General features: G+C 41.2%; 2 long non-coding RNA genes and 1 pseudogene across 3 annotated transcripts; 1 reads left to right on the forward strand and 2 right to left on the reverse strand.

Moving 5' to 3' along the window:
- Positions 1-18,380: 18,380 nt before the first annotated feature.
- Positions 18,381-23,221, reverse strand: LOC115489933. Its single transcript, XR_003955231.1, has 3 exons — positions 22,408-23,221; positions 22,160-22,308; positions 18,381-18,420 (listed from the first exon to the last, which is right to left on the reverse strand). It is a non-coding gene; the product is annotated as an uncharacterized LOC115489933 (long non-coding RNA).
- On the forward strand, positions 33,310-33,830 carry Gm12604 (predicted gene 12604; annotated as a pseudogene).
- On the reverse strand, positions 50,336-121,044 carry Gm34180. 2 transcript variants are annotated; one of them, XR_390696.3, is made up of 5 exons: positions 120,690-121,044; positions 119,373-119,560; positions 118,293-118,369; positions 51,756-51,849; positions 50,336-50,962 (listed from the first exon to the last, which is right to left on the reverse strand). It is a non-coding gene; the product is annotated as a predicted gene, 34180 (long non-coding RNA). The 2 variants fall into 2 exon arrangements; XR_003955230.1 differs by having other exon boundaries at positions 50,336-51,849.
- Positions 121,045-129,722: the final 8,678 nt, after the last annotated feature.

The following is a 129,722-nucleotide window of genomic DNA, read 5'->3' on the forward strand; positions in this document are numbered from 1 at the left end:
AGTATTTGGGGGAGTTCTGGAGGTTTGTAACAACCGAAAGGAAGGTCTTTGCTTCAGCTGATGATAACATAAAACAAGGATATTCCTTATCAGAGAAAAAGGATGGACTGGAAGGACAGGGAATCCCCACAGCAGTCATTGTTCTCTGGAGGAAGTGGATGGAGATGCTGCAGAGCTCAGGCTTGGGGAAGAATGAACCAATCACAATCAGCTTTGATTTCACAGCAACAGAGAGAGATGACTGCCTCACAGATGTCTCACATTTTCCTTCAAACCGCTCATTTCTCAATGATGGCTGCCATTCTTTTAGGAGAGCAATGGTGCTTCATGCAAGAGCCCAAACGCATTCTGTCTCTGAATTTTTTAGTTTTATATAAAGTTCCCAAAATATTATCACTGAGAGGATTCTCAAAGCATATCCACTCAGCGTGAAATCGAACAGTTACACCCAGAATGAGCTGATTCCCTGTCTATAAAATCCTACCATCCTTTCTTTTTAAATTAATTGGTTATTTTATTTATTTACATTTCAAATGTTGTTCCCCTTCCTGGTCTCCTTTCCGCAAACCCTCCACCCCATTCCCCTCTTCTTTGCCTCTAAGAGGGTGCTTCCCCACCCACACACCCACTCTTGCCTCACCCTTCTAGCATCCCCCTATGCTGGGGCAACAAGCTTCCACAGGACCAAGAACCTCCCTTCCCATTGATGTCTGACAAGTCCACCCTCTGCTACATATGCAGCTGGAGCCATGGGTGGGTCCCTCCATGTATACCCTTTGGTTTGTGGTTTAGTCCCTGGGAGCTCTAGGGGGTCTGGTGGCTGATATTGTTGTTCTTCCTATGGAGTTGCAAACCCCTTCAGCCTTCCCCTAATTCATCCATTGGGGTCCCCTGGATTCAGTCCAGTGGTTGGCTGTGAGTATCTGCATCTGTTTAAGTAAGATGCTGATAGAACCTCGCAGAGGACAGACATATGAGGCTCCTATCTGAGACTTTTTGGCATCACAAATAGTGTCTGGGTTTGGTGTCTGCAGACGGGATGGATCACAAGGTGAGGCGGTCTCTGGATGGCCTTTGCTTTAGTCTCTGCTCCATTTTTTTAGATAGGAACAATTCTGGATTAAAATTTTTGAGGTGAGTGGGTGGCCCTATCCCTCAACTGGGGGCCATGTCTATCTACTGGAGGTGGTCTCTACAGGTTTTCTCTCTCCACTGTTGGGTATTTCAGTTAACATCATCCCCATTGGGTCCTCAGAACCTCTTGCTTCCCTGGCATCTGAAACTTTCCAGTGGTTCGCCCCATTCCCTGCCCTCATGGCTACATAGTTCTATTCATTCTCCTGACCCTCTGGACTTCTCTCCTGTCTCTTCCTATACCTAATCCTGCCCCACCTTTTTCTCCCTCCCCCTCCTCTCTCCTGCCCAGGTCCCACCTTCCCTCTACCTCTTGTGATTATTTTGTTCCCCCTTCTAAGTAGTTATGAAGCATCCACACCTTGGTCTTCCTTCTTCTTAAGCTTCATATGGTTCCTATGTTGTATTGCGGTTATTCTGCACTTTGGGGCTAATATCCACTTATCAGTGAGTACATACCATGTGTATCCTTTTGAGTATGGGTTACCTTACTCAGGATGATATTTTCTAGTTCTATCCATTTGCCTGCAAAATTCATTAAGTTGTTGTTTTTAATAGCTGAGAAGTACTCCATTGTGTAAATGTACCACATTTTCTGTATCCATTCCTCTATTGAAGGACAGCTGGGTTTTTCTAGCATCTGGCTATTATATATAAGGCTGCTATGAACATAGTGGAGCATGTGCCCTTGTTTTGTGTTGGAGCATCTTTTGGATATATGCCCAGTATTGGTATAGATGGATCTTCAGGAGGAACTATTTCCAATTTTCTGAGGAACCTTCTGATCGATTTCCAGAGTGGTTGTACAAGCTTGCAATCCCACCAGCAATGGAGGAGTGTTCCTCTTTCTCCACATCCTCTCCAGCATCTGCTGTCACCTGAGTTTTCGATTTAGCCATTCTCACTGGTGTGAGGTGGAATCTTAGGTTCTTTTTGATTTGCATTTTCTTGATGACTAAGGATGTTGAATTTTACCATTCTTTTATTTTCTTTTTTTTTTTAAGAATTTTCTTCATTTACATTTCCAATGCTATCCCAAAAGTTCCCCATACCCTCCCCGCCCCCCACTCCCCTACCCACCATTCTTAAAGGTAAGATAAAATCACTCCCTTCTTAGAACTTCCTTACACTATCCCAGGTTAAAGGAATGTACTAAACTTCTTCTTACTCCAGTAACACACATTTTATAATCTTAGTTAGGGGAAGGGAGGCTGCAGTGTGTGATACATGTAGATTCTTTTAATTTTTATTGTTTTTAAAATATGAATTGATATTAAATTAAATATTGATATTAAAAGAAACTAGTTGTGAGTTTTGTTTTTTTTGTTTTGTTTTGTTTTGTTTTGTTTTGTCTTTTAACATAGCCTAGTGATGGAATTAAGTAGAGGAACCGAATTCCATACCTGTCTTTGCCAGTCAGAGGTCTGGCCTTGAGCACAAATATTGTCAAACAACCAACACAGCAAACCTATTCTTCTCCATAAACTAGCAATGAAATGATAGCTATAAAGTATAAGACACAAGGCTAGGACTATAATAATATTAGCCAGCAATAACATAAATACTCAATGAATAAATGTCCCAAGTGGGCATGATGTTTTTCTTAGGCATTACACACCAAAACACTCATTTAATCAACAAACATTTGTTGAGCTCAAAAAAAAAAAATTCTGAGCAATGAAAATGTAACAATATAAGTAGCAGAGGATTATGGTCTCAAGGAGCTATGATAATAGTGGAACATCAACACCCTAGTAGGACTACTGCCTTAGTCAGTGTTCATGTGAAGAGACACCGTGAGCAAGGTAATGCTTATAAAAAAGAAAACAGTTTACTTGGGGGCTTGCTTACAGTTTCAGAAGTTTAGTCTATTACCTCAGCATAGCAGAAACCATGGTGGCCTGCAGGTGCACATGGTGCTGTAGAGGTAACTGAGAGTTCTACATCCAGATCTGCAGGCAGCAGAAAGAGATAGAGAACCACTGGGTCTGGCTTAGGCTTCTGGAACCTCAAAACCTACTCCCAGGGACATACCTCCTCCAACAAGGCCACACCTACTCCAATAAGGCCAGACTTCCTAATCCCTTCAAACAGTGCTACTCCCTGGTGACCAAGCATTCATCACTATGAGCTGGGGGAGGGGGCGAAGGGGGCATTCTTATTCAAACCACCACTTTCCACTCCTTGCAGTCTTGTAGCCATACCACAATGCAGAAATTCATTCAGTCCAACTTCAAAAGTCCTCATAGTCTATAACAGTCTCAGTACTGTTTAAAAGTCCAAAGTCTTTCCTGAGACTCATAGTAATCTCTTAACTGTAACATCCTGTAAAATCAAAATAATAAAAAAAGAGATTAATACTTCCAACATACACAGGATATATGTGTGTGTTTATGTGTATCTATATAATCATTCCAAAAGGAAGAATAGTCAAGAAATACTTGGCCAAAGCAAAAACAAAACCAGCAGGGCAACCTCCAAATTCTGCACTACCATGTCTTATGTAAAAGCTCTCTCTCTTCAGATCTCCATCTCCTTTCAGCTTTGTTGACTGCAATACACTTTTCTCTCTTGGATTGGTTCTACACTCTGTTAGCAGCTCTCTTTGGCAGGTATCCCATGACTCTAGCATCTCCCCAACATCTTAGGGGCTCCAGTGAAATCCAGGCTTAACTTTCACAGCTTCACACAGTGTCCTCTCTAGGCCTCCATGCAGGGATACACCCCTGACACTTACCTGGCCTCAGCAGCTTTCCTTAGCCATGAAAGGAGACTCCACAACTGATTTCTCATATCTCTGCCAGAACCACTAAGCTGAAGCTGCCCGGTTCTTTTGCTTGCTGGAGCTAAAACATGGCCCCTTCATTCAAATATATTTTTCACCAGCTTTCTGTTTATGAGGTTCCCTTCATCATATAAGCTTGGCTGTCCTGAAACATACCCTCTTTAGGTCACAATGGCCTTGAACTCAGTGATCTGCCAGTATCTCTGCCTCCTGAGGGTTAGGATTAAAGGTGTGCTCCACAACACCTGGTCCTAAATTTTTCCTTAATTCCTTTTCACAAGTTGGAAGCTTCTGGGTTGGGTTACTCCTTGAGGTCACCACTCCACTCCATTTAGGATCAGGCTTTTCTTTAAACATTTTATCTCCTTGAGCACCAACTCTTTTTTTTTTTTAACTTTCTTTTTTTTTTTTATTTTTCATAACACGTCCTGATGTGCCTTTTCTTTTCAAACTGTACATTTTTTATTTTTCCTTGCTTAGTTTGCTCCTTTTCATCATGGATCCATATAATAATGGGTCACTAATAACCAAGCAACATAACCAAAATTAGGCTGTCTTGAAATTTCCTCTACCAATACTGTTAATCCAAAACTCTTCAATTTAGTCTCAGGCAAAGTTTTTTGGACAAGGGCATAAAACGTCCACATTCTTCACCAAAATATCACTAAAACAATCTCTAAGCCACTTATATTATTCTTTCCTTGAGCTGGGATAATCTACACTGTTCTCAGCACTGCTGGTATGTTCTCAGCACCAATACCCATATGGCCCATTAAGCCCTGCTTAAAGCATTCAAAGTCCTTCCTAATCCAAAGTCCTAAAATCTACATTCTGCCAAATGGAAGCACGGTCAGGCCTGTCACATCAATACCCTATCCCCTGGTAATAACTTGTCTTAGGGTTTCTAGTGATGTAATGAAACAGCATGACCAAAATGCAAGTTGAGAAGGAAGGGGTTTATTTGGCTTATACTTCCACATCACTGTTTATCACTAAAAGAAGTCAGGACAGGAACTCAAATAAGATAGAAACCTGGAGGCAGGAGTTGATGCAGAAGCCATAAAGGGGTGCTGCTTACTGGCTTGCTCTTTATGGCTTGTTCAGCCTGCTTCCTTATAGAACCCAGGACTACAAGCCCAGGGATGACACCACACACAATGATCTGGATCCTTCTACATCAATCATTAATTAATAAAATGCCTTACAGACCTGCATATAACTTTATATAATGAAGGTAATTTCTTAATTGATGTTCCCTCCTATCAGATGACTTTAGCTTATATCAAATTAACACAAAACTATCCAGCACAATTAACAATCTTTCCCACACTTTCCAAGTATTTTGTATACAATTCTGTTAAGATCTTTGTTACATTCTGACATACAGACAGCAGAAAGGGACTCTGTGCTTAGCATGGACTTTTGAAACTTCAAAGTTCACCCCCAGTGACAAAGACTCACCTCCTAATCTTTTTAATCCTTTCAAGTAGTGCTACTCTCTGCTGACTAAACATCCAAATATATGAACCTATTGGAACCATTATTATTCAGCCAATACACTGGTCCTGAAAGAGATGTCCAATTCCCAGTATTACCAGTTGATGAGACTCAGCCCATGAAGCATCCACCTAGTATTTACCATTGGAACTTGTGTCTTCAAATGTTAATATTCATGTAATTAGGGATTTGCCTAGTACTATTGTGCTAGCACTATAATGCTATTGTTACTATAAAATAAAAACGTCACTATCAGTTCCACAGAAGACTTGATTCCTAAAGTAGAGTAGTTATAACTGACTGGACTCTTGGGCTATATTACACTGATGTGGTAAAAGCCAATTAATCACAACTATAACTTAGAATTTTCAGAGGTCCTGTTTCCCAATATCTCAAACTATACTTGTAGAATATAGCAAGATCTGCCATGTAAATGAGCCTTGAAACAAATAAATATGTCTATAGCCAATTGAATTCAACATAGATGCTAAGCCTACTCAACGGAGAATTAACTCTTCAGTAAATGGGACTTGAAAAATTAAGGCATCTACCCATTAAGAAATTGAGAGGGATCCATGGCTATAGGTACATATGTAGCAGAGGATGGCCTTGCCTGACATCAATGGGAGGGGAGGCCCCTGGACCTGTAGGAGAATGCTGGAACTGTGGGGCGGGAGAGGGTAGGTGGGTGGGGGATCATACTTACAGAGGCAAAGGGGAGGGGAAAAGGGCCAATGTGGGATGTGGGGTTTGTGGAGGAGTAACTGAGAAGGGGGATGTCATTTGAGATGTAAAGGAATGGAATGATTAATAAAAAAAAATAAAAATAAAAAAAATAAGAATGCAAGTTTTACTTTTACCTAACACATGGGGATCTGATGCCCACTTTGGAGCTCCCTGCACTACAGGCACGCATGCGGTGTGTAGACACATATGCAGGCAAAACACCAAAACATATAAAATTAAATAAATATTTTTAAATCAAAATTTGAAGCTAGGTCTTGTGGCACATGCCTGTAATCCAATTAGCTGTAAAATTAAAGCTGGCATTGCTAGAGTATGAGGCCAACGAGATAATAAGACCCTGAGATACACACACAGAGACACACAAATACACATATACACAGACACACACACACACAGACACAGACACACACACGTACACCAAATCATATAGTCTTCAATATGCAACACAGCTTAGAAAAAAACCACAATTTTCCTTTTTCTAAGTGAAAATCTGCAAATCCAACAATGTGAATTACAACAAAGCTAGCCTGAAGGTTCACTCAATCATCCATTTGTCTTAATGTATCAAATGCTTAAGATAACAAGTAGGGTTACAAAATTATCTTAATTTCTTCCTCAAAACATAAGAATTTAATTATGTTTCCTTTACTTCCTTATTTCTCTGTATATAGTTGAATGCATTGCCAAAGTTACATCACTCCCCTACACCATAAAAGTCAACTTGACTATGAGTCAGGTGGATTTGTCACCCACACAAATGGATCAAATGGTAGAATACCATCTCAACCCACAAACCCCAACTCAAGAGACTGCAGTTCACAAGTGGGTCAGAGGGCATAGTTAAAAAGAAACACTTGTGAAGAGTATCTGAATGTACACTTTCGTCTGACTTACTGTAATGATTTCTTATTTGAATATCTCCTGTTTTGAAGGGAAACTGTCCAGACAAGCTGTAGGTGTCTGGGGTGAAGAGAATAGAGGTCAGTAAATGGAATCACAAGACCATGGAGGTAAAACTACAGTGGTCCCCAGAAAACCTGAAAGCTCTGAAGCCAGTCAGAATAGCCACCAGGGCGGTGAGCTTCTAACACAAAAGCTGCCAGGCCTTTTGAAACCTCAGAAGGACTCTGCTCCAAGCTGAGGAGGAAACCTTGAGGCGAATGAGTGAATTATAAACACTATAATCATCTTCAAAGCATATCCAGTGACACTCAGGATTGTACAAGTGGCCTTAGCAAAACTTTTCTAGAATTATTATTTGAACACACACACATGCGTATGCACACACACACACACACACACACACACACACACACACACACACAGAGAGAGAGAGAGAGAGAGAGAGAGAGAGAGAGAGAGAGAGAGAGAGCAAAAGAAATCTTCTACTGAGGGTGAGGTAGTGAAGACCAGAGTAATAAAGACCAGAGACCCACAGTCCAGAGTTCCTGCAGCACATTCTTACAGAAGAGAGCGCCAGGGATTTCAAAATGAGACTCCAAGAGAGTCCTCAGGTTAAAGAGGCCAGTAGAGTTTTACATAAAGTTTTGAGAACAGAGATTTAGAGATTAATGGAGACGAGAATAGCTTAGTAGAGTTTAAAAGCCAGAGGAGACTTATCAAAAGTGTGACCAGACTCCTTTCCAGGTCCTTTGAATTTTTCCAGTAAAGCCCAGAACTACACATTAATTTTGCTTGCTGGGCTCTGAGTCTTGACTACTCAAGCCTGTGAAGGCTGGGGTTATTCAGATGTCAGGTTTTCCAAAGTGATTCACCAAGTTCTTATCTGTAGAAAGAAGGAGCTTTTCTGTTGCTTACACAAGTGCAGACATTAACTGCTTCTCCAACAGTCTGTCTGCTCTCCAAGAAATCATCATCTCCTTATAGTCCGGGATGAGAAACCATCTGCCTTTTGTAAGTTTGCAAGCATCATACAATGTGGGTTTCAAAGGAAAGCTAAAACGCCAGCGACTGTATCCATTTATCTGATAATCCATTCATCAGACATCTGTTCGGAAGCCCCCATATGCCTAGCCCTGGAGGCCAAGGTCAGGAAGATAAAACTCAGATGCTTTCGCGAAACACAGCCAAATAGGAAAGACTACCTACACACTATTCATCTTTGGGGAAATTAATTTAGCAAGGACTATTAATTATGAACTCTAATAAATTTGTTCTAAGAAATGTGACCCAATGAAATACTTAACTTAAAATCTGAATTTTTAATTACTCAGCCAAATGTCAGTTTCAATGTTGTTTCTGCCACTTGATAAACTATCACTTTGCTTGTCTTGGACCCCATTATCTGCAACACAAAGATAGTAATTCTAGCATGAGAATGAAGTCATTTATGTGCTAACTGAAATAACAGAGGGGACTTGTCACTGAGTCTGGTACATGGAAGAAGCTTAATAAACAATGATGTATCCTCTTAAGTGAGAGCCACAGAGGGGCTGCCATTGCCCCAAACATGTAAGTACATGAGTAAGGCTGAAAACTGTGCGCTCTGACTGAGTGGTTTGATTAAGGGGTTATGAGCATCAGATGGCTTTTGTATTCTTTAAACTTTTTAACTTACTAAAATGTTTCTCTGTGGATAAAGCACCGTGCTGCAAATTCTAAAATATATTTGTATTTTCATATGCCCTGGGAATGAGTTTGTTTTCTTTTTCCAGGAGCAAGGCATATATTGAAATATCATAAGGGAAGATCACTGCTTCTTTTTTTCTTTTCTTTTCTGTTTGTCCATTAATAAATGAGATGGGTATTTAGTAACACCATTTCGTACTCTGCTATGAACTGAACATTTATTTATCAAGGCTCTCCTGTGAGCCAGACACTGGGCTAAGGGTATACAGAGAGCAGTGGTATACGTGATCCTTGTATCTAAGAAGTCAGGTTTTGTGGGGTTTTTTTTATAGACAGATTAATTGATATTACAAAACAACTAAATCCAGAGTGTTATGTTTCATGTTGCTCTGAAATCCTAAAACAGAGGCATCTAAGGTAGGCCAGTTAGGAAAAGTCTCTGGAGACTGCAGTGATCAAATAATGGTGGTATCCAGGAAGAGGAGGGGTAGACTGACACAAAGTAGGTGAATCCTGTCAAGCAGCATGGAAAGGTCTGTGTGGTGGAGTATAAGGCTTCAGGGTCCCCTTTCCTGGAGGTGAGGGATGCTCTGTTTCTCAAATGAGAAAATTCTTCCTCAGGCTCACATATCTGAACACGTGTCCCTAGTTACAGGGTGGTACAGCCTTGCTGGAGAAAGTACTCCCCTAGGGACGGGCTCTACAGTTGCAGCCCACTTCCAGTTCACTTTCCCTGCTTCCTGTTTGCGGTTGAAGACCACAGGCTCAGTTTCCGGACGCCCACCTCTTGCCACGCCTCCCTCACCATTACGGACTCTTCTTCTAGAACCATAAGTCAGAATAAACTCCTCCTTTTATTTATAAGTGGTCATGGAATTCCACCCTCTGGAACCGACCTCTAGATTCAGCAAGACCACTCTTCTTATTTATCTGTTTTTGTTTGCTCCACAGCATCCTGCGCTTCCTTATTAAAGATCATACTGATTAGGGAAGGGCTCGTATTAATGACACCACTTGACATCATCTGCCCTCCAGCTCCCTTACCATACTTCCTGCACCCCACCCTTTGTATCCCTCCTCAGTAAAGGAAGCACTTTAATCGCAAAACCTTAGTGCTCCAGGCTCCACAGTTCTCTTCACCTGCCTCCTCTCCTTTCCATCTGCTGCTCATCCCTACATGCAGCTGGCTCCTCAGTTTGAATGCATGGAAAAGCCCAGAGCAAAGGAAGAGAAAATGGATTCAATCTCTAGAAAGGGGACTGGTGAGTAGAACATGGCGAAGTGGCAGTTCCCACAGTCCAGGACAGAAAAAAACGGAACTCCAATGACAGAACAGAACATCCCTCACCTCCAGGAAAGGAGACCCTGAAGCCTTATACTCCTCTCCTCCGGAAGAGTCAATGCTTGATCTTTGCCCTTCTGGCACCAGTTACAGTATTGCGTCCCGCTCGACCGGCAAGAAAGACGCAACAAACCAGAATCTTCCGCGGCAAGAGCTTTATTGCTTGCTTCTCAGGAAGATTCCGAACCGGGAAAATGGCGCTGCTTTTATAACCCGCAGCGTGACGTTTCAGCACCTGATATGGCGTGACAGCTCCTGATTCGTTGCTTGCCCATCACCCCACTATTACACCCCGAGAATGGGAGTGACTAGGAGTGAATTCACTCTCGCACCTGCGTACAAGGCTTGTTTACTAGTTAGGCACAGCGGAGGCCCGCACCATCTTATAATGGCGATTGCTCGAGGCACACACGGCTCTCCTCAGAGATTACTGGCGGCACACACGCGATTGCTCGCAGCACGTACCGGCTCTCCACATTACAGAGCTACCCTGGAACCACACCCCTCTTTGGCCCAAGCTGCTCTGTGATGGGACTGATGTATCAGAGGGTGTCTTTGAAGCCATGTGTACTTGGAGAAACCAGACACCTAAGGCTGTGGATGGTTGGAAAGAGGTCTCACCATGGGACTGCTCTCTAGAACACATTTTTTTATTTTAATTTAATCTTTTTTCTTTTTTTTTTTCAATTTTTATTAGATACTTTCTTCATTTATATTTCAAATGCTATCCCGAAAGTCCCCTATACCCTCCCCCCAGCCCTGCTCCCCAACCCACCCACTCCCAATTCTTGGCCCTGGCATTCCCCTGTACTGGGGCATATAAAGTTAGCAAAAACAAGGGGCCTCTCTTCCCAATGATGGCCGACTAGGCCATCTTCTGATACATGCTAGAGACATGAGCTCTCCGGGTTAGTTCATATTGTTGTTCAACCTAGAGGGTTGCAGACCCCTTCAGCTCCTTGGGTACTTTCTCTAGCTCCTCCATTGGGGGCCCTGTGTTCCATCCAATAGATGACTGTGAGCATCCACTTCTGTATTTGCCAGGCACTGGCACAAGAGACAGCTATATCAGGGTCCTTTCAGCAAAATCTTGCTGGTATGTGCAATAGGGTCTGAGTTTGGTGGCTGATTATGGGATGGATTTCCAGTGGGGTAGTCTCTGGATGGTCCATCCTTTCGTCTTAGCTCAAAACTTTGTCTCTGTAACTCCTTCCATGGATATTTTGTCCTTATTTTAAGGAAGAATGAAGTATCCACACCTTGGTCTTCCTTCTTCTTGATTTTCTTGTGTTATGCAAATTGTATCTTGGGTATTCTAAGTTTCTGGGCTAATATCCACTTATCAGTGAGTGCATATCAAATGACTTCTTTTGTGATTGGGTTACCTCACTCAGGATGATATCCTCCAGATATATCCATTTGTCCAAGAATTAAATAAATTCATTGCTTATATCAGCTGAGTAGTACTCCATTGTGTAAATGTACCACATTTTCTGTATCCATTTTTCTCTTGAAGGACATCTGGGTTCTTTCCAGCTTCTGGCTATTATAAATAAGGTTGCTATGAACATAGTGGAGCATATGTTCTTATTACCAGTTGGAACTTCTTCTGGGTATATGCCCAGGAGAGGTATTGCTGGATCTTGCAGTAGTACTATATCTAATTTTCTGAGGAACCGCCAGACTGACTTACAGAGTGATTGTACAAGCTTGCAATCCCATCAGCAATGGAGGAGTGTTCCTCTTTCTCCACATCCTCACCAGCATCTTCTGTCACCTGAATTCTTGATCATAGTCATTCTGACCTGTGTGAGGTAGAATCTCGTGGCTGTTTTGATTTGCATTTCCCTGATGATTAAGGATGTTGAACATTTTTTCAAGTGCTTCTCAGCCCTTCAGTATTCCTCAGTTGAGAATTATTTGTTTAGCTCTGTACCCCATTTTTAATGGGATTATTTGAATTTCTGGAGTCCAGCTTTTTGAGCTCTTTGTATATATTGGATATTAGTCCCCTATCAGATTTAGGATTGGTAAAAATCCTTTCCCAATCTTTTGGTGACCTTTCTGTCTTAATGACAGTATCTTTTGCCTTATAGAAGCTTTTCAATTATATGAGGTCCCATTTGTCGATTCTTGATCTTACAGCACAAGCCATTGATGTTCTGTTCAGGAATTTTTCCCCTGTGCCCATATCTTCGAGGCTTTCCCCCACTTTCTCCTCTATAAATTTCAGTGTCTCTGGTTTTATGTGGAGGTCTTTGATCCACTTAGACTTGAGCTTTGTACAATGAGATAAGAATGGATCAATTCACATTCTTCTACATGATAACTGCCAGTTGTGCCAGCACCATTTGTTGAAAATGCTGTCTTTTTTCCACTGGATGGTTTTAGCCACCTTTTCAAAGATCAAGTGACCATAGGTGTGTGGGTTCATTTCTTGGTCTTCAATTCTATTCCATTGATCTACCTGTCTGTCGCTGTACCAGTACCATACAGTTTTTATCACAATTGGTCTGTAGTACAGCTTTAGGTCAGGCATGGTGATTCCACCAGACATTCTTTTATTGTTGAGCATAGTTTTTGCTATCCTAGGTTTTTTGTTATTCCAGATGAATTTGCAAATTGCCCTTTCTAACTCAGTGAAGAATTGAGTTGGAATTTTGATGGGGATAGCACTGAAATCGTAGATTGCTTTTGGCAGGATAGCCATTTTTACTATATTAATCCTGCCAATCCATGAGCATTTGAGATCTTTCCATCTTCTGAGATCTTCTTCAATTTCTTTCTTCAGAGACTTGAAGTTCTTGTCATACATATCTTTCACTTCCTTAGTTAGAGTCACGCCAAGGTATTTTATATTATTTGTGACTATTGTGAAGGGTGTTGTTTCCCTAATTTCTTTCTCATCCTGTTCATCCTTTGTGTAGAGAAAGGCGACTGATTTGTTGGAGTTAATTTTATATCCAGCTACTTCACTGAAGCTGTTTATCAGGTTTAGGAGTTCTCTGGTGGAATTTTGAGGGTCACTTATATTTACTATCAGATCATCTGCAAATAGTAATATTTTGATTTCTTCCTTTCTAATTTGTATCCCCTTGATCTCCTTTTGTTGTTGAATTGCTCTGGCTAGGACTTCAAGTACTATATTGAATAGGTAGGGAGACATTGGGCAGCCTTGTCTAGTCCCTGATTTTAGTGGGATTACTTTGAGTTTCTCTCCATTTAGTTTGATGTTGGCTACTGGTTTGGTGTATATTGCTTTTATTATGTTTAGGTATGGGCCTTGAATTCCTGATTTTTTCATGACTTTTATAATGAAGGGGTGTTGGATTTTGTCAAATGCTTTCTCAGAATCTAATGAGATGATCATGTGATTTTTGTCTTTGAGTTTGTTTATATAGTGGATTACGTTGATAGGTTTCCATATATTAAACCATCCCTGCATCCCTGGGATGAAGCCTACTTGGTTATGAAGGATGATTGTTTTGATGTGTTCTTGAATTGGGATTGTAAGGATTTTATTGAGTATTTTTGCATTTATATTCATAAGGGAAATTGGTCTGAAGTTCTCTTTTTTTGTTGGATCTTTGTGTGGCTTAGGTATCAGAGTAATTATGGCTACATAGAATGAATTGGGTAGAGTACCTTCTGATTCTATTTTGTGGAATAGTTTGAAGAGAGTTGGAATTAGGTCTTCTTTGAAGGTCTAATAGAACTCTGCACTAAATCCATCTGGTCCTCTGCTTTTTTTGGTTGGAAGAATATTAATGGCTGCTTCTATTTCTTTAGGGGAAATGGGACTTTTAAGACCATTAATCTGATACTGATTTAACTTTGGTACCTGGTATCTGTCTAGGAAGTTGTCCATTTCATACAGGTTTTCTAGTTTTGTTGAGTATAGCCTTTTGTAGTAGGATCTGATGATGTTTTAGATTTCCTCACGTTCTGTTGTCATGTCTCCTTCTTCGTTTCTGATTTTTTTAATTAGGATACTGTCCCTGTGCCCTGTAGTTAGTCTGGCTAAGGGTTTATCTATCTTGTTGATTTTCTCAAAGAATCAGCTCCTGGTTTGGTTGATTCTCTGAATAGATTTTTTTGTTTGTTTGTTTGTTTGTTTCCACTTGGTTGATTTTAGCCCTAAGTTTAATTATTTCCTGCCTTCTACTCACCTTGGGTGAATTTGCTTCCTTTCGTTCTAGAGCTTCTAGATGTCCTGTCAGGCTGCTAGTGTATGCTCTCTCTAGTTTCTTTTTGGAGGCACTCAGGACTATGAATTTTCCTTTTAGGGCTGCTTTTATTGTGTCCCATAAGTTTGGATATGTTGTGGCTTCATTATCATTAAACTCTAAAAAGTCTTCAATTTCTTTCTTTATTTCTTCCTTAACCAAGGTACCACTGAGTAGAGTGTTATTCAGTTTCCACGTGAATGCTGGCTTTCTATTATTTATGCTGTTATTGAAGATCAGCCATAGTCTGTGGTTATTAGATAGGATGCATGGGAAATTTTCAATATTTTTGTAACTGTTGAGGCCTGTTTTGTGGCTGATTATGGGGTCAATTTTGGAGGAGGTACCATGAGGTGCTGAGAAGAAGGTATATCCTTTTGTTTTAGGATAAAGTGTTCTGTAGATATGTTAAATCCATTTGTTTCATAACTTCTGTTACTGTCCATGTGTCTCTGTTTAGTTTTTGTTTCCAGGATCTGTCCATTGGTGAGAGTGGGGTGTTGAAGTCTCCCACTATTATTGTGTGAGGTGCAATGTGTGCTTTGAGCTTTACTAAAGTTTCTTTAATGAATGTGGCTGCCCTTGCATTTGGAGCATAGATATTTAGACTTGATAGTTCGTCTTGGTAGATTTTATTTTTGATGAGTATGAAGTACCCATCCTTGTGTTTTTTGATAACTTTGGGTTGGAAGTCAATTTTATTCGATATTAGAATGGCTACTCTAGCTTGTTTCTTAAGACCATTTGCTTGGAAAACTGTTTTCCAGCCTTTTACTCTGAAGTAGAGTCTATCTTTGTACCTGAGGTGAATTTCCTGCAAGCAGCACAATGTTGGGTCCTGTTTGTGTAGCCAGTCTATTAGTCTATGTTTTTTTATTGGGGAATTGACTCCATTGATGTTAAGAGAAATTAAAGAAAAGTAATTGTTGCTTCCTGTTATTTTTGTTGTTAAAGTTGGGATTCTGTTCCTGTGTCTATCTTCTTTTAGGTTGTGGAAGGATTACTTTCTTGCATTTTCTAGGGTGTAGTTTCCATCTTTGTGTTGGTGTTTTCCCTTTATTATCCTTTCAAGGGCTGGATTCATGGGAAGATATTGTGGATATTTTGTTTTGTCATGTAATACTTTGGTTTCTCCATCTATGGTAATTGAGAGTTTGGCTGGGTATAGTAGTATGAGCTGGCATTTGTGTTCTCTTTGGGTCTGTATGACATCTGACCAGGATCTTCTGGCTTTCATAGTCTCTGGTAAGAAGTCTGGTGTAATTCTGATAGGTATGCCTTTATATGTTACTTATCCTTTTTCCCTTACTGCTTTTAATATTCTGTCTTTATTTAGTGCATTTGTTGTTCTGATTATTATGTGTTGGGAGGAATTTCTTTTTTGGTTCAGTCTATTTGGAGTTCTGTAGACTTCTTGTATGTTCATGGGCATGTCATTCTTTAGGTTTGGGAAGTTTTCTTCTATAATATTGTTGAATATATTTTCTGGCCCTTTAAGTTGAAAATCTTCATTCTCATCTACTCCTATTATCTGTAGGTTTGGTCTTCTCACTGTGTCCTAGATTTCCTGGATGTTTTGAGTTAGGATCTCTTTGCATTTTGCATTTTCTTTGATTGTTGTGTCCATGTTCCGTATAGAATCTTCTGCACCTGAGATTCTCTCTTTCATCTCTTGTATTCTGTTGCTGATGCTCGCATCTATGGTTCCTGATTTCTTTCCTAGGGTTTCTATCTCCAGAGTTGTCTCCCTTTGGATTTTTTTTTAATTGTTTCTACTTCCCTTTTTAGATCTTGGATGGTTTTGTTCAATTTCATCACCTATTTGTTTGGTTGTGTTTACCTAAGGGATTTTTGTTTCCTCTTTAAGGACTTTTACCTGTTTAGCAGTGTTTTCCTGTAATTCTTTAAGGACTCCTGCCTGTTTAGCAGTGTTCTCCTGTATTTCTTTAAGTGAGTTATTAATGCCCTTCTTAAAATCTTCTACCACCATCATGGGATATGATTTTAATTCTGAGACCTGCTTTTTTGCGTGTGTTGGGGTATCCAGGACTCTCTGTGGTGGTCATACTGGGTTCTGATGATGCCCACTGTTCTTGGTTTCTGTTAATAAGATTCTTACACTTGCCTTTTGCCATCTGGTAATATCTGGTGTTAATGTTCAAGCTGTCTCTGGCTGGAGCTTGATCCTCCTGTGATTTTGTTAGCCTCTGTCAGCACTCTTGGGATTCCAACTCTCACCTGAGTCCAGGTGGTCAGAGCACTCTCTGCAGGCAAACTCTCCTCTTGCAGGGAAGGTGCACAGAAGTCTGGAGCTCTGATCCACCTCCTGAGTCCTGGGGTCAGAGCCCTTCCTGTAGGCCTACTCTCCTCTGGAAAGGAAGGTGCCCAGGGGTCTGGGTCTCAGCTCTGCCTCCTGGCTAAGGATGAAAGCCCCATGGGACCCTGTCCAAGAAGCTCTGTTGCTTCTGTCATCCACGTGCTCTCCAGTGATCACGAGGTCGTGGGTGTGCTAGGGTTCCTGTGGTGTGGAGAGTCCTCTGGGGCCCTCAATGCCCTTGGCCAGGTTCACAAGGAAGATGGCAGGGCTTGTCCCAACCGGAATGGATCCCAGCCTCTGGTCGGGCAGGGTTCCTTTGTCCCTGTTCCTGCTGGCACAAGACCTTTCTTGATTCTTTGGAGCTGATGTTGCATTCCACTCACCCATGATCCCGAGGTTATCCAGAGGTCCCGTGGCATTGAGAGTACTCTAGGGCCCTTGGCAGCCTCTGGCAGGTTCAGGAAGAAGATGGCAGGGTTGGCCCTGACCAGAATGGATCTCCTAAATTGTTTCTTCTTACACTCCAGATTTTATCCCCTCCTGGTCCACCCCTGACTGTATCACATCCCATACCCCCTCTCCCCCCAACCCCAATCCCCCCCCAGCCCCACTTTGTCTCCACAAGAATGTCCCTACCCCTGCCCCTCCTCCCCCCCTCCCCCAGACCTCTCCACTCCCTGGGAACTTCAGTCTCTTGAGGGTTAGGTGCATCTTCTCTGACTAAACCCAGACCTGGCAGTCCTCTGCTGTATATGTGTTGGGGGCTTCATATCAGTTGGTGTATGCTGCCTGGTTGGTGGTCCATTGTCTGAGAGATCCCAGGAACCAGGTTAGTTGAGACTGCTGGCCTTCCTATGTTGCCCTCCTCTGTAGCTTCTTTCAGCTTTTCCCTAATTCAACTACAGGGGTCAGCAGCTTCTGTCCATTGGTTGGGCGTAAGTATCTGCATCTGACTCTTTCAACTGCTTGTTGGGTCTTTCAGAGGGTAGTCATGATAGGCCCCTTTTTGTGAGCACCCCATAGCCTCAGTAATAATGTCAGACCCTGGGGCCTCCCCTTGAGCTGGATCCCACTTTGGGCCTGTCACTGGCTCAGGCTCTTCTCCATTTTTGTCCCTGCAATTCTTTCAGAAAGAAACAATTATGGGTCAGAGTTTTTGATTGAGGAATGGCAACCCCATCCATTACTTGATGCCCTGTCTTCCTGCTGGAGGTGGGCTCTATAAGTTCCCTTTTCCTACTGCAAGGCATTTCAACAAAGGTTCCTCCCTTTGATTCCTGAGTCTCTCACCTCCCAGGTCTCTGGTATATTCTAGAGGGTCCCCCTACCTTCTACCCCCTGAGGTTGCCTGTTTCCATTCTTTCTCCTGGCCCTCAGGGCTTCAGTCATTTTCCCTTACCCAATACCAGATCAGGTTCCCCTCTCCCTTCCATGCCCCCTTTCCAACCAGGTCCCTCTCTCCCTCCCCCATCCTGTGATTGCTTTCTTCTCCCTCCCAAGTGGGATTGAGGCATCCTCACTTGGGCCCTTTGGCTTGTTAACCTTTTTAAGTTTAGGACTCTATCCTAGGTATTCTGTACCTTTTTATGGCTAATATACACTTATTAGTGAGTGCATACCATGCATGTCCTTTTGGGTCTGAGTTACCTCACTCAGGATGATATTTTCTAGTTCCATCCACTTGCCTGCAAAACTCAGGATGTCCTTGTTCTTAATAGCTGAGTAGTACTCCATTGTGTAAATGAACCACATTTTCTGTATCCATTCTTCTGTTGTGGGACATCTGGATATCAAAAATAAGGCCGCTATGAACATAGTGGAACACATGCCCCTGTGGTATTCCCAAGAGTGGTATAGCTGGGTCGTCAGGTAGATATATGTCCAATTTTCTGAGGAAGCTTCAGATTGATTTCCAGAGTGGTTGTAACAGTTTGCAATCCCACCAGCAATGAAGGAGTGTTCCTTTTTCCACACCCTCACCAACATGTGCTGTCACATGAGGTTTTGATCTTAGCCATTCTGATAGGTATATGGAATCTTAGGGTCTTTTTGATTTGCATTTCCCTGATCACTAAGGACTTTGAACATTTCTTTAGATGAGTCTCAGCCATTGGAGATTTCTCTGTTGTGAAATCTGTTTAGTTCTACACCCCATTTTTTTAAAAATTGGGTTGTTAGGTGTTTTAGTGGTTAGCTTCTTAAGTTCTTTATATATATTGGACATTAGCCCTCTATCAGATGTGGGATTAGTGAAGTTTTTTTTCTAGTCTGTAGGTAGAATACTTTTCTTTTTTTCTTTCTTTCTTCTTTTTTCTTTTCTTTTCTTTCTTCCTTTGTTTTTAACTTGAGGAGTTAGTTTATTTTCTATTTGAAAAAATTTCAGTTGAAAGATAACTGGGGCCAGTGTTAAAGAAAGAGAGGTAGAGTAAGATCCCATAGTACCCTACAAACAAGACCAAGCAGTTAGACTGACTAAATGCTCAGTAGTGCACAACCATCAAATATTTCACATAAAAGTAGATGTTAGAGTTGTAGAACACGTTTCTTAATTCTCCAGATTTTTCTCCCAAGAAAAGAAAAAAAATTAGGCCTGAAATTACCACAAAATAGTCACCATTTTGCTGTCTAGTCCTTGCCTCTCTCCAAAGAAACTAGAATTATGGCTGTGATTCAGAAATTCAAGGAATTGGGGCACTGCCAATGGCATATTTCCTTGGCTATCTTACTGAGGCAAAAAGACAGATCTCCTTGGGATTTATGGCACTGACGCCTTAACTCTAGCTCCAGCTACAGTGCTTTTCCTGCCCATTGCACATCTTCACCTTCCAACAAACTTCTTTACTGCTTTTTGAGTAGGCAAGGGATATGGACAAATTGGGTATGAGTGGAAAGAGGTGTGCTTATGTAACTAGGAGGGGTGGATGCCCTGGTTTGAATGGAGAAATGCCCTGCTTAGGCTCACTATCCAAACACTTTACCTCTAGTTGATAGTGCTATTTGGGAAGGATGCTGAACCTTTAGGAGTACAGATTTGCCAGGGGAAGTATTTCACTGGGGGTGGACTTTGGGGGTTTATAGCTCACTCTCTCCTTGTGTACTGATAAAATGTGGCAAACTAGCTTCCAGCTCCTGCCCACAAGCTACCTCTTCCCTGTCACATCAGACTATCCTTCTGGAACTGTGACACAGAGCCAACTTTCTCTTCCTGCGTTGCTTAGGGTATTTTATCACAGAAACGACAAAAAAAGGTAACTGCTATAAGAGATGTCACTCTGACTAACAAATGTGAGCGTAAATAGATGGAGTTACCTACCACACTGGATATAGGCCTGATGCTAGAGTATAGTGCAGACAATGAGGATGTCAAAAGTACACTTGAATATCCCTCCCACAGGCCACCCACAAAGAATAACATAAATGTTTTGTGTTAATGACCCCATTCAGCACTGTGTGCCTATAAATGAGTAATGCACCAAGTGATGAAATCTATAGTAAAAAGTTTACCCGCAAAGTAAAATGCAGGCATTGTCATGATGGTGGTTTTCAAACATTAAGTATACGGTGTTTCTGCATCATAAACTTCTGTTGGATGTGTAATACAATCAAGGAGTCTAGGGCTTTTATTGACTTAAGACATAGATCTGGCAGAGGAGGCATAAGGATTGGAATTAGAAGACCTGGGTTCAGATCCTGCCACTTGACAAAGAAGGCTTAAACATTTATAAATGTCAAGTGATATCTAATACTTAATAGTATTTGTCAAGAATTCCAAAAATCATCTTGAAATACTTGGTATTTGATGTGTTTTAGTAGAGGTAGGAGTAGGAGTCCCATGTCACTTGGATGTCATTCAGTCAATGGTTACATCCTTCAATCCTGTATTTATATTTATCAACTATCAATATAGGATCTCTGAATTCAAGGCCAGCCAGGGCTACACAGAGAAATCCTGTCCCCAAAAACAACAACAACAGCAACAACAACAACAACAACAAAACCAAAAAACCAAACCAAACCAAAACAAAACAAAACAAAACAGAACAAAACAAACCAACCCAGAAAACCAAGAGCTTTTCATTTTCCTTGGATACCTCCACTTATTAGTCATTGTTCAATAAAATATTTCTAGAGTTGCCTATATTTAAACAGTAACCAGATTTTGAAAACAATACATCCTGAATGACAGGCAGCTCAGAGAATCATAATGTACACACTCATCTGACAACAGGTTATTTTTCAGAAAACGTTGTGTCTCATTCAGTGAAAGAAAGTGGCCCCCATAGCTCATATATTTGCATGTTTGGTTCCTAGTTGGTGGGCTGTTTAGGAAGGATTAGAGGTGTGACCTTGTTGGAGAAGCGATGCCACTGGAAGTAGGCTTTTAGGATCTAAAAGGCTATGCCCAGTCTCGGTGCCTTTCTCTCTTGTGTTTGTGGATAAAGTTTAAGCTCTCATCTACTGCTCCAGCACTATGCCTGCCTGCTGCCACAATCATCATGGACTAACCCTCTGAAACTGTAAGTGTGCTCCTAATTAAATGCTCTTTTTATAAGTTGCCTCAGGCATGGTGTCTCTTCATAGCAATAGAACAGTGACTAAGATATGCAAAATTGACACTAACCTAACTCAAAACTAGGGGACAAGTAAAGAGGCAAGAGTTTGGCCCATCTCTCAGGATTTATACTAAAATGAAACAATTAGGAGGAAGACAGAGGATCAAAGAACAGGGTATTACCCCGGGCTGTACATCCATGAAGCTGCAGGAGGCTTGTGTGTCATCATTTTGGGGGCCTACTCATCTTGGAAGCTTCCAGGATGCAGGAAACTCAGGCAACATTACTTTTTTCACTCTACCTTCCATATGTGTTATGAGAAGCCATCTTTTTATATAAATAGCAAAACTTGATTCTCCAAAGATAGTTGGTAAACTCAGCCCCATTTGGGACTTCTAAAATATCCTGGAACTGTTTTCCAAGCAACAGGCTCAGGAAAACTGTCAAATGTGCTCTGTCATTAGACTCCTTTTCAAATATGAGTAACTTAATCCATATGGTGCTCATTCATAAAAATCCCCACACCACAGCTTCAGGTTTAACGGCTTACCTGTCATCCTAGGAGGCCCCAGTCTTACTTAATACTTCCCTAGGAATTTTCGTAAATCAAATTTTGAAACAGGCAGCTGACTTTTCCTTGTGAACTCTGAGTCCTGAAATGTTAGGTTGAGTTTGAAATAGATTCCAAAATATTTTACTCTTGTTTTATTTGTGGACTCTTTGATGTGGGGCTCTGTGTTTGTGGTCATTCGTGGTCTATAAGGAGCTGAAGGTCATTTGTAGGGGAAGACAGTCTCCCGGAGAACACAAACAAGAGAAGATGCATCCCAGGGCATGAGAACTTAGGGGCCAGCCATCCTGGTCTATGATGGGGGCCCTTTGCCCCATGGGAGAATCCTTAAGACACTGGGGTTCACCCACAAATTTCTTCCTCTGAATCCCCTTTGTTCTACTATTCTAAACACTTACCTCACCTCTTGAAGCCAGCAGGTGACATGTCTAGGTCCACATGAAGAGCCTGAATGGCTGAGGCTCAAGTTCCCACTCAGAGGTTTCAGTTCAGGTGGTAGAAGACCTTTTCCACGGTGCCTTTCTTTTTCTCCTTCTTTCTGTTTTTACTTTAAGACCATAAAAAAAAATTTAATTTAAACAAATCTGCCTTAAGAACAGCAGGAAAATCTGTCCTCACCCCATGGTGGTTCCTGTCTCATACTCACTCTCTGCTCTCTCTGGTCTGAAACCAATTGTGTGAAGGATTTTTCTTCTAGATTTTTAATTGCTATGAAAGCTGAGAACTCAGAGGCTGTGAAGACATCTTTGTTGACCATGTCTCCTTTGAAAGTACAGTTAGTCTTTTAACAGACTTGGGAAGTGGATGGGGAAGCGCTCTAGAACTCAAATGGAAGTAACCTGAGACAATGCCCAATAAGATAGTAAACGCTGGGCCTCGGCAAGCAGGTAGGATGCACTACAGTCTCTGTGTTACCTCTGTGACCAGAGTCCACCCCTGTGACAATACCCTCCTTAAAAAGAGCATTGTAGCAGTGAATGAAACAAAGTTACTGCAGGGGTTGATATACTGGATAGCAGCAGAAAATGTCTCTTTACCACAACCTCTCCCTTCTGCCCAGCATCCTCCTGGACTATCAGAAGTTCCTCAGATAACACATAAACACTTGCTGTAAGAGACTCGTGTGTTTCTCTACCCGCTGTTTATTGCACAAATATCTGTGGAGTCCACTGTGTGCCAGGTACTGGACTAAAGACAGAATTATTATTTCCTTCTCCTAAGACTGCCTTTTATCAGTTAGCAACAAAGGAAACAGCAGTGCAGGAAGCCAAAAGCCTCTGGCCCCGTGCAACTCCTGTCTGAAGCAGTGTGCTGAGGTTGGAGCCAAATTTGCCCCAAACGGTTCTCGCACACCAGAGAACCGTTAAATTAAAAGGCAGTGGTGCTTCTGGGAGAAGCAGACTGGAGGCTTGGCTCTTGGCATGAATAGCTTCTCTTGGCAGACCCAGCTCCTGACCCATCTAAGAAGCCCATTCAGCACAGAAAGCCCCGTAATGCTGCGCAAAACCACGTGGTGCCTTCTTCGCAGGCGCCCTGGGACTGACTCGCGTTGCTCATTAGTGGTAAATGGTAGCTGCATGTGGAAATCCCAGCACATTGCAGAGAGAATGCAGCCCTAAGGAACCGTAAATCACCTGCATTGATTCGGAACTGACTGAGATGCGGCTAGAGAGTTGTTTGTTCAGAATTTAATTTGATTCACCAGCCATTGAGCAGGCCTTTATTCGGTGTTAAACTGCTACATTTCTAGCTACGGAAGCTGACTCAGGTGTTCCCGGACACTTTCGTCTTTTTTTTTTTTTTTTCTAGAATTATAGGCAAAGAGAGTGAATGCTTTTCACTCAACCTCTGCTTCTTGCGATGAAGGCATTCAAACAAAGAATGGGATGTACTGACCCAGTAATGTGGTCGAGGGTGGCGCCAGCTATAATTGACAAAGCCACAGCTGGGTGGCTGGGTGAGGGTTAGATTTATCTTCTACTGGTGACCTTTCTATTCCCTTACAAATACCAAGGCACAATGACAAATGTAGACCGGAGTGTTAACAGTTATCAAGTACAGTTCCTTCCAATGGGCATACAGTAACAACAACAACAACAACAACAACAACCATAATCTATCAATTTATCAGGCACCAGAAAATCTGATTTCAGAATGTCTGGCCCTCCTAACCTGCCCACATCTCCTTTCGGGTTAACTACTCTCTTCCCAGTGTCTGCCTGAGATGTTCCACCTCTCTACACTCAGCCTTGCCCTCAAACATTTCCCAGGTCCCTTGGAGATCATTCTTGCCTAGTTTCTCCACCTGCTGCCTCTACAGTCCAAGGCAAACTTCTGGTTGCTTTTTGGCCTCTTGGCCCAGCTTGAACTCTGAGGTCAGCCGCGTTCAAGCAGCTCATTAACTGTCTATGCTCATTCATTCCATCTCCAAGTTCATTTCTGAGACACGCTGGGTTTTGGGTAGCTCAGTGATGGAGCAGCTATATGTACAAGGCTGGGTACCACCCCCACTACCTCAAACAAACAAAACTCCTGATCTCTTCTGAGTCTGTTCTTCAGGGCTTGAAGAAAAGCCCTTAAATATTGACTTAAATATCACCAATTATAAGCATACCCATCCAGCCATTACCAGGCTCTTTCCAAAGCCATGTTCTTTTTTTTTTTAAAGTACTTTAGTTTTTTTAACATGACACCAACACATGAATCATGATTGAGAGTTAATCAGCAATACATATAATATGTGAAGAAAATGTATAATTTTAGAGACTTGACAATAAAATATGGTCTTTGACTTTTATGATGTTAAAAATGGCTTCTTTTGTGGCATTAGTACTAAATCAGACTGAGCATAAAGGTTTTAGTGGTAATGTGATGAAGAAGGAAGGTTAAAATCTTAGTATGTGAATTTTGCTATCATTTTATATTGATTAATAAAATGATTAATAATCTGATGTCTAATTTTTGTATATTGTAATATTTAAAATTGCTATCACTTGTACACTCTTCATGATTTAACCAGTAGGAAAACTAAAATACCTTTTTTGTAATTTTAATTAACTTTGCAATGTTTTTTTTTCCATTTTTTATTAGGTATTTAGCTCATTTACATTTCCAATGCTATACCAAAAGTCCCCCATACCCACCCACCCCCACTCCCCTACCCACCCACTCCCCCTTTTTGGCCCTGGCGTTCCCCTGTACTGGGGCATATAAAGTTTGCGTGTCCAATGGGCCTCTCTTTCCAGTGATGGCTGACTAGGCCATCTTTTGATACATATGCAGCTAGAGTCAAGAGCTCCAGGGTACTGGTTAGTTCATAATGTTGTTCCACCTATAGGGTTGCAGATCCCTTTAGCTCCTTGGCTACTTTCTCTAGCTCCTCCATGGGGAGCCCTGTGATCCATCCATTAGCTGACTGTGAGCATCCACTTCTGTGTTTGCTAGGCCCCGGCATAGTCTCACAAGAGACAGCTACATCTGGGTCCTTTCGATAAAATCTTGCTAGTGTATGCAATGGTGTCAGCGTTTGGATGCTGATTATGGGGTGGATCCCTGGATATCAAAGCCATGTTCTTAATGTCATTTCTGGGTTCTCAGTCTGAACTGACTTATTTCACACACACACACACACACACACACACACACACACACACATATATATATATATATACATATATATATATATATATATATATATATTTCACATACACACACATATATATATTCTATAGCTATTTCCTCTTTTTCATGGACCAAATGGTTTTATTTACCTGCAAGATTATGATTCTCTTAAAGCAATAATTCTGATGATCTCAAGCTATCTCCATTGCTTGTTTTGCCGTCTTATATGTGATTTTATTGACTTAATTTGGACTGAGCAATCAAATTTTCATTTAGTAATTCTGCTAAGTTGTAACCTTTATACATTAGGCACTCATAAACCAATAATTGTATACATTATATTTATAAGAGGTTATTCAAAAATGCTCCCTGATATTATGGCTAAATTACACAACTTGAATCGATGATGAAGAGGTTAAACTTGAGGAATACTCTGACAAGAAAAGAAATTGTAGTTTGGTAGCAAAGTTGAGGTGAGGTCAAAGAGACTGGAGAAGGAAAATCAAAGATATGAGAATTCACACGCCTTTAGGATGCAGTCAGTTTGGGAGAGAGTCAATAACAAGCTAGGAAATATGGGTGGATTGAAAGAAGAGAAGAAGAGAATTTCCAGGGTTGTACCAGGAACTTCAATTTTCATCAGATGACATGAATCCAAGGCAGTTGCATAGGCCATGTATAGCAGTGGTAACTTTGTGGATCTAGGTAGAGGGAAAGAACCTGAAGTGACAAGCAAGTTTCCCTTGTTCTCTGTGGCCCTATAGAGGGGATCTATACATTCCCTCATGTTTCAAGAGGTGGCTAAGCAGAGAGTCGGAGATGTAGCCCAGCACAAAGGGTAAAGCAAGCTAAAGAGAAGCCTCTGTGTTAAGATCCAGAGATTGGATGAACTAACCCTTCTCACTCATTTGATGACAATATGATCTTGTTGTTCAAAAAGCTTAAGTGTGGTTAGCATCATACCCCATCACCCCTCCATAGCCACAGAGGGCAAGGTGACTCAGTGATAGGTTTTAATTCATTATAGAAAACAAGTTCTTTTTCTATGTAGACGTTATGCACAAATTGAAAAAAAAGGTCTGTGAGGTATTTTTATATAGGCAAACACATATGCAGTCATACCCAGACACAAAGTATACAAACAGTCATAGAGAGAGATCAATTTTTTTCATCCCAACTTGGAAGCATGAACCTGACAAGACAATGTCGACTGAAGGAACATCCAGACAAGACCCACTGCTGGCTTGAGGAGGGTGCCTGGGGCCTCTTTGTTAGTTCACAGGAGAACCAATGGCACCCCTCTGACCATTGTTGGTCCCTGTCAAAAGCCTCTCCCATTTACCAAAAATGCCCAAGTTCAAGAAGTGTGTACAGGAGATTATAATAATGAAGTTATTTAGGGAGATGTTACACAGGGTAAGATGTATCCTGGCAGTCTATAACTGTTGTCCAGGTACCCATTCTTCTTCATTGTTACCTTTCCTCTCAAAATGTCCTATAGTTATCTATTATTGTGCTTATAATACAAAAGTTTCTCATTACTTTACAATATGTCTTTAGTATTACCTTACCCATGGAGGCCTTGACACCTTAAAATTGAAAATGCCCAACCTTTCCTTCCACCCTGAGCTGTTTCTTCGGGTTGCCTTCTCTTTGCCACCCCTCACATAATTCCCTAAAGACTGTTTACACACCAACTCCCCTGTCTACTTCCTGGCTTTGCAGGTAGAAGCAAGAGCAAAGCAAGACAAACACCATGCTACAGGGTAGCTGTGTGAACTTGGGCAAGTCACCATGTCTACACATCAAAAGTCGTGATTTCAATGGCACAACACTGCTATTAGAATTGAAAACGGGTGTGCACATGATCATCCTGGCTTGGCACACACTGCAGGCAGTGATATAAAGCCAGAGTCCCATGCCCATCTTTACTGTCTTCTCCATGCCTTCCCTGGCTACCTTCTGCCTATGTCCTGTCTCTTTTCTGTCATTGCTAAAGACCTGACTCCATAACTTTCTTCCTTCTCTTGGGGAGCATTTATATTCCTCCTCCTCATTTCCCCCTGGGTTATTTCCCGCCCTGATCTCTCCTATGTTCAGTACACCTTCTTGAGATATAACCATCTTAGCTTGCTGTATGCCTCAGCCTCAGCTTGCTGTAACCTGGCTAACATCCCCACCATCTTCCAATGGGAAGCTTTTCTCCACATAACCTTTTTTTCCCCCTTTCACCAAGGAGCACCTAAAACATTGTGCCCTGTGCTCTCACCCCAACTAGACACCTAAGCCTTGACATTTATCTTGGTGGATCTAAAGAAATCTTTTGACAATCTCACCCAACTAGCCATGAGCTCTAATAACTACAGAGAATGGACTTCATGTTATAGATATATCTTATGCCACGTCAAAGGCAGCAGCCAATAATGAATAAGGGTATCTTTAGTTGCCTTCTGATTCTGTGTGTCTCCATGAGCTCAGAACAGTGGTGGGCAACTCACACTGTAAGGACAGTGCCCACATGAGTATAGCTCTCTGAGGGACAGGATACAGCTCCAGGCTTAGGTGTGTCAACCTAGCAATGTGACAGAACAGGTCCTTTGGAGTGGACATGGAAATGTGGTTCCCATGGAGGCTGAGCTTGGTGAACTGAGAACAGTGACTTATGGCAGTCAGAACAGCTGTTAATAGGGAGTCTCTGTCTTAGTTAAGGTATTACTGTTGTAAACAGACACCATGACCAAAGCAACTCTTATAAGGACAATATTTAATTGGGGCTGGCTTCCAGGTTCAGAGGGTCAGTCCATTATCACCAAAGCAGGAACATGACAGCATCAAGGCAGGCATGGTACAGGAGGAGCTGAGAGTTCTACACCTTCATCTGAAGGCTGCTAGCAGAATATTCCCTTCCAGGCAGCTAGGCTGAGGGTCTTATAGCCCACACACATAGTGACACACCTACTCTAACAAGGCCATGCCTACTCCAACAGGGACACATCTTCTAATAGTGCCACTCCCAAGGCTGAGCACATACAAACCACCACAATCTGCAGGGCAACACCCCTCCAAGTCCATAGTCACAAGTGTGGAGCAACTCTCTTCAGCAGAACTCAGAGATGCCTAGAGTATATAATGTTAACTGTGAAAGCACTTAGGTTCAAGCTGATAGATGCCCAGACACTGGGACAAGTATGTGAAGTCAGATCCGGAGAGCTATCAATGAGTTATTAAGAGGGACACCAAGGGTGTTTAGGCATCTGAGCATCTGGTTTAAGTGACCTTAGAGGAATTGGCTACCATCCATACAAAGATGCTAGAAGCAGTTCCATTTCCAGGACTGAAAAATGATTGTGACCCTGAGTTCCTCATAGTGCTGTGGAGAAATACTTTCAGACAACAAGATTGGACAAGAAGGTATTTGTAAATATTTCTCATCTAACTCTAGTAAGGAGGGAATATTTGTAGGATGGATGGACTCTAGGAGCAGATCACCTCCAGCTTCTGGCTATCCAGGAATGCCAGTAACTCCAGGACCTCACTAATCCTGGAGATGGACAGAGCACCAATATGATGTTCCTGCAGCATGACTGGAACCTCTTTTCTTTGCTGGACTCACTGGAGAAAGCAGATTTAGAATTCATCTAGTGTGCTGTGTTGAAGACAAATGTTCACCAAAGCCTTGCAAGGCTGTCTTACCCTTATCCCTGGATGGGTCTCCACTGTTTGATTCTTACTCATGGCCTGTGGTAAGCCAATAAATTCTGGAAGTTCTGGCACACATTCCGCAAGTCAAGCACTTGAAATTTCTACCTCTTGGGTTCATCTCTCATCTCCACCCTGGGTCTGAAGCTTCCATTAAAGCTGACTTTCTGAATCACCTGTCTGAGCCAGAAGCCGTGATGCCCCATGCAACCGTGTGCTTGCATGTAGGCATATGCTCACACAGAAGCTTCACAACCCCACCAAGTTCAGGTCTATTGCTTACAAAACTCTTGTTTTATTCACACACACCTAAAGGGCAATGTTTATTAACAGTGCAATAAGTGAAAAGAGACATGTCAATATCGGTGATAAAGAAGGAAGGAACCCAAGAAAAAACAACCAGCCAGTGGGCCTGGCTATGAACCTTTTGCCAAACTCATTCTGAGTGACATGGACTTTAGCTACTACCTGCCATACTCAAATCTGAGGCCCCACGGAACAAAAAGACCAAAGGGAAGGAAGACTGAACAAAGAAATAATCACTAATATGCTCAAATTGCCTCACTGCTACAAAAACATGCCCCTAGCGTGGAAGACAAGGCTCCTTTTTGTTTTTCTTGCCTTGACTTGGTATTGATCATCAGAATCTGGAGAGTTAACTATTCCAACCAGCTTTTCTTCCATAGGAACTAGGATAATAACCTAGAAGCATTCGTTATAGCTGCAGACAGTGCATTTTACTATTCCACCATGTACAATCCTCATACATCAACAGCTACCTACATGAAGATTTACTACTGAATGCCATTCAAATGCATTAGTTTGTGAATTAGTAAGTGAACAAGAAATGGTTTAAATCCCTCTATCATTAGAGCTCAAATAAAGTGAAATGATCTCAAAGTCGGCATTCTGAGAAGCAGGAATATATCAACATGGCTTGTGAGTGGCTTAGTGCACTGTCCATCAAAATGTCAGTATTTCTACATACAACTGTATGGATTAACATATGACTATGTATACATTATCGTTACATCTAGCGTTCACTCAGCACCTGTGCATTCCTGACCCGTCTAGAAAATCAAAGTGTATCTGGTCAGGCTACATTGGCAGTGAGTTCTCCCGATGAAAGTGCCATCTGCAGACTCTCCATGACACATGTAACGTCCCTTCTTTGCTATATAAGAAAGGAAAACAGAGCAACGGAATAAAGTAGCACTTCACTAGATGTTAAAGCAATATGGCAAATTTATTTTTAAAAACTGAAGCCCTTGATTCTTGCTGCTTTTCACAAAGGGTTCTCGGAATTTCTATGAAAACACAGTTCTCCAAGGCCTTTGCTGCGAAGTTGCTGGCAGATAGAAACTTTTTAGATAACCCGTGTCAAAGCTTCTGCCAGAAATGTAAACTGTACAATAATTCTTTTATGTCTTTAGACACCTTCAACAGAAACCTTAAACATCCAAGTGTCAAAATAAGACAGATAACCCAATAAATTTGCTAGTGTAGGGACAGAGAAAACAAACCCAACCTTCTGTTACACGGATGTCTGTTAACTCGCTCTGACCACTAGCATGAAACCTTAGTCTGCCACACAGCTTTCCTGCCTGGCTGTTTATTTAGACTCCTGTAAAACCTCCTGGCACCCATTTTTAATTTTCAGCTTGGTTCTTGTCAGCTTTCTGAAAAGCACAGCAAGGCACACTTTTTAACAAAACACACACAAATCAGGGAAGGACGAGATGGATGGTGGAAGGGTCTCCCAGCAAACTATGCATGGGCCACATTCCTCATCCCATTTGTTTGTAACAGAGTACAAGGGTTGCCAATGGGGTCACTCCATCTTTCATGCTTGAGCTTAATATACGGCTGTCCTCATAGGCAAGGCTCTGCCTCACTCAATGTTATTGTCTACAACCGCTCATAAAACTCTGTGTAAATACTCTTTGGAAATTCTGAGAGGGAAAAAAGGGTGGGGAAAGGGGAGGAAAGAAAGAATCTTTAGTGGTAGCTCATTTTATTCTGTTAGCTTCCTGTTCTTGATTCAGTGATTTAAAAAGGCCTCAAGCAATCAATCTTGTTCCTCCAAAGATGAAGAATGGTAGACTCAAGTTCAAGGTTAATTACCAGATAGTATTACTTTGCTTATACCAGCCCTTATAATTTATCAGGTGAATTATTTGTTCATTATTACATGCAAACTGCTGAGGCTGGACCAGTACCTATAGTGAACGTATTCTGTGACTCAGTAGCTGGAATTTGTGGTCTTCTGTGAAGTAACTGGAAAGTTCTGAGTCAAGAGGCCATTGGGAGATAGAGGGTGGGTGTTTCCAATTCAAGAGTTCACAGGCATCTTGAAAATATGGCAGGGGAGAGCAGGAGGTGCTAAGCATGATTGAAGTGGGTTTGCTACTTTGCAGAGAAAGCTTCCTCATTAGAGCAACATGACCCTTCCCTACTCTCATTCCCATGCAGTCAGGAGCATTGTCTATTTCCTCAGAGCCCATTAGATAATTATGCTTTCATATTCAGCAATTCCTACAGTCAATGTTAACTTATGTTGAGATACAATGACTTTCTTAAGATGGTATGATTTCTGGAGGCTTCTGGGTAAGTGAAGAAAGAAAAGATTTGTAAATAATCATAAGAAGAAGAAGTTGTTTCCATGATTCCACTGTGTATGTGTATGGTGTGAGAGTGTATGTGCATGTGTGTTTGTGTGTGTGTATACGAAGGAAGAAATGAAAAACCCATGTGGGCTAGTGAGAAGGCTCAATGGATAAAAGCACTTGCCTGACAACTAGAGTTTAATTCTTGGTTCTCATATGATAGATGGGGAGAATTAGTCTCCAAAAGTTGTCTTCTGACTTCCACAGATTTAAAAAATATAAATAAATAAGTAAATAAATAAATAACCAAGTAAAAATCTGTATGATGAGAACTTCCAGTCTCTGAAGAAAGAAATTGAAGAAAATTTCAGAAGATGGGAAGATCTCCCATGCTCATGGATTGGCAGGATTAATATAGTAAAAATGGTCATCTTGCCAAAAGCAATCTACAGATTCAATGCAGTCCCCATCAAAATTCCAACTCAATTCTTCATAAAGTTAGAAAGAACAATTTGCAAATTCAGTGGGAATAACTAAAAACCCAGGCTAGTGAGAACTATTCTCAACAATAAAAGAACTTCTGGGGGAATCAGCATCCCTGACCTCAAGCTGTACTACAAAGCAATCGTGGTAAAAACGGCATGGTACTGGTACAGTGACAGACAGGTAGATCAATGGAATAGAATCGAAGACCCAGAAATGAATCCACATACCGATGGTCACTTGATCTTTGACAAGGGAGCTAAAACCATCCAGTGGTAAAAGACAGCATTTTTCAACAAATGGTGCTAGCTCAACTGGCAGTTATCATGCAGAAGAATGTGAATTGATTCATTCTCATATCCTTGTACAAAGCTCAAGTCCAAGTGGATCAAGGACCTCCACATAAAACCAGATACACTGAAACTAATAGAGGTGAAAGTTGGGAAGAGCCTTGAACACATGGGCACAGGGGAAATTTTCCTGAAAAGAACACCAATGGCTTATGCTCTAAGATCAAGAATCGACAAATGGGGCCTCATAAAATTACAAAGCTTTTGTAAGGCAAAGGGCACTGCCAATAGGACAAAACAGCAACCAACAGATTGGGAAAGGATCTTTACCAACCCTACATCAAATAGAGAGCTAATATCTAATATATACAAGGAACTCAAGAAGTTAGACTCCAGAGAACCAAATAACCCTATTAAAAATGGGGAACAGAGCTAAACAGAGAATTCTCAACTGAGGAATATTGAATGGCTGAGAAACACCTAGAGAAATGTTTAAAGAGAAGCAGCGCTGTGCTGTGCTGTGCTGTGAACCTCGGGGCAGCATTGTCTGGGTGGCCAGGCACCTGGAAGGGAGAAGGCAAGAGGCAGATGCTGCTGCTGAACACACAGGCTCAGCAAGCTAAGCTGAAGAAGTCAAAGTCCCTCTGTGACCCCTATTTGATGTCTTCCTGGAAAGACGATAGACTGCTTCAACTAGGGAAACTTTGAAGGCTGAGTACAGTCTTATGACTAAATATTGGTTTAAGGCAGAAGCATGAGAAAGCCATATACTGTTTGAAAGCTTTTAATCCCACTTCCAAGGCTCATGCCCTCCTCAAAAGGATGCTCTCTTTCTTACTGCTGTTATGTGAATCTCCATAATGAATGGATCCAGTGCGGCAAATACATCACCCAGTGTGAAATGCAAAGAAGACCAAGGGTTAAATAGACATGAGGAGAAGGAAAACCCATTTGCAGAATACATGTAGATAGAAAATGAAGGGCAGGTGAGATGGCTCAGTGGGTAAGAGCACCCGACTGCTCTTCCAAAGGTCCGGAGTTCAAATCCCAGCAACCACATGGTGGCTCACAACCATCTGTAACAAGATCTGACGCCCTCTTCTGGAGTGTCTGAAGACAGCTACAGTGTACTTACATATAATAAATAAATAAATCTTTAAAAAAAAAAAAGAAAATGAAGAAGATTTCAACAGACAGGTGGAAGAAGAGCGGCAGGAGCAAGACTTCTTGAACCGCTGCTTCCAGGAGATGCTGGATGAAGAGGACCAGGGCTGGTTCATTCCATCACGAGACCTACCTCAGGCTGTGGGACACTTACAGCTGCAGTTAAATGGACTATCAGTTGGTGACAGTCAAGAATCTGAAGACATGCCGAACGGTGGTGGCACACGCCTTTAATCCCAGCACTTGGGAGGCAGAGGCAAGCGGATTTCTGAGTTCGAGGCCAACCTGGTCTACAAAGTGAGTTCCAGGACAGCCAGGGCTACACAGAGAAAACCTGTCTCGAAAAACAAAACAAAACAAAAAAAAAACAAAACAAACAAACAAAGAATCTGAAGACATTTTGAGCAAATTAACCTGAATCCAGATGCCAAGGAGTTTATGCCAGGAGTGAAGTACTGAGCTATTGGAAGCTTCCAGAAGGACTTGTCTTGTGCCCGTACCTGGGTCCAGCAATGAACAAAAAGGCAGAGCTAAAGAGGGGTAGCAGAGTGTGCGGCCAGTGCGGGTTTGATTGGGAAGGTAGTTTAACTGGATATTGTGACTCTGTGTAACTAACATTCAAGATCTACTCTCTAAGCCCGAGCATGGCTCTTCTGTTGTGCTGACTTGCTCAGAGCAGTTTCCAATTTGTTTTATTTTCAATGAGCTCTTTGGAGTTAAAGAACTGAAGTTGTTTTTCCTTGTAAGCAACTGTTGTCTGCAGTTTAGAAAAATAAGCTGACCAAGGAAAACAGTATTTAAGAAATAATTTTCCCTGTTGTGTACCTACCAGCAGCAGGGTTCCTGGAGAACTTAAGGAGTTTGCAGCTGGGTGGTACAAAGGAAAAGCATGAGATACAAACCAGATATAACACTCAGATCCCATCCCTTGACATTTCCATGATGAACTGGGATACCAGTGGCCCATAAAGCTCTTGTCTCCTGTCCTGAACTCAACTCAAGAGAACACAGATTTGAAAGTTCTTGGATGAATGTAACTTTGGATGGATGTGAGTTGTATATCAGAAAAGCAGGGTTTGATGATGATTGCCATTTAGTGACTGCTGTCCTGTCATCAGTATGTAGCTATTGTCGCTCATCAGGGTTGCTTTGCCTTCATGATCATCATGGGGGCTGCTTCTGGCTTCTTTCCCCCTCAGCTCTAAAAGACACTATTAGTCAAAAGTGTGAGATGGACCTTTAGTTGTGTTAGTTAAATTTTGAATCTTTTTGGACAGTTTTGTTTTCCTAAGTCCCTTCAATATCTGATTCTTATGATGTCTTAATTTCCTCAAATTTTCTTTTTTTTTTTCTTCAAGGAAATACATGTTTCCAGACACTAGCGAGCTGCTTAGTTCAGTTTGGGTGTCTCTCATGCCTTACAGAGTGATTCCTAGAAATTAAGCTGCAGAGGGGCCCTGCCCAAGAGCTCAACAATCAGGCTTTCTGTGTACAGGAAGCTGTGACTCAGTGTCAGTTCCCACAGACCAGCTTTGTTAGTTTCTTCATGGTCCTGTCTAGGTGCACTCTTAGTTCTACCTGTAACTCCTTAGGGTTTTTGCAGCTCTGTGGAACTGAACCGCACCAGGAGCTGCTGCTCTGAATAGAGGTGAAAGGAGTAGTGTCTGAGGTTAAAAGAACAAGTGTCCCATCCTGATCATATTCCAAGGACAAGGGACTTGGGAGGACTGATAGTGCTGTGGCTTCTGTGTGGCTATCACTGTGCTGTATGACCGGTCTGGAAAGATCATGCCGCTTGCAGCAGTCCATCAAATCAGTATGTAGTTTGGGCAGAGACTAGGAGAGGACTGAGGTCTGGAAAGTTGAAAGTTTCCCCTTTTCATATGAACTGGTTTGCTGAGTTTCCATTTTGTCTTGGTGCCCTGGATAGAACCCAGAGTCTCATTTGTGCCAGGTTAGTCCTACCCTTGAGCTGTTCTCAACCCTCCCTTGATTTGAACACAGCCCCAGCAGTTAAACACAGGCATCCCTCTTTTTCCTGTTTGTGTCTCATAGGATGGCATCGTGTGGAAGTGGCCTCCCACTCAGGTCACATCATAGAAAATAGCTCAGGGAACGTGTACAGCCAGACACACACACATCAATTCCCAAAGCCCCTCCATCAAGAAAGAATGAAACTAGGAACCCCTTCTGGGAGGCCTTTATTCCTGCTTATGCCTCTAGCTTGGCTTGTCACCTCTAATAAGGAGAGGGCGGGTATGGGTAGGACATTAAAAAAGACTCTTTCTCTTGTAGTCCCCATGAGGTCAAAATGTATCAGGATTGATAGAAGATCCTTCAGAATCTCTGTCTGCATAGTGTGCCTTCCTCTGAGCACCTCTGGGAAGCTTATGCAAGCCTGAGGAGGCTTTGTTCCATCCTTCAGTTTTGCTCTTTGGAAGCCAAGCTGCTAGGAATGCTCCAAGAGGCCTGCCTCCCTCCCTCCCGCTGTGCTGGCACCTTTGGATGTCATTCTCTAGCCTGGTTCCAGGGGTGTATGCTGTGTTGGGTATACCTAGAATCTAAGGGCTGGTGTGTTGAGTCCACCTCAGAGGCAGGGTGCTGACTGTAGGCTTGGGATGCAGCCAGTGAACTGGTCCTTAGTAATGTATGGAAAGACTTATTCCTGTGACCCTACTCTTCTACCATCCAGTGTTGTGAGGAAGCACGATTATACCTTAGACTACAGACTCAGCCCCAATTAGTTGAGTTTTGAGTTTTTATTTCCTTGGAATTCTCAAACTCCAATTGCTGTGTAAATTTTTATATAGCAATAGAAAGCATTCTAAATAGTTTTAAAGAAATGTTCAACATTCTTAGTCATCAGGGAAATGCACATCAAAACAATCCTGAGATTCTACCTCACACCAGTCAGAATGGCTAAGATCAAAAACTTAGGTGACAGCAGATTCTGGCAAGGATGTGGAGAAAGAAAAAGACTTCTCCACTATTGGTGGGATTACAAGCTGGTACAACCACTCTGGAAATCAGTCTGGCAGTTCCTCACAAAATAGGACATAGTACTACCTGAGGACCCAGCTATACCACTCCTGGGCATATACCCAAATGATGCTCCAACATATAACAAGGACACATGCTCCACTGTGTTCATATCAGTCTTATTTTTAATAACCAGAAGCTGGAAAGAAATCAGATGTCCTTCAACAGAGGAATGGATACAGAAAATGTGGTACATTTACATAATGGAGTACTACTCAGCTATTAAAAACAATGTCTTCATGAAATTCTTACGAAAATGGATGGAACTAGAAAATATCATCCTACCAGGTGGTGGTGGCACACACCTGTAATCCCAGCACTTAGGAGGCAGAGGCAGAGGCAGAGGCAGGCAGATTTCTGAGTTCAAGGCCAACCTGGTCTACAGAGTGAGTTCCAGGACAGCCAGGGCTATACAGAGAAACCCTGTCTTAAAGAAAAAAAAGAAAGAAAGAAAATATCATCCTGAGTGAGGTAACCCAGTCACAAAAGAACACACATGGTATGCTCTCACTGATAAGTAGATATTAGCCCTGAAGCTTGGGATACCTAAGATTCAATTCACAGACCATATGAAGCTCAAGAAGAAGGAAGACCAAAGTGTGGATGTTTCAGTCCTTCTTAGAAGGGGAAACAAAATACTCATGGGAGGAAATATGGAGAAAAACTGTGGAGCACAGAACGAAGGAAAAACCATCTAGAGACTGCCCCAACTGGGGATCCATCTCATAGACAGACACCAAACCCAGACACTGTTGAAGAAATGCTCGTTGACAGGAACCTGATATAGCTGTCTCATGAGCGGCTCTGCCAGAGCCTGACTTATACAGAGGCAGATGCTCCCAGCCAACCATTGGACTGAGGACAGGGTCCCCAATGGAGGAGTTAGAAAAAAGACTGAAGGAGCTGAAGGGGTTTGCAACCCCATAGGAAGAACAACAATATCAACAACCAGATCCCCCAGAGTTCCCAGGGACTAAGCCACCAACCAAAGAGTACACATAGAGGGACCAATGTCTCCAGCCATATGTAGCAGCGGTTGGCTTTGTTGGGCATCAATGGGAGGAGAAGCTTTGTTGAGCATCAATGGGAGGAGAAGCTCTTGGTCTTGTGAAGGCTCAATGCCCCAGTGTAGGGGAATGCCAGGGTGGGGAGGGGGGAGTAGGTGGGTGAGTTGGGGAGCACCCACACAGGAGGAGGGAGGATGGGATAAGTAAACCAGAGGGGAAACGGGGAAAGGGGATAACATTTGAAATGTAAATAAATAAAATATACAATTAAAATAATAAATAAATAAATACATTCAGCCTTTTCCCTGGCATTAACCACTGTTCACATTTCAAATTATTATTCTTCTTGATAATTTTTGTATTTATATCTGAGCATACATATATAAATATATGAATGAGTCAATTTATGTTATATGTATAACTTAATATATGCATTTTTAATAAAGAAAGGATCTTGGTATATTTGTTGTACAGCTTGTTTTTCTCTTTTATATGTCTTGTCAAGTCAATATATATCTTAGCATAGTATGCTGCTAAATATATATAACACTTTTTATTTAGCTAATTGCCCAACTGATCAACATATTATATAAACAACATTGCAATTAGCATCACTTCATGTCTTTTTTATTTATTGCTGTTATTATATTGTAGAAAGATTTGTAGAAATTATTTCTACTTTTATAGATATAGTGATGTTGAAAGTTAGGGCTTGCCTGGAGATATTAATTCATGGGAATAAAGAAACTGGGGTTGAAGGAAAATGGACCATTATGATGGTAGCAGAAATAACCTGGAAGACAAATATTGAGAGAACCCTTCTAGAAAGGGCTGAGAGAAGTCCCTGAGATTTTACCCTGGAGTATGTATCTGACAGTCTCTGGTAAGGCACCTCTCCTCCAGCTGCTAAATCTAATGTCAACAGATTTGTATAAGTTATTCACTTACTACGCTCACTAGATTGTGTTGTGAACGAAATTTAGTTTCCTTAATATCTAAATTGAGGGAAAGAAAATTGAATAAAAGGAAAAAGACAGATAGTAAACCAAACGACTCGGGGTTGCTCAAGCCCTTCTTGGGATGCTCATTTTCCCAGTATCCTGATAAAAGTCCGACCTTGTAGCTCCAGAATTACCACTTTGTAGGGGTTGGGGAAAGACACCCTGTCCTGATAGGATCAGCACCTGGCTCCCTCTGCAGACCTTAAGTTCCTACAATACAAGAGTCACCCTTGGTTTTGAGTTTACCACGCCTATGACTAGAGGACAATCCAGATTGGGTGCTTTTTTGTCAAGACGACTTCTCAATGTCCTTCCCATCTTTCTCTTCTGTTTCACTCCCACTGTGACTCCTGGTCTCACCCACATCTGCAGCATTGATACTTTGTGTGGTTGACTTTGTCTTCGGTCTCATTCTTCTCAAAATTACCCTTACCATAGGAAGGACCTCTTTCTACTGATCTATTGTCTGAATAAATTTAAAGTATATTTGAAAGGCAGAAGGCATGGATGTTTCACCAGGGAGCAGAGGCTTCTGCAGTGAGACAAGGGTTGAAGATCTCGGAGGCTTAGGCAGAGATGGGGGACAGTTGTGACTCATCTGCCAGGAGGCCAATCAGTCCCTTACCCAAACCTATCCTTAGCTCTTGTTCTGAGTCATGGGGTGTCCACCAAAACAGAAACTTAAAGAAAGCATCTCTGTAAATGATCATTGTATGGACTCATATCACCAAATATCTCAAGAGTTTGGAGAAGTGGGTATGTTTTATAAAGATTAAACTAGCACTATCTCTCCACCTTTCAAGAGGCCAATATGAAGAGCTATGAAACTCAGAAATTTAATCTGTGTTCATTGAGCAGACATATTATTGTTTCTTGGGGGCTGAACAGAAAAAGCAGTAGTCATTGAATGGGTAGAGTGTGCTTTGTAAAACAGACCAATGGCCAATCCCTTTCTGAACTTGCTTTGCAAACATTACCTCCAAACAACTACTTACTATGTTATTTTAGAAAAATCTTCAGTCAGATTTTCCATGTTAACACTTACAACAAATTAATTTTTTCTTTGGCTTTGGAAAAAAGTATAGAAATGAACAACTTTGGTTATTAATTGTTATTCTAGCATACGGGTAATTTGAGTCCTGGATATCCATCCCTGAAAGGTTCTTACTTGGCTTTCTTATAATACATGGAACACATAATTAATATTTGCCAAGTCCCAGGGAGTCTTGTCTATCTGAAGCTTTTCTGGATTGTTCTTTACACTGATGCTGAAGAATAAAGGACCCACATCATGAAACCACCCAAGTAAAGCACGTAGACTTATACTTGGATATCTTTCCTGTCAATCATTCCTCCCCGGAGGACATTTATAAAAAGATGCAGAGCCATTTTTCCATTGAGTCTAATGGAGAAGTCTCTACAATTGCTCTCTCCCAAAAGTTGAAACCCTAATCTGCTAGATACACCAAAAAGATAAAAATTCCATAAAGGACTGAAAATGCAGTATTAATGCAGAGTATTGTGTTATATAACAATGTTTTGAGACAATGTAGTTTCTTAGATCCTGATATCAAAAAATTTCTTACATATACTTTAAGAGAAATAAATTTGAACCAAAGGAAGAGAAAGGAACTATTTCCAGTTTGGCCAATGCTCAAAATAGATAGATATGCACTTGTTACCAAACAGAATCTAACTTATAAAAGTCATCCTGCAACCTGTGTTGTATCTTCAGAAGAGATGTTTATCAAAGAAAAGAAGACTACAATGAGAATTTCTCTAAAAAAAAAAGAAAAGTTCACCCACAAATTCTCAAGGATGTGACATAGTTGGGCCCTAGCCTGGCAGTATTAGGGATATGATATCACAAAGGAACACACTTAGTCAACGTGACTCCTGTGTTGATCCATGAGCTGTAGGTGTAGGGTGTATGATACAGATGAAGCAAATGGGACTGGTCATCCCATGATCTGTTGTTCTCTGCGTTTGGACCAGGTTTGGGTTCTTGTAATAGTATCTGTCTCCTGCAAAAATAAGATTCTTTGATAAGGTGTGAAACCTACCTTTGATAAGGTGTGGGTATAGGGATAAATATTTAGAATATAGTTGTTAACTGTACTGGTTTAGGAAAATGGCAGTAATCTGTTTTCATCTAGATTATATGGCTTCACCATATAATCCAGGGGCAAGTAGTTAGCTGGATTTATGGAACAGTTTCAGCAAAGTGACAGGATACAAGGTCAACTAACATTAACTGTTCTATACACTGACACTGAGAAAGAACTCATGGGACCCTCACATTTACAACAGCTTCAAAGGGTAAAATATTTAAGAATAACCCTAACTAAGAGAATAAAGGACTCTGCAATAAAAACTTTTAATTGCTGAAGGAAGACATTGAGAAAGATGGTAGGAAATGGAAAGATCTCCCATGCTTGCAGAGTCTCAGAATTGGTTTTGCAGAAATTGCCATTCAATCAAAAGCTGTATACAGATTCAATGTAATCTCAATAAAAACTCCACAACATTCTTCATAGGAATAGAAAAATAAAACCCTAAATTCGTATGGAACCACAGAAGACTCCAAATAGCCAAAGTAATCTTAGGCAAAAAGAACAGTCCTGGAGGGATTACCATTTCAGATCTCAAGATACGTTATAGAGCTATAATAATAAAAACAGCCTGGCACTGACAGAGAAACAGACATGTGACCAATGGAACAAAATAGAAACCCACTGGGGGATTTGAATTCTGTAGACAAGTGTTTATTTTATCATAAGGATTTTATTATTAATGAATAAAATGCTCAAATATTCAAAAATATTTTGTTAAAATAAAACTAACCAGGGCTGGAGATGACTCAGCAGTTAAGAACACTAACTGTTCTTCTAGAGGACCCAGATTCAAATCCCAGCACCCACATAGAAGCTCACAACTGCCTATAACTCCAAGATCTGACTGACACACTCACACATACATGCAGGCAAAACACCAATGCACATAAAAATTAATAAATTAAAAAATAAACACCTGGAACTGTCTCAGGAAAAGAAAAGAGCTAGGGTGTCTGTTTTCCAATGGGGGAAAACCCACTCTTGGAAATTACCTAAAGGCTTCCGGTGCCTCTGACTGTGACACAAGGTCAGGAAAGACCATTCTCCAATCAGAGCTAGATGTGACTTAGGACTGATTAGAAGAGAATGCTTTTCACAGGAAGCTGTATGAGAGAAGCTGATTAGAGTGGACAGATTAAATGGAATCTATACACATGAGTGTCAGGGAAGCCATTTGGGGTGGTGTTTAAAGAGAATAGAATTTACCTTGGTTAGAATACATATGTGATGCATCTCCTTTTCTAGTCCTAGCCTTCCTCACTATGCAGAATCATATGAACACTAAGTGAAGAAGAATGCATTATATCACAGGGTTGATCCACTATTTCAGGAGTCTTCATTTTAGCCCAAGTAATATACCCATGTTTCTCAAATACTCCACACTGCACAGCCAGTGAGTCTGCCAGAAAGCCAGCTCCATTCACATGCACATGGAACCTCTCTAAGAGAAACCTAATTTTTTGTTTCAAGTCAGAGTTGAAAAGGAAATATTCCCAGCAACATTATGCTGGAAAAGTATTGTAAAATCTAGTGTTCTTTCCCCCTAGTTGAAGAATTAATCTTCCTTTATTATGTATGTGTTCATATTAGTTCTAAAATATTGACCAGATTTACATGATATATCTTCAAGGGGCTTAAATGTCCAGTAAGAAACTCATCTAGATCTAATCCAGCATGTGACTAAAGCCTCTATTTCAAGCAAACCCCCTCCTCCCCGTATTTCTAGTGCTCTTTTTTTTTTCCTTTAATCTGCTCCTAGCCCAGACCAGCTCTTAGGTCTCCATTCTCATCCTACTTCTATTCAAGGCTCTGCACAACAGTGTAAATATGCTCAACTGCACAACAGACGCAATGCTGTTTTTAAAAATCTGCTTCCATCTAGCTGAATGTGAAACATCTAAAAATAAACACCTCTCAGGGAGAGGTGGGAAGGACAGCCATATCTAAGATCAGGGCTTGGGCAGTCAGGTCACAAGCCTCAGTCATGGATTCTCCATTTTCACACCCTATCTTGAAACCAGTCATAGGCAATAGACAACACATAGCCAAGGGCATATGGCTGTATTCCAATATGACTATGTATGCGCTCACATTTGAATTTCATAATTTTCAGGCTTTACTCAATGATAATTTTCTTTTTATTCAGATTAATTTAAAATGAAAAAAAAGTTCCTAGCTAGCAGATCATACAAAAACAAGCAGGCAGCCTAAGGTCAAAGTTTATTGACCATCTTCTTAGAAGCTCAGAAGAGAAGACTGAGACATGTTCCTAGAGCCACTATAGAGAGATTAACAATGGGTGTGACCCCTGCTGCAGAGTAAAAGCAGACAGAGTATGGTATCATTAGTCCTGTCCATTGGGTGTCTCTCCTTTCCTACTCCCTTGTCCTCAGTGTGGTCACTCATACCACTAGCAAGGGCCACAGAGATGTGAGCAAATACTGCATGTGGCTCTTCTAGATGAAAACGAAAGAAAGAAAGAAAGAAAGAAAGAAAGAAAGAAAGAAAGAAAGAAAGAAAGAAAGAAAGAAAGAAAGAAAGAGAGAGAGAGAAAAGAAAAATGAATATGATTTTCTATCTTCCCCTCAAGCGTTATGATGGGCAACAAACTTAAAACTGACTGTCAGTACCTGAGGCCTGAGAAGGAACTAGAATTCTGTTAGATGAAGTCACTGGGATTTGTGGTGGTTTGTTCATGGTTTAGCACAGCTTGTACTAAACATGATTGGCTAACCCACACTGTCATCAGAGAGTGCCAACAGTTGCTTAAAATGAAATATTTATACCCACTTCAGCAGGAGACAGCCATTTTGCCAACTGAAAATAGGTTGCCAAATATAGCATGAATTTATTGTCCTTGAGACTTTGACACACGATAAAAGCGGTATGGATTTTTTTTAATGCTGCTGTTCAGCTTTGACAAAATATTACAATGCTGATGCTTTCATATTCTGCTAGTAAGAAAGTTAAGTACTGTAATCTTTGAGAGGAATGGGTTTTTACACACACACTGAGATGCTTTTTATTTTAATTATTTTTATACTTTTTAAATATTTAGCCTTAAAAAACCCTGCAAATCCAGGTAAATACTTATGAGTGATACCTACTCTCATCAAAGTGATAAAGGGATTCCCAGAAGATACCTGTATCTAGCTTTATGGGGAAAGGTAAAAGTTCTGTTATGCTCACATCACATATTGAGCAGTCAGGGGGGCTTGGGGGTGCGAATAATGCAAATGCAGTGTATTTGTGTATGAAATGCCCAAACACAAAAAAGTTACGCTATTTCTTAAAACTCAAGCCTACAGAGTAGCCAGTTGTAATGGCTCAGGTCTATAGAATAGCCAGTTGTAATGGCTCCTGGCTATTATTGCCTCAGCCCTTGAGGAGCTGAGGCAGGAGGATCGTGAGTTTCAGGTCAAGTGGTTCTGCATAAGGAAAGGAGTCCCTCTCTCAACATAACAGAACAGAACCGAAAATTAACCACATAAAACAGATTATATCTGCATTAATACATGTTTTGTATTGTATAATTAAGCCGATCATGCAGTGGGAACATTGTGTCTATGCAACATCACATACAGAGACACAAGAATGACTACTTTTTGAAAGCCTTTACAGCAACATAGGATTATAAATAATTATTGCTTTATTCCTTGACTTTTTAATATTTTCCATTTTTAACTAAAATATAAACATGTATTACCCTTATTTGTATTAGGGAGGGGGAAATAATATAATTATATTTTAACTTAAAAAGTTTTAAAGTCCATTTTAGTTATATTAGTTTAAATAGATTTTGTAATAAAGAATTCACATCTTTATTTGGTACATTTATGAAATCCACTTTGCAGTTTATAAACATCTTTATTTTGTTTAACTAAAATGAATAAATATATTTGCATTGAAAAGTTAAATTAAGATTTAAAATATGTATAAAAGTTCATTTTGTTTTAAGTAGTCCTGAGCCAGGTGTGATGGCACACATCTTTAATCCTAATATTCAGGAGGCAGAGGCAAGCTAGCCTGGTCTACATAGTAAGTTCTAGGCTACCAGATCCTGTCTCAAAAAGGAGCCAGGTGGTATTCCTTAACCAGAAAGCTTTAGATCTCCCTCATAGCACAATCTTCCTCCTTTCCTGTAAGCTATAAAATGTCTGGGAACACTCCTTGGCAGAGTAAACCTCCTTCATTGCTTCTCATTTTTACTTACAACCCCAAGTTAAGCTGCTGCATAAACTTGACCCTGTGCCAGAAATGGCTCACGGAGGAAAGAGAGAGTCTTACCTTTTTCCTAGCCCTGACATCTATTCATTTGACCCTTCTTGCTATTTAAGATGACTATTACCATAACTCTTGCAAATGAATCTTTCCTGGAGATTTCCAGGATTTGTCAGACACACTTTTGTAGCGCTCCATCCCCACGCTGCCACAGCACGTATGAGGAGTGGTTCACTCATGCCTTCTCCCTGATCAGGTTATTGTGCTCCCAGCGTGCTGACTCCTTCCATTTGATGGGATAACCATCTGGGAAGTCCTCCCAGCCATTTGTTGGATTCTCTGCATTCAATTAGCCAAGAAAACCCAGGGATCTTAGAAGAAAAGACATATGTCACTTAACTTTCCATCTGCCAGAACACTGCTTAACTTCAAGGCAAGATGGGAATGCCACCTTTGTATACATTTAGGTAAAAAAGGGTGAAGGAGAAGCCTATGCATGGCTCTTATTTCTCCATACTATAGAATCTGGTTTACCTTAGACCTTCTAGAAAGTACTCTCCATTCAGTTAATTTTACTCCTTCCAGGTTCTACAAATTGGTTTTGAATCACACCACCAAGGAGCTTTTCAAAATGCCGCAACTCAAATGAGCTCATCCCTTCCCTCATGGTGCTGCTGCGTGAAGCTCTTTAACTCTCCTCAGAATCTCACTTCCATCACAGGATAGCATGTATATGCCCTACAGCAGAGAGAAGGGAGAGAGCCATTATTGTCCACTGTGTCCAGCATTGTGTATTCACAAAGCATGGACTTGGCAAATGCTAATCACCTTTCCAACATTTTGAATCAACACTTGTGAATCATAGCAGAATAGAAGTGCCCCAGCCTGGTATGTCACAGCAAAGGGGGCTGGTTTTAGCTCTCCCGCTTAACAGCTATTGTATCAAGGGCATTTACAAGATGGTCTGGAATGACCATTGATGAAGAGCTTTAGCACCCCTTTGGGATTCTCTCATAAGATTTCTTTTCCCTCATAATCCTGTCATATTTCGCAGATTTTTAAAACTTTCTGTGGCTATTTCTGTTTCTTGGAAACTCCGCATACTGTTCAGTAAATCAACTTTTCAGCCCACAGTGTGTAAAAACAGCCTGTGTTTCAACTGAGCTTCAGTTTTGTTGAGTTTGCAGGCAAATGGTAAGAAAAACAAAGAAACAACGTGAAAGTGAGAAACCTGGACCTCCCGACCATCTTAAGCCGAGTGCTACCCTTCCTGCCTCAAGATGACAGCTTGAGTTCTAGAATATTAAACAATGAGCTGAAATCCAAACACACAGTCTGGAAGTGAAATCTCCTTGAGAAAGGACAGCTGTGTCCAGTTTTGACCACAGTTCAGGCTTAAGAATGTAAACACATCCAATGTGCTAGCTGGGCTGCCAACTTCAGGTTCTAGAATTTTCTCACTCTGCCTTGAAACACTAACCTGCTCAAAGGATGCATGGGATGCAAGTTGTGGCCTTGTCTTTAGGGATGACCTCTCAAACAGGAGGGAACAACTAACCAAATAGTGACCTTCACTTGTCAATAGTATCTCAAAACTGCTGAGGTCTTTGTGATTGCGGGTTCTCAGCATTTGGAGTGACTGTCTGCTGCCCACAGCTGAGCATTGAATAGGCACCAAGGCAACAAGACAGCCAACAGAGTCTAGACATTTATGGATCATGCAAAGAAAGCATGTGATCTCTAACAGGCTTTGGAGAGGGCCAAAGCCACAGGCCTGATCCTCAGTGCATTTTTTTTTTCCCTCATCAGGCTACACATTTACAAATAAAAAGGATTCCAACCAGATATCACATCCCTGTGGGTGATTCCTTTGATCAGCAGTTTGAGGAACAAGAGAAAGAGAAACACTTGCTTGCAAGTCCCATCAGCTGTGGACTCCAGTCATTCAGAATGCCCCATCTGTGTCACCCTGGGCAAATTGTTTCACCTGTCTGAAGTAGGTTGCCCATATTTAAAATATCGATACTGGCTCTGCTTCATAATTACACTACTCTGAGAATCAGAGGACATCACCGTGAACATAATAAACAAGAAAATCGCAGTGGTTATTTCATGATTCCTAGAAATCCAGCCATTTCATGGAAGTGTCCCTCGGCATCCTCCTCCTCCTCCTGCTTCTACCGTCTCAGTTCTGGCTGCCAACAGTCAGACAAACATTCTCACCAAAGCCTCTGTAGAAGAAAAGAACGGTGTAAAACATAAGTCTTAACAACATTGTTTTTTGCTTGATTCTCTCTGTTGGCACTTTCCAAATTTCCTATGTAAACATATTAATTTTAAAAGTCTTAAATATTTTTTGACTGCAAAAAATAATGACTATTCCACAATTTAATGTGAGATCAGCAGGGTGGTTATTAAGCAGTTCTTTGCAGATTGTTGTCCATAAATCATGCAGCCACATACCTTGGATTCCATGGGAGAGCTGTAATATGTACATCTATACCATTTGTTTAAGTTAGTGTGGCATATGTGGTTACGGTGTATTATTATATCAGTTGTTTAATTTAGTCTGATATATACAGTTACTTTATAAATGTGAGTATATCCAATTTCAGAAAATATACATGATCTGAGAGCTTAGGCCATAAAAAATTCTAGGTATATTTTTAAAATAATAAAACGAAACCATGTGGTGTCTGAACAGAGAGAAATCTCATATAGTCAGATGATAAATAGGGAAGCAAGACTGGGCACTGCAGCACCCTATTTAGACAGAGAACACTTCCAGACCCAGTAGAGGACTTGATATTGAGGGATACAAAAGATGACAGATGAAGGAATCTGAAAAAGAGAACAGGGGCTGGAGAGATGGCTCAGTGATTAAGAGCACCTACTGCTCTTCTGAAGGTCCTGAGTTCAAATCCCAGCAACCACATGGTGGCTCACAACCATCCATAATGAGATATGATGCCCTCTTCTGGGGTGACTGAAAACAGCTACAGTGTACTTACATATAATAAATAAATAAATCTTTGTTTAAGAAAAAAAGATCTTGGGTCCCGGATCCCTCAGAGATCAGTCTGGGCAGGTCAGCTCACGGGCTGTGAAGGGTGAGTGAGCAGACTGCAGAAGCAACACAGCTTCTGGGTCAGACAGAAGCAACACAGCTTCTGGGACAGACAGAAGCAACACAGCTTCTGGGACAGACCCCGTTTCAGGCTCCAGACATCGGGGCACCTTCCCCGCCAGAGGAGAGGTGTCTGCCTGGGAAGGCTCTGACCACCAGAGCAAGTAAGAGGGCCATCTGGTGTCCCAGGTCCCTCTGAGACCAGTCTATGCAGGTGAGCATGCAGATTGCACAGGCAACACATCTTCTGGGACAGGACCTGTTTCAGGCCTTCATCTTCAGCCAGGAGGCAGGTCTGAACTCCAGATATCTGTGCACCTTCCCTGCAAGAGGAGAGCTTGCCTGCAGAGAGTACTCTGATCACTGAAACTCAGGAGAGATCTAGTCTCCCAGGTCTGCTGATAGAGGCTAACAGAATCATGAGAGGAACAAGCTCTAACCAGAGACAACTAGAACAACTAACTCCAGAGATTACAGATGGCAAAAGGTAAACATAAGAATCGTAAGAATCTTACTAACAGAAACCAAGACCACTCACCATCATCAGAACCCAGCACTCCCACATCAGCCAGTCCTGGATACCCTGACACACCCGAAATGCAAGACTCGGATTTAAAAATCTTACCTCTTGATGCTGGTAGAGGACATCAAGAAAGACTTTAATAACTCACTTAAAGAAATACAGGAGAACACTGCTAAAGAGGTAGAAGTCCTTAAAGTAAAACAGGAAAACACAACCAAACAGGTGATGGAATTGAACAAAACCATACAAGACCTAAAAAGGGAAGTAGACACAATAAAGAAAACCTAAAGTGAGACAACACTGGAGATAGAAACCCTAGGAAAGAAATCTGGAACCATAGATGCGAGCATCAGCAACAGAATACAAGAGATGGACACCAACAGATTGGGAAAGGATTTTTTACCAATCCTAAATCTGATGGGGGACTAATATCCAATATATTCAAAGAGCTCAAGAAGCTGAACTCCAGAAATTCAAATAACCCCATTAGAAATGGGGTACAGAGCTAAACAAAGAATTCTCAACTGAGGAATACTGAAGGGCTGAGAAGCACCTGAAAAAATGTTCAACATCCTTAATCATCAGGGAAATGCAAATCAAAACAACCCTGAAATTCCACCTCACACCAGTCAGAATGGATAAGATCAAAAATTCAGGTGACAGCAGATGCTGGCAAGAATGTGGAGAAAGAGGAACACTCCTCCATTGCTGGTGAGAATGCAAGCTTATACAACCACTCTGGAAGTCAGTCTGGAGGTTCCTCAGAAAATTGGACATAATACTATTGGAAGATCTAGCAATACCTCTCCTGGGCATATACCCAGAAGAAGTTCCAACATGCTCCCCTATGTTCATAGCAGCCTTATTTATAATATCCAGAAGCTGGAAAGAACCCAGACATCCCTCAACAGAAGAATGGATACAGAAAATGTGGTACATTTACATAATGTTGCACTACTCAGCTATTAAAAACAATGAATTTATGAAATTCTTGGACAAATGAATGTATCTGGAGGATATCATCCTTAGTGAAGTAACCCAATCACAAAAGAAGTCAGTAGTTATGCACTCACTGATAAGCCCAGAAACATAGAACACCCAAGATACAATTTGCAAAACACAAGAAAATCTAGAAGAGGGAAGACCAATGGGTGGATACTTCATTCTTCCTTAGAATATGAAACAAAATATCCATGAAAGGAGTTACAGAGACAAAGTTTGGAGCTAAGACGAAAGGATGGACTATCCAGAGACTACCCTATCCCGGGATCCATCCCATAATCAGCCACCAAACCGAGATACTATTGCATATGCCAGCAAGATTTTGATGAAGGGACCCTGATATAGCTATCTAGTATGAGTCTATGTCAGTGCTTGGCAAATAAAGAAGTGGATGCTCATAGTCATCTATAAGATGGAACACAGGGCCCCCAATGGAGAAGCTAGAGAAAGCACCCAAGGAGCTGAAGGGATCTGCAACCCGATAGGTGGAACAACAATATGAACTAACCAGTATCCCCAGAACTCATGTCTCTAGCTGCATATGTAGCAGAAGATGGCCTAGTCGGCCATCACTGGGAAGAGAGGCCCCTTGGTATTGCAAACTTTATATACCCCAGTACAGGGGAATGCCAGGGCCAAGAAGTGGGAGTGGGTAGGTAGGGGAGCAGGGAGGGGGGAGAGTATAGGGATAGCATTTGAAATTTGAAATGTATATAAAGAAAATGACTAATAAAAAAGATTTAGTACAAAAAAAAAAAAGAAAGAAAGAAAAGAGAAAGAGAATAGAAACAGCTCCAGAGTTTCACTAGAGAGGGAAAAGATGCAGGGGAGGCAGAATCTAAAGAGCAGGAGTTCTGGAACCACAGCTGTGAGAGCGTCCTGGGTCTCAGGATGACAAAAAGAAACCATGTGACTAAGACACTTTGCCAACCAATTACCTATGGTGGACTGTAACCACCCTAGTTTGTCTTGTCAGCTGATTTAAATAGCCCAGCTACATAAGAGAAAATACATACCTGTGTTAGATCTTCATCAGTATGATCAGAATTACTGACCAAAACAACTTAAGGTGAGAAAAAATTTCATTAAACTGGGTTTCAGGTAAGTCCTTGGCTCTGCTGATCCCATGATTATGTTCTTAAACTCTGAAGTGAGAGTCTGTATCCCTAGCCAAGTTTGGCTTGTCACCCTACAGAAACCTGTTAGAACTAAATTAATAGTAAAAAGCAAATAAAGGAAGAAGGAGAAACTTTGGGGAAAGGCACGAAGAAATCCCATGTCTCTTCCATGTCCTCTTCAGGGTCCTGAAAAGATTAAAGTTTAAATAGAAGCCCAAGGATGTACAAGTCTAAGCAATCCTGGTCAAACTGTGATCCCACACACCATCGCCCATTGTTGTCTGGGTTTCAGTCTTATTCTGTAAGATGTTCTGACAGGTTGCTGTAACTATGTGAAATCTCTCTCAGGGGTCCCTATTCTTCGACCCAGTATGAGATTCCTGGGGACCCTAATTTCTTCAGGGCCATTGTTTTAATGGTCTTTAGAGTCTTTTTAGAATATCCTCATTTGGGTAGACCTTAGAGGTACAGGATCACGTGGCAGAAGTTACTTTACTCAATGGTAAACAAGGAGCAAAGAAAGGGAACACAGAAGGACCAGGTCGAGACAGAGCTCCCACAGGCCTGTCCACAGTGGCCTACTCCCTTCAACTAGGAATCTACTGTTCACTTCCAGCAATGCCTTCACATTGTTAATCTGTTATCTAGATCAACAAAATTACTAAGATTGGTGAAGTAAATTGACCAGCTGCTTCAAATCCTCTGCCGTGGCTTCTCTGCCTTTACTGTACTTGGAACTGTGAGCAGAAATAAAGCCTCCCTCCTTTCAGCTGCTGTTGTCAGAATATTTAATCATAGAAACAAGAAGAGTTAAAACACTAGCTCTACTGGGTAGAGTATTTTCCACTAGCTCGTTCCAACCAATCCCTCCGCACCTATCAATAGTCATAATCGAGTCAAACAGCCTCCCACCTCGGTTGGCGGGAAAGCAAGGCTCGGCATTTCTAGTTTCTAATTTGGGTATGGTTTCTCTACCCACCTGGAAAAGAAAAGTAGATAGCAGTTCTCTGGCTGTGCAGAAGGAACAGGTAAAATGCCTTCTTCCTGGAAATTCACTCCCATGTTCTTTATCCCTGCAGAATCAAGTGATTACACAAAGTGATTCTACTGAGCCAATAATTTTAGTAAGTATCGCTTAAAATAAAAGAAGCTGCACTGTACATATCATAGCACAGCCCACCATACCCCATACTCAGTTGACAAGCACACAGAGGAAGCCGTCTAAGAATCACTTCCAGTTTTACTTTTTTCTATTTACTCTTTCCATGTTTGTTTAAGGTCAAATTTACAGAACACTGTCTTGGAAATACAAAAGAGAAAACGTTTGCATTTCAACTTTTAAGAATGTACATGAGATTTTTGCCCAAACATGTCTGTGTACTATATATATACATATCTGGTACCCAAGGAAACCAGAAGAATCACCAGGAACCAGAGTTAGAGATGGTTGTGAGCCACACTGTGTGTACTGGAAATGAAACCCAGGTCCTCTGGAATAGCAGTCAGTATTTTTAACCACTGACCCACCTCTCCAGCTCAAAATTGTTGTATTTTCAATTTCCGTAGGCTTTCCTTTTCATTTCAGATGTAGTGCCAAAACAAAATAAAAGTCGGGAATGCATGGTTTCTGTAATGCTTACATTGGTCTGAAAGTTTCAAAGAAATATTTAATAAACAGCTTTAAAATTATAGCGTAAGTGATGAGTATTGTGTGTCCTCAGGCAGGGAGAGAATTTTAAGTAAAATAGGACCTGCACAAAACACAGGGCCAGATGGAAACAGCTTTAACTTGTTCGTCTGGAAGTCATCAACATGGTTTTAAGACTCAAAGGTGAATATGTATTCATTAGCAACTAACTTTTAAACAAATTTAAGTTGTTTACAAATAGTATTTAGGTATTTAGAGTTAAAATTGCTGGCCAATCAAGATGACTAAGGAATAATTAAAAAGTGAAACTAGAAGTAGAAAAATTCTTCTATGTTTTGCTTTGCTTTCCAATAAGAACTAAATATCACACAAAATAAGGAAGAGAATTAAAAACTGTCATGCATTATAATAATTGCTTTGTAATTAGACTACTTCATGCTTTATAAAAGATTATTACTTGTGTAGTACATCCATCTTCGTAAATTCCTCTGAATCCCCTCAGGTAATTAGTTTGCAAAATATCTCTGGATGGCATATTCTCCCTCACCAGTACTCTTGAGATTTCATAAAATACAAGTGCTCTCACCACAATGCTATGCGGTGAAATCTAATTAACGGAAAATATTGTATGATGCTCATGTCAAACTTTACTTGGGCAAATGCATACAAACCCCAGGTATTCCTAGGTGACCTAATTAGGCAAAACAAATTTATCTCACAAATCTTAACACTAAGGTTTTCTTTGGAGCAAGTACCCAAAGCCTTGGGAAACACTTGATTCTCTGCTGTAACCTCCCAGCTTCCCAATATTCCATACCACACAGTGAATCTATAATATGTCCCAGGATACTTTCTGTCAGCTCTGTTGGATGGAGGTCTTATCTCTCTAGCCCTCTGGGACCAGCCCTACCTCCCCTCTGGCTCATCTTTGCAGCATCTTTATCTCTTGCCTCTTGCTTTCTTGGAAGCCACAAGACCACCCCAGATCTTTTATTCATCAAGTCTTCATTCCAGGCACATATGTTACCAAACTTCCTCCATAATTCAGAGGGGAGAATTCTTCTTTTCCTTTCCTGATCATTCTGAATTCTGTCCAAGGGGATGTTTGGTTTGAGTTTTTCTTTTTCTTTTTCTTTTCCCTATTGAATGTTCTATCAATGTCTAGATTATATTTGTGTATTAGTCTAGTCTTATCCTGTTAACCTAGTATTAAGTATAAGAAAGTTACTTTGTTTTACATATATATATATATATGTGTGTGTGTGTGTGTGTGTGTGTGTGTGTGTGTGTGTATATATATATATATATATATATATATATATATATATATATCCTTACATTTAAGAGGCTGAGGCCAGAGAATTGCTATGAACTTGAGGCTAACCTGAGCTACATAGACCTTGTATCAAACAGAACAATATATATCCTTCCCTTTCTTTATGGAATATCTTTCCTCCACTCTTAGCTGACATTAAGCCTTTATTTTCTGGGTTTGTCATTCCTAGCCTACAATGTATGGTATTAATGACAGAAGGAAGCTTGTTTGCTGGAGTCTTGGGCTGTGGAAGAGTAAACCCTACAGCTGGAGTTGTAGTCTACCAGCAAACAAGGAAGGCTTTGAATAGTAAAGTGTAAGAAGGGAAAATATACACAAATGGTGAGAGTAGAGTATGAACTGGTTACATCCAGCCAGTCAGTCAGCCAACCAGCCAGTGGTGGGTCTAGTGTGAATGTGGAAGAGTCTTGGAGAAGAAACATTCCATTGTCCAGATCTAGGGTACATTATCAAATAGGGATTAATTATCCCAGATAGATAGGAGAAATACCTTTGGTGCGGTGCGTATTCAACCTGCTGTATGTTTGGCAGAATCCATGAATGTCAAACTGATGCTTCCCATATGGCTCACATTTTGAGACCTTCGCTTGTCAGAAGAGGGAATAAAGACTTGTGACTTTCCTGCCTCTGAGTCTTTTGAGAGAATCCCCACGGAATGTTGACAATTATTTGAAATATTAATTTCTTTGAATTCCTATCCTGTTCCTGAAGAATCACATGGCCAAAGAACCTTAGGTGTCCAGCCCAAACTTCCCTAGGTTATTTGAAATTGCAAATTCCACTCCCAATGATACCTCTCCTCCTACAAGGTCACATCTCCTAATCCTTCCCAAACAGTTCCACTGACTGGGGGCAGGGGGTCAAGTATTCAAACATATGAACAATATCATTCAATCCAACACACAGTGTTTCTATGTATTCATGAATAAAATAAATTATGCAGATTATTTGAAAATCATGTAAGGTACGTTTTGAATATATGATTTTTTTAACCAATAAATTATTTTTATAGTTAAACAAAAAGATAGAGTAAGATATTTATAGAGCCTTTTCTGTTCAAAGCAGGAGGCCAGGGAGAATGTTACAGAATGATTCACCATAATTTACTTAGATGGAATCACTCATTGCAATCCATTACATATATCTTTGATAAATAACTGAGAAAGACAGAAGAAATATAAAATACAATAACCCTCATTAACTTCATATCTTCCACTGAGGATAATTATGGTGAGTTGAATCAAATACATAGATAAACTATATGATCAATAAATGGAAATATACAATACAATATTTGATACATATGAAGTGGGAATTTTTGGTTTTATTGGAGACAACAACAAGACATGTTGTTGTGTCATGTGATATTTTTCTGGAAACTGCTTTATGAGAGGATTTTTGCTAAAGGCAGAGGTGTGAGAGGATTTTTTGTTGAGAACAGACATGTGGCATTTTTCTGGAAGCTGTCTGCTGAAAGTGTATGTGATATTTTGCTGAAACAGATGCTTGAGAGAACACGTGATATTTGGAAAGAGAACAAGTATAACCCACCAGACAATGGACAATGCTCTGGCTTTGGTTTGCCTTGCTTTCTTTGCTAATCTTCATTAGTCATAACTTTGTAGAGAGAAATGCACCAAAGAACTTCTGATGGTGATCTGGTTGCTTATTGCCACGTCAATGGTCTCATTCTGATTGGTGGAGCCTTGTGGTTTCTTCTGGATTGAGGGGCTGCTGTTGACTCTACTGGACTACTAAAAACAAAGATTGGAATTTTCCCTGAAAACTACTTCTAAATAGGTCCATGTTCCCCTGACCTATTAACCATCTTCTTCTCCTACCTTTGATTGGTGAGCTATATCAGAGATTGAAGCATTTAAGAACCCTTTTCAAAGTTGGTTTTGAAAAATCTAAGCCTCTACACACACATTTAGGAATACCTGAAAATTCCATAAATTTCAAATTTCCCATGGGAACCAATTTTCAAATTCCCACAGAGCTGCATTGTCCCCACGTGTGTGATTCAGCAGGAGGGATGAGGTGGCATGAGCAGCTCTGTAAGAATGAAGTGAGAGCTCAGGAGGAGAGCATTCCAGAAGATAAAGGAGGCATTAGCGGCCAAAAACGCTCAACAAAGAGCTGGGACTTAACATTTCATAAGTCCATCTATAGGGAGGGGACTTGAAAATGAACTATATTGAAAAAAGAAACCTCAGGAAAGCATTAGATTTTTTTTTCTGAAAAAAAAAAATACAGAAAATATGGTGCCCTTTGGAGAAATGGCAGTTAAATGAAAGAGATAGATAAAGGGGAACAAAATATAATCTTATTTTTGAAGAAGATTCTGCTCTTATCCCCAGCACTGTTAGCAAATCTGCACAGCCGAGTGCTACGGAAGGCGCTCTTGGAACAAGGACCCTCATCACCAAATGCTTAGGAACAAAATCCAACAACGCAACAAAGTTCAGTGTAAAACCCTGTAAAAAGAATATGTGAACAGAAATTAATTTCTCTCAAAAGTTCTGTTCTACTCAGAAAGGGTTGGGGGGAGGAAGAAATCATAACTAACCTCCAAAGTGGTTTAAATATTCTTATGCATGGAAGATTTCCTTTAATGTATATGATTAAGAATTTGAGAATAAATAAATAAATAAATAAATAAATAAAAGAATTTGAGAACTAGACTCTACTCCCACCTCTCTTCCACCTCCATCAGACTCTTGAACCATATAGACAGGAGCATAGCTGTCCTCTGAGAGGCTCCACCCAGCAGCTGACACAGACAGATACGGATATCCACAGCCAGACAGTGGGAGGAGCTTGGGGACTCTTATGGAAGAATAGGAGGAAGGATTGCTAGTCACAAAGGGGATAGGAACTCCTCAGGAAGACCAACAGAATTAACTAACCTGGACCCTTTCTTGGGACTATCAGAGTCTGAACATAAAGAACATACATGGGCTGGACCTCTGTTCATATGTAGCAGATGTGGATCTTGGTCTTCATGTGGGTCCCAAACAACTGGAGCAGGGGCTATCCCAAATGCTGTTGCCTGTCAGGAGGATATGTTCTTCTAGCAGGGCTGCCTTGTCTGCCCTCAATGGGAGAGAAAGCACCTGGCCTGGAAGAGATTTGAAGTGCTAGGGGTGGGGGGGGGGGGGGGGGTGTGGCAGAGGGGCAGGGATAATCAGGGACTGCCACCTGCTCAGCTGGGACAGGGAGGGGTGGGGGAAGGGTTGAGAGAGGGGGTAACTGGGAGGGGGCAATGAGTAGGATGTAAAGTGAATAAGTAAAAAAAACGAATTAAATTTACAAAACACAGTTAAAATTTTTTTACATAGATCCAAACTGATTTCTATAAACTAAAAATCAAATTGATACCTCTTATGTTCCTTCAAAATTCCTTGTCACAGCTAGTTCATTATGATGAAAGTATTGATATAAATTAATTTTCTACTATTTCCATTTTATACTTCTTTTTGTTTTATTGTTTGGGTTTTCATATATGTTTGAATTAATTTCCATGTCTTTGCTCCTCCCCAACCTGAACAATAAATCAAGTAATTTTTCTTCAACATCTAGAATAGACTTTGCTTAATGCTATCATAATTTCTTATTTTTAACTGATAATTATTTCTCTTTATTTAATAGAAACATAAATTCACTATTCTTTAATGTTAAAAAAAGAATTTGAGAACTAAAACTGAAAACAGAAAAAGTTTCAAGAAACTCAACATTATTAAAGTTACAGTTGGACTCAATTGTATTGCAGTTAGGAAATTTTTGAAGAAAAATAAAAGGCTGTCTTAGAAATGAAGAAATTACAAGCTGCGCAGGGGGTAGATTAAGATGAAATTCATGGCATGTTACTACATGGTCACTTCTGTGTCTCTACCTCTCATATGTTGAAAATTGGACAAGAGCAATGGTAACAAGAGCAGTACATTTGGAAGAGCAAGTGGGCTCTACACTTAGAATGGGTCTACTGCCTTGATAAAGCAACATGGGGGCATCCATTTGTCTGTATGTCCTCTGTGCTACCTGAAGGTATACAGACTTTTGACTATTAATAATGGGACCATCACTAGGTACCAAAAACAAGACAGCCCATTGATAAGGGACTTATCTGTCCAAAAAGAACAGTGTGAGAGGTGTGTCACTATTTATAAGTTACCCATACCTTGCCTTTTTTTTAAATCTGTGTGTTTATGTGGTGTGTGTGTGTGTGTGTGTGTGTGTGTGTGTGTGTGTTACCAGTGGAGGCCAGAAGGGAGCACTGAACATCCTGAAACTGTAGTTACATTTGGCTATGAAACACTGGGGGAACTGAGGGTTGAAACTTGGTCCCCTGAGGCAGCTAGTGTTTTTAACTATTGAGCCTACTTCTTTCCAAACCAGTCGGAAGAGATTAAAACAGGTACTGAAAAATAACTGAGAAAAGAAAAAAGAAGTGAGAGAAGAAATGTTGAAGAAGATCGAGTGTCCAAACAATTGGAATCTTTAAAGAAGGCAAATAACTATGGCGGATAAGTGATTACTGAGACTATAGTCAGGAAAAGTCCTCTAGAAATAATAGTACATTTACATCTAGATGATGAAAAGTCCTTCATATACACAATGATATAGCAAAAACTATACCTCAAAAAGAAGCATATATATAATATATGTATATATATATATACATATATATATTAGTGGCAGAGGAATTTAATGTCACTTCGCACTGACCCTTTAGATCAAATGGGCAAAAAAGAACTATAAAGAATGTGAATATATGATGACTTTTTCATGTGTTTCATTATGACTACATTAAACTCTATGTTCTTACAATAGAAAATGTACCTTTTTACATGCATGTTTAACAGTTCATGAAAATTGCTCATTTTAGTTTACAAAAACATTTTAAAAATTATAAGCATTTTAAACAATTTCTGTTTAGAATTTTGAGATAATATATTATTAATAAAACAGAGACCATTTCTCTGAGAATTACAAAATATCCTATTAAGTAAGTTATGAGTGAAAGAGAAAAATCAAGAATTAAGGGCTTTCTAGATCAGTTATTAGCACATGCTGGCAATCTCACTCAGGATATGGGGCAGGAATGTTGAAAATTTCAAGAAGATGTTGGATTCCCTGAGACTGGAGTTACAGAGGGCTGCGAGCCATCACATGGATGCTGAGAACAAACCCAGATTCTCTGGAAAAACACTTGGTATTCTTAACAACTAAGCCATTTATCCAGCCTGGGAATTAATTCTTAATGCAAAGGAAGTCTTTTTTGGTTTTGGTTTTGGGTTTTCTGTTGCTGTTGTTTTTTGTTAGTATAGAATAGAGTTTATTCAGGACATGGGGAGGGGAGTTGAGAGGGTAGTAGAGACAGAGAGAGAGAAAGAGAGAGAGAGAGAGAGAGAGAGAGAGAGAGAGAGAGAGAGAGAGAGAGAGAGAAGCCAGACATGAGCACGTGGAGAGAGGGGGGAGGGGAATGGGGAGAGAGGGGGAAGGGGCGAGAGGACAGTGGACAGTGCCAGAGCAAGGAGGCAAGAGAGCAAAGGAAGTTTTAAGAGCCTGCTTTTATATAAAAATGAAAGATAGCATTTCTAGATCATATATATCCAAAATATATGAAGAACTCCTCTAATCAGCAAATCATCAAACAATTCAGTGCAAAAATAGGTAAGGGCATCTTTCCAAGATAAACAGTCAATAAGCATAAGAAAAAATAATCCACATTATTATTAGGTCTGGAAGTGCAAAAATGAGATAGTGCCTCACACTTCCTGGGATGACTATGATTTTAAAAGAAAGATACCATGCTGCCAGGGATATGGACAAGTCGTGCCTTCTCTGCATCGTTAGGAGAAGTTCGAGGGGATGTAGCCACTATGAAAATAGTGCGGCAGATTTCTAGCAAAATATAGGATCCAGCAAGAGCTGGATTTGAGACTACTGAAACTTGGATCTCAGACCGATGTTGGTGCATGATGTTTTTAGAAATGCTACTTATGGTAACCCAAAGGTAGACATTGTTCATGTCTCTCTATAGATGAATGGACAAGTTTTATGTGTTAGATATGTCTAATAGAATGGATATAACTTAACCATAAGAAAGGGATGGATGTGGTTTGATGAAATAACTCAATGAAGTAGACCTTGAAAATATATGCTAAGTGAAATATTTCAGATAAAGAAAAGCAAAGATTGTGATATTGCAAATTATGTGAGGTAATATTATATACTCTATGATATATAATTATACTATATTATCATATTATTAATGAGTAAATTTATAGAGATTTATACAGAAAGTAGGAAGAGATTATTAGGAACAAGGGGATGGGTACTAGGAAGTTAACGTTTAATGGAAATGGTGTTTATACTAAAGTATAATAAAAAGATAGTAAAAGCTTTGGGCATTGGGTATAGCAATGATTACCCAATATTACAAATGCATTTAACGCTACTGAATTATATCTTTCAAAAAATAAAAGCTATGCTGTATATATTTTTCCACAATGTTAAAAATCAAAAAGAAAAGTGAAAGAAAGAAAAAAAGTATTCCATGACTTAAAGGCAATGGAAAACACCTTGAGTCTAAAGATCCAAAGAATCCAGTACAAGTTTTGTTGAAAACAAGAAAGCAGGAAGGCTGGCAGTAGAGCAAAAGGGGGCTAACTTCCTTATCAAGTTGTAAATCTTGAGAACCACAATAATTACTCATCATCAAAATATGTACGTTGGTGCAGTAGTCACACCAGTATCTTGGGACATGAGCAATAGCTATCTCCCTAGTTTTAAGGCTCACTAAGCAGAAGGGAACTCACACTTGGTACTCTCACCCTGGCCAAGAACCCATGACTGCAAAGGTCACAGACCTCAGGAGGGCATCTTCTACTATCATTTTGCTAATCTGCTATAGTATCTAACTGCCTTGTAATCACTTATCCTTATGCCTATACCATAGTCCATCTCTGGTCCTCTATCAGCACAGCTTCTTTGTACAGTAGACAAAGATTGACACAGAGAACCACAAATGATCAAAATACAAAGTATAAGTTACCCGGAGTGCTCATTTCTAAATAGTGACATCTATATTGCACTCTCTTCCCCAAGGTCAAGGAATATTGCAGAAGACAGTGCAGAGAGATTGTAAGAGCCAGAGGGCAGGAATGACAGCTGAGAAAGTCTCTTTTGGAGAAGACAGGCAATTAAACATATGAATTCTCAATAGCTGTGGATGCATATACAAGACCTACACAATAGCAATCTGGTTTTACATTCAAGCAAAGGCCTGGTTTTACATTCAAGCAGACGCCTGGCTCTTAGTTGAGAAGCCACAGGTAGTCAGTGGCTGCAGTGGGAAGGAAAGTTTGCTTTCCTTACAGGTGGGGCCCTTGTCAGATTGTCCATTGTATAGTAGAGAGACTAACATCAGCATGCATGTGAATGTGAACCAAAGTATTTAGTCTCAGTAGGTCTGTGAGTGTGTACACACATATATACATATGCACATCCATTAACACAGCACACGTGTACACATAAATGAGGTGAAGTTGGGAGGAGGATGTGTGGGAGGGTTTGGGGAGGACTAGAGTCAGGAGTTAGAGTGAATTTGATTAAAAATAAAATGTGTTCATGTATGATGGATGAAACAAAATTAAAATTTAAAAATAAAGAGTAAAATAGGCAAGCAGCCAAACAAACCTATTTTAGGAGTTTGTTTTGTAGTTGTTATTGTTGTTGTTGCTGTTTCCTTTTAGACAGGTTCTCACTATATAACCCAGGTTGATTTTGAACTTAAGAGCCTCTTACCTCTACTGCCTGAGTGCTGGTATTAGGTATGCATCACCATACTTGTGTTATTACTTTATGTGGTAATCTAATTAAAGTGTAAATGCCTTTAGTTTGCAAATCATTTTGTTTACCTTTATAATATAAGAATGTTACTCTATAAATAACTAAATGGTAGATGCATAAATTAATTGGACTAGGAATTCCAGGAACATTTCACAATTGAAAGAGAATCAAGAGTGGGGCTTAAGAGATGCTCAAAGGTTAAAAGCATTTATTGCTCCTCCAGAGGACTCAAGCTCTGCTACCAGTACAAGTACTGAGCAGCTCACAACCACCTAGTCACAACTCCAGCTCACAGATTTAACACCTCTCCTGGCTTCTGCACGCAGTGGTCCATAAGTGGAACACATACACATAACTAAAGTAAATCTTTTAATGTGGGAGGGGGTTGGTAAAGTCAGAGAAATTCAGGGGAGAGTTCAGGAGACCACTGTAAGCAGAACTGAGGAGGACATAGGGGATATTTAAAGATAGAACGGTAAACCAAGAACACACTTTGGAGAAAAGAGGGAGATAGAGAGATCCCTCATTTTCCTAGCTATCAAACACTTGCCCTTCTGCCCTTAGAGGCTCCATGGTGAAGGATAATGTTTTCATGCTCTTGGGTGCATTTCTATTGTGATGCTTCAATGAAATTCCCATCTCTCAGGTGATCAGACAAGAACTTAAGAATGGGTTATTATGTCTCTGTCGCCCACTCTACTCCAAAGGAACCATTTCTCTGGGCATGGGGCTATTTTCTGGTTTAATTAATTTCATCAGAAAGAGTTAACTTGTTTATATCTATAAAATCATAGCTGAGATTTTAGTTAAGGAAAATCAGGTGGTGAAACCATAACTACAGAGAAACAACCAACACTCTGGAGATCAACCAGAGGATATTTAAACTAAACTCTCAAGTACAGAAGGAGAGAGCAGTGGAAGGATGTTTTGGAGAGTAATCAGGAATGTATTTTAGTACTACAGTCATTAAAATAACTTTTGTAATCTCAGCTAGATATTACCTCCATTGGAGGGGGTGTGGCTGGAAAGGAACCGCTTAGAACACTGTGCCCCATCTTAGAGATGAGAATGCCAGCCATGGCTTCTGATAGAAGTGCATAAATTCTACTTAAGGGAATTCAGTCAGGGAAACAAATAGGGAGGTTAGATGGTGCTGATGACCACCAGATTTGGGTTCACTGTGTATATAAACATCTACTGAGACATCTATTTTATCCACTAGTTTGAGAACAATTGTGAGTCTTAATTTATGATGTGTTCAAGTTGAAAGATGCTAAGGAGGGAGCAGGCTACAAAATCATGAAAGAACCTATTAAATATATACTTATGAATATAAGCTTTAAAAATTGGATGCAACAGATGTCAACCTTACAACATTTCTCCCAAGTGCATAGGGAGGATGGAGAGACCTATCAGTAGCCTTGCCACTGTCCCGTGTGTGTCAGTGGTAGCTTTTTCTTTGTTCTATGTATTTCACAATACTGGGAATGGAAGCTAAGACCTCACTGTTGCTGAGGAAGTGCCTAGAACTGAGATCCATCTCCAGGGATGGTGGAATGATACTCATTCACATTTAACAGGTACTAAACCTTCTTCTGAATGTGTTTGAGAGCTAATAATTCTTCATCTTAACCTCGGGAAGTAAGTCATCTTATTATCCTCATTTTATAAGCAACAAAACTAAACTGGAAGATGCTAAACAACTTGCTGAAAGTCACACACCTAACACCTGCAGTGGACAACTTAAAAGAAAAAGGGTTGTTTTTCCAAGATGGTGGGCAATGCCCATTCCCCTGCTGGAAGACTCTCTGAGTATGAACCCATGGATAACTGGAGAGAAGCTATCTTATAAAGTGGATGACACTGGAAAAACACTAGTTATAGTAGGGAAAAAACACTTTTTAAAGCAGAAAAGAAGAGGGGAGAATCCAGAGTTCATTCCAGAAGGCCCTGCACCAGCCTGGGAGCACTGTTCTCCTAGCATAAGTAGATGCAACTCTAGAGGGTCAGAACTTACAACTAATAGCAAAACTCAGAAAATCTACACTGTACTTTCATTGACAAGTAATTTTAAGAGAGGGGAGAAAATTACAAAAGCCACACAGAGCTGTTGCCTGCACAGATGGGAGAGGTGCCTGGAAAAGCTTGTTCTCTACACTCAACCAGAGCAATGGTTGAATGGGGTCAGAGAGCAGGAGCACTGGGTAAGAGCCATTCAATTGGACTCTGAAACTTGGGCTGACTTCCTCCAGTTAGAGAGGAGAAACTTTATGAGTCTGAACTGCATGAACTGAGCCGTGAAGAGCAAAGCAGAAATTTGGCCTGAGCTACAAACTGAAATAGAAGGAAATCATAGGACAGTCACCAAAACCCACATCTGGAACAATACAGAAGCAAGCTGAGCAAAAGCTCCCATGCCAGAGGACATGAATAAACTTCGGAATGGGTTTAAACCCAAACTAACAGCTGGATTAAATAAGGACATCAATACATAACATAAAAGACAATTCAATTAAGAAATGGAAATATTGAAGAAAAATTAAAATTTAAAACTGAAAAGCTCAATAAGTCAAATTAAAACCCCAATGGAAAGCCTCCCCCAATAGAATGGATCAACTTAAAGGCAGAATATTTGAACTTTAAGACAAGGTAGATGAATACAGATGTTCCAACAATGGCAAAGACAATAATCACAAAGTATGGATGCAATATATGAAATCTATAGGACATGATCAAAAGACAAACCTACAACTCATAGGCATATGGGAAAAGTTCAAGTCAAGGGCATAGAGGATGCATTCAATGGATTCTAAGCATAAAACCTTCCAAATTTAGAGAAGAGAAGGCTGTCTATACATAGAAGCCATTCAGAACACTAAGCCAACAGAGCCAGACTTGAGTTCTAGAACACTATATTATAGTTAAAATGGTACCCACTCGGAACAAAGGAAAAATGCTGAAATCTACAACCAAAAGGCCCTAAATCACATATAAAGGCAAATCATCAGAATAGTGGCAGATTTCTCTATAGAAGTCCTGCAGTTTAGGAGGGCATGGATTGGCCTATTTCAAACTCTGAAAGACAGTGATTGCAGTTCCACATGACTATAGCCAGCCAGCAAGGATGCTCACTTCATGGCAAAAAGGAATCAAAGAAAGAGGGGGCATCAAGGACTCAGAGACAATATAAACTATGCAAAGTACCACAGTGGCCTACTTTTTCAACTTAAGCCCCGCCTACTAATTTTTACCACCTCTCATATCTCTTTAAGCCATAAATTCATCAATGGATTAATCCACTGATAAGAGTAAAGCTCCAAAGTTTCCATGAAGGGCTCACATCTCAACATTGTTGAATGGCTCCAAACTAACAGATGGAAACCATAGCAGTGACCAAGAAAGCAGGCTTTACATCCAGGCAGATTGGTTCTGTCTTGTCCCTACAGCAGCACCAATAGTCTGAAGTTCAAAAGAGAAACAAAATTGTAACTCCCTCTAAGGAGTTATTAAATTTGGACCTCATGCTTTTGAAGTCTTTTGCAAAGAGTAAAAGCCCTCTGGAAGCTGCGGATCTGTTTCCTAACCCTGGTCACAGTTAAGTACACCTAGGTAGGTGTAGGAGATGGCAGCGGTGTGTGAAAAAGCACCCAGCCCAAACTGGTCCACCAGACCTGGGGACAGCTTCTGAGGCAGACACCGTTTTGGGCTCCAGACATCTGGGCACCTTCCCTGCCAGAGGAGAGGTGTCCGCCCTGCCCAGGAGGGCTTTGCCGGAGCACCAGGGGAACTCATCTTGGTTCCCGGATCCCTCCAAGACTAGTCTGTACAGGTGAGAGTGTGCACTAAAGAAACTAACAGCTTCTGGGACAGGCCAAAGTAGCACAACTTCTGGGACAGGCCCTGTTTCGGGCCTTCATATTCTGCCAGGAGGCAGGTCCTAACACCAGATATCTGTGCACCTTCCCTGCAAGAGGAGAGCTTGCCTGCAGAGAGTGCTCTGACCACTGAAACTCAGGAGAGATCTAGTCTCCCAGGTCTGCTGATAGAGCCTAACAGAATTACCTGAGGAACAAGCTCTAACCAGAGACAACTAGAACAACTAACTCCAGAGATTACCAGATGGCGAAAGGTAAACGTAAGAAACTTACTAACAGAAACGAAGACCACTCACTATCATCAGAACCCAGCACTCCAAACTTCGCCTAGTCCAGGGCACCCCAACACACCAGAAAAGCTAGACCCGGATTAAAAGCATATCTCATGATGATGGAAGAGGACAAAAAGGACTTTAATAACTCACTTCAAGAAATACAGGAGAACACTGCTAAAGAATTACAAGTCCTTAAAGAAAAACAGGAAAACACAACCAAACAGGTAGAAGCCCTTAAAGAAAAACAGAAAAACATATCTAAACAGGTGATGGAAATGAACAAAATCATACTAGAACTAAAAAGGGAAGTAGACACAATAAAGAAAACCCAAAGTGAGGCAATGCTGGAGATAGAATCCCTAGGAAAGAAATCTGGAACCATAGATGCAAGCATCAGCAACAGAATACAAGAGATGGAAGAGAGAATCTCAGGTGCAGAAGATTCCATAGAGAACATCGGTACAACAATCAAAGATAATACAAAACGCAAAAAGATCCTAACTCAAAACATCCAGGAAATCCAGGACACAATGAGAAGACCAAACCTACGGATAATAGGAGTTGATGAGAATGAAGATTTTCAACTTAAAGGGCCAGCAAATATATTCAACAAAATTATAGAAGAAAACTTCCCAAACCTAAAGAATGACATGCCCATGAACATACAAGAAGCCTACAGAACTCCAAATAGACTGGACCAGAAAAGAAATTCCTCCCGACACATAATAATCAGAACAACAAATGCACTAAATAAAGATAGAATATTAAAAGCAGTAAGGGAAAAAGATCAAGTAACATATAAGGGCAGGCCTATCAGAATTACACCAGACTTTTCACCAGAGACTATGAAAGCCAGAAGAGCCTGGACAGATGTTATACAGACACTAAGAGAACACAAATAGCAGCCCAGGCTACTATACCCAGCCAAACTTTCAATTACCATAGATGGAGAAATGAAAGTATTCCACAACAAAACCAAATTCACACATTATCTTTCCACGAATCCAGCCCTTCCAAGGATATTGACAGAAAAAAAAAAAAAAAAAAAAAAAAAAAAAAAAAAAAACAACAACAAAAAAAAAAACAATACAAGGAAGGAAACCACGCCCTATAAAAAGCAAGAAAGTAGCCCTTCCGCTCGACTCGAGCCCCGGGCTTCCTTGCCAGCAGAGTCTTGCCCAACACCCGCAAGGGCCCACACGGGACTCCCCACGGGATCCTAAGACCTCTGGTGAGTGGAACACAGCGCCTGCCCCAATCCAATCGCGCGGAACTTGAGACTGCGGTACATAGGGAAGCAGGCTACCCGGGCCTGATCTGGGGCACAAGTCCCTTCCGCTCGACTCGAGACTCGAGCCCCGGGCTACCTTGCCAGCAGAGTCTTGCCCAACACCCGCAAGGGCCCACACAGGACTCCCCACGGGACCCTAAGACCTCTGGTGAGTGGAACACAGCGCCTGCCCCAATCCAATCGCGCGGAACTTGAGACTGCAGTACATAGGGAAGCAGGCTACCCGGGCTTGATCTGGGGCACAAACCCCTTCCAGTCCACTCGAGCCCCGGGCTACCTTGCCAGCTGAGTCGCCTGACACCCGCAAGGGCCCACACAGGATTCCACACGTGATCCTAAGACCTCTAGTGAGTGGAACACAACTTCTGCCAGGAGTCTGGTTCGAACACCAGATATCTGGGTACCTGCCTTGCAAGAAGAGAGCTTGCCTGCAGAGAATACTCTGCCCACTGAAACTAAGGAGAGTGCTACCCTCCAGGTCTGCTCATAGAGGCTAACAGAGTCACCTGAAGAACAAGCTCTTAACAGTGACAACTAAAACAGCTAGCTTCAGAGATTACCAGATGGCGAAAGGCAAACGTAAGAATCCTACTAACAGAAATCAAGACCACTCACCATCATCAGAACGCAGCACTCCCACCCCACCTAGTCCTGGGCACCCCAACACAACCGAAAATCTAGACCCAGATTTAAAAACATTTCTCATGATGATGATGGAGGACATCAAGAAGGACTTTCATAAGTCACTTAAAGAATTACAGGAGAGCACTGCTAAAGAGTTACAGGCCCTTAAAGAAAAGCAGGAAAACACAGCCAAACAGGTAGAAATCATTAAAGAAAAACAGGAAAACACATCCAAACAGGTGATGGAAATGAACAAAACCATACTAGAACTAAAAGGGGAAGTAGACACAATAAAGAAAACCCAAAGCGAGGCAACGCTGGAGATAGAAACCCTAGGAAAGAGATCTGGAACCATAGATGCGAGCATCAGCAACAGAATACAAGAAATGGAAGAGAGAATCTCAGGTGCAGAAGATTCCATAGAGAACATCGACACAACAGTCAAAGAAAATACAAAATGCAAAAGGATCCTAACTCAAAACATCCAGGTAATCCAGGACACAATGAGAAGACCAAACCTACGGATAATAGGAATTGATGAGAATGAAGATTTTCAACTTAAAGGGCCAGCTAATAACTTCAACAAAATAATAGAAGAAAACTTCCCAAACATAAAAAAAGAGATGCCCATGATCATACAAGAAGCCTACAGAACTCCAAATAGACTGGACCAGAAAAGAAATTCCTCCCGACACATAATAATCAGAACAACAAATGCACTAAATAAAGATAGAATATTAAAAGCAGTAAGGGAGAAAGGTCAAGTAACATATAAAGGAAGGCCTATCAGAATTACACCAGACTTTTCACCAGAGACTATGAAAGCCAGAAGAGCCTGGACAGATGTTATACAGACACTAAGAGAACACAAATGCCAGCCCAGGCTACTATACCCGGCCAAACTCTCAATTACCATAGATGGAGAAACCAAAGTATTCCACGACAAAACCAAATTCACACAATATCTTTCCACGAATCCAGCCCTTCAAAGGATAATAACAGAAAAGAAGCAATACAAGGACGGAAATCACGCCCTAGAACAACTAAGAAAGTAATCATTCAACAAACCAAAAAGAAGACAGCCACAAGAACAGAATGCCAACTCTAACAACAAAAATAAAAGGGAGCAACAATTACTTTTCCTTAATATCTCTTAATATCAATGGACTCAATTCCCCAATAAAAAGACATACACTAACAGACTGGCTACACAAACAGGACCCAACATTCTGCTGCTTACAGGAAACCCATCTCAGGGAAAAAGACAGACACTACCTCAGAGTGAAAGGCTGGAAAACAATTTTCCAAGCAAATGGACTGAAGAAACAAGCTGGAGTAGCCATTTTAATATCGGATAAAATCGACTTCCAACCCAAAGTTATCAAAAAAGACAAGGAGGGACACTTCATACTCATCAAAGGTAAAATCCTCCAAGAGGAACTCTCAATTCTGAATATCTACGCACCAAATGCAAGGGGAGCCACATTCATTAGAGACACTTTAGTAAAGCTCAAAGCATACATTGCACCTCACACAATAATAGTGGGAGACTTCAACACACCACTTTCTTCAAAGGACAGATCGTGGAAACAGAAACTAAACAGGGACACAGTGAAACTAACAGAAGTCATGAAACAAATGGACCTGACAGATATCTACAGAACATTTTATCCTAAAACAAAAGGATATACCTTCTTCTCAGCACCTCACGGGACCTTCTCCAAAATTGACCATATAATTGGTTACAAAACAGGCCTCAATAGATACAAAAATATTGAAATTGTCCCATGTATCCTATCAGACCACCATGGCCTAAGACTGATCTTCAATAACAACATAAATAATGGAAAGCCAACATTCACGTGGAAACTGAATAACACTCTTCTCAATGATACCTTGGTCAAGGAAGGAATAAAGAAAGAAATTAAAGACTTTTTAGAGTTTAATGAAAATGAAGCCACAACGTACCCAAACCTATGGGACACAATGAAAGCATTTCTAAGAGGGAAACTCATAGCTCTGAGTGCCTCCAAGAAGAAACGGGAGACAGCACATACTAGCAGCTTGACAACACATCTAAAAGCCCTAGAAAAAAAGGAAGCAAATTCACCCAAGAGGAGTAGACGGCAGGAAATAATCAAACTCAGGGGTGAAATCAACCAAGTGGAAACAAGAACTATTCAAAGAATTAACCAAACGAGGAGTTGGTTCTTTGAGAAAATCAACAAGATAGATAAACCCTTAGCTAGACTCACTAAAGGGCACAGGGACAAAATCCTAATTAACAAAATCAGAAATGAAAAGGGAGACATAACAACAGATCCTGAAGAAATCCAAAACACCATCAGATCCTTCTACAAAAGGCTATACTCAACAAAACTGGAAAACCTGGATGAAATGGACAAATTTCTGGACAGATACCAGGTACCAAAGTTGAATCAGGATCAAGTTGACCATCTAAACAGTCCCATATCACCTAAAGAAATAGAAGCAGTTATTAATAGTCTCCCAACCAAAAAAAGCCCAGGACCAGATGGGTTTAGTGCAGAGTTCTATCAGACCTTCAAAGAAGATCTAATTCCAATTCTGCACAAACTATTTCACAAAATAGAAGTAGAAGGTACTCTACCCAACTCATTTTATGAAGCCACTATTACTCTGATACCTAAACCACAGAAAGATCCAACAAAGATAGAGAACTTCAGACCAATTTCTCTTATGAATATCGATGCAAAAATCCTCAATAAAATTCTCGCTAACCGAATCCAAGAACACATTAAAGCAATCATCCATCCTGACCAAGTAGGTTTTATTCCAGGGATGCAGGGATGGTTTAATATACGAAAATCCATCAATGTAATCCATTATATAAACAAACTCAAAGACAAAAACCACATGATCATCTCGTTAGATGCAGAAAAAGCATTTGACAAGATCCAACACCCATTCATGATAAAAGTTTTGGAAAGATCAGGAATTCAAGGCCCATACCTAAACATGATAAAAGCAATCTACAGCAAACCAGTAGCCAACATCAAAGTAAATGGAGAGAAGCTGGAAGCAATCCCACTAAAATCAGGGACTAGACAAGGCTGCCCACTTTCTCCCTACCTTTTCAACATAGTACTTGAAGTATTAGCCAGAGCAATTCGACAACAAAAGGAGATCAAGGGGATACAAATTGGAAAAGAGGAAGTCAAAATATCACTTTTTGCAGATGATATGATAGTATATATAAGTGACCCTAAAAATTCTACCAGAGAACTCCTAAACCTGATAAACAGCTTCGGTGAAGTAGCTGGATATAAAATAAACTCAAACAAGTCAATGGCCTTTCTCTATACAAAGAATAAACAGGCTGAGAAAGAAATTAGGGAAACAACACCCTTCTCAATAGTCACAAATAATATAAAATATCTTGGCGTGACTCTAACTAAGGAAGTGAAAGATCTGTATGATAAAAACTTCAAATCTCTGAAGAAAGAAATTAAGGAAGATCTCAGAAGATGGAAAGATCTCCCATGCTCATGGATTGGCAGGATCAACATTGTAAAAATGGCTATCTTGCCAAAAGCAATCTACAGATTCAATGCAATCCCCATCAAAATTCCAACTCAATTCTTCAACGAATTGGAAGGAGCAATTTGCAAATTTGTCTGGAATAACAAAAAACCTAGGATAGCAAAAAGTCTTCTCAAGGATAAAAGAACTTCTGGCGGAATCACCATGCCAGACCTAAAGCTTTACTACAGAGCAATTGTGATAAAAACTGCATGGTACTGGTATAGAGACAGACAAGTAGACCAATGGAATAGAATTGAAGACCCAGAAATGAACCCACACACCTATGGTTACTTGATCTTCCACAAGGGAGCTAAAACCATCCAGTGGAAAAAAGACAGCATTTTCAACAATTGGTGCTGGCACAACTGGTTGTTATCGTGTAGAAGAATGCGAATCGATCCATACTTATCTCCTTGTACTAAGGTCAAATCTAAGTGGATCAAGGAACTTCACATAAAACCAGAGACACTGAAACTTATAGAGGAGAAAGTGGGGAAAAGCCTTGAAGATATGGGCACAGGGGAAAAATTCCTGAACAGAACAGCAATGGCTTGTGCTGTAAGATCGAGAATTGACAAATGGGACCTAATGAAACTCCAAAGTTTCTGCAAGGCAAAAGACACCGTCAATAAGACAAAGAGACCACCAACAGATTGGGAAAGGATCTTTACCTATCCTAAATCAGATAGGGGACTAATATCCAACATATATAAAGAACTCAAGAAGGTGGACTTCAGAAAATCAAATAACCCCATTAAAAAATGGGGCTCAGAACTGAACAAAGAATTCTCACCTGAGGAATACCGAATGGCAGAGAAGCACTTGAAAAAATGTTCAACATCCTTAATCATCAGGGAAATGCAAATCAAAACAACCCTGAGATTCCACCTCACACCAGTCAGAATGGCTAAGATCAAAAATTCAGGTGACAGCAGATGCTGGCGTGGATGTGGAGAAAGAGGAACACTCCTCCATTGTTGGTGGGAGTGCAGGCTTGTACAACCACTCTGGAAATCAGTCTGGCGGTTCCTCAGAAAACTGGACATAGTACTACCGGAGGATCCAGCAATACCTCTCCTGTGCATATATCCAGAAGATGCCCCAACAGGTAAGAAGGACACATGCTCCACTATGTTCATAGCAGCCTTATTTATAATAGCCAGAAGCTGGAAAGAACCTAGATGCCCCTCAACAGAGGAATGGATACAGAAAATGTGGTACATCTACACAATGGAGTACTACTCAGCTATTAAAAAGAATGAATTTATGAAGTTCCTAGCCAAATGGATGGACCTGGAGGGCATCATCCTGAGTGAGGTAACACATTCACAAAGAAACTCACACAATATGTATTCACTGATAAGTGGATATTAGCCCCAAACCTAGGATACCCAAGATATAAGATATAATTTGTTAAACACATGAAACTCAAGAAGAATGAAGACTGAAGTGTGGACACTATGCCCCTCCTTAGATTTGGGATCAAAACACCCATGGAAGGAGTTACAGAGCCAAAGTTTGGAGCTGAGATGAAAGGATGGACCATGTAGAGACTGCCTTATCCAGGGATCCACCCCATAATCAGCATCCAAACGCTGACACCATTGCATACACTAGCAAGATTTTATTGAAAGGACCCAGATGTAGCTGTCTCTTGTGAGACTATGCCGGGGCCTAGCAAACACAGAAGTGGATGCTCACAGTCAGCTAATGGATGGATCATAGGGCTCCCAATGGAGGAGCTAGAGAAAGTAGCCAAGGAGCTAAAGGGGTCTACAACCCTATAGGTGGAACAACATTATGAACTAACCAGTACCCCGGAGCTCTTGACTCTAGCTGCATATATATCAAAAGATGGCCTAGTCGGCCATCACTGGAAAGAGAGGCCCATTGGACTTGCAAACTTTATATGCCCCAGTACAGGGGAACCCCAGGGCCAAAAAGGGGGAGTGGGTGGGCAGGGGAGTGGGGGTGGGTGGATATGGGGGACTTTTGGTATAGCATTGGAAATGTAAATGAGTTAAATACCTAATAAAAATGGAAAAAAAAAAGCAAGAAAGTAATGCTTCAACAAACCTAAAAGAAGACAGCCACAAGAACAGAATGCCAACACTAACAACAAAATAATAGGAAACAACAATTACTTTTCCTTAATCTCTCTTAATATCAGTGGACTCAATTCCCCAATAAAAAGACCTAGACTAACAAACTGGCTACACACACAGGACCCAACATTTTGCTGCTTACAAGAAACCCATATAAGGGAAAAAGACAGACACTACCTCAGAATGAAAGGCTGGAAAACAATTTTCCAAGCAAATGGTGTGAAGAAACAAGCTGGAGTAGCCATTCTAATATCTAATAAAATCTACTTCTAACCCAAAGTTATCAAAAAAGACAAGGAGGGACCCTTCATACTCATCAAAGGTAAAATCTTCCAAGAGGAACTCTCAATTCTGAATATCTATGCTCCAAATGCAAGAGCAGCCACGTTCATTAAAGAAACTTTAGTAAAGCTCAAAGCACACATTGCACCTCACACAATAATATTGGGAGACTTCAACACACCACTTTCATCAATTGACAGATCCTGGAAACAGAAACTGAACAGGGACACAGTGAAACTAACAGACGTTATGAAACAAATGGATTTAACAGATATCTACAGAATATTTTATCCTAAAACAAAAGGATATACCTTCTTCTCAGCACCTCATGGTACCTTCTACAAAATTGACCATATAATTGGTCACAAAACAGGCCTCAACAGACACAAAAATATTGAAATTGTCTCATGCATCCTATCAGACCACCATGGACTAAGGCTGATCTTCAATAACAACATAAATAATAGAAAGCCAACATTCACATGGAAACTGAATGATACCAATGTCTCAATGATACCTTGGTCAAGGAAGGAATAAAGAAAGAAATTAAGGACTTTTTGGAGTTTAATGAAAATGAAGCCACAACATACCCAAACTTATGGGACAAAATGAAAGCATTTCTAAGAGGAAAACTCATAGCTCTGAGTGCCTCCAAAAAGAAACTAGAGAGAGCACACATTAGCAGCTTGACAACACACCTAAAAGCTCTAGAACAAAAGGAAACAAATTCACCCAAGAGGAATAGACAGCAAGAAATAATCAAACTCAGGGGTGAAATCAACCAAGTGGAAACAAGAACTATTCAAAGAATCAAGCAAAGGAGGAGCTGGTTCTTTGAGAAAATCAACAGGATGGATAAACCCTTACTCAGACTCACTAGAGGGCACAGGGACAGCACCCGAAATAACAAAATCAGAAATGAAAAGGGAGACATAACAACAGATCCTGAAGAAATACAAAACACCATTAGTCCTTCTACAAAAGGATATACTCAACAAAACTGAAAAACCTGGCTGAAATGGACACATTTCTAGACAGATACCAGGTACCAAAGTTAAATCAGGATCAGGTTAATGATCTAAACAGTCCTATATCCCCTAAAGAAATGGAAGCAGTCATTAATAATCTCCCAACCAAAAAAAAAAAAAAAAAAAAAAAAAAAGCCCAGGACCAGATGGGTTTAGTGCAGAGTAATATCAGACCTTCAAAGAAGATCTAATTCCAGTTCTTCACAAACTATTCCACAAAATAGAAACAGAAGGTACTCTACCAAATTCATTCTATGAAGCCACAGTTACTCTGATATCTAAACCACAGAAAGACTGAACAAAGATAAAGAACTTAAGACCAATTTCCCTTATGAATATTGATGCAAAAATCCTCAATAAAGTTCTCGCTAACCGAATCCAAGAACACATCAAAACAATCATCCATCCTGATCAAGTAGGTTTCATTCTAGGGATGCAGGGATGGTTTAATATACAGAAATCCATCAATGTAATCCACTACATAGACAAAAAGACAAAAAACACATGATCATCTCGTTAGATGCTGAGAAAGCATTTGACAAAATCCAACACCCATTCATGATAAAAGTCTTGAAAAGATCAGGAATTCAAGGCCCATACCTAAACATATAAAAGCAATCTACAGCAAACCAGTAGCCAACATCAAAGTAAATGGTGAGAAGCTGGAAGCAATCCCACTAAAATCAGGGACTAGACAAGGCTGCCCACTTTCTCCTTACCTATTCAACATTGTACTTGAAGTCCTAGCCAGAGCAATTTGACAACAAAAGGAGATCAGGGTGATACAAATTGGAAAAGAAGAAGTCAAAATATCACTTTTTGCAGATGATATGATAGTATATATAAGTGACCCTAAAAATTCCACCAGAGAACTCCTAAACCTGATAAACAGCTTCAATGCAGTAGCTGAATATAAAATTAACTCAAACAAGTCAATGGCCTTTCTGTACACAAAGAATAAACAGGCTGAGAAAGAACTTAGGGAAACAACACCCTTCGCAATAGTCACAAATAATATAAAATACCTTGGTGTGACTTTAACTAAGGAAGTGAAAGATCTATATGATAAGAACTTTAAGTCTCGGATGAAAGAAATTAAAGATCTCAGAAGATGGAAAGATCTCCCATGCTCATGGATTGGCAGGATCAATATATAAAAATCTTGCCAAAAGCAATCTACAGATTGAATGCAATCCCCATCAAAATTCCAACTCAATTCTTCAGCGAATTAGAAAGAGCAATCTGCAAATTCATCTGGAATAACAAAAAACCTAGGATAGCAAAAACTCTTCTCAATGATAAAAGAACCTCTGGTGCAATCACCATGCCTAACCTAAATCTGTACTACAGAGCAATTGTGATAAAAACGGCATGGTACTGGTTTAGCTACAGACAAGTAGACCAATGGAATAGAATTGAAGACTCAGAAATGAACCCACACAGCTATGGTCACTTGATCTTTGACAAGGGAGCTAAAACCATCCAGTGGAAAAAAGACAGCATTTTCAACAAATGGTGCTGGCACAACTGGCTGTTATCATATAGAAGAATGCAAATTGATCCATTCCTATCTCCTTGTACTAAGGTCAAATCTAAGTGGATCATGGAATTCCACATATAACCAGAGACAGTGAAACTTATAGAGGAGAAAGTGGGAAAAAGCCTCAAAGATATGGGCACAGGGGAAAAATTCCTGAATAGAACAGCAATGGCTTGTGCTGTAAGATCAAGAATTGACACATGGGACCTCATAAAATTGCAAAGTTTGAGTGGCAGGGTAGGGGAGTGGAGGGAAGGGTATGGGGGACTTTTGGGATAGCATTGGAAATGTAAATGAAGAAAATAACTAATAAAAAATTAAATTAAAAAAAAAAGAAGAGTCATTGGCTCATGGAAGTAACTATTTTGAAATACTAGCAAGGTTGTTTTGACCATATATCTACACAGAAAATGTTAAATCAGTTGGTCTTTATCTTTAATTACTTATTTGACATGCTTTACTTTCATTTACTATTATTCTTTATAATAGTAGTAATTAATTTGTAAGTTTTTATGGGTATCTTTTAATATATTGACTTACATATTTTATATATTCATAAGACTTTATTTAAACTTCCAAAACTAAAACAGACCTCATCAGACCAGGGGATTCCTGACTGACTTGCTTATGGTGAACCCTGACTCACATCTTCCTGACAAAGTCATTCTGGCTTCCAGCAGGCACAAAAGGAAAAAAGGCTTCCCTAAAGATAGGAAGTCATCCCCAGGTTTCGTTGCTCATCAGCTGTAACTGTCCTTTGTACCTCCTGTCCTGGGATGCTAGACACTGTCTGCTTTATGCTGTCAAAGAGCTTTGTTACTATCTGAGAGCCAAAGAAGCTGCAGGACACATTATCCCACTCCCCTGCACACACGTGTGCACACACACACACACATGCTCAAACACACACACACTTGCTCTCTCTCTCTCTCTCTCTCTCTCTCTCTCTCTCTCTCACACACACACACACACACACACACACACACACACACACACACACACACACACACCATATTCTGAAAGCTCAGTGATGTCTGATTTTTGCTCTTTGCTGCCTTCTGTTTCTCTGATGTCAGTAGATTTTAATGAGACCAATGGTTGGATGTAGATTTCCTTTCTCTGCTTTTCCCCACTTGGCTTCTCAGAAACTGACTTTCTATGCCTGTCCTTTGCAATATGGCAAAGTCAATACAGGAAAGTGCTAATTACTGAAGAAAATACCTATGGGCAGAGGGCAGACTCAGCAGTGTTTCCTAGCCTCTTTGACACTGACTTTGCCGCCACCTTTCAATACTGACCAGGCATTCTCACATCTGGAAACATAGATAACTAACTAGTCACTAAAAACCAACCAAACAGGGCTGGAGATGTGGCTCAGTGGAAGGCTCTGCCTTTGATCCTTCAGCATTTCAACAAACAAAAAGGACAAGCAATAATTAACAAACAATCAAACAAAACAAAATAACAGCTAGTGCTTCCAGATCCTGCTTTTGTATGCGTGAGAGTTTGAAGATGAGTGGGTACAATGGAGTTCTCTGGCAAGAAGAGAGCATTCAAGGCTCCACAGGAAGCTCAGCCAAGTTAGCAGATGTGCTATCCACTCAAATGCCTTGGAGCATGCTCAGAACCACTACCATTGATTGAGCATTATCTTAGTTCACCTTTTGTTGCTGTAGTAAACACCATGGCAAAAATCAACATAGTGGAGGAAAGGGTGTATTTCATCTTAATGTTACCGTTCCTCCTCGCTGAAAGAAGTCAATACAGGAGTTCAAGGCAGGAACCTGGAGGCATGAACAGAAGCAGAGACCACAGAGGAAGTCTGCTTAATGACTTGTTCAGCTTGAGTTCTTATATAGCCCAGGCCCATTTGCCCAGGCATGACATCACCTACCGTGCATCAGTTAGCAATCAAGAAAATGCCTTAGACATACCTACAGGACTTGTGATGGAAGCAATTTCTGAATTAAGGTTTTTTTTCTCTCAGGTAACTCTAGTTTGTGTCAAGTTGAAAAAAAATAGCATAAACACCACCCAATTATGACACTCAAGCCTTTACAATGAGACAGCCTTGTGTTCAAAGCTGTTTCTATTGCATAAGGAATCTCCCTAAAAATTTGGAAAATTCTTTTCCTTAGGCAGACCTACAGAAGGGTTATAACCACTTTCATCTCCTGCAATCTTTTATCATCTCAATTTAGGAGTACAGGGCAGCTAGAACAGAAAACCACTGAAATTCTGAGTCATGGAGGAAGCCTCCAAGCCCAGGGAAATTATGTCTTGCTTGCCTGGAAAACAGTAATTCACAAATTGCCCTGTGGTGCAGGAACATTGTGCCCTACAAACCTGATCAGTGTGCAGGAGACCCAGAAGGCGGGGTCATTCCGAGTGAATCTGTGGTGGGATTTCCTGGTGGGAGAAAATAGGCCATACTCAGTGGCCAGATGGGACCCAGTTCATCACCAACAGATTTAGGGGCTGGAGAGCCCTCCTCCCACAACCATGGTACTTTTTCTGTGAGCTTCTCTGTGTTTATGTCTTCCATGAGAAGGAAGGAAGAGAGGGAAGGGGAAAGGGTCCTGAAAGACCACACTTTACTTGAAAGTTAATGAAAAGGCAACGAGATAGACTAGGGGGAAAACCAAGATGGGCTAGGTAGCTGGCTCAGTATGCTTGCCTTGCAAACATAAGGACTTGAGCTTCATCCCTAGCACACATGTGAAGGAATTGGGCTTGGGACTAAACTCTAGTATTGGAGAAGTGGAGAAGGGTAGGTCCTAGTACTTGCTGACCAGCCTACTTAGCAAGTTCTAAGCCAGGGAGAGACCCTATCTTGGCAACAATAACAAAAACCAAAAGGTAGGTAGAGCCGAGTGACCTGTATCCAAAGTCCTGTGGACTCCACATGCTAGCACACATTCCAGCACACAAAACATCAGCATAATAAAATGGGCTAAAGTAGGTAACAAGACTAAAAATTACAATGTATGCTGATATTGCTTGATATGCAGGTCATTCATATTTCTCATCTAAGAATTGCTAAAAAAAAAAAAAAAGAAAAAGAAAAGAAAAGAAAAGCAACTATTGAATAAAACTGAACAAGAAGAGATTTTTGGGACAAACATGACCAACTGATGTTTTTTCAAAATGCTATTAAACCATAAATTACTATCCATCGTTTATGTTGATTCAGCCAATCACAGCATCATAAGATTCTTGTACTGATCCCATCCTTTCCAGGAGGACATCATTGATAATTTGGCTATGTTAGTAACTCATACGACAGAATGAAATTTGTAAAATGAATTGTAAATTCTTTCTAGCACATAGAAGAGACACACAATCCATGTGTTTTGTTTACCCGCTCTTAGTCTAGCTGTGGCAAGTTTTGGAGCTATTTTAACTTATAGCCCAGGCATGTGTCCCCTTTCTGCTCACTGTTTCTCCTGGCCACATACATGCTCATGATCCATCTCCTTTCATGGCGGCCTCCTTCTCTGAATATCCCCCCTTTTACTTCTCAACCAGTAATCCCCTTACCTGATAAAGAAAGAAGTATAGAAAAAAGAAAAGGAAATCTCTGAATCTATCCTCCTATTTCATATCCTCCATGTCCTAGACCATAACCATTCATAACTCTCCTTTTTTTAAAATTTTTTATTTTATTTTATTTTAATTAGGTATTTTCTTCATTTACATTTCCAATGCTATCCCAAAAGGCCCCCTTCCTCCCCCCTCCCCTACCCAACCACTCCCACTTCTTGGCTCTGGCATTCCCCTGTACTGAAGCATATAAAGTTTGCAAGACCAATGGGCCTCTCTTTCCAATGATGTCCAACTAGGCCCTCTTCTGATACGTATGCAGCTAGAGACATGAGCTCTGGGGGGTACTGGTTAGTTCATATTGTTGTTCCACCTATTCCAACATATTGTTGCCGACCCCTTTAGCTCCTTGGGTACTTTCTCTAGCTCCTCCATTGGGGGCCCTGTGATCCATCCAATAGCTGACTGTGAGCATCCACTTCTGTGTTTGCTAGGCCCCGGCATAGCCTCACAAGAGACAGCTATATCAGGGTCCTTTCAGCAAAATCTTGCTAGTGTGTGCAATGGTATCAGCATTTGGAGGCTGATTATGGGATGGATCCCCGGGTATGGCAGTCTCTAGTTGGTCCATCCTTTCGTCTGAGCTCCTAACTTTGTCTCTGTAACTCCTTCCATGGGTGCTTTGTTCCCAATTCTAAGAAGGGGCAAAATGTCCACACTTTGGTCTTCATTCTTCTTGAGTTTCATGTGTTTTCCTAGGCAAATGGATGGAACTGGAGGGCATCATCCTGAGTGAGGTAACCCAATCACAAAAGAAGTCCCATGATATGTACTCACTGATAAGTGGGTATTAGCCCAGAAACTTAGAATACGCAAGATAAAATGTAACTCTCCTCTTAAATGACAACAAACACCCAAAATCCAATGAATGACCAAAATTTCTCCATTCTACCTCTTGGGAAAAAGACAAACTTTTCTTAAAATTGCTTCCTATTGATTTGGGGGTACAGTTTTCTTTGGGGTACCCAAGAGAAAAGGGGAAATGGTCTTAAGAAAGCCAGCCATAGCATTTGTTGTCTAACCTTTGTACTTTGAGAAAGTTCAGGTTTAAGTGAAGTCCTGATTGGATTGGATGACGTGAGGTTATCTGGAATCAGCAGCCCTTCTTAAAGCTATCCTGGAACAAGTCTCCCAAAGAGACAGCATCAAAACAGTCTGAGGCAGGAGCAGGGGTCTCAGCATCCTTGAGGGTGGATCTTGCCAGGTATGCTTCCTTGGTTGTCATTTTCTGTGAACATAGTTTCTCACAAGTAATACATAGGTCTGTACCAACGATGTATGGAATGTGCAAGGTGCACAGTTTAGACAAATATGACTTTCCACTCTCTGTCGGAGCAGGTGAACAACATTTGTCTTTGTTAAGTTAGTTTAGATTGAAATCAAAACTGAAATTGAAATTGAAATTTTATCTATACCATATGAGAGGATAACACAGTAAGTCTTGAGGACTCTCTATTGGCTATGTATAGACATTTTTTTTTTCATGTCTCAGCCAGTCTCACTGCTGTTCCAAGTTACAGGATCAGTACATATATTACCTGTCTTGTTCATCTTACCAATCTCCCTCTTCTTGTCTGAGGTCAAGATCTTCAGGAGGTTTTCTTTGGTCAAATCTTATTTCCAATATTTTGGATGGAAGACATAGTTTCTCTTTTCTTGTTGGAACAAATGTAAAATCTCCCCAGTGCAACATGTTTCCTTTCTTCCATTCTGTAATTAGGACTTCTATAGTTTGATCAAATTCAGCAGTCCTTTCTAAAATGCATTGGTGTTATCTGCTTTATTGATTTTTTAAAAATATTCAAAATCACCAAAACATAATTAATCGATCCCTGGGATATTTATTATTCCCCCTCTGTTCTATGAGCATCTCCTTTAAATTTCTGTTAGATTTTTTTTTTTACATGGCTCGGCCTGTAGGAATGTAAGCTATATTTGGAATAGGCTTCTTGCAATAACGTTCATAAAATTGTTATATTCTAATGGACATATGCGCCTGAGCATCATCTGCTTTGGTCATCAAAGGCACCTCCAAAACAGTCATCATCTCAATAAATGTGTAATCTCAGAATCATCTCCCTCGGAACTTATGGCAGAAGCCCACTGGAATTTCTAATACGCATCTTTAACATGATGCACCAACACATGTGCATATCTCAATTCTCCAAACTGTATATTTATTTTACTGTATGACACTGTTTTAAACTTTACCCTTTTATTTTTAATGTAGATATAGTTTATGAAATTTTATAATCTGTTTAAAAGTTCAGAGCTGTTAAGTCCCCCTGTAGCTTTGGAAAAATGTTCCATTTGCCTGTAGGTTCCTTCTGTCATTTGTAGCACTGCAGATGGAGTTAGAGGACAAGGACATTGTTAAATATAGGAGGTCAGACACAGAAGAACAACAGATGTTTTTACTTGTATCCAGAAACTAAATAGTTGGTGTCAAAAAGAAAAAGTATAAAATACAAAAGTGGTTACTAGAGCTTGAGAAAGGTGTAGGGAAAAAAGAAACAGAGAAGAGAGTTGAAGAATAACTTTGCCAGCTCTGTAGAACAATAAGAGAGTGCTAGCTAGCAACAACTAACTGAATATTTCAAAACAGTGAATAGAGAGAGGGGGTTCTGAGTACTCCACCACAAAGAAGTGACATATCTGAGGTGGCAGACAAACCAGTTACCTTGATGTGAACATTATCTTCATGCTTCAAAATGCCACACTGTACCACTTAAACACCGTGTGCCAGTTAGTAATGTTAGAGATGGCAGGATTATTTGGCTGAAAACCAGCATTCCCAATGTCTGTGAAGGATGTGCTGTATGAAATGGGTGTAGATATTATCAGGAAAATCTCTAAATCCCATTACTTACAAAAAACATAGTACAAATGACTTGAATTTCCTAAGATTTCATTTTTTCTTAATTGTCTTTTTATGAGTACAGATAAGAGACAAACTCACCAGCAATGCTCATCTTTTTTTTTTTTTCCATTTTTTATTAGGTATTTAGCTCATTTACATTTCCAATGCTATACCAAAAGTCCCCCTTACCCACCCACCCCCACTCCCCTACCCACCCACTCCCCCCCTTTGGCCCTGGCGTTCCCCTGTACCGGGGCACACAAAGTCTGCGTGTCCAATGGGCCTCTCTTTCCAGTGATGGCCGACTAGGCCATCTTTTGATACATATGCAGCTAGAGTCAAGAGCTCAGGGGTACTGGTTAGTTCATAATGTTGTTCCACCTATAGGGTTGAAGATCCCTTTAGCTCCTTGGGTACTTTCTCTAGCTCCTCCATTGGGAGCCCTGTGATCCATCCATTAGCTGACTGTGAGCATCCACTTCTGTGTTTGCTAGGCCCCGGCATAGTCTCACAAGAGACAGCTACATCTGGGTCCTTTCGATAAAATCTTGCTAGTATATGCAATGGTGTCAGCGTTTGGATGCTGATTATGGGGTGGATCCCTGGATATGGCAGTCTCTACATGGTCCATCCTTTCATCTCAGCTCCAAACTTTGTTTCTGTAACTCCTTCCATGGGTGTTTTGTTCCCACTTCTAAGGAGGGGCATAGTGTCCACACTTCAGTCTTCATTTTTCTTGAGTTTCATGTGTTTAGGAAATTGTATCTTATATCGTGGGTATCCTAGGTTTTGGGCTAGTATCCACTTATCAGTGAGTACATATTGTGTGAGTTCCTTTGTGATTGTGTTACCTCACTCAGGATGATGCTCTCCAGGTCCATCCATTTGGCTAGGAATTTCATAAATTCATTCTTTTTAATAGCTGAGTAGTACTCCATTGTGTAGATGTACCACATTTTCTGTATCCATTCCTCTGTTGAGGGGCATCTGGGTTCTTTCCAGTTTCTGGCTATTATAAATAAGGCTGCTATGAACATAGTGGAGCATGTGTCCTTCTTACCAGTTGGGGCTTCTTCTGGATATATGCCCAGGAGAGGTATTGCTGGATCCTCCGGTAGTACTATGTCCAATTTTCTGAGGAACCGCCAGACTGATTTCCAGAGTGGTTGTACAAGCCTGCAATCCCACCAACAATGGAGGAGTGTTCCTCTTTCTCCACATCCTCGCCAGCATCTGCTGTCACCTGAATTTTTGATCTTAGCCATTCTCACTGGTGTGAGGTGGAATCTCAGGGTTGTTTTGATTTGCATTTCCCTGATGATTAAGGATGTTGAACATTTTTTCAGGTGCTTCTCTGCCATTCGGTATTCCTCAGGTGAGAATTCTTTGTTCAGTTCTGAGCCCCATTTTTTAAGGGGGTTATTTGATTTTCTGAGGTCCACCTTCTTGAGTTCTTTATATATCAGCAATGCTCATCTTAAAGATACACTGTGAGGACAGGAAGCCAACGGAAGCCATGATATGATCAGCGCTAACCACATGAAGAGACTAAGTACTGTTCTTCATGTACAGGAGAATTTTATTCACATTCCATTATTTTACTTTTTTTTAAAAAATTATATGTCATGTGTTAGCTTAACTGCATGTACACACACATGAACACATACACACCCATGTATAGAGGTGAGGGGGCAAACTCCCTTCACCATGTGGATTCTGAGGACTGAATGCCAATTGTTAGCCTGGTAGCAAGGACCTTTACCGACTCTTTACCTGTCTCACTGGCTCCAAATCTCATTATTTTGGAAGAAGATGGTAGATTTGGAGTGTGTCTTTGTGATAACTAAATGATGACTTTTAGGAACCACCATTTAACTTTCAAATGCTAATGATACCTCCAAAACTCAAAATCCAGCCCCAAATTTTTGCTCAGGGCACTTTCAGAAACCCTTTATTTTTCCTACATCTCCTCTGCGATTCCATGAACATTATTGATGCAGTCTGATGATCATATTCCATGTTGCTTTGTGGTTCTAGACATATTAACAATCAGAATCTACAGACTGGGTATAATTACCACCTCCTGTCACCTTAGTCACTGTTCTATTGCTGTGAAGAGACATCATGACCAAAGCAAGTGATAGAAAAGAAAGCATTTAATTTTGGGCATGCTTACAGTTTCAGAGTCCATGATTATTCCAGGGAGCAGACTGGCATGGTACTGAAGCAGTGGCTGGCACAGGCAGTAGGGAGAGAGAGAGAGAGAGAGAGAGAGAGAGAGAGAGAGAGAGAGAGAGAGAGAGAGAAAGAAAGAGACTGAAGAGTTGTATAGACTTTTGAAACAAAAAAGCTCAGTCACACCTAATGCTTTCCAAACAGGTGAGAAACAAGCAGTTAAGAATCTATGGAAACTATTCTCTTTTAAACAACCACAGTCTTATTTAATCTCGGTTCTGCAAGCAAGGTGCTCTTCCTGCGTCTTGGGAAACAGGCGGTCATCCCAGCCTCTGATGTACTTCTCCCTGGTTTGCATTCCGTAATTCAGAAGAATTATCAGCCTCAGAGGATATTATCAGCCTCAATACTGATACTCAATACTGGGGGAGGCATAAGAGATTGAATGCAGACATAGCATATATAAGTGGTCCATTTTATGTTATGGAACATAAATATCAAAAAGAAGCTCAGAGAGGATGGGGCAAACATGGAGTGAAGCAAGACATCCCACTTTGTCTTCTTCAGAAACACGAGGGCTCCTCTTTTGTTTTCTATTGTCCATTTTGACAAGGTGGTAGTACAGGGGCATTTTATACTTTAGATAATTACCTTTCTCCAGTGTCTTTGAGAACAAAAGCTCTCATAGAATTGCTAACAGAAACTGATTTATGAAGAGAGTGAGTGTACCTGCTTGAAGAATGATGACTTCCAGAGAAGCAAAGGATAGATGGAGGATGCTTCAGAAGAGGAAGGACTCCACTGCAGTGAAAGCATGGACTATAGATGTGTACAGAGTCAAAATTGGTCCTGAGATTCAGAGGCAGGTATTAGGGAGGGGAGGGGAGAGTCTGGCTCCAGGATAACATCAAAGGTGAGCAGGATGGGGATTTAAAGAACACCAGCTCAGGACCACATGCATAGGTGGGTTCAAAAGTACTGAAGTCTCAACAAATTAAAAAGCTTCTATGTTGCAATAGCAATCAATGGTCAGTTGAGAGGCAAAGAGATATGGAATGGGAGAAAATACTTTTAAATCATGCGTTTGGTAAGGAGTTAATATCAAAAGATTAAAACAGTCGAATCAAAACAAAGAAAACAACCACATTAGAAAATGGGCAGAGAGCTGAAAAAAAAAATTTTTTTTTTCAAAATAAAGCAAACCAATGGGTAGCGGGTACATGCATAACATCAGTGATGATCAGAGTAAGATAAACTGCAATGACAATAAGACATCCCTATGCATCTGTTCAAATAGGTGTCAAAAGTGATGGGAGAGGTGTTGGAAAGGATGTGGAGGAAAGAAAACCCTTGTGCACTGTTGATGAAAATAGAAAGTGATACGGTTGTTATGGAAAACAGTAAGAAGATTCCTCAAAACACAGACAGAACTACCATAGGATTCAGAAGTCCTGTTATTGAGCATAAGTCCTGGGAAATAAAATTAAATGTCAAAAGTGCACTCCCTCCCCTTCCATTGCAGCATCATTCACAGGCCACAGTATAGAATTAGCCTAAATGCCTATTAACTGATGAATAAATGAAGAACACACACACACACACACACACACACACACTGATATTCTTCAGCCTTTAAAAATAAGTTATGTCATTTGTGACCACAGAGACAAACCACAGCATTATGTTATATAAAATAAATCAAGGAAAGACAAATACTGTATGATTTCTCTTACATATTGAAACTTAAACAGTTGAGCTCATAGAAGCAGAGACAAGAATAGAAGTTAACAGGGTCAGAGAGTAGAAATAGTCTAAGGATATAAAATTTCAGTTAGACAGGATAAATAAGCTCAAAGATTTATTGCACAACATGATGACTGTAGCTAATGCCAGTGTGTTTAATTCTTAAAAATAGCTAAGAGACACATTTCTCATCACCAAAAAAGAAAAGAGAGATAAGGCATATGTGTATCAATTCTGTTTATCTATTCCAAGAGACAAATTTTAAAAGCAACATGCTATATATTATACACAAATTTTATCAAATAAAAGTTTAAAATAAAGTTACTTGGTACCAATCAGTCCTACAGAATAAGTGTCCAAAGATTTTTTTCATCCTAAAATAGCTCCCTGAGGTGATTCCCCCTCGACACATGCGCTAGCCAGGCCTGGCTCTTTAGTTTCTCAGTTTGGATGGGATACAGTACTTTCAAGACAGTGGACCATTCACAAGGGCTCTAGATTATAGTCTAAAGATGAACATGCAGAAGAGAAGATAAATATGACAGGAAAATAGAATTTAAAAAGCATATCTCGTGCGCATACATTCCTGCCCTCATTTGCCTGATGCCTAGGTCCACCTAGGGCTGATCTAAGTTTGCCTGGATCCAGTGATAGCGACAGAAGATGAGGTATGCCCTTCACTAAGACAGTTAATTAAAATGGTTGTTATCTGCCTCTGACCACCTGACCAGGTTTAGAAAGGTGGCTCTTACCTTATCTTTGAGACACATCTCCACTTGCTGCCTCTAATTGCAGATAAGTAGTTCCTGATTCATTCTGTTGCTCTTTCTAAGTACTAGCAGCTTCTGGCCACCTCTCTGTAATGGCTTTGCATTTTGTCCATTTTGACCAGAGCATTCTAACTGGCCAGCTGGCCTTTCTAATACAGACTGCTCTCTTTATACCTTCACAGAGCCTGATATCTGGTACTTCCTGATTGTAGCCATCATGCCTGGACCACATCACTGCTCAACAAGTGGAATATTTAACAACTACCTACCTGAACTAGAACCTATTTTGCCTATTGGTTCAGGTGATTTTGTAGAGTCAGATTTAGAGTCAAATAGTCATGAACTCAATTCCTAGCTATAACACCTTGAAAAATAGCATTCTCTTTCTGAATCTTCGTTTCCTCATCAGTAAGTGTTAAAAAGGGAAAACTAATACCTGTCTCAGCAGATAATGTAGGATGTAATGCTTATATGTCAAACTCCTAGTGCCAAGTCTGACATATACCAACTCTCAAATTAATGATGGACATTTGTATTGATCTTAGCTATCTCCATACTGTCCTGGGTCTGTAATTTTCTTTTGGTCCCTTAACCAAGGTCAGTTTCTACAGCTTGTGTTCCAATATTGAGGCAGTAGTGAGAATGGGAGTAGAGAGTGGGAACACAAAGCTTTCAACAACTTCCAAGGTTCTATGCTGACCAGACACTGTCCAGGGTGAGCTGAAAAGCATGAAGGGAGGGAGGCTGAGCACTGAAATCAGATTTCCATCCCTGCTGATCCTGGCCTGCTATCTCCAGCTTATCCAGACATCAGTACTTCCAAAGGAGCCAGAACTTCGATTATGTCATCACTGCAGAAGAGTAGAGTTTAGCTGACTTCAAATATGCATTGCCTTGGCAGGCCCATGGGCTTTAAATAATACCTTTACATCAATAACTATACATGCTTTAAGGCATGATATCACTCTGTTGCACAAGCTGTCTGTGAACTCGTGGCAATCCTCCGGTTTCAGCCACCACATGTGAGCTACTATACATGGCAAAACCTTTGTTTGAAAAGTCCATCTCCTTCCCTTCCTTAAAGTAACCTGCCATTTACCAATAAAAACTATGTAGTCATTTGCCAGAATGGGTAGCAAAGAAGACACTCTCTGGCCACATTTTCCCCATTCCTTGCTCTACCAAGTCTAACCATTTGAGCTCATAGGAGAACAATCATGTGATCTAAGTCACGTTACTTGGCCCAGTGGCTTTTCAGCTCATGCTGCCATCCCAACCATACACTCTGCCACAGTCCTGCTTCTATTCCTGCCCTTTCAGGATCTTGTCTCCATCCCATTGCATGTGCTGTTCTGTCTCTCTCCCTTCCCTCTCCCCAGCTCTTTGCCTGGCAAAATGCTATTCAGGGAAAAAAAAAAAAAGACTGTTCATTCCCCCTAGAATTCATCCTCTCTCTTTTCATGCTTTGGCTAGATACATTCCCCTACTCTCTCACTGGTGGCAAAACACTCAAGCCATATTATAAACGAACTACCTGTGGATGGTTTGCCCTCTCTAGACCCTTGCTACTTGAGATGTTAGACACACAGAATCTCCAGCCCACCTCACACCTATTGAACCAAGAGTTCACTTTAACAAGCTCCCTGGTGATTTCTCTGCTCACTGGAGTGTGAGGAGCCTGCTTTAATAGGTAGACTGTAAGGAAGCTTTTAAGGATTGTGGCTGCCTTTCATCTCTGAACCTCCAGCAGTGACGTGGTACCTGCATAACATGGGGACTAAACTTAGGCACTGTGCCAGCTCACTACTTGTCCTGGTGCATTGGTTTCTCCTCTCTAAGAAGGGTCAGAACCTATTTCCAAATGATGCCTTGTAGAATTCCTGCTCATATGGCAAAGCAGAGGCCCAAATCAGACAGAAACATAGACTCTACTCCTGTCTAGAGCCCAGCACTCCTGGTTCATGGAGCCCTGGGATCTGACCTCAGCATCTTTTTTGAAAAATGAGCTGCCTTCAGATAATCCATTGTGAACACGTATTTCCGCAGTATCTACAGGACTGAAAGGCTCAGCATGAGCCAAGGACAGAAGAATAGAATGGGGAGCGTGGTAATGGACCCTAGCCTTGCTTCATTCTAACCCTAAAGTCCATGAGTAATGTCTAATGTGTTAACATGTTATGAATGCAGGACTCTCTCCCTCTCCAAACCTCCCTCTTCCCCTCTTCCCTCTTGTGTGTGTGTGTGTCCGTGTGTGTGTGTGTGTCCGTGTGTGTGTGTGTGTGTGTGTCTGTCTGTCTGTCTGTCTGTCTGTCTGTCTGTCTGTCTGTCTTCTCTTTTGAGATAATGTCATACTATGGAGACCAGGCTAGCCAGAATGAAGAGTGAAGAGGGAGGGTCAGAATCCAGAAAGCAGACAACATGAATGTAGACACAGATGTCAGAACAATATGAAAAGAGACCATAAGCCCAGAAATGAGGGCAGCCACCAGAAGCTATAAAAGGTAAAGAAACATGCTCCCCTGGAGCTCTCTCGAAAGAGCCAGGCCTGCCAGCACCTAGGGGTGAGCGTCTGCCCTCCAAAACTATAGGAGAACAAATTGAAGTTATTTTAAGTCACTAAACTTGTAGGAATTTGTTACAGCAATTTTGGAAAATTCATGGGTTTTTCACATTAATGTAAAATTCCTTTCCACAAGCCAAAAATGTGATAACATCTGGCCTGCCCACAGCCCCATACAACCTGAACAATTTTTATTTCCATCAGATTTTTTTTTTTAGAAAATTCCAGAAAGGGGGATACTTTCTTATGGGTAAAAGAGAGCAAGAAATGGGTTCTATCTTGATTTTCAAAAGATGCTGAATTTTTTTGGGCAGATTTCCTACTCTACACAAGAATACTTTTCCAAAGGCATCTTGGAGCCTGACACCCTGAGAGCTTCTGAAAAGCCAGAGTTTCCAAAGAACAACAATGAAGTTGTCATCCTAGGTTGATAAATTGATGGCTGGGAGCTCTGGAGGCTTGGTGGGGAGAGCCAGGCATTGCAACCATACAGTGAATGTCCCTGGAGCTGTCAATGCAGAAAACCAGTAGCTCCTATTAATAAATCACTATCTCCCCAGAAGAATTTTAAATTATTTTATTACTTTTTGAGAGAGAGAGAGAAAGGGAGAGAGAGAGAGAGTCAGATCTGTCTAGAGCATGAAATCCACCTGACATTATGATTCTGACAGACCATTTAGGCTGATCCCTTTGAAAGATCTCATTAAAAGTGGCGCCCACAGCAGCTTTGATTTTCACACGGCATGAGCCTCCCTCTAGAGAGCTAACAATGGTCTAGATGCCAGAGGAGCCCAAACAGCCAAAGTTTCCTTGGTGTGCACAGCTAAAGCTACTTTCTCAAGGCCTCTGCAAATCGCATTACTTCAGCTATGGGTAGCTGCAGCTGAATCCCATGGAAAAGCTTTCTACTGAGTCTTCAACCCTGGAGACAATTGGCAGGGGCTGGGTGATTCTGCCCCAGAAAGGGAAAGCCCATCTTACCTGCTTGGAGCAGTGTTCCCAGTCTAAGGGCAGCCCAAGAGGAGAAGAGCCATATTCATTCAGAGGCTGAGCCAGCCAAAGCAGGTCTGATCCAAGCATCCAAGAGGGATGACAGCTTAATTCCTGCCCCACAGCTGGGAAGCCTTGGCAGGGGTTAATTAATTTCCTCTCCAGCAGTTTCCTGGGAGAGTTAACACTGGTTCTTAGCTTTGTGAACCCACAACACTCCCTGCATGAGGCCGGAGGAAAGGGGGTGAAGTGAGCTAGTTGCAGATCGCTCCCACCGCATTCTTACTCTCTCCATCTCCAGAGATCAGGCAGGTAACACACAGACTGCTCAGAAAGAGCAGCAGCCAGGGCCCTCCTTGGGAATACCCACAAATAGACCAGATTTGCCTTTGCTTTGTCAAAGTAATCATTCTAATGTCCCTTCCTCGTAAATGCATGCCCCTGTGTGGTTTTTAGATCTTGACCCTATTGTTAAGCTAGGTGAAACTTCAGGTAATAACTGAAAACCTTTAACCCCATATTACATGTATTCAATGATATAAGAATCCCTAACCTGTGCCTGAAGTAGAAAAAAAGAGCTCAATAAGGGAAGGGATGTTTACAAAGCCTCTAATGTATGTCACATAGTGTGCCCATTTTCACTCGTGTCTTTATAAAATGTAGATGCCTGGCATGTTTAATAACTTTCCCATCAAGGGACAGCTAGTAAGACAAAGCAAGAAGTTCGACTTGGCCCACACAATTTTAAACATACATTTTTTTCTGCACTAGTTATAAGCCAAATATCCAGATATTAAAACATCACATATAAACCATCAGATTCAAGTGTTAGCTTTGCTATTTACTAGTTGCACGAGTTGAGGTTTAATTGCTCAAATTGTCTAAGCCTTGGCATTTTTGTGTTAAAAGGAAGCTGGTAATGTCTGGAGGAGTGTGTGCACTGTGTAGGACAATACTTACAGGACGGAAATGCTCAAGGGTAATGGCATCATTATTGTTCTAGGCTGTTTTTCAAGGACCTCACTGCCCAATAGCAAATCCCGCCCAGCGCACCCCCCTCCTCTCTGTAGTCTTCTGAATTGACTTTAGAATGTTGTTCTACAACAGCAAAAATCTCCATTTGAGGGGCTCAATGGTGTTTGTTCGTTTGTTGGGCTTTCTGCTCTGTCTAGTGACCTGAGTTCCATCCCTGGGACTCATGGTGGAAGGAGAGAACCAACTCCTGCGAGTTGTCTGACCACTACATGTGTGACCTCTGCATGTGTGCCCTGGCATGTGTCCATCTGCAGGAAATACACATACACACTCTCACATTTATTGTTTTTTTTTTTTCCATTTCCAACTGAATATCTTTTAGGTCATAAAGTTAGCTTGATCAGCTTGGGCATCATGTTTTCTACACCACTTATTTTCTTGTACAGAATAAACCTTTGGTTCTCTCGCTTCCACTTGTGAAAATATCTACTGTTGCTATTAGTTTGCAAACTCTTGGTGATCTCTTCAGTAAGTAAATTACTTTTATACACATAATCCTGGTGAATAGATTGTAGGCAGCCGGGTGCCTAAAAGATGGCGCTGGCCTCCGGTACACCGTCGCCGGTAAACAACACCACTGCGCAGGCGCTAGCCCGAATCTGGCGCCAACCCCTCCCAAGCGGGTGCATGTAAATTAAAGTGCCAGCAGACTGACCAATCCCAGGAGGACACATAGCTCTCCCCAGTGCTGGGGTGTATATAAGCAGTCCTCCCTGGGTTTCCGGGGTTCTGTAGCATCAAGGTGTTCCTGAAATAAAAAAGGCTGTTGAGAAGAATCCGACCGTGTTGCATTTTTTCTTGCTGGACGAGGTGAGCACGACAATAGATGACTATCTCAAAGCAGTTCTGTTGAATCTCTTACAACCCCAATATCCTGACACACCATTTACTGTAATGTGTTGAATCAAAACCCTTGCCTTTTCTTGCCAGAGTAATTTAAGGGAGCACAGTTCCTTTCAAGAACTCCCAAGTTAAGCACCTGAGACCAAAAGGGAGGTCAGACTATACAGCCAACCAGAGAACATGTCTGATACCAAGATCTTCCCATGATGTATTTCAGGCAAAAACGAAAAAAAAATCACATAAATCCATCAGAAGTTAAGTAAGAGAATATCCAGTGTGTTCTCCTGTGACAGATAAGAGTTATGGACAAATTGGGTGTCCATGAAAAGAGAAACAGCCATATGCAAGCTGATAACCAAAGTCAGGCCCTCTGAAAGATTAACAAGTGGTTTTTAACTGGCAGACCATCTCCTCAGGACTAAGCATTATCTACTGTAAGAAAGACCCTCTACTGTGACCAAAATCATGATAGAAACGATCTAAAGAAAGGAAAGGTTCAGTTTTGCTCATAATCTCGGAAGGATTCCCTTCCATAGGCTAGGGGTAGGACAGAGCAGCTCCCTCAAGGCGGCAGGAGTATGAGGCAGAGTGTGTATGTTCATATCATGGCTGACCTAGAAGCAGTGCGTACAGGCGGGAAGCAGAGGCAGACACAACCTTCAAAGGAACTTACTTCTGCCCGTCAATTCACAGTTCCTAAAAGCTCCACAGCTTTTAATATGGCATCAGATACTCAGAACATGAGCATGTGGGGTATGTAAGGATTCAAGCTGAAAGAGTACACGCAGATTCATCTAGGCACGTTAGCAGAGCATGATATCAATCAATGGAGACAGCGTGTGCCATTTATAGAGAGATAGGATCGGTTCGGCTTTCCACATCTCAGAATCAATCAAAGCAAGCTGTGGGAAGCTGTTGCAGAGTGGCAGTTACAGAGTGGCAGTTACAGAGTGGCAGTTACAGAGTGGCAGTTGCAGAGTGGCAGTTGGCTACAGCTAGCCACCACACATACATAGCCAGTAAAGGTTCTTTTGCCAAGGTGAGGTTTTGAGAATTGACAAAAGTTAACCAATCAGATGAGAGACAAGTTAACCAATCAGATGAGAGACAAGTTAACCAATCAGATGAGAGACTAGTTAACCAATCAGATGAGAGAGAACGCCTGTCCTAGGCCTATAAAAGCAGCACCAGTTCTGGGCTCGAGGTCTTTTCGCCTCTACAATCAAGCTCTCCCAATAAACGTGTGCAGAAGGATCCTGTTGCAGCGTCGTTCTTCCTGGCCAGTTGAGCGCGCTAGAGCAAGCAAAATGCAAGTGAGATGCAAAGCGAGTAGCAAGAGGCACACAGGGGAAGAAGCATAAAGGAATTTGTGTGAAAGAACCAGGTTAGAAGGCCTAGCGGTTTTTTTTTTTTTTTAGCTGCTGCTGGAGGGCAGGATGTGGGTGGATAAAGGGAGGAAGGACCTTTGAAGGGAGAAGTAATTACTTAAGCAAACACTGTCAAAGTGGGCAACAGTCAACTCTGGAAAGGACTTGCTGTACACATAGGAAGGAGTTGGAATTGGGTACCTGAAAAAGTCAAGGAGATGGCTAATATAGCTAGAGCTGGAGAGGACCTGGAAGCCCCTCGGAGGAGTGTTTGCTACATACTGAACAGCCAGAGAATGTTTCAAGCTGGAAAAAGATGTGTGTACATGGAATGTATGGCAAGAACTGAGTTGATATCAAATGGTGGGGTGGAGATGGGGTCATGTGTGGTCAGAGAAGCACATCTTTGCGTAGACCACATCTCATGGGCATGTGTGAGGAGTGTAGATCCCTAAGCTTGACTCTAATCCATGTACCAAGCGGTATGGAGCTAGCACTCTGGAGTCTCCACTTTTAGGCTAGTCTCCTGGATAATATTTAACTCACTGAGTATTAAAAACAATGTCGTTTCCAACCACAAGTGCATATTAAAACCACGTGAGGAGAGTTGGAATTGTCTGGTATCTGGAACATTGAGCATGCCAATGACCCTGGAGGCTACAGGGTCGGGTCCTGGCTGTCTGCACTGGTAGAAGCTGCTTAGCTAATGTGCAGCCAAGGGCAGGAATGCCTGCTCTCCAACAAGCCTCTTTTAGAAAACTTGAGAGTGGGGAAGACTTCCCTCCATTCCATCTTCATTTTATCTTCAGCTAATTTGATTCTCCACTTAATTGGATCAAAGCCGCGGGCTCTAAATCACTTATATTAAAAATATAAATTACCCAATCTTTTACTTCAGAAACCCCTAGGCACACTCAACAGTACTTTGCCATCCCTGGCCTTGGGCAATTGACATTTGATTATCATAAAAAGTATAAAGTTAGAATTAAGTAAAAGGAGGATCTCTGATGGAGTTCAATGTGACAAAAGGCACCAATGGCTGGTGGCAGGGCATGAGCATGCCTTGTTTACTGAATACAACTTGCAAAGACAATCAAAAACAGACATGCAGGTATCATGCACAGAGCAACTTAAGGTGCTGCCAATAGGTTTGAAATAAAGAAAGCAACATTGGCCCTGCAACCCTGTGCAGCACTAAGACACAAAGTATACCTTGAAATTTGATAACTTAGTAGTCAGTGAATATACTTCCACTACAAATGGGGCTCTGGAGTATCCTCTCTTCCCAATAAAGCATCTTCAGAGAAACAACGGTACAACAGGCTTGGGAACTTGCACAAGTCAAAACAGCATCAGGTAACGCAGTGGCAGAATGCGGAAAGACTCTCCATTAAATAGAAAAAATAAAAAAGTAATGCATGGTAAACCCCACCCGACCTCCCTCAATCAAAATGCAGCTGATCTTTGGATAATATATAAACAAACATCTTTTAAAATTAAGTTTTAGAATTTACACTAAAACTGATAAATAAGCAAGTTTAAAATGATAAATATTGAGGTGGTGAAAACACACACACACACACACACACACACACACACACACACACATATATATATATATATATATATATATATATATATATACATATATACACATAATCAGTAGAAAAACACATGAAATAAACTGGGTGTGGTGGCATACACCTATAAATCCCAGCATTCCTGTGGTGAAGGGGAACCATGAGTTTGAGGACAACTTGAGCTACATAGATTCTGTTTTAAAAAGAAAAAATGGAAGGAAATGATAGTAATGTAACTTAGGGCTAGAGTGCTTGTCTGGCATGCACAGGGGTTTAGATGTGGCCCCTTACCACAGGGGGGGGGGGGGAAAGGAACAGAAGATGGAAATGAGGAGGAAGAAAGAAGAGAAGGGAAGAAAAGGAAAGGGAAGGGAGAGGAGGGGAAGATAAAAGGAAAGGAAAAGGGTTAAGTGGTTTGGCTTTATCTACTTTTATTTTGTAGTATAGCAAAAATGGTTTTGAGGGTATTTGAAAAATAAAAAAATCAAAGCAGCAGGAATGTAGTGGCCATGAAGCCTTCCCTGACCAGTGTTCTAACTTCACACATAGAGCTATAAAACCAAGAGCCAATCTCAGCACTAGAACACAATCAATAGAATAAGGTAGAAAGTACATAATATCAAAATTAAATGCATGCTTATACAAAACATTTGTAATTAACAGAAAAAATACTGAGCTGGTTTTCTAGAGGAACAGCCAAACACCAAGTACAATCATAGCAAGTTAAGCATTTTTGTATTTTAAATGATAAAATATCCATAAAGCACATTATGTAATGATCAACCAGACAGTAAAACATAATGAAGCATAAAGTTCAGGTTTGTATACAGGAGGCTAGCAGGATAGCTTAGTAGGTAAGGTTGCTTGCTGCCGTAGCTGAGAATCTGACTGCTATCGCCAGGTCCCACAGGGTGGAAAGATAGAACCAACTCCTGAAAGCTGTCCTCTGATCCCCCCCCCCCACACACACACACACACACATACACATACACTATGGTACATGTTCATACACATACAGTAAAGAAAATGTACTGTTTATGGAAGATTTCTGTATGAAATGGAGAAGGATGAAGAGAGCTCTGTCATAAGCCAATCTCTTAAACATCAGATAAGATGCCACGATTTGAAGAGATAAGCCCATTTAGCCTAAGACATATTCCAGAATCTAAGTGACACCACATGGGTTGTGTGACAGACTTTTCCTTGGAAAATGTGACCAAATATGTCTATTCATCCTAAGTAAGGAACCATTATAGATCAAAGCACAGATACTATTAAAGTCCAACTTGGTGAACGATTGATTTTTACTGGGGTTACTTACTTACAGTAATGTGGGTAAGGGGTGACTTACAGGAGCAGAAATGACTCTACGAAACCTGCATCATGAAAGCCCACTCCAGCATGGATGGCAGCTCACAAAGCTGGGAGCTTAGAGAACACTGTACAGCCAGCAGGCAAATCAACAGGTTGTATATTGTGTCCTAGTCACTGTTCTGTTGCTGTGAAGAGACCACGATCAAGGCAACACTTATGAAAGAAAGCATTTAATTAAGAGCTTGCTTTCAGTTTTCAAGGGTTAGTCCATTATCAGCATGGAGGCTCACACAGCATGGTGCTATATCCTGACTCACAGGCAGACAGAGCATAGACAGGGCCTGGCGCGTGCATTTGAAACCTCAAAGTGCATCTCAAGTTGACTTCCTGCAGCAAAGGTCATGCCTACTCCAATAAGACCACACCTCCTAATCCTGGTAATCCTCAAACAGTTCACCAACTGGGGACTATGTATGTAATTATATGAGTCTAGGGAGTGCCATTCTCATTCCAACCACCATACAGTGTTCTTTACAAGGCACTCAGCTAGGATCTCCGCCTCTTGTAGGCAGCTCAACTGGTCTTTGTTTCCTCTAGGCTTTGCAGCAGGTCTCTGCTCCTGCAGGGCTAAAGACTGTACTCTGGATCTTTCAGGCAGCTGGGCTTGTCCTAATGAATCTGGTTAGTTTCAGGGACTTCCTGAAGCTACTTTGAATTGTTTACTTCCTGTTTCAAGGAACATCCTTGTAGTGTTTCACTTCGCCTTAGAATATCCTGTTGTTTTACCTCCCTGTGAACATTTTGCCTTAACAGGTTTCCCTCCAAGGTGGAAGGTTTTACTCTCAGAGGAAACTTCTACATAACACGATGCCCTCTTCAAGATTCCTGTAGTTGTGTCTAGATGGACGACTTAAAGTTTAATAGCTCTTGCTGCTTTTGTGAAGGACTAGGGCTAGGTTCACAGCACACATATCAGGTGGCTAGCAACCACCTATGTTGGCATTGGTCATGTGCTGCTAAGTATTCAGGTACTAAATTCCTTAGCCCTAGATAGGGCTGTCCCAGGACACCTATTCTCTCATACACCAGCTTTTGATGTGCAAATCTTACTCTCCAAGTTAATTGGTTAATAAAATGCTAAAGCCTGTGATTGGGCAGTAGAGATAGATAGACGGGACTTCTTAGGAGGGAGAAAGGAACTCTGGGAAGAAGAAAGAGGAAGCTTTTACTTAAGAGACAGCAGAAGAGATAGACATAACTACGTAACTACGGGCCTGGAAGGTATAGCTAGCCACGTGCCTGGATGAGCAAGATGATCAGGTTAACTTAGATGAGAGTTTGCCCAGCTAAGGCCAAAACTTTGAAATAGTAAAAAGTCTCTGTGTGGTTATTTGGGGAACTAGATGGCTAAGGAATAACTATAGCCATATTAATTTTCAGCATTAATTAATATGTACAGAATATTGATAATCATTTTTATATACACCTGCAACTCCAACTCCAGAGGGTTCAATGTCCTTTTCTGACTCTTCAGGTACTACATACACACAGAGAGACATGCACACATACAGTAGATAGATAGATAGATAGATAGATAGATAGATAGATAGATAGATAGATAGATGGATGGATGGATGGATGGATGGATGGATGGATGGATAGATAGATAGATAGATAGATAGATAGATAGATAGATAGATAGATAGATAGATAAAATTTCTTTTAAAAGAAAGTATTTTTGTGCTCACACTCTTACGGTCATGTGGCACCTCACTCGAAATTCTTTGGTCTGAATGCACACACACTTCTCTCTCTTTCCATGCTAATATGCTTGCTCTCCTTTGATTTCTCCTACTCAAAGGGAAATCAATCTTATTCAAAGCATTTCTAGATTTAAAACAATTTATGGAAGGTATAGAATGAGATGAAATATTTTAAATCAAAGCTGATACTCTGTCATAAAACCTTCTCTGAAAACTCCAATGCATGGACTGTATCATTAACAATGCTTTGTTGTTGGTTGTTGTTTTTGTTTTTTGCCAGATTCTGTTCCTGATCAACTGTCTAGTGCCTCCTCTCACTCAGTTTCTTCTCACTACATTTCCATAATTGTATTAATTTCTACTATATTGTTAAATATCATCTGCATCAGAAAGACACACAAAGCAGACAGCAAACACCTAGAACGAGACTGAGTCAGATGACACTTTAGGAGAGACTTTTCCCAGCACAACCACTCTTCCATCAGCCCATTTCCTTACAGCCTCACACTTGTGTAACCCTCCCTACATCACGCAACTTGGTTGCTCTGTTAAACTTTGTTCATAGGATAATGGGTATGTTCCTTGTGTCTCAGTTTTCTCTCCTAAAATATATCGATAAACTTTAGCCATATAACTTAATGTGTTCATATGCATCCTGTTTGATATTTTGCTTGTTGGTTTCAGTGCTAGAGTTTGAGCCTGGTGCCTCACGCAGGCAGAAAGTACTCAGCCACTGATCGCATCCTTTGCCCATGGTTTCTAAGATAATGTTTCACTAAGTTGCTCAAGCTATCCATGAACTAACTTTTTCCTAGGCAGGCCTTGAACTTGTGACACTTCTGATTATGCTTCAGCTTGCAGAACATCTGAGATTACAGGTATGCACCACAAGGAGTAAACACACAGGCTTTGCTTCGTTTTGCTATGCTCAGGTCACTCCCTGTTACTCAGGGAAGTCGGGACAGGAAAGAGGAGGCAGAAACTGAAGCAGAAGCCACAGAACACTGCTTACTGGCTTGCTCCTCTTGGCTTGCTCAGCCTACTTTCTGCTACAACTCGGAGCTACCTGTCCAGAGGTGGCACTACCCACAGTGGGCTGAGCCCTTGCACATCAACCAAGACATTGTATAGACTTGCCCATCGGCAAGTCTTATGAAGGCATTTTCTTAATTGAGAATCTCTCTTCTCAAATGACTCTAGCTTGTCAGGTTCACATAAAACTAACACACACACACACAGAGTACAAGTTTTCTAGGAATATGAATCTAGATTATATATAGATCAATCCTCCTGGTGTAAAAGATATATGTTTCTATAATAGATACTTGCCAGAAATGGTTGTAAGTTCTAGTAAGAATTTATGAGAATTCCTGATATTCCACACCCTCAAGAGCATTTAGCGCCAGTCAGGCACCATGCCACGTGCCTGTAACCTCAGCACTCCAAAAACAGAAAAAAGACAACAAAGTAAGGAAAACTCCGATACAACAGACACCTCATAGTAGGCTTTATTCATATTTTAATTTGTGTTTATCTGACGTCTACGTTTTAGGAAACTTTTATATATTTAATAGTCATTTGGACTTCTTTTGTCAACTCGATTTGTTTTTTTCACTGATTGCCCTTTCCTCTCAATGTATGATAGTTCTTTATATACATCCGATGATAGCCTTTAATCAATTATATGTGCTGCAAAAAAAGGTCTTGTACCATTCTCTCTCGTTCTCATGTTCCTTAATTAATTATCCATGGTCCGCTGAGGATGGTTCTTACACTGCTTCACTGTTTTCTTACAAACTACACGAACTACGTGATTCCTCGAGCCTACTCCTAAGCGGGTGTGTTGATCCGGCCATTATCCACGCCACATGCATAACAGTATTAGCTCAACCACGGTAAAACAGCGGCAGAACTGACTCAAAGAGACTAAACATTATTCCTAAGGCCGTGTCTATAATTGCACGTGAATGTAAAGATGAAAAATGAAAAGGTATCCAGCCCTGACCTTACTGTCCTACCCCCCTGCCAGAAACCAAGGCTGTTACTCAGAAACGTTGCAAAGCATGCCCCTTGGCTGCATCATGTGACTGAAAGCCAGTTATGGTCAGCCCCAGGTACCAAAGCTCCGTGCCAGATGAGATTCTCCGGGATTGAGGGTGGGCGGCTGGAGCACACAGCTGCGTGTGATGAGGTCATCTGCACAATTTAGGGGCTGGATGAGTTCCCTGGGATACGCGGGGGCAAGAGCACGTCAGGTTTCTTTTTTCTCGTTTGAAGTCTCTAAGCTTGGGGGTTCAGGAGGGAACTGTTGCTCTCACTTTATTCCCTGGGAGGAGGGTGGCTGTCTGCCAGAGGCAGCTGTGAGCGGGTCATTTGCATTTTGCCTGCAGTCTCTGGTCGGAGAGGGTTACTCTTCCTTTCCTTAGATCATCTGCTTCTTCAGAGTGGGGCCACTGCCTCACATGGATTGTTATTCGCCCTTTAATCTTTTCCCTACCCCTCCCTCTTCCTGACTTACTCGGTACAGTTTAACAAGCTTCCCAGACAGGTCCAGCAGGCTCATCCCAATGGCTTTGAAAGCCAGCTGGCAGACAAAAGAGGAATTATTTCCTTACTCCCTTAGCTGGGTGGGTGCAAGTGGGAAAGACCATTTGTGGTGTATGTGGGTTCTCTCTCTCTCTCTCTCTCTCTCTCTCTCTCTCTCTCCCTCCCTCCCTCCCTCCCTCCCTCCCTCCCTCTCCCTGCCATCCACCACCCATAGGTGTTCATACTTAGGAGCCTGCATGACATTATGTCTGATGTTTTGAATCACTGTTAAGATCCCTGAACTGGCCTGGCAAACCTGCTGGGGCCCTAAGGGTACAGGCTTCCAGAAGAGAGGTCTCTTTTGTGTATGGGCACATTCTTGAAGTTTCACCAAGGTGATGTGGGATGAAAGGGATGAAGCTGGGGTTGTCCAGTGTGGGGAAATTGGCTTTCAGTTAAATGAGGCACCTTTTCTCTTTTAGAGGGTGTGTGTGTGTGTGTGTGTGTGTGTGTGTGTGAGAGAGAGAGAGAGAGAGAGAGAGAGAGAGACAGAGAGAGAGAGACAGAGACACAGACAGAGAAACAGAGACAGAGAGATGGAGAGGGGGAGGGAGAGAGAGAGCGAGAGATGGAGGGAGGGCGATATGGAATGTGGACAAGGCATGAGAGAGGGATACATGGCCTCCCTTGTTTCCAGCCAGCCTATTGCTTATTAGCTGACAAAAATGTTCAAGGTGTCATTAAAAAAAAAAAAAATCTCCCCAGTTAGAGATGATTTCAGCCATTACTTTAGAAATGATACCAAATGGAGAATAAGTGGGTCTATTTCAACTTCATCTTTAAAACTCAGACTGAATAGAGGCCATGTATGAAGAACCAATAAAAAGAGCAATCAGAGAGGAGTATTAGTCATTGTTGAGCACCTATGTCCCCAGACAGGCACCATATATTATTAAACTCAAAGCCACTCACTCTCTCTATTTTCAGAGAACCATGCAATCAATGAAGCAGAGAGCTATTTAATAATATCAGACGAACTTTGCCTCTGACAGTGACATTTGGGGGAGGGGGTCCTGATTCTTATTATAAATGTCACTGTAAGGCATCTCGAAGATGTTTTTTAAAAATTCTTTTAAACAGAGGCTTATTCTGTGGTTCATGTGGCCTAGAACATGTTACAATCCTCCTGCCACCACGTCCCAAATGGCAGGATTGTAGGTAAGCCACCAAACGTTGCTTTTGTTTGTTTGTTTGTTTTTTGTTATTTTTGTTTTTCGAGACAGGGTTTCTCTGTGTAGCCCTCGCTGTCCTGGAACTCACTCAGTAGACCAGGCTGGCCTCGAACTCAGAAATCCACCTGCTTCTGCCTCCCAAGTGCTGGGATTAAAGGCGTGCACCACCACTGCCCGGCCAAACGTTGCTTTTTAATCATTTATAATGGGAAATTTTTCTATCATCTGCTATCCAAATACCAGGATCTTCAACTTTCTCCTCACAACCTGGTCAATAAGGAGGTATTTTTTAAAAGTATAATTCCAGAGTCATAATCACCAAGGATTCTAATATCAACTTTTTGTAGTGATGTCTCAGATTGTTCAGTAAGGAGGAAGAATATCCTCTCCTGCCACCCAAGCAGTGGTTAGCACTGCCACACACTGTATTCTATATAATCTTTCTAATAACCTTACTAATAAGGTGGGTGTTATACTCACTCTACAAACAGGTCTCAGGCCTCAGACATTTTAAACCTTGGCTGTCCTCCACGTCCCTCTGGCTCCCCATGTGTACAAGCACCGTGGGACTCTTTCACAGCCCAGTTCATTGTGACATTGCCAGGTAAGTGAACACGGTCTGCTATGGACACAGATCTAGAAGCCATTCCTATATCAAGATAGCCAAGAATAAAGCAGCCATACACAGAAGCAACTTTAATTCTCATCAATCTATCCCACTAAGCCAAAATTAAACCCATCTCTAAGTCACCTTACATCTCTCCAACCCCATACAATAGGAGAAATACAGCAGAAGGCAAGCTGAACCGGAGACAGCAATGAACTCACTGCATCTTAAATAACCCACTTTTGTAAATTTTGCAACAGAAATGCAACCGTGAACACATTGCTGGGATCTCTCTAAGGGCCTCAATAGAGGCCTAACGGCTTTAGCAGCTTCATGGTGAATTGGCCTCTGCCCAGGGGTGCTACTATTGTCGAAGGCAATTGGCATTGCTCTGGCGCTTACTTCATGCCTCTCTGAATAGCCTCACTAGCAGCCTGGAGGCTTGGCTGGGTTTTGGAAACAACCAAAGCCCTTTGGACTCCAGTGTTGTGGTTTAGGTAATTGGTCAAGCTGTGGGGTCCTATTTGGAGGTCAAAAGTGTGGTCCTTTTCTTCTGCAGCTCATTAACTAAACCCAAGAACAGTTCTCCGAATAGGAGCATTTCATTTACCTTGCAAGCCACAAAAAGTAGCCAGAATTATCTCAAGGGCATTTAACAAAGAAGTGACAGGTTCTCCTTTCCATCACTGGTACCCAAAATCCAGCCTGTAACTCAGCCAATTGGCTGCCTTCTTCCACTGCAGAGTGGGTTGGGGCAGGAGTGTTCCTTGCTATTGCTCCAGACATTGGGTATCTGCTTATCACTTGCAGCTAATGGCTGCTCTGTCTTTGGAGAAGGTTTTGTTTTGCCCCAAACTTCATCTCTCATGGCTTTAATCCCAGTGCGTTTGTAATCTTCAGCCTCGCTGGGTACAGAGCAATAGAGGCTTTGGCCAGCTTTCCAGGGAGGTAAATAGATGTCACCGCCACCACAGATGGCCTCATCTCCCACTGCCAGATTTCCATCACCAACTGGTGTGGCTGAGAAGAGGGCAAAGAACTTTGGCTGAGCCTAAGCCTGTCCACCTCTGGAATAACTGAAACCAGGAGGGGATAGAGGTTAGAAAACAGACAGAAAAGGCCTGAATATTTGGGATGAAGAGGAAAAAGGGTGAGTGGAGTGGGAACCTGAGAAAGGGATCAACTGTAAAGGAGAAACAAGAATGGGAATGGAGCAGATTGAACTTCATCGGCTCCTGCCTGTGCCACACAGGACTCTGCCTCCTTTTCGTTTTAAATCAGGGTTATAATAAACTGGAAACAACGTCTCACTTTCTTCTTTGAGTTTTGGAAGAGGGAAAGGTAACATTTAACATAAGTTTGTAATTTTTAAAATATGTTCTTTCTCTCTCCTCTCCACCATTCTGGGTTTTTGTTTGTTTGTTTTGGGATTTTTTTGGGGGGGGGTTGTTTTGTTTTGTTTTGTTTTGTTGGTGTTTTATTTTGTTTTGTTTTGTTTCGTTTTTCTACTTCAAATACATAACAGTTAGGATAAAGGTTCATTTCAGCAGCTGACTGGAATGGGAAGGGGAGAGAGAGAAAGAGGGAGGGGAAGATGGAGAAGAGGAGGAGGAAAAGAGGAAGAGGAGGAGGGGGAGGGGAGGAGGAGGGGGAGAAGGGGGGAGGAGGAGGAAGAGAAGGAGGAGGAGGGAGAGGAGGAGGAAATTCATGATTCATCCTGTAATTTCCAAGAAGTTACCAGAATTTTCTTTTAGCCAACCGATTCCCGTGAATGGGGGGAGAGGTGGGGCAGTGCACACACATGTGCCATCCACAGCACTTCTCTAAGCCTGGGTGAGCAAAGGCCATCAGAGCTCCACAATCGCTTGCTCAGATATATGAGGCAGAAGTGTGACAAGCAGCGGTCATGGTCCAAATGATTATCACAGAACTGCTGTCCTGGTCAGGTTTTGTGCTAAACACACCAGAGAAAGAAAGTGAAGGCTGAAGGCTGCTTATTTGGCATTTCTTTGTAGTCAGGAGAGGGTGGGCTTTTCTTCCCTTGAGGTGGTGGTTGTTGTTAACTGAAATGGTGTGAAACCCCTTCTGTGCAGAAACTGGAGGTTCTGCTTTGAAGCCAGCGAGTCTTTGTTCTTTACCTAACTTGGTGCCATTTTCAACAGGAGCGTTTGTATAGAAGTCTAGTGAATACCCGCCACCCAGAATTCAGTGAGGCTGTTTGCCAGGTGGGAAAAGGCAGTAATGGCGCAGCCAGAGGGGACAGTTGTGAATTTCAAGCAGGAGAAATGGATGGGTGGTGTGCTGGGGCTGGTAGGGTTGCTGAACTATACATGTTTAAAATAAGACTCTATAAATGCCAGCTGGGCGGTGAGTGTTTGTGGTCTGTGATATCTGAATGCTTCAAAGAAAACTGATCTGGGACAAGGAAGAGGAGGGAAGAAAGACAAGGAATACATCTAGCTACATTGCCTAAAAAGAACAAAGGGTAGGTAGGTAATCGAATCGTGCAGCTGTGAGTACGCCCTTTGGTTCAGGGCATGGACAGGATGGGCTTGGTAGGGACAGGGAAGGCAACAGTATTCTACCCAAATGCATTCCAACTTCAGGTTTTTAAAAATTGCATTCAAAATTTCAATTTATAAAACTCTCAGATGTGCTAAAGGTTTTGGTGAACTGCAATAGATTTCCATTACATTCAATGAATAGTCTTAAAGTTGATAGTATTATTTATTGGAAAAATTGACTTTAATACCACTAAATATTCTTAAATAATAACCTACACGTTTTCCAGCTCTAGAAGCCAAATTCGGGACCTCAGATATGCTCTAGACGTGTTCAACCATTGAACTGCACTGCTTCTAGAATAATAGTTCCTATCCACACTGAAGACAAGAGAGGTGTCAGCCAAAAAGAGAAATAGGACAAAAGGTAGAGGTAAAAGAGAAAGAGGAAGAAAGCTGGAGAAAAGAGGAAGGGTAGTGGGGAGATGAGGAAGGAAGGAAAGGGGAAATGGGGGAAAGGCAGGGGCGAGGGTTAGCAAATCATTTTCCTTTAGGGGAAAAGTTGAACTCTCTAGAGTGCTTTGGAGTGTTGGTGATGGGATACAGTCCCCTCCCACTGAGCTTAGCTCTCCTATTACCTGTCTCCGTATTGTGATCCTTTCATTGTGATGGAATTAAATTAGGCAGTATAGTTCTTATGGCGGGGAAGTTGTCATCCAGAAAGGAATTGCTCCTAATTCAATTCTACTGTATATCAAAGCATTAGCATGTTGATTCAGCTACCCTGTTAATTAGCAAGTGAGCTCAGGCTTGTAACATAAGCCCATAGGACTTCCACTACAGAGCAGCCAGCCTATAAATCTCTCTTGCCCTGATAGTCCATGCCACTTCAATTAAAACCTCCTCTGCAGGTAGATAACACCATAGTGGGCTTTAACTGCCTGCTATATCTTAGGCCAGTGACAGGGTCACTTAAGGAGGTATTTGGCTTCATTCTGGAGCTAGCAACTACTGCTTCCACTCTAGACGAGGGCTCAGTGTCAGGTGACAATGTGCATATTGTCATGATCTGGAAAAAAAAACCATCCATCCAAGTTTGTGTTACTTTTGTATTGCTGTGACCAACCTGACAGAAATGACCTAAGGGAGGGATACTGGAATTGAGCTCCTGGTTTCAGAAGCTGTCACCAAAGTCTATCATGGGGAAAGACATTGCAGGCTATCAGATCAATTTTTGTCCCAGGAGACTGTGGTAGAGACTGGTGACACAGTGCTGGCTGTGAAGCAGACAGCTAGATGGGGGTTAGAGGGTGCAGCATTGAAAGGCCTGCTCCCAGAAGAAAACTTCTACTTTATCAGAGAGGTCTCACCCCACTCCCAAGCTTCTTAAAAGAACACTACTAGCTGAGAACCAAAATCTAAACATGAGCCCATGAGGAAGATATCTGAGATTCAAATCACAACACAATCCAAACTCTGGGGTATTCATCATACCTTCACTGACTGCCAAGATGGTTTATGGTAGTACACAAATTGACAGATTTATAATGTCACAAAGTAATATTTTTAAAATACTTATGCAAAGCGTATTTAGTGAAAATGGACAGAACCCCTTGCTGGTAAAAACAAAAACAAAAATCCCCTATTCATAAGCAAATTGGTGTTACTAATTTGCCCTTCTTGGCTGAGTTAAATCCATCAAAATATATTCGAAGATTCTGAGTTTAAAGATAAAGGAGTGAAACATTTAAAGCATAAGTGTAATGAGTTCCTAAAAGCTAAAAATTGCTTATATCTTTCAATAATGTGTATTATTACTTACATCTTTTAAACTAGAAATTAAGGAGCCCCTAAAGGCACTGTATAAGGAAAGCTATTAAATTTCATTAGCCAGAGAAACCTATAGAATACTAGAGACAATAAGGCTTTCTACAGTTAAATTGACGAATGCCCTGCTCTATACAAAAAGAACTCACAGAACTGCTCCTATCTAGCAGCATAATACCTTGTTGGAGTAAAGAACTGGATTGAAACATAAAAGCTGAGTTACTATGTATTCCTTGAAACAATTCATTTTCTTCATACATGAGAGAACCTACATATATGAGCATTTTGTTTATGATTGTCCAACAGCAACACCAACTAACCATTCCTGAGGATGGTCTTTCATGTGAACACTTGGCACACCTAGATGTGCTGAGATGCTCAAAGTATGGAATAATTAGGTCTCTTTGTCAACACTGGTGCTGATGCTGTGAATAGAATGGTGTGTTGAGCTGTTGACAAGTTAGCCTGGACTATGGTACCAGAACCGACTATGCCAGTAGGTAGCTTCTGTGTTCTTCAGAAACCTGCAATAAACTTAAACGTAGGAACACAGGAAAATATGTTCCAGTAATACCTTATGTTATTACAAAGTATATCTGTAGTAAACTTGGCCCTTCAGAACATACTTTTTAACTGGGTGGCAAAATGGGATGTGCATATAGAACTCTTCATCCAGATGGGATGGCATAGTTTTCTTCCATGTATACCTTAAAGAAAAGTACCTGTGCAGTTGGTCTGTACATTGTATAGCTCTTTTTGTTTATAAAATGTCATTTTTTATACTTGAAAAAAAGAGACTTACATGTTATCTATGGCTATTCAGATCTGGAAAAATGAATGAGATGAGCCTGTCACTCTAAAGAAACAATTGTTGGTATTTGTTGGTTGTGAAAGTTATATGTTCAAGCAAAATTTAGAATTATGGAAATTTACTATCATCCACCTGGCTACATCCTGTTTCTTCAGGAGTCTTCCTGTGAGCTTGGACATGGTATTATTGGCTTTCCTCGTGGATGGTGTCTTTATTTTATATCATTATGTTTCTACAATTGGATGTTTTATTATCAGAAATGCACCTGCAGTTTCTCTGTAAGCCAGTATTTTTCACATGGCCAATATCTGGTATTAGCAAAGATGCTTGGTTAAAATATTCACCCAAAGTATAAATAAGACAGACCAACTGTGACTGGATTAAAAGAAAAAAACCTGGTTGTTTTCAGATCCCATATTACGGCTAACTTTAAAAACTACCAGTTGACAACTCAGAGGACAGTGTAACAATAAGCTAACCCCTGCTTCCAGCATCATAACTGGAAACCAGAATCACTCCATGTATTTCAACCAAAGCAGCATATTGCAGCTGACTGAGTGTAGAAGCAGATATCCTGAGAATCTAACATCTCTGGAGTCTGACAAAGAGTCTCAAAGGCTTATAAAACAATAATGATCACCTCATTAAATTTTATTAGAAATATTAACTATATAGTATTTTTGTTAACATTAATTAGGTTATGATTTTCTGCTAGTAAATCTTCCTCATTTCCTCTTATACTGTATAGTATGATAAATATTGATATATATTAGCCTCATTAAAATAGTTGAATATATTCAACAATATTCAGGAGAATAAAGAAGTCGTAAGGTCAACATATTTGAGAATTGCTGACTTACTCTGTGATGCTTACCCTTATGTTTTCTCCCCTGTTCATCTGTCTGCCCCTCATTCTACTGACCTCTTCGAAAATAAACACTGTGTGAACCTAATTATACTCAGTTCCTAGTACTTAGTGGGGGAGTAAATAGACATTCTTCAAAGGAATGAATGAAATATTCTGCAACAGAAGCCTCAGTCTCACTAGCCAAGTAAAACTCCAGCAGTAGACCAGTATCTATTCTATGGGGAAAAAAACAAAAACAAAATCAAAATTCCAGTAATAACAATGACCAGAGATTATGGAGAACGCCACAAAAACCACAGTTTCTTCGATGCCCTCTGAGATCAGTTATGATTGGCCTTCTAGAGTCTTGCTGTCATGTTCCCGGCCTCACACTTCAGGATTCAGCAGCATCCACCTTCTACTGAGACACTCTGTCATCCTCCTCAGGTCCCAGAATCCATTCCTAGGCTCACCAAATCTTTACAGTTCCAGTTCTGAAGTGTCCAGCTGCAGACATGGCTGAGGATTTCTACTGCCGTGCTACAGCTGTACTCTATATGTATTTTATATACTGAATTTGCAACATTGTAACTATTGTCTTGTGTGTCTTTATTGTGATAGTGTCAGCTAACAAAGTTGTATATCCTCAAAACTATCTATATAGAATCAACCCAAGTAGAAGATACACCAATACATTTAAAATGATACTATAACAACAACAAAAAGAAAGCTTGCTTTCAGGTTCCACGATGCAGCTAACTTTTAGTCATGAATGGGTGCTTTAAATGTTAGCTAGATGGAACTGTAATGTTTTCTTCTATACTATTAAAGAGCAGCTATAAATCACGCAAAGCCCATTCAGTTTTATTTGCTTTAAACATTTCTGTCTGTCAGCCATGATAGGAAGTATTGGGGATTTCAAGTATTTATATCTGTGAGCTTATTCCCCCCACATCCCAAAAAGGGACAGAGAGAACATGAGAGCTATAATTGGGAAAATATATACGTGCAAGTTCCTAGAAAGTCCAGGATGAATACACTCCTCTAGAAAATGTTGAAAATACATTCCACAGAGCAAGACACTTGTCAGGTCGCTAATGGACATATGAACCCTTTAAGACTTGGAAGGAGACAAGCATTACACAAATAAGTTTCCAATTACAAATGGCGAGCAGAGTCAGGAAGGGGAACCGGTGATAAGATATCATTATCATGGGTACTTTAGATTGGGGACTGAGAAAGGCTAGGCAAAGGTGTTTCTGAGATCGTGGCTTCCAGCTGCAGGAGAGCTGTGACCAGGCAGAGGTAGAAAGGTCAAGGTGAAAGCAGTATTTATCTGGCTTGGAAAGTGAGGTGGAGAGCTTGGGGGCAGGGGCGGGCAAGGAGAGAGTAGGTAGGAGCAGAGCTTGGATAACACAGCACAGATGCTTGAAGAAACCCAGAGCTAAGCTCAGTCCTCATTTTCTACCTCTGATATGCAGACCCATGATTCTGGGTGGTCTGTATTCATCTCACATAAGCCCCAGAAAGATAAATGGAGCCTGTTTCCTCAAGTAACTACTGCTAAGAGAAAAGTTTTCTTCAAATGTATTTCTCCATCAGCACTTTCCCCATAGGGCACCTAAAACTTGATTTATCATAACTGTTCGCCCAGCATCCACATAGAGTAATACAAATGTGGCATATTTAAATGCACTCCTCAGAAAAAAAATTGCTGGCAGTGATCACAAACCATAAATAAAGGAAAAAACAGCCCAACTATGGCTGGTTGCAAACTGAGTGGAAAGAGTCCCTGACTCCTGCCTAGAAGCCAAAACATAACTCCAGGGAGTCACAATCCTGTTGCCAGAATACTGTGCTTCAGCTTGGAGCAACTCATGCTCCATTGAGACTGGCCCCTCCACGCCAAGGGGGCTACCAAGCTCCCCCGACTTCCTCCTGGGGGTTTAGAATGGGTCAAGGAAATGGAAGCTTTCCAGCCACAGTCTAAGTACTGTTAAGTATTTAGTTCTAATTCAGATTCAAACACCAGCTCAGCTTTCATCGCTGTGGGAGTTCGACCCAATCATTTAGCCTGTCACTCACATCCTCTATTATGCAACAGAGACATGAGTAACATTGTACAATAAAGTGTCAAAAATGCTGCATGAGCCGATAGCAAAGTATCACCTGTTCAGCAAAGTAAGTAAGCATAACCTGTTAATATAGAATGCCCACAGGGAATTAGTCAGCCAGGAGTGTTTCAAAGCCTTGGTGACTGAGCCTCAGAAGCAGATAAGCTGGCTATTTTACCACCATCTATAAACAATTGCTTGACATCTTAAGGATAGTTTTAATAACAAATCCCCTGATTTTATTCTTCATGCAGATAACACTTATTTTTATGAAAGCCTAGCCAAGTAAGTCGGGGGAGGGGGGAGCTTTCTCCCCTTTCCTTATTGCACATAGTAATACCTACCGCCTATGAAAACAGAAATTCTTCTCTGTTTTACTCTAACCAGATCTAAAAACCTCTCTTCCTGGGATCTACCGTTTCCTTTACTCCGGGGGAGAGTCACTGGAATTTTGAGTAACACAGTGCTCATTCGCGTCATTTATTAACCCCCTCCAACTGGAGACTCTGGTAACCCAATCAGATCTGAGAGGGGTCATGGCCCTCATTTGACATCCCACCACACCTCAAAGCCAAATGCCAGCCATTTTCATGCTGGGACTGGCAGAACATGAAGGGATCACTAACTCTGATATTTTCCCAAGCGTGAGCCTTTCAAAGCCAAAAGCTTCCCTTAGAGCAGAACAACTTTTCCCTAACCTGCCATGGAACCAGGATCCAGAAAAACTTCATTCTGGAAAAACAACAACAACAACAAAAACAAAACAAAACAAAACAAAACCAAAAACAACAACAACAACAAAAAAATACATCAAGATTACCCTTGGGAAGAAACAAGGAAGGCTGTCAAAGCATACATTTGGTTAAAGCATGCTAGAGATATGAATTTACTACAGTGATGCTTCCCCTGATCTTTACATGGGCTCCCTTCCAGACTATCTCAACCCTGCAAGAAAACTGCTCAAATCCTTGCAACAGGTTAAAATGTGCAGTCAAGTCTGTGGACAGTTCGTTGTCAGGGTTTCTAGGAAGTACTATTTCTTCCTGAATTCTAAAAACTCAGTGCTCTGAGATTAGAATTCATACAGGATGAACAAACCCATCATCACAGTATCAAAAGGCTGAGGACACCTGTGGCTGCTTTGGGTGGCATTTTGGTTTGTTGTTTTCATTACTGTTGTTTGTTTGGTTTGGTTTTCTGAAGCAGGATCTCTCTATGTAGCCCTGGCTGTCTGAGAACATGCTCTGTAGACCAGGCTGGCCTCAAATTCACAGAAACCTGCCTGCCTCTGCCTCTGCCTCTCTGCCTCTCTGCCTCTCTGCCTCTCTGCCTCTCTGCCTCTCTGCCTCTCTGCCTCTCTGCCTCTCTGCCTCTCTGCCTCTCTGCCTCTCTGCCTCTCTGCCTCTCTGCCTCTCTGCCTCTCTGCGCCTCTGCCTCTCTGCGCCTCTGCCTCTGCCTCTGCCTCTGCCTCTGCCTCTGCCTCTGCCTCTGCCTCTGCCTCTGCCTCTGCCTCTGCCTCTGCCTCTGCCTCTGCCTCTGCCTCTGCCTCTGCCTCTGCCTCTGCCTCTGCCTCTGCCTCTGCCTCTGCCTCTGCCTCTGCCTCTCAGATTCTGAAATTACAGGCATGTGCCACCACACCTGGCTTAAGGGTGCAGTTTTAATACCACCTGCACCTGGCAGAGTGACAGAGAGACCCATGGCCTCCCATAGAGAGAACTGATAACAGCACTTGCAGAATATAAAGTAAGGTCTGGCAGCCAGAAAGTAATTTATAATACCAACCAAATGGTTCAAACAAACAAAACCCACCAGGAAAGCAGGGACAGAAAAGAAACATTTGGCTAACTGGCATTTAAGGAAGAGAAGAAAAGATGGACAAATGCATTATGCAGGTTCTTCTGCACATGGCAGACACAGAGATGGCTTATAGGGAATAGGAGAGGGCAAGAAGCCAGTCCACATTGCAGTGTGGGAGTCCTCAGCTCCAGCAAGAGATGTAAACTAGTCCATCAAGTCAAGACTGTCCTGGCTCTCATGGAAATTTAGTTTTTATATGAGAAGCCTACCTTTGGCACTACAGAAAATGCACATCTTTCTATTAAATACACATCATATTCTAAGAAGGCCTTCAAAAACAGCCACCAGGAAAGATATGCAAAGTTTTATTATTACAATATCTCTCTCTCTCTCTCTCTCCCTCTCTCTCTCTCTCTCTCTCTCTCTCTCTCTCTCTCTCTCTCTCTCTTTCTGTGTGTGTTGGGGGGGGGGGTTCGGCGCACACTTGTGCATCGTGGTGCATATGTGGAAGTCAGAGATGGACTTTTGAGATTCATGTTTTTCCTTCTGTCACATTAGTCCTGAGGATCAAACTCAGGTAATTCAGCTTGGTGGCAGATGTCTCCACTCACTGGACTACCCTGCCAGGTGCAATTTTCTCTAACATGCAAAGTTTTAACAGGCATTTTCTATTTAAATTGACACTGAGGTTAAGGTGTGTATGGGGTTTTCTGTCTTTTTTTTTTTTTTAATTAAGAACTTTGCTGCATAGGTCATAAATGAAATCAGGGAGTGTTTGCACTTGTGGCTTACTAATTTCACCCAGTATAATGTCTTTAAATTTTATCTCTATTGTCATAAATAGCAAGATTTCTGACTTCTTCAAATCTGAATAGTATCCCATTGCATACACACACTAGAATATTTTTATCTTAGATGGAATACATCCATCTAAGAATATATAGGTTGTTTCCATATTTTAGACATTAGAAATAATGCTATACTGAACACAACCTAATATATAAGGTCAAAGTGTTGGTTGAGGCACTGAGGAACAGCTATTAAAAAAGGGGGCTTACCAGTCAAGAGGCATAAAGTTTCAGTCAAGGGAAACCAGTCAACTCTAGAGAACTGGTATACCACATGGTAGCTATAGTCCACAATAATATGCTGAGAGTAGACCTCATGATAAGTCATCTATTTGTTATTTCTCTTCCATGATAAATTCTAAGTATAACAAAAAAAAACAGAGCTGTGTCTACCATATTGGCTTATCCCTAGCACATAAATTCCCATAAAGGATGTCACACAAGTGTGACATTCAAAAAAGTTTGGTGAAGGAATGAGAATACTGGGATCTACCATAGCAAAATAGGGCAAAAGGAAATTGCAGTCCAGTCTCACGTATATAGAAATATGCAAAAATTATATCCAGAATGTTTAGCTGGTCTACCACACTGGAATGGTTATCCTTCTCAATTAATTCAGATGCTATAACAAAATACTGTTGACTAGATGATATGGGTTTGTTTCTCATCGATCCAGACAATAAGAAGACCAAAATAAGGAGGATGGCAGGTTCTATGTCTAATAAAGACCTCATGCATAGACATTTCTTGCTGTGTTTCACATGGTAGAAGAAGACAGAGAGTCTCCAGGGCTAAGGGCTAAGGGCTAAGGATACTATTAGTAATGAAAGCTAGGTCCTCTTAACGGGTTACCTCCTGAAGGCTGCCCCACAAATGTCATTTACTTAGAGGTTAGGGTTTTAACATATACATTCTGTCAGGGGCATAAATATTCAGACCATACCACCAAGAACCCCCACATTATTGATAACTGTGTTAGTTTTGTCAACTAGACCTAATATAGGATCACCCAGGAAGAGAGTCTAAGTAAGGGATGGCAAGCCTGAGGGCATGCCTGTGCAGAAATGTCTTTATTACATTAATTGATGGAGGGAGACCTAGCCTGCTGGGAACTGCACTACTGCCTGGATCCAGGTTCTGACCTCTACACAGGGAGAGAAAATGACTTGAGCCATGGGTATGCGTGCACTCATTTCTCTCTGATCTTGATTGTGAACGTGATGTGACCGGCTGTTTTAAGTTCCTGGCCCCTGACTGCCCTTCTTTGATAGGCTCTAACCTGAAGTTACGAGCTAAGTTGCTTTTCATCAGGCAGTTTCATCACATCAACAGAAATGAAAGAAGGGCATGTTATAAAAGTAACAGGGAGCCCAAGGATTTTAGTAGGAAAGTCATGTAGCCATAGTGAACAAATCTACCCCTTGATATGTCATGTGCATAGGTAAACTCTCTTCCAACTTCTGGAACTGTCACTCACCCAGGGCTTCTGAAACACACTTACCCAAGTTACCTCCTTATCAGGCCACGTCTCCTTGCTTCTTGTACTGTTCCCATCAGTGAGGTGATGGCTTCAGCCGTCACCCTTGTGGCATGAGGCTATTGCCTTTGTCTGCCAGCACCTACTTGGCCCCTTCTCTGGTAACAGACCCACCTCTGATATAGAGAGACAGAGCAGAGACTAAGCCCACTTCCAGTACCTCACCCTCCTCCTGTCCCAGGCACAGTTCTTGGTCACTGAGTCACTAGCACTAATCTAAACTGCATGGGTCTGTCCCATAGACAGAAAGCAGGCAGAATTTTCACACTGGTTCCTGGGCCTGAGAGCCTATTGTTTGGCTGTTAATTCAAGTCTTTGATAACCTGACAAGTCCTTTTGTTGTTGTTATTCAAGTTAACCTGAGTCCCCTCCTAGTATAGAAAGTAGGATGACAAAGCCTCAATTTATGGATCTAATTGTTTTTCATGATAGATCACAAAGATATTTGAACAAAGCAAGAAAGTTTTGTTTCCCTTTTTCATTTTCCATTGCAACGTTAGTTCACCACATCAATAGTGCCCTGGGCAGTCAGACTAATGCAAAATGTGTTCTCTAAATAATGCATCATGTTGGATCTGGTTTGCCTCAGGAAAACATGTGCTGTAAGAGAAATGCTGGCCCAGGAAGAATGGGATGACCTGTCAGAAGCTGAACTTGATTTTAGTTTCTCTTTTGTCTCTTCTTCCAAATAGGAGCTGGAGGACACACTTGGTCTTCCTTGGGAAATAAATTTTGTCTAAGCCAAGAACCGGTTGAGAGGAGCCAGAAAATAGGCACATAACATTTGTGTGTTATATGCACCCAAGCCTCCAACAGGTAATAAAACGCTATCGTCTCTAGTGGAGAGGGAAGAACTATCAGATGTTTCTGTTCAAAAAACTGTCAAGAAGGAGTTTGCCAGTGTTTTTCAGGAGTTTATAAAAGACAATTTGGTGGAAGCTCCCAGTTCTGACCTTCTTTTGTTCTCTCTCCTTGGACAGCAATGGCAACCAGGCTTCATCCCTGACATGTGAAATGGACAGCCATCAATCTGCTCTTTCAGGACCACGGAACACAAAGCTATCGGACATTTTAAACAAAGGTTTCTCAAAGGATTCTTGGAAGCCTTGTGTGTTCCATTTGCCTCCCTAATGCTTCCGGGAAGGTAAACAAATGCTCTTGCATCTTAGCTGAGAATACTAATTAATAATTGCAATTGGTTGTTTCAAACTTTTCCCCAAGTAGGAATGAAGAAAAAAATAATTAAGCCCATCTTAAGCTTGTGGGTCTTTGGGTATATAAAAAGAAATTTAGAGACAATTATGCTAAGACTCTTTAAAGCTATTTAAGACTAAAGGAAATAAGTCTGGCATGGTGGTGCAGACCTGTAATCTCAACAACACTCAGGAGACTGAGGCAGGAGAACTGCTGTAAGTTTTAGGACAGCCTGAGATGCATGTGACCCTCCCCCTCCCCCCTCGCCAAGACAGGAGGAGGAAGGTAAGGAGGAAAATATGTGCATGCAGATGTTGACCAGTAGTCAAGAAGATTACCACAAGAACACAACCCAAACGCCATTGGTAACAAAATGCACAAACCAAATATGGTATCGTGCCACAGAGTGTTCAGCAGAGTGGATAAAAAGAACCTGTAACCTACATGCAATGCATTCTAAACCTGTACATTTAAGGAAGAGTCAAATAAGCCAGGCAAAGATATTGCTGATGATTATTCTAATTATACAAAGTTCACAGTGAGACACCTGTTATATACTGTTAGGAGTCAGCTGAGTGGCTACCCATGCAAGAATGAGTGGTGACTTTCTAGAAAGAGATGGCAACAAAAGGGTGCTACTTCTGCAATCCAGTGACATTTAGTGCCCCGAGTAGGCTAAGTGGACTGTGCCTACTTTGTTGGCTTATTGAATTAGAAGCTTATTACATGTTCTCTCCTCTGTAGATTTGCAACATTTTGTATGCAATTATTTTAGCTAATCAGTATTTAGAGAGAAAAATGGAGATGATGGTAGAGGCTGAGGTCTTATAGATACTCTCAGGTCATGATGGTTGAACAGTCTTAGTGCTGATATAGCCCTATTCTGACCTGAGGACTTTTTTAACTGTTAGTCTCAAGACCCAGTCGCCCTGAACTGAGAGAACTCAGAATCCCCCCTCTTCTTCCTTTCCAGGGCATCCATCAGCTCTGTTCTTCCCATCGAGAGGAATCATCAGACATAGCCAGGAAGGATTGAGTGGAAGTTTTAGATCTGAGCACTTACAGAAGTACAATAGACTCAGCCCAGCTACGGCTTCTAAACCCTTCACAGTCAGTTTTGGCTGCTGCACAAACCTTCGAGAACCCATTTTTCATAGCAGCACTGCCCAGGTCTCCCACCATATTACTGCCTTCCAGACTGTTCTCACTTGGAGAATATCTGTTTCCGATTATTGTTCCCCAGATGTTTTGGCTTGGCTTTCTCTAATCTGAAGCACGTCTGGCCGTTTCCTGCCTATGTGCCTGATCTCTGTTTGCTCTTGTATTGCTTTTCTGTCTTCGCTGGAACTTTCAGCACCTTCCACTTTTGTATCCCCCAAGCACTTTGTTAAATCAATTATATCCCTTTCCCAAGAATCTCAAAGAAAACAGGCATTAGACATAAGAAACCCCAAATTTATTCCTATGTTGCATCAGGCAACCTGTTTGCCTTCTTTTCTCTGCACATGATCTGGAGAGTGGAGTGAAGGGAGGTTTGCAGTGTTGAGCCTTAAGCTCAAAAGACATGCCAGATGAGTTTAATTCTAAACCATAAGAAGATAAGCCACCAGCATTAGAATCTAGATCTAGGGGCAAAATGGCACATACCTGCAATCTCAGCTGTTTGGACAGCAGCACGAGGATCATGAGGGCTGCCTAGCCCCAGCTGAATAGCAAATGATCATCTATGGGGGAAAAGGACAAACAAGCAAATAAACAACAACTGCAGCAGCAACAACAACAACAACCCCAGACCTTCAAATCTACCCATTCACCTGATGCTTGGGTTTTCATATCTAAATATCCCTGGGTTCTGTCTCACATATTTGTTCAACTAGCAATAGTATCTTTTAGCTTTGACCCCTGATTTTCAAAGAAAAGAATCCTTCAGTGTCCCTGGCCAATAATTAGACTTCATTATTCTAATCTACTTTCCCCCAGACTTCTAACACCTCCCCATTATTATGATGGCTATCATTAGATACATCTTGACCCTACCACAACCAACCCCCCACATACACTTGTACTCTTACTGAAGGTACTGAAAACTGCCCTCAGAAAAGCCTATCCTCAGAGTGGGGGTTTTATACTTGGGTTTCACGGGTTTGTAGAAAAGTAGTTATAATAGGGGTGGCTATCGTATAATTGTCTCCTGGAATTTGCTAGCACTGGTGCAGAATGTTTTAAAGTAACATACTCAAGCTCATATAGGATCAGGTCCATAAGCAGGACGTGGCATGGTTTGCTTTTTAGGGTTGTGATAGAACACTCTGACCAAAGGTTCCTTGGGAAAGGAAGAGGTATATTTGCCCTGCACACACTGAGCACAGTCCAGCATCAGGAAAAGCTAAGGAGCTCTGGACAAGAACTGAAAGAGGCCGTGGAGGAACATCAAATTAAAGCATGCTTTCATGGCCCAGTGCATTTTCTTATACAATCCTGTGCATGACCACCATCTACAACAGCCTGAGCCCTCCTACACCAACCATTAGGAAAAGCCAAGGTCTTGCCCACTATCTAATGAAGCATTGTCTTAGTTGAGGTCTCCTTTTTCCCAGATGACTCTAGCTCTAACAAAGAAACAGAAAACTTAGCAGCACAAGTCGTGGGTTTCTCCAGGCCCAGCTGTGGTAGCCTTCTATATAGCCAAACTTAGCATCTCACTCAACACACATATTCCTCTCTCACCATTTCTGTAGGTCAGAAGTCCAGGCACAGCCTTCTTGGATTGTCCACCTATGTGTCTCATAGGTTGGTGTCCGGTGTCAGCCAGAGCTTCAGGCTCGGGAAACTCAGAATGATTTGGATCTCAAGGAAAGCAGCTGGGCCGAGGAGCCGGCTGTCCTGGTGCTGACATGCTAATGGCTTGACTCGCTCTAAGAAAATGAGAAAGTTAGGGAGTCCCTAAAAAGCAAATGTAGTGAAAATTATTACTCTGTCATTGTATAGGGATATGGTGGAGCCACAGAGAAGGAAATTCAAGCCCCTATCTTTTAATTGCTCATTGAAGTTGGGGAGCCATCTGTTGCATTTCTGTTAACAAATGGCTTCAGAGAGACACATTGCTAACACGTGTAGAGGAAAGCATTTAAAAGGCTGTATACATCAGTAGTAAATAAAGTAAGGGCAAGCTCCTACAGTGGCAGGTAGATGCTCTGCTGGTTGCATGGGTTTTCATTTAGGTATGAGGTACAGTGGAAGCCTCAAGAGAAGGGATCCTATGCCAGTGTTGGAGGTGGACACTGGTTTTTAGGAGGACCCAGAGTGAGTCCTTTGGAGTGAACACCTAGGGCAGTGGGAAGCACTGCTTTCTTCTTCCCACTCCTTTGGCATCACTTCTCTGAAACTAGGCCAATCGTGGAGATTTTAATAAAATTTCCTAAGTTAAATGGACTCCGGCATTCCAGCCAGTATGTCAGATGTGCCAAGCTCTCCCTAACTGGCAGGTTGTGCTGACATTAAGCAATTCTTAATAGTGCTTTCATTTGGTAGATTACTGAACTTTAGGTAAATCAACAGCGACTCTTCATCAAGATCAATGACCCTTGGCACAGGATAATTGCCAAGAACACTTGTATTTCCTGTTCATGCGTCAGTGTAGTCCTTGGATGCTGGCACATTTGGCAACACGTATGATGGAATATTGACTTAAAATTAAGAGCCTTGCTCCTGGCTCCAGCTGTGCCAAGGCCAGCTGATATTTGGCTGCATTATTTCTCTCCACTTCAGCTGCTAATTTAGATTCATATAATAAAGAGTGATTAAGAAATGCTTTGTGGATCTGGCACTATACTAGAGTCTGGCAGGGTGGGACCGGGAAACAGTTCAGAAATATGGCTCAGGTCCCATTTTCAGACTAACAGACAGGATTGAATATATCAAATATTTTCTGAAAAAGGTGTATACAATATGCTATATAAATGCAAGTTATTCTTCTTTATTGTAGGGATCATCCTAAATCCTATAGTTAAAAATAATTTTCTTTTCTCACAACATGATACTTACATGTATTTCTCCCCGAATCCCCATTCCAAGGAGACACATGGCCAACGGCAGCATCCAGTAACATCATCATCACTTTGAGGAAATGGAAGCTGATCTTTCAGTCTTTGTCTTTTTACTTCCAGGACTGCCTTCCCTTGAACACGCTGGGTGGGAAAAGTAATCCCTTTGTTTCACCACCACCTTTGATGCACCCCCATGCTGACTCCAAACAGATCATGTTCACTGCAACCAAGTTTCCCTCATCTTCTCACATATTCAATCAGAGCTCCATCTGGATAAGCAGAGCCCAGATGGCCTCCCCATTTCCTGGAGCATAAAGCTCCTCCGTATATAAAATAGAAATCTCTTTGATGATCCATGTATTTGTCAGGATTTGTTGCACAACACATGTCCCAGGAAAGTCTCCTGTGATTTCCAGCACCTCCAGCAGAAGCTGGGAACAAAACAGTTGGCTGTTTGTTTGTTTAGCTTCCGATTGGGTGGCTGGTTGCTCCTTCCTACTTCCTCTTATTCTGTGTATCTCACTTTCTCCTCATTTACGATGCAGCCACCAGACCCTGGTTTTCAACATCAGATATAGTGAGGATCTGGGAGCTTCTGAGACTTTAAAATACTGGCACATTTTTTAAAAGCTATGTCAGGTTCTTTTTCTCATTGTGTATTTGAGTTTCTCAATTTTTTTTTGTCTACCTAAACAGAGACTGTCTAATCAGAACAATTCTCAACTCAAAAGGAAATGTTCAAGACTCAAGTCTACAAGTTCATTCTTCCTTCAAATATATGTATTCATTTAACATACGTGAGTTCTCATTATGAGCAGCAACAATCTAGGTGCTGAGCACGCAAAGTTAAGAAAGCCAACACAAATCTTGACTCTTCTAAACAAATCTTTATCTTATCATTAGTACTTATAAACTGATGAGAAGAGGATGAATAGAATCACAATCAGATAAAAAGTCTTACAGATGAGGTCATGCTAGTAGTTATGGTGAGTACCTGGGGGGGGGGGGTGGGAAAGGGGGGCGGGGGGCGGGGACCAGAAAAGACAGAGATGGTAGGGAGCTGTGAGTCAGGGAGTTGGGTACAAAACTTCAGATGTTAATAATTGACTCCCAGGGAGAGGCAAGAAGCAAAAAGATCATCTTGGTGTCATGAGGACAGTCAGGCTGGGGGAAGCTGTTATTGTCTGAGTCTGTTTTCATTGAAACAATGGGATTCCTGATGGATTGAGTTTGAGAGGAAAAATTCAAAAGACTACAGCAGAGGCTAATTTGCAGTAGGCAATAGCAATGGAAGGGTAAAGAAAGAGGAACTTTGAAACATTTGAAGAGAGAGAGAGAAAAATGCATGAAGCAGTAATTTAGGAAGGAACAGAATGAAGGAAAAAGGAAGATTTGAAACCACACTAAATGTTCTCTCATAGTGAAAAGAAGTATATAAACCCTTAGTGTGAGACCACACCCTCAAGTCTTGAAAGTGACACAGAAGCCTGAAGCCACACCCTGGCTCCTCACAGTGAACCTGCAGGAAACGGAAGGGAGAGGGTAGCAAGGCCTTCAAAAAGCAGACCCTCCCTTAGCACCAACAGAAACAGAAAAGGTAATGAAGGGTGTCTTCAGCCTTAGCAGGAAAGAACTGTGGGACCACAGGGTTTTTCCCCCCAATAATTTATTTATTTATTCAGTTTACATCTCAGTCACTGCCCCCTCACCTAGTTCCTCCTCCCATCCTCCTCCTCTTCTCCTCCTAGAGGGTGGAGACACCCCTTGGTATCCCCCAACGCTGGCACAACAAGTCTCTGCAGAGCTAGGTGTATCCTTTCCCACTGAGGCCAGACAAGGCAGCCCACTTAGGGGACTGGAATCCACAGGCAGGCATCAGCTTTAGGGACACCCCTGCTCCAGTTATTGGGGGACTCTCATGAAGACCGAGCTGCACATCTACTACATATGGGGGGGGGAGTGGGGGAGGAGTGGGGGGGCTAGATCCAGCCTGTTGGTGATTGGTTGGTGATTCAGTCTCTGAAAGTCACAGTTTTATAACCAATGATGATAAACTAAGAAATCATAGACAAGGTTAAAGTAAAGCAAAGAATGCAGAATATATTTGCACAGTGGAAGCCAGCTTAGCAAGACACAGCCTGGCTCCACGGAAGGAAGGGCCACTTAAGTTTTCATCAAGTCCACTGGTTGGAACCGTCCAGGTCAAAAGACAAAACCAGTCACTCCAGTTATTTCTCAAGTCTCATGAGGTAGTGTTAGATTTCAGACAATTGTTTCCTCTTCCTCCTGCCAGTAAAATACCTAAGTCCCAGGGACTTCTGTGCTCTCTTGTTCTCTCTCTCTCTCTCTCTCTCTCTCTGATTCTACTTTATCAAGTAAGATAAGCACAGTTTCTCTTGACACAACACACAAAAACAGACCTCATAAAGAAACTGTTAAATAATTTACCTTATTCAAAACAAACACAAACCCAAGTTAGAGAAAAACATTAATAACTGTGTCACATAAACAGAAGACATAAAGGAAGATAATAGAGAAATTTGGTTTTGTTAAAACTTTAAAACACCTGTACATCAAAAGACACCACAAGGTAAAAAGGTCATAAGTGGAAGAAAATAATAAATAAAGAGCTTCTAGAAATAAAGATAAAACCTGAAAGTGAATTATTCTGGACAGTCCAGTCATGAAAGAGAAGCCTTGTTGAGTCGTAAACGTGATTACTCATTAGAGGAATAATTAGAGAAATGTGAATCTTAGCAGCGAGTAAATATCATTCCCAACTTTAAGTTTAGTGAAGATTAACTGAAAACCCCCCAAGGATTGGCAGTAAGAGCGCATGCACGGGCTGTTGGGAGGACAGGAGGATGATCACGGTGTTTTGGAGGGGTAGCATCTGCTGATGTGGACGGTATTCACATTCCAGCAATTCTCCTTCTGAGTACAACCCAGAGCAGTTTTCAAATTCAGGATAAGATGCAGCAAGAGGGTAAAATCCACTTAGTGGGGAAGGGGAGTCAAGGAGAATGCAGGGGCGGGGGGGGGGCACAATGCAACTGTGCAGGATCGACAGAAAGTGTGGCCTACCCGGCTGATCACTGCCTGGAATCTCTTCATGGGACTAGCTCAGGATTTCAATATCTGAGGCAGCTGTTGATCATTCACAGCTGTCCTATCCCAAAGTCTGGCAGAAGCCACTTCAACCAGAATTTCCTGGAAGTCTCCCCCCTTCCTTCCCCAGTCCCTACCAACTGTCCTGTTGTCAATAACTGAGTATTGTAAGTAAGGAGTATGGCTGCCAGGCCTCCTGGCTTCAGGTGAGACAAGCCTATGATGTTCGTAGAATAAAACCCAGCACCCCCCAGTCAGGCATCAGATTGTCAGGGACACCACAGATTGAGGCTATCCCAGGGAAACCACAGCTTTATGTCTGTTCCCCTGTCCTGCACTGTGCTGTTTCCATCTCTCCTCTACAGATTGTCTTACTAAGAAATTCTTGCTGACTTTGCTGCTGAGCCTAAGGGAGGGGTTGGGTACTTTGTATGTGTGTGTGTGCTCACTGTGCTGAGATGTTAGATGTAGTCTTAGGAGTTACATACTTCTTCTCAGGGAGGATATTTTTCTGTTATGCAATAAAAAAACGTTTTGTAATCTGAATGTTCATTCACAGGATTATGGATGAATAATATAAAAATAATAAGTCCTGTGTTAAAATTTTCTTTAGATACTTAGGAGATATACTGCTTAAATACACATTTGAAATATTTTATCACAAGCACACACAATTCCAGGGGCCCAAATCCTTAGTGATATTCATATCACACACACACACACACACACACACACACACACACACACACACACACACCAATAAAATCAGTAACATCCAAGAAGTCAACTATTTCCTCCTGGTTTTGATCTTTAGGAATATTTGTTAACTGGAAATTCAATAATAACGAACGAGGCTGGCCCCTATGGTCAATTTGTGCTCTCTTCTTTTCCTTCTCTTTACTGCCCCAAATCCTTTCTGAATTGAAAGTAGTGGGCAAGTGTGTAGAGCCAAGGGAATGGGGAAAAGATAACTTGAAGAAAGTAGAGATGAGGACAAAGAAACAGGATTGCAGAGTTTGTGAATGGAAATCCTTCCATTGTGGAGGTGGCTGTATTCTTGCTCCTTACGAGGAATCAGAAACAATCACGTTTGAAAATCTTCACTCAGATTGCAAGTCGCTTTCCCTCTTCCTTTTTATACGTAAGAGCAGACTATAGGAACGCTCCTCTTTCTCTGCAGCCACTGCAGCTTCAACACCTCGGTGTTCCAAGGGAGTGGGGGCTTCATTCTGAAGCTGTCACTGCTGAGCCCTCTCACCTAGCTAGTTTGGGAGTAAGGGGACTCAAACAGAGAGTTTTCAGCTCAAGTCCCTCAGCCTGGCTTCAATCTGTAATGATTTGTGGCCATGTATGCATAAAGAGACCACAGTTGTCCACTAACCACATACATATGGGATCTGGGAGTGTAAACTCACAGCCTTCCAAACCACATGCTGCCCAGAGAGGTAAACCCAGGGTCCACAACACGTGGATCGTGACCCAAAGAGGTCTGCCAACATTTGGCAGGTGGGTGGCTAGAGATGAATTGTGTGCCTACTGCAATTTCCTTCCTTTGGGTCCCCCTGGGGTTTGTGTGTAGGATATTTGTAGGTAGGATATAATATATACCTGACATGAAGCTGGAACAATATCTGATGGGGGATCAAAAAGCCACACATTCATATTTCTGTCTTGTCATCTATATGCACATTCTTCCATCTGTCTTTATTTAAATATATCACTGATATGTGCTTCTATATGGCATGGACCTGTGCAACTTTCATACTCTCTATCAACTGAGGGTATCTTACAGACCCTTTTAGGAAACCCAACGATTTACAAATAGGAACATTCAGCAAGCAAGGTAGACTCTGGCTGACATCAGGAAAATAACGTCCTATTAGAGCATGTCAGGGTTTGAGCTAAGGGGAGGAGTCTAATGGTAAGGCTTTATTTGAACAGATGTCTTTCTCACACTCAAATGAGAGCAAAATGTCCAAGCTATTTCTAGGACCTTAATTGCATTGATCATTCTATAGCTCTAAGTTTCATCTCAGTGTTATTATTAAGACCCCTTTAGGCTGTTTATACACTTAGTTGGTTCAGAATGCCCTTGAAACCTTGCCTTTTGCAAATAGTCCATTTCCCATGTATCATGACACATATTGCCAACAGTTGAAAAATATAAACATGATATGTTGACTCTGCTGCTGGTTTCAGTTAAATATTCTCACCGTGCTTTGCCAATGAAAACCTTTGCTTTGTTTATGATTGCCTTGGTATGTGGTGGTATACAGTCTCACTTTTCTACAGGGTTGTTCCATTCTACTAGCCTGACAAGTGATCCAGGTTAGTGGTCTGAGCCTATTTGTTTCACCTTCCTGTGTTTCAATACCCCAGTCTGCCTCAAGAATGTTTCTTGACAGTTCAGTGTGTGAGTTAACTTCATAATGAGAACACAGAGCATATTCTTATGCAAGTCAGCTATCTCTAAAGGAAAACTGGGTGGAATGAACTGAAGACAACTGTTGCTGGGAAGCTCCTAAGTAACATGCTATATCAAGCCTGGTGCCTTGCTTGACAGAGCATACCTGTAATTCCACATTTGGAGACAGGATGATAGTGAGTTCAAGACCAGCTTGGGGAGTTTTTTTCTCCTTCTCCTCCTCCTCCTCCTTCATCTGCCTCTCCCCCTCCCTCTCTCTCTCTCTCACACACACACACACACACACACACACACACAAATCTATTCTACTGCGTCATTCTCTACTGTCAGCACCATCTTGGAGTTAACTATGGTCAGTGACCCCCTGAGCTCATGCCCAAAGGGTTGATCTCTTTAATGATGTTGCCTAATATTTTCCCACATGTATTGAATCAACTCTCCCAACTAACACACACAACTAACAACTAATGTTAATATTCTCATACTGTGTTATATAAAAGCCACATTTTCCCCCAAATAAAAGGTAGTCATGGAAATTTAATTCTATCCACAATGAAAACAAGATGTTTCAGTTTAACTTCTTAGAGCCAAATTTGGACCCTTTCCCTTCCAAATTAGGGTCTTCAGTTTTCTTTGTGAAATTAAAGGCCCATTGAGGATGATTGTCTATAAAAACAGTCAGATTATCCTCCACATCTTTACCTTTTGCAATACTAAGGAACACTAGGAGTTTTGAACTTACTCATATCTTTTACTTGAATATCAATTCACTAATTTTCTTTTTTTTTTTTTTTTTATATTAAAAAAATTCTTTTTTTTTTTTCCATTTTTTATTAGGTATTTAGCTCATTTACATTTCCAATGCTATACCAAAAGTCCCCCTTACCCACCCACCCCCACTCCCCTACCCACCCACTCCCCCCCTTTGGCCCTGGCGTTCCCCTGTACCGGGGCACACAAAGTCTGCGTGTCCAATGGGCCTCTCTTTCCAGTGATGGCCGACTAGGCCATCTTTTGATACATATGCAGCTAGAGTCAAGAGCTCAGGGGTACTGGTTAGTTCATAATGTTTTTCCACCTATAGGGTTGAAGATCCCTTTAGCTCCTTGGATACTTTCTCTAGCTCCTCCATTGGGAGCCCTGTGATCCATCCATTAGCTGACTGTGAGCATCCACTTCTGTGTTTGCTAGGCCCCGGGATAGTCTCACAAGAGACAGCTACATCTGGGTCCTTTCGATAAAATCTTGCTAGTATATGCAATGGTGTCAGCGTTTGGATGCTGATTATGGGGTGGATCCCTGGATATGGCAGTCTCTACATGGTCCATCCTTTCATCTCAGCTCCAAACTTTGTTTCTGTAACTCCTTCCATGGGTGTTTTGTTCCCACTTCTAAGGAGGGGCATAGTGTCCACACTTCAGTCTTCATTTTTCTTGAGTTTCATGTGTTTAGGAAATTGTATCTTATATCGTGGGTATCCTAGGTTTTGGGCTAGTATCCACTTATCAGTGAGTACATATTGTGTGAGTTCCTTTGTGATTGTGTTACCTCACTCAGGATGATGCTCTCCAGGTCCATCCATTTGGCTAGGAATTTCATAAATTCATTCTTTTTAATAGCTGAGTAGTACTCCATTGTGTAGATGTACCACATTTTCTGTATCCATTCCTCTGTTGAGGGGCATCTGGGTTCTTTCCAGTTTCTGGCTATTATAAATAAGGCTGCTATGAACATAGTGGAGCATGTGTCCTTCTTACCAGTTGGGGCTTCTTCTGGATATATGCCCAGGAGAGGTATTGCTGGATCCTCCGGTAGTACTATGTCCAATTTTCTGAGGAACCGCCAGACTGATTTCCAGAGTGGTTGTACAAGCCTGCAATCCCACCAACAATGGAGGAGTGTTCCTCTTTCTCCACATCCTCGCCAGCATCTGCTGTCACCTGAATTTTTGATCTTAGCCATTCTCACTGGTGTGAGGTGGAATCTCAGGGTTGTTTTGATTTGCATTTCCCTGATGATTAAGGATGTTGAACATTTTTTCAGGTGCTTCTCTGCCATTCGGTATTCCTCAGGTGAGAATTCTTTGTTCAGTTCTGAGCCCCATTTTTTAAGGGGGTTATTTGATTTTCTGAGGTCCACCTTCTTGAGTTCTTTATATATGTTGGATATTAGTCCCCTATCTGATTTAGGATAGGTAAAGATCCTTTCCCAGTCTGTTGGTGGTCTTTTTGTCTTATAGACAGTGTCTTTTGCCTTGCAGAAACTTTGGAGTTTCATTAGGTCCCATTTGTCAATTCTCGATCTTACAGCACAAGCCATTGCTGTTCTGTTCAGGAATTTTTCCCCTGTGCCCATATCTTCAAGGCTTTTCCCCACTTTCTCCTCTATAAGTTTCAGTGTCTCTGGTTTTATGTGAAGTTCCTTGATCCACTTAGATTTGACCTTAGTACAAGGAGATAAGTATGGATCGATTCGCATTCTTCTACATGATAACAACCAGTTGTGCCAGCACCAATTGTTGAAAATGGTGTCTTTCTTCCACTGGATGGTTTTGGCTCCCTTGTCGAAGATCAAGTGACCATAGGTGTGTGGGTTCATTTCTGGGTCTTCAATTCTATTCCATTGGTCCACTTGTCTGTCTCTATACCAGTACCATGCAGTTTTTATCACAATTGCTCTGTAGTAAAGCTTTAGGTCAGGCATGGTGATTCCACCAGAGGTTCTTTTATCCTTGAGAAGAGTTTTTGCTATCCTCGGTTTTTTGTTATTCCAGATGAATTTGCAAATTGCTCCTTCTAATTCGTTGAAGAATTGAGTTGGAATTTTAATGGGGATTGCATTGAATCTGTAGATTGCTTTTGGCAAGATAGCCATTTTTACAATGTTGGTCCTGCCAATCCATGAGCATGGGAGATCTTTCCATCTTCTGAGATCTTCTTTAATTTCTTTCTTCAGGGACTTGAAGTTTTTATCATACAGATCTTTCACTTCCTTCGTTAGAGTCACGCCGAGATATTTTATATTATTTGTGGCTATTGAGAAGGGTGTTGTTTCCCTAATTTCTTTCTCAGCCTGTTTATTCTTTGTGTAGAGAAAGGCCATTGACTTGTTTGAGTTAATTTTATATCCAGCTACTTCACCGAAGCTGTTTATCAGGTTTAGGAGTTCTCTGTTGGAATTTTTAGGGTCACTTATATATACTATCATATCATCTGCAAAAAGTGATATTTTGACTTCCTCTTTTCCAATTTGTATCCCCTTGATCTCCTTTTGTTGTCGAATTGCTCTGGCTAATACTTCAAGTACTATGTTGAAAAGGTAGGGAGAAAGTGGGCAGCCTTGTCTAGTCCCTGATTTTAGTGGGATTGCTTCCAGCTTCTCTCCATTTACTTTGATGTTGGCTACTGGTTTGCTGTAGATTGCTTTTATCATGTTTAGGTATTGGCCTTGAATTCCTGATCTTTCCAGAACTTTTATCATGAATGGGTGTTGGATCTT

Source organism: Mus musculus, chromosome 4 (assembly GCF_000001635.26).
Source record: "Mus musculus strain C57BL/6J chromosome 4, GRCm38.p6 C57BL/6J".
NCBI lineage: Eukaryota > Metazoa > Chordata > Mammalia > Rodentia > Muridae > Mus > Mus musculus.